At 42.6% G+C, this 144,179-nt stretch overlaps 2 protein-coding genes across 3 annotated transcripts; one reads left to right on the top strand and one right to left on the bottom strand.

Moving 5' to 3' along the window:
• Window positions 1–26,427: 26,427 nt before the first annotated feature.
• On the bottom strand, window positions 26,428–95,298 carry LOC115473943 (serpin B10-like). The gene is made up of 8 exons (XM_030209157.1): window positions 95,228–95,298; window positions 82,032–82,221; window positions 78,728–78,847; window positions 66,429–66,566; window positions 50,752–50,869; window positions 37,488–37,630; window positions 31,542–31,709; window positions 26,428–27,894 (listed from the first exon to the last, which is right to left on the bottom strand). Exons 2-8 carry the CDS (start codon window positions 82,197–82,199, stop codon window positions 27,493–27,495), a joined length of 1,257 nt encoding a protein of 418 aa, XP_030065017.1. The 5' UTR covers window positions 82,200–82,221; window positions 95,228–95,298; the 3' UTR covers window positions 26,428–27,492.
• Window positions 95,299–105,444: 10,146 nt separating this feature from the next.
• Window positions 105,445–132,574, top strand: LOC115473929 (serpin B10-like). Of its 2 annotated transcripts, none has more exons than XM_030209145.1 (7): window positions 105,445–105,662; window positions 115,534–115,710; window positions 120,655–120,792; window positions 124,164–124,281; window positions 125,805–125,947; window positions 129,571–129,738; window positions 130,493–132,574. In XM_030209145.1, exons 2-7 carry the CDS (start codon window positions 115,543–115,545, stop codon window positions 130,895–130,897), a joined length of 1,140 nt encoding a protein of 379 aa, XP_030065005.1. In that variant the 5' UTR covers window positions 105,445–105,662; window positions 115,534–115,542; the 3' UTR covers window positions 130,898–132,574. The 2 variants fall into 2 exon arrangements, with proteins under 2 accessions (XP_030065005.1, XP_030064998.1); XM_030209138.1 differs by having other exon boundaries at window positions 105,448–105,641.
• The last annotated feature ends 11,605 nt before the right edge of the window (window positions 132,575–144,179 follow it).

Raw genomic sequence — 144,179 nt, 5'->3', positions numbered from 1 at the left:
GATAACTATTTCCTTCTTTAAATTACCTCTTTAACCTTTTTTTTTTTTTATTTTGTTAACCTCAAATCCCCCTTGAAAGGACTGATCCTTTGTGTTACTATTTTGCTTTATAGGATTTCCCAACTAGGATGCTTCAGACCCTCTCAGTTACGTGTGGAACTCCACCCCAAGCACTATCCAAGTCCCAACATAGAATGTCTTAGGTGTGTAAGTGTGGATGCCAATTATCTGGTTCTGTCTTGAGAGGACTTTGACTTTGCTGGTGTAGGGGCCAGTGACACTGTCTACAAAGACATGTCATTCCAGTAGCTTGTCACCTGTCTTTACAGCAACTCAAAGGAGAAAAACCCTATCTCCACTCTCAAGGGGTATTTTCCTAACTATGGAACAAGGGATTACTGTGGGCTTTTAACTAACATTAACGCAAAATTAATTATTTTCCCTGTAGAGTCCCCTGTTCTTTAACTTTGTTCCCTGAACTAAAGGAGCCAGGCTATCCTCTCTTGGCAGAAGCCTGTCATTTCATTCAGCAGTTCATTCAGGCTTTTATTTCACCACTTGGAACTGCATAGTCAAAAGCTCAGTCTCTGTTCTAGTGTGGGAGGCTAGAGGTTAGTCACCAGCTGACACCTACCAGACCCAACCTTCACACTCCACTTCTAATGCTGGAAACAAGTTCTGTTACTACTAAGGATTATGAACCTCTGTTCCAAGAGCTCTTCTCACACACAATCTCTTAAAAATGCCCAGGTCCAAATAACATAGGGCTTCAATTCATTCAAGTTAGCTTCAACTAAATTAACAGTTCCCTTTAAAGAAACTATTCCACTTTAACCTTAGGCTTTAGGTAACTATGTGCTCAATTTTTCTCAAACCACTTTTCTGGTTTCACAGTTCCAACACTCTCAAGCCACAGACACAGGCACACGTGTGTCCTGCCTCACTGACACCCAGAGCTCCTCTGACAACAGCTGAAACTGTCATTTCCCAGGCAACTAGGCTTTGGCTTGGGTCACCTGACCCTCTGAAACCAATCAAGCACATGAGTGGAGTGGCCTAGTGGTTAGGGTGGTGGACTTTGGTTCTGAGGAACTGAGTTTGATTCCCACTTCAGGCACAGGCAGCTCCTTGTGACTCTGGGTAAGTCACCTAACCCTCCATTGCCCCATATAAGCCACATTGAGCCTGCCATGAGTGGGAAAGCACGGGGTACAAATGTAAAAAAATATGGAATATTAAAATTTTTTTACTGTTTGGAATGTAATGGAAATCTCCATTTTGAAACACGTTTTTCCCATTGACTTTAATGGGAAAAATGGTTTTCTTTACAAAACATAGTCCAAACTTCACCACATTTTAATAAAAAACCATACCATTGTCCAAGTCACTTTGAACACAATCAAGTCCGTATTTTTAAATTTAAAATCCATTTTCCAGAACCAAAGTACACAATTTTATCCCAAAATCACCACTAAAATTCAACAAAAATTCAACAAATTTCCTACACAGGTTAAAATAAAGTCACACTTTCAGGTGCCACCATTGGATTCTGAAAATCTATGTCCTGAGCAGCGTAAGGCGCTCCGCACCAAGACTAACCAAAATAGCCACTAAAAATAATTTCTAAAATTTTTAAACACCACAACCCTCCTAAATGGAACCCCAGGACTCTCCAACCATAAAAAGAAAAATTTTAAAACAATTCTAAAAGGCCCAAAAAATAAACTACCAAAAACGGGCAAAATAAAACAAAATTAAATTAAACCAAGGCCCAAAGGCTCCCAGCTCCGATGCAGGCCCAGGCAGAGGATTTTCCTACTGGTCTGCCACCTTCGGAGCTTATTCCACGGTCTGGTGGCGATGCAAACAGGTGTCTGGGTGCTGATGAACACTGAAGATCCCCGGAACGTTTCCCAGACCCAAGTTTGGGGCAGGGGAGTACTTTTTTGATGGGAGGGGAGCAAGCTCCTCCCCAACCCTGCCCTAATCCCATCCCCAGCTCCATCCCCAAACCCAGCATCTCCCCTTCCCTTCCCTACCATGCTATAATCCAGCATCACCCTTCTATGCCCCCCTTGACTTCTAGTATCTCTCTCCTTCCTTAACTCTCAACTCCCCATCCCCCTATGGCAGCGGTTCCCAATCCTGGTCCTGGAGGCACCCCAGCCAGTCAGGTTTTCATGAAATCCACAATGAATATTCATGAGAGTGATTTGCATACCAAGGAAGCAGTGCATGCAAATCTCTCTCATGAATATTTATTGTGGATTTCCTGAAAACTCAACTGTTTGGGGTACCTCCAGGGCCAGGTTTGGGAACCACTGCCCTATGGCATCCAACATTTCTCCCTTTAACCTCCTCACCCCTCATAGTATCCAGCATCTTTCTCCATTATACTCCCCCCCCCCCCCCCTGTGGTCTTCAGCATCTCTCTCCTTCCTTCCATTGCCCCCTTTTCCCCATGAGCATCCATGTTTTTTTTTTTTATTATTTCTTTATTTATCACTTTTAACATTTTAATCAAGTACAATTCTTGAAATCAGCAAAGATGACTATTAATCATTCATAACATAAAAGAAATTCTTATATCAAAGAAAAGGGAAATCTTGATCTATTTCTCATCTATAGTCCACAATATGGAGGCATTATATACTATATTTCAGGAAAACTATATTTAATAAAAGCTAGGTAAAAGGTGGCTGAGCAAAAGGTCCGAGTGTATACTTTATGGCGTAGACGTTATTACAGGTCCCGGTAGTAAAATGGGTGAGCCAGGTAACTTAGAGTCCAGGAATGAATTAAGTTGTTTAGAGTCATAGAATATATATTTAACAGAATTTAACTTTATGACACATTTGCAAGGAAAATTTAACCAAAACAGTGCTCCCAATTGCAATGCCTTGGGACGAAGTTTGAGGAATTCCTGTCTTTTCTTCTGCGTTACCTTTGAGACATCTGGGTACATTCTTATATTATAACCAAGGAAATTCTGTTCTCTATGCAAAAAATATTGTTTTAGTATCCAGTCTCTATCAGGTTGCAGGATAAATGTAACTTTGAGTGTTGCTGACGTTAGTCCCACCATATCATCTTCTATCATTTGTGTTAAATTTACATCCCCAGTTTCTACTGGGGGAATTACTCTTTCAGAGTCCCTCTTCAAAAAGGACGTTACATAAAATATCTTTGATATAGGAGGATATGACTGTTCGGCAGTGCTTTTTTTGTAGAAAAAAAGGTGCCGGTACTCATTATGGGCGGGGTCACCACATATGGCTCCACCCCTATGATAGCCACACCCACATTAACCACACCCCCTATACCAGCCATGGTGCATATAAACAGACATCATTGAAAATATTATAGTACTATAGGAGAAAAAAATAACGTGATTTTTTTCATTATAAATAATCTCTGTAAGCTCTTACAGCTCCAGTATACCCAGTGCAAAATAAGACAGCCAATGTAAATTCTCAAATTGGACATAATTACAAACACTAAAATGAAAATAAAATGATTTTTTTCTACCTTTGTTGTCTGGTGACTGTTTTTCTTTCCATATTGGTCCCATTCTGTGATTCTGCTTTCTTTTCTTTTCGCTTAACTCTTCTGTGCCATTTGTCATTTTTGTCTCCTTTTTCTTTGCTTTCTTCAATATTTTTCAGGCTCTCTCTCTGTCCAGATTTAATTCATTCTTACTATCCATTCTTTAATGTCCTTCATCTACCTGTGGCTTTTCATCTTTTCCTCACCCTTGTTCTCCCCATGCCCCTTCCTCTTATTCTCCAGTCTTTCTCTATTCCCCTTTTCCATCCAGCAGCTCTGCTTTCTCTCCCCATCCTTCCAGTGTCTCCCCTATTTCTTTCTGCATTCTTCCATCCAGCATCTTCCCTCTCTCTCTCCCCATCCTTCCATCTGTTTTCCCCCTCTCTCTCCCCATCCTTCCATCTGTTTTCCCTCTCTCTTTCCCCAATCCTTCCATCTGTTTTTCCCTCTCTCCCCAATCCTTCCATCTGTTTTTCCCTCTCTCTCCCCAATCCTTCCATCTGTTTTCCCTCTCTCTCCCCATCCTTCCATCTGTTTTCCCCTCTCTCCCCAATCCTTCCCTCTGTTGTTTTCCCTTTCTCTCTCTCCCCAATCCTTCCCTGTTTTCCCTCTCTCTCTCTCCCCATCCTTCCATCTGTTTTTCCCTCTCTCTCCCCAATCCTTCCCTGTTGTTTTCCCTCTTTCTCTCTCTCCCCAATCCTTCCCTCTGTTGTTTTCCCTTTCTCTCTCTCCCCAATCCTTCACTCTGTTGTTTTCCCTCTCTCTCCCCAATCCTTCCCTCTGTTGTTTTCCCTCTTTCTCTCTTTCCCCAATCCTTCCCTCTGTTGGTTTCCCTCTCTCCCCAATCCTTCCCTCTGTTGGTTTCCCTCTTTCTCTCTCTCCCCCAATCCTTCCCTCTGTTGTTTTCCCTCTCTCTCTCTCTCTCTCCCCAATCCTTCCCTCTGTTGTTTTCTCTCTCCCAAATCCTTCCCTCTGTTGTTTTCCCTCTTTCCCCAATCCTTCCCTCTGTTGGTTTCCCTCTTTCTCTCTCTCCCCAATCCTTCCCTCTGTTGGATTCCCTCTCCCTGCCAAGTTTGGCGCGAAGACGCGACGCACGCGGCACCAGCCCCTATTTCCGGCCGCTGCTGCTTCTCCTGTTGCTGAGCAGCAGCGGCCGCTACACAAAGAAAAAGAAGATTAAAAAAAAATTGAAACCTGGCTGAAAAAACGCGGCACCCCGGCACTGTAGACAGCCATTAGGCATTGGCTGTTGCCCCGCAACCGCTCCTCCTCTTGCCTCTACGTCACTGCCCCTGGAGGAAGACCCCGGAGGAGCGCAGTGACGTAGAGGCAAGAGGAGGAGCGGCTGCGGGGCAACAGCCAATGCCTAATGGCTGTCTACAGTGCCGGGGTGCCGCGTTTCAGCCAGGTTTCAATTTAAAAAAAAATCTTTTTCTTTGTGTAGCGGCCGCTGCTGCTCAACAGGAGAAGCAGCAGCGGCCGGAAATGGGGGCTGGCACTGCGTGCGGGACATGGACTCACGGGGCGGGGGGAGCAAAAAAAAAAAGTGCCGGTACGCCGTACCGTTGCGTACCGGCACAAAAAAAGCACTGCTGTTCGGGTACTTTCAGTACTTCTGTAAGATACTTTTTAAAAGTAATAAGAGGTGAGATAGACAGCTGTTTTGGAAAATTTAACAGTCTAAGAGTATTAGACCGTTGGTAATTTTCAAGCATTTCCACCTTGTTTTGTAAAAGTATGTTTTCTTTGATCAGATTAACTTGAAGCTGTTGACAATTTTGTATAAGTTTAGAATTATTTTCGTTATCTTTACTCAAAGTTTCCATTTTTTTTCCATAGAGGGTAATTTTCCAGACAAGATTTCAATCTGTTGATTTACAAATGTGAATTTCGAAGCAAAAGAAGCTTCTAGACAAGCTAGAGCTTCCCAAATTGATTCTAAAGTTATTTCTTTTGGTTTAGGAGGTAATAAAGACTTACTTGGTAAGCCTACATTTGGAATCTTCGGTAACTGGCTTCCTCCCATCGCTAGATTATCTCCTAGGACAGTCTCCCCTTGTTCTCCCGCTATTGCAATAGCGGGGTCTATCGGCGTCTGTAGGCCCGTAGCAGCGCCCGTGCCAGGAGGCCCCGTAGGCGTTTGTGCGTTCAGAGTCTCCTGGGTTGCTTCCGGGTTTTCCGCCGGCATCGGGGGAGGATTACGCTCTTCGGGGCTCCAAGATGTTTCTGCTTCAAGCCGCGAAAGTGGGAGTCCTCTCTCCATATTCGTCGGCAGCGAAGACAACGTTCCCGAAATCGTACTCGGAACCATGAATCGGTCCAGAGTTCCAAGAGATGGCATAGATTGCACCACCGGGCTGGTGCGTTGTCTGCCTCTTCTTTTGGGCATCAGAAATCCGGGTTTCAGGAAACAAACTAAGGTAAATCTGGAGCTGGTTCACTTGCTTCTTACTCAGCCGCCATGAGCATCCATGTTTTGTAGGGGACGGAAGCTGGCAGGCCTTGAGCATGGACAGATGTTCAAGACCCCACAATGGCCAGCAGGAAGAGACTCTCACACATTCAAACCTCTCACACACAATTTTTTTCCAGTTTACTACTATATTTTGTATACTTGTGAAAGAACGTTCTTTAACCTTTAATTTAAATTGGAGGACATGCTATCTTTACTTATCATTAATGAAGTGAGCCCACTATGTTCAAACTTCTGCTTTAATCCAGATCTAGTTTCTTGTATTGTCTCTTATTCGATCTTTCTGTAATTACTCAATTCTCAGTCCTATTTGATTCATTGCTGTCAATTGACTAATAATCAGTGGCGATCCTAGCCGGCATGACACCCGGGGCGGTTCGCCGATGCGCCCCCCCCCCCCCCCGGGTGCACGCCACTGGGGGTGGTGCCGCGGTGCGCGCCTGTCAACTGAGTTCGCTGACTTCGCTAACTTCGCTGCAGCTCCCTCTGCCCCGGCCGGAACAGGAAGTAACCTGTTCCGGGGCAGAGAGAGCTGCAGCGAAGTTAGCAAAGTCAGCGAACTCAGCTGACAGGCGCGAGCCATGGCACCCCCCCCAGCGGCGTGCACCCGGGGCGGACCGCCCCCCCCCCCCCCCCCCCCCTTGGTACGCCACTGCTAATAATATACTTTTTACAAGCATAACATAGAAATAATCTTCATAGAGCCTCCCAAAGCAGTCTTATATTTCTACTAAGGCAACTTTTTTCTAAAATAAGACCAGAGAAGACCATCAGCCAGCCTTCCCATCTCCAGTCTGACCCCAATTTCTGCCTTAGTCATGTTCACCACATTCACTCCACATATACACCATTCCTGTCACTCAACCCACTTGTAGCAACTACTTCAGCTTTTACAAATCCTTTTAAAATACTGGGGAGTCCTAATCAATAATCATATGATTTTCTTTGCAATTATTTTAGGGTTCCCAACTCCAATAACATTTACAGACTATCTTTTAAAGAAAAACAAATAAAGCCCAGCCCTGCTCCAAAGACCCTTCCATTACTGTTCTCCTGCTTGGACTTCATCAGCTTCATTTGTTTTTATTATTATTTTGCCTTTTTTCAAGCTCCCTCAAACCCCATCTCTTCCTGCCTTGCCAGCTACCTCGATTATTTCTTTCTTTATTTGGTTTAGCAATGGACTCTATCGAGGGTACAGCTCTCCACTCTGGTTCCCCCTTTGGGCGTAAACACAGCTACACTTTCCTAGTAGCTCTGATTTGCCATGTCCCATGCTTTCTTTCTTTCTTTCTTTCTTTCTTTCTTTCTTTCTTTCTTTTCTTCCTCTGTGGTGCTGCTGCCATCTGAACTTTCGGGTTTGCAGTCATCACAGGTGCTTCTAGACTTGATTGTGGCTGTTTTATTTTATTTTTTTTAATAAACATGTTCTGGGCCTTCCAAACAATTTGGCAGTATATAGACTGCCAAATCACTACCCTGGCAGCCTCTCTATGTACATCAGCAGTAAACACTGGCCATCAATGCAAGTAAATTAAAACCTGATATTTTCAATTATCTCACTCTTACATTACAGTACAGGGTAAATTGATAGTCCTTTGTAAGGATATAAGAGTAATTTGTCAAATGTTTTTATTTCAAGAACAGGAGTGGAATGTTATATACCTCCTAATTCTCTAAAAGTTGCTAAAAATTGTGCACACCAATTTGGGCATGTTCCCAATTTGCGCATGCAATTTAATTGAATAACAAGCTAATTAGTGCCAATAATTAGCTTTGTAACAAGCAATTATTGGCACTAATTAGATGTAATTGAAATATAGGTGCATAAATTTAGGTGCAGGATCCATACTTAAAGTTTACGTGCGAGTCAAAAAAGAGGGTGTGGAAATGGGAGGGTCATGGGTGGATTGAGGATGTTCTTTTAAGTTATGCACCTAAAGAATAAGGGCATCTGTGCCTAAATTTATACATGGGTATTTGCACCATGTTTTAGTTGGTGCAAATGGCCGCTCCTATAGTTAGGCATGATTCCCGGATATAAGTACTATTCTAGAAATTGCCCCTAAGTTTAAGCTAATTTTATACAATAACGCTTTTTTTCAGCACAGATTTTTTTTTGGCACCATATACAGAATTTACCCCATATTGGTTCAGTGATAGGGGTATGTTAGCTATAGGAATGTGAATATTCAAAGTTTCTGCTACATTTGTATTTTACATAACAGAGGAAGAAATGCATGTCTGTTTCTCCAGTACTGCATTGCATATAGAGTCTTGCTTTTCATGGTTTTCAGATCAGTTCTTGTCTGCATATGTCTATATCCAATTCATCGTTTCTTATTCTGCATTTTGTGAGGGTCAGACCAAGATCACATATTCTGCTAGTATGTATTTTCTGTGTATGGATTTCTAACAGTCTAATTCGTTCTCTTTTCCCAATGATCTGGAAATGGAAATGAGTAAAGCCGTCATATTTGCAGGTGACACAAAATTATTCAAAGCTGTTGAATTGTATGTGGGGTGTGAGAAATTTCAAGAGGACCTTATGAGACTGCAAGACTGGTTATCGAAATGGCAAATGAAATATAATGTGGACAAGGGTTAAATGATCTACATTGGGAAGAATAACCCAAATTATAGCTACACAGTGCTGGGTTCCACAGTAAGAGTCACCACCCAGTAAAAAAAAGACATAGACGTTACTATGGACGATAAATTGACATTCTCTGCTTGGAGTGTGCCAGTGGCCAAGAAACCAAATGGAATATTAGGAATTATTGGGAAAGGAATAGAAAATAGAACATATAGGCGTACGTCTAGTAGCGCTGTAGAAATGATAAGTAGTAAGTAGTAGTAATGCTTCTCTGTTTCTCCTTGGTTTGACTGCATCTTGGGCATTGTGTGCAATTTGGGTGCTGCATCTCAAAAAAGATTTAGCAGAATTTGAAAAGGCTTAGAAAGGGATGGGGCAAAATGATAAAAAAGGGATGGAATGACTCTCATATGAGGAATAGCTAAAGAAACTAGAACTCTTCAATTTGGAGAAGAGAGGGCTAAGAGAAAATATTATAGAGCTCTATAAAATCCTGAGTGAAATGCCAGAAGCCTAAGAAATAAGATGGGAGAGTTAGAATATATTACACTAAATGAAGAATTAGATATAATATGCATCTCTGAGACCTGGTAGAAGGAGGATAACTAGTGGGACACTGTCATACCGTGGTACAAATTATATCGTAGTGATAGGGAGGATCGAATTGTTGGAGGGATAACATTGCATGTTAAGGAGGGCCTTGAATCAAATAGATTGATAATTCTGCAGGAAACAAAACACATCTTGGAATCCCTATGGATTGAAATTCCATATGTAAAGGGGAAAAGGAGAGTGATAGGAGTGTACTACCGTCAGTCTGGCCAGAATGAACAGACAGATGTAGAAATGTTATCGGAAATTAGGGAGACTAACAAACTGGGCAACACAATAATAATGGGTGATTTCAATTACTCTGATATTTATTGGGTAAATGTAACATCAGGACATGCTAAGGAGGTAAAATTCCTTAACAAAATCAAGGACTGCTTTATGGAGCAACTGGTACAGGAGCCGACAAGAGAAGGAAAAATTCTAGACCTAGTCCTTAGTGGAGCGCATAATCTGGTGTGGGAGGTAATGGTGATGGGGCCCACTTGATAACAGTGATCATAATATGATCAGATTTGATATTAGCTTTGGAGTAAGTATACACAGGAAATCCAATATGTTAGCGTTTAACTTTCAAAAAGGAAACTATGATAAAATGAGAAGCACTTTGAAAAGAAAACATAGAAGAGCAGCTGCGAAGGTCAAAAATTTACATCAGGCATGGATGCTGTTCAAAAAATACTATCCTGGAAACCCAGGCCAAATATATTCTGTGCATTAAAAAAGGATAAAGAAAGACCAAACAACAATCGGAATGGTTAAAAAGTGAGGTGAAGGAAGTTATTAGAGCTAAAAGAAAATCCTTCAGAAAATGGAAGAAGGAACTGACTGAAAATAATAAGAAACAGCATAAGGAATGTCAAGTCAAATGCAAAGCGCTGATAAGGAAGGCAAAGAGGGACTTTGAAAAAAAGATTGCATTGGAGGCAAAAGCATATAGTAAATACATTTTTTAGGTATATTAAAGGCAAGAAGCCGGCAAAAGAATCAGTTGGACCACTAGATGACCGAGGGGTAAAATGGGCAATCAGGGAAGACAAAGTCATAGCGGAGACATTAAATGAATTTTTTGCTTCAGTCTTCACCGAGGAAGATTTGGGAGAGATACCGGTGCCATAAATGGTATTCAAAGCTGATGAGTCGGAGAAACTGAATGAAATCTCTATAAACATGGAGGCTGTAATGGGACAATTTGACAGATTGAAGAGTTACAATCTCCTGGACCGGATGGTATTCATCCCAGAGTACTGATAGAACTGAAAAATGAACTTGCGGAACTATTGTTAGTAATATGTAATTTATCTTTAAAATTGAGCATGGTACCAGAGATTGTAGGGTGGCCAATGTAACACCGATTTTTTAAAAAGGTTCCAAGGAGATCCAGGAAATTATAGACCGGTGAGCCTGACGTCGGTGCCGGGCAAAATGGTAGAGACTAATATAAAGAACAAAATTACAGAGCATATTCAAAAGCATGGATTAATGAGACAAAGCCAACATGGATTTAGTGAAGGGAAATCTTGCTTCACCAATCTATTACATTTCTTTGAAGGGGTGAACAAACATGTGACTAAAGGTGAGCCGGTTGATATTGTGTATCTGGATTTTCAAAAGGCGTTTGACAAAGTACCTCATGAAAAACTCCAGAAGAAATTGGAGAGTCATGGGATAGGAGGTAGTGTGCTATTGTGGATTAAAAATTGGTTAAAAGATAGAAAACAGGGTTGAATGGTCAGTATTCTCAATGGAGAAGTGTAGATAGTGGGGTTTCCCAGGGGTCTGTGCTGGGACCACTGCTTTTTAACATATTTATAAATGACCTAGAGATGGGAGTAACTAGTATATAAGTACATAAGTAATTCCACACTGGGAAAAGACCAAAGGTCCATTGAGCCCAGCATCCTGTCCACAACAGCGGCCAATCCAGGCCAAGGGCACCTGGCGAGCATCCCAAACGTACAAACATTCTATACATGTTATTCCTGGAATTGTGGATTTTTCCCAAGTTCATTTAGTAGTGGTTTATTAAATTTGCTGACGACACAAAGTTATTCAAAGTTGTTAAATCGCAAAAGGATTGTGAAAAATTACAAGAGGACCTTACGAGACTGGGAGACTGGGCGTCTAAATGGCAGATGGCATTATGATCATCACAATTTATAATACTGTTCCTACATTTCCTTGTTTTTAATGTATTCTTTACCATGTAAGATGCTTTCTTTTACTATGTAAGCCGCACTGGACCTGCTGTATGTGGGAAAGAGCGGGGTACAAATGTAATAAATAAAATAAATGTGAGCAAGTGCAAGGTGATGCATGTGGGAAAGAGGAACCCAAATTATAGCTGTGTAATGCAAGGTTCCACATTAGGAGTCACTGACCAAGAAAGGGATCTTGGCATCGTCATTGATGTTACGTAGAAACCCTCTGCTCAGTGTACTTCGGCGGCAAAGAAAGCAAATAGAATATTAGGTATTATTAGGAAAGGAATGAAAAACAAAAATGAGGACATTGTATTGCCCTTGTATTGGTCCATGGTGCAACCGCACCTCGAATATTATGTTCAATTCTGGTCATCGCATCTGAAAAAAAATATAGTGGAATTAGAAAAGGTACAGAGAAGGGTGACGAAAATGATACAGGGGTTGGGACAAGTTTCCTATGAGGAAAGGCTGAAGCAACTAGGGCTCTTCAGCTTGGAGAAGACAACTGAGGGGAGATATGATAGAAGTCTATAAAATAATGAGTGGTGTGGAATGGGTAGACGTGAATCATTTGTTTACTCTTTCCAAAAATACTAGGACTAGGGGGCATGGAATAAAGCTACAAAGTAGTAAATTTAAAATGATTTGGAGAAAAATGTTCTTCACTCAATATGTAATTAAACCTTGGAATTTGTTGCCAGATAATGTGGTAAAAGTGGTTAGCTTAGCGGTGTTTAAAAAAGGTTTAGACGGCGTCCATATCCATTATTAAAATGGACTTGGGGAAAATCCACTGCTTATTTCTGAGACAAGCAACATAAATTGTATTGTACTTTTTGGGATCTTTCCAGGTATTTCTGACCTGGATTGGCCACTGTTGGAAACAGGATGCTGGACTTGATAGACCTTTGGTTTGTCCCAGTATGGCAATACTTGTGTACCTATGTACTTATGGTAAACACGAATCGATTGTATACTCTTTCAAAAAGTACAAAGACTAGAGAGATGCCATGAAGTTATATAGCGGTATATTTTAAATAAATATGAAAATATATTTTTTCACTCAATGCTTAGTTAAGCTCTGGAACTCATTTCCAGAGGATGCGGTCAAAGCAGTTAGGAGAGTAGGATAGGAGAGTTAGGAGGTGCTTTAGGGCCTGAGGCACGTTGTTTGTCCCTTAACTGGTGCTAAAGGGCAGTGATGTGCATTCAATTACCATAACACATATAAATATAGTGTAACATGGGATGCATAGAAATGAGATGAAAAACATGCAAATGGATGCAGAGCTGCTCTTTGCTATGTAAAGTGAATAACACAGCTTGCAGTGAACATTGCAAACTGGATTATTCCTCAGATTACTGCCAGCAAATATATGGCAGTACTTTTCCATGCAGGAAGCATCAGGCCACAAATACTACTACTACTACTACTTAACATTTCTAAAGCGCTACCAGGGTCATGCAGCGCTGTACAATTTAATAAGGAAGGACAGTCCCTGCTCAAAGGAGCTTACAATCTAAAGGACAAAGTATGCAGTCAATCAAATTGGGGCAGTCTAGGTTTCCTGAATAGAGGTAAATGGTTATGTGCCGAAAGCTACTTTGAAGAGGTGGGCTTTGAGCAAGGATTTGAAGATAGGCAGGGAGGGGGCTTGGCGTATGGGCTCGGGAAGTTTATTCCAAGCATAGGGTAAGGCGAGGCAGAAAGGGCGGAGCCTGGAGTTGGCGGTGGTGGAGACTGTGACTGAGTACTCCCAGGTGACTGAGTACTCCCTGGTGCTTCATGAAGGGGCCAGCACATGATACTCAAAGCTGTTCCATTCTCCTTCCCATTCCCCTTTCTCTCCCAATGGCATTGGCCCTCCGAATGCCAGACAGACCCACAATTCCAAACCTCCCAATGTACCTGATCACACAAAGTTTGCCCCCCTGAAAAAGGCCCCACTGAACCTACCCGACATAATTCCTGGTGTCTAGTGAAGTTTGAGCAGGATTGATCCTCAGTTATTCCTGCACTTTGCAAGTGCCAGATTCAAAATGTTATCAGCAAACCCTTGAGATAGACTCAGAGTACTTATGGTAGGCGTCAAGATGCCTAAGAGAAACTTCACAAAAGCACAGTGAATAATCAACACTCATTCATACTTGAGGTGATATTTCTTCAACACTACACTCTCAAAAAATTAAATTAAGAGCCATTGCCTCCTTTTATACAATAGCTTGACTGCTAATGGTAGCTCCGCAAGACTACCTCTAGGAATTGTTTGCACCATTTTGAACGTAGTGCTGGCAAGGGGTATCACATTTTCTCTAATCTATACACCAGAGATTGTGTCTGGAAGACCTGGTGGAGGGCTCTTGTGATGGGGGGCGGGCTTTGGGTGAATGGGTGGGGTTAGGGAGATCTGGAATTGAGGACGCATAGGGGGGTCTTGCCTGGGGACATCAGGTTGGGGTGTCTTGCTTGGGGGGGAAGAGGGAAGATTAGTCTTGAGTAAAGTAGTCTTGGCTCCTTTAAGAAGTGCCTGGGAGCATTGTACTGTGTTTTTGCGGCCTGATGATCCTGGGCCGATAAAATAGTGCTGCTAGTGAGGTTGATCACATACAGTGTTGTTCTGGTACTGCTAGAGTGACTAACTTTGGGTAGTTCAATATCATCAGATTAGTCACTCCTGTGCTAAATTAAGGTGCAGTAAAAGCCTGACTTTTTTGAGACACTAATAACTCCCCTGTGTGAGTGTAGCTGTTTTTAGAAAAGTTTTGGCAAATTTCTGAAGGTAAAGTCCATAAACTCTTATTAAAGTAAGCCTGGGATATGCCATTGCTTATCCCTGGGGTAGGCAGCATGGAATCTTGCTACTTTTTGGAATTCTGCCAGGTACCTGTCACCTCGATTGGCCACTGTTGGAAGCAAAATATTGGGCTAGAGGGATCTTTGGTCTGCCCCATTATGGCAATTCTTGGGGCCCTTCCACTAAGCTGCACTAAAACGTGGCCAGTACTATCACTAGTGAAGGACTTTCCTATGTGCTGGAGCCATGCCAGATTTTCTATTTTCTCCATTAATGCCCTTGCACTAATTTCCCCATTAGCGCATGGCCATTAGTGCATAAGCCCTTACCCCCCACCTATTTTCTAGGCGGTAAGGGCTCCCATACTAATCGGCTAGCATATAATGACTAACTGATTAGCACTGGGCATGCCTACTTTCCACCCCCAGACCTGCCCCAGTACTTAAAAATGTTTTGGTTTTTTTTTAGCTCTTGGGTATCACATGCTGAGCACAAAACTACTGCATGACTCCTGAGCATGCCCCGTGGTAGTAGTTTTTAACCTGCAGTAAGCATGCATTGGTGCTTACCATAGCATAGTGAAAGGGTCCCTTTATGTTCTTATGAGCTACGGAATAGGAAAAGCTTCACAACAGTTAATCCTAGGTTATAGCACAATCAGGGGTCCTTTTACCAAGCTGTGGGGGCAGTTTTTTCCTATGCGCCAGGGCCATTTTTTTTCCACAGCAGGTAAAAAAGCCCCCAGCACACATGGTCATGCAGTAAGAGAACTCTTACCATATGGCCATGTGGCAGGGACCCCTTATTGCCACTCACTGAGGTGGCGATAAGGGCTCCCAAGCTAACCCAGCAGTAACCGGGCAGCACACGGTGATGCCCGATTACCACCGGGTTATCGCAGTGCAAGCCATTTCCTTGGCTTTTCTTTTTCCCCTGAAAATGGCGCGCGCTTGGGGTGGGACTACCACCGGCGGATGCATTGGGCCGGTGGTAGTTCCAGAAGAGAGAGCGGTAAGCCAACGTTGGGCTTACTGCTGCTCTGTAAAAGGGCCCCTCAGTAATTAATTCTTGCTTGCCTACCTTGATTTGCCTTCCTCAAAGAAAAAGGCAAACTTGCTAGGAAGAAGCTGTGATGTTCTGTTGCAGAATGGTATCCAATCACTATACTTTTCCACTGGATAAAGTAGTGTGGTAGCTGTGTTAGTCCACTTTAAAGGTTAGTAAATAAAAAATAAAGCAAAAAACAGAAAATAAAGTGTGTTTTTATTGGGCTAAAATCATACAATTCTATAACTAGTGCAGGTGTTCTCAACCCAGACCTCAGGACACACCTAGCCAGTCATGTTTTCAAGATATCCACAATGAATATGCATAAGTTTGCATGTATTACCTCCATTCTGTGCAAATGTATCTCATGCACATTCATTGTGAATATCCTGACATCCTGACTGGCTAGGTGTAGCTAGAGGACTGGATTGAGAACCCCTGAACTAGTGTAAATTCAAATTGGTACACCTAAAATTAGGCAAGACTATTTACGTTAGGTCAATGGCAGGTGTAAATGGTCGCACCTAAGTGTGCCATGCAAAGTGCAGACATTATTGAATTCTACAAGTTGTGCGTGTATGTTGGAGACACACCCATCCCTCTCCAATGCTCTACGCTGTGTTGCGGTTTGGCATTTTAGCACTTACATGCTATCTTATAGAATAGTGCATAGTGAACTTATACCCAGGTGTAGGTCAGGACAGGTTTCACTTTATTTTTTTCATTTTTTGTTCATTTTTATTAATAAACTACAGTTTTCCATTTATGTTACAATACAACCTGAAATATTAACTACAGAAGTTCCTATAATGGCTTGCTCTATGAGATTAATTACTTGCACTATCAATTTGGGCTATGTGGTAGGAAAAGTAAGATCTGAAAAGAAGTCACGGTAGTACAAGTTTCAATAGAAATATTCTCTCTAGTATGTCCTGAGTCTTATGAAAGTGAGTGACATATTCTAGGAAGCAGTTCAAGTATGTTGACTTAATGTGTAAACACTTTGCGAGATTACTATTGAACTATTTCTCTCTAACTTCATTTGTACACTTGCATACCAATGAAAGAAAAGGAGTGAAGTCAACCACTTGAAGAAAACAGGAGAATTCTATCCTGTTTTCATCAGCCCTTGTGAATATTCTCGTACATAAGTACATAAGTAATGCCACACTGGGAAAAGACCAAGGGTCCATCGAGCCCAGCATCCTGTCCACGACAGCGGCCAATTCAGGCCAAGGGCACCTGGCAAGCTTCCCAAATGCACAAACATTCCACACATGTTACTCCCGGAATTGTGGACCCCTCCCAAGTCCATTTAGTAGCGGTCCATGGACTTGTCCTTTAGGAAACCGTCCAACCCCTTTTTAAACTCTGCTAAGCTAACCGCCTTCACCATTTTCTCTGGCAACGAATTCCAGAGTTTAATTATACGTTGGGTGAAGAAACATTTTCTCCGATTTGTTTTAAATTTACTACACTGTAGTTTCATCGCATGCCCCCTAGTCCTAGTATTTTTGGAAAGCGTGAACAGACGCTTCACATCCACCTGTTCCACTCCACTCGTTATTTTATATACCTCTATCATGTCTCCCTTCAGCCGTCTCTTCTCCAAGCTGAATAGCCCTAGCCTCCTTAATCTTTCTTGATAGGGAAGTCGTCCCATCCCCGCTATCATTTTAGTCGCCCTTCTCTGCACCTTTTCCAATTCTACTATATCTTTCTTGAGATGCGGCGACCAGAATTGAACACAATACTCAAGGTGCGGTCGCACCATGGAGCGATATAATGGCATTATAACATCCTCACACCTGTTTTCCATACCTTTCCTAATAATACCCAACATTCTATTCGCTTTCCTAGCCGCAGCAGCACACTGAGCAGAAGGTTTCAGTGTATTATCGACGACGACACCCAGATCCCTTTCTTGGTCCGTAACTCCTAACGTGGAACCTTGCATGACGTAGCTATAATTCGGGTTCTTTTTTCCCACATGCATCACCTTGCACTTGCTCACATTAAACATCATCTGCCATTTAGCCGCCCAGTCTCCCAGTCTCGTAAGGTCCTCTTGTAATTTTTCACAATCCTGTCGCAATTTAACAACTTTGAATAACTTTGTGTCATCTGCAAATTAATTACCTCGCTAGTTACTCCCATCTCTAAATCATTTATAAATATATTAAAAAGCAGCGGTCTTAGCACAGACCCCTGAGGAACCCCACTAACTACCCTTCTCCATTGTGAATACTGCCCATTTAACCCCACTCTCTGTTTCCTATCCTTCAACCAGTTTTTAATCCACAATAGGACATTTCCTCCTATCCCATGACCCTCCAATTTCCTCTGTAGCCTTTCATGAGGTACCTTGTCAAACGCCTTTTGGAAATCCAGATACACAATATCAACCAGTTCCCCTTTGTCCACATGTTTGTTTACTCCTTCAAAGAATTGAAGTAAATTGGTCAGGCAAGATTTCCCCACACAAAAGCCGTGCTGACTTGGTCTCAGTAATCCATGACCTCGGATGTGCTCTGTAATTTTGTTTTTAATAATAGCCTCTACCATTTTCCCCGGCACTGACGTCAGACTCACCGGTCTATAATTTCCCGGGTCTCCCCTGGAGCCTTTTTAAAAAATCGGTGTTACATTGGCCACCCTCCAATCTTCCGGTACCACGCTCGATTTTAAGGATAAGTTGCATATCACTAGCAGTAGCTCCGCAAGCTCATTTTTCAGTTCTATCAGTACTCTAGGATGAATACCATCCAGTCCAGGAGATATGCTACTCTTCAGTTTGCTGAACTGCCCCATTACGTCCTCCAGGTTTACCGTGAAGTCAGTAAGTTTCTCCGACTCGTCCGCTTGAAATACCATTTCCGACACCAGTATCCCACCCAAATCTTCCTCGGTGAAGACCAAAGCAAAGAATTCATTCAGTCTCTCCGCTACGTCTTTGTCTTCCTTGATCGCCCCTTTTACCCCTCGGTCATCCAGCGGCCCAACCGATTCTTTTGCCAGCTTCCTGCTTTTAATATACCGAAAAAAAATTTTACTATGTTTTTTTGCCTCTAATGCTATCTTTTTTTCGTAATCCCTCTTGACCTTCTTTATCTGCGCCTTGCATTTGCATTGACACTCCTTATGCTGCTTCTTGTTATTTTCAGACGGTTCCTTCTTACATTTTCTGAAGGCATTTCTTTTAGCCCTAATAGCTTCCTTCACCTCACTTTTCAACCAGGCCGGCTGTCTTTTGGACTTCCGTCTTTCTTTTCTAATTCACGGAATATGTATGGCCTGGGCCTCCAGGATGGTATTTTTGAACAGCGTCCACGCCTGTTGTACAGTTTTTACTCTCTCAGTTGCCCCCCTAAGTTTTTTTTTTACCGTTCTTCTCATTTTATCATAGTCTCCTTTTTTAAAGTTAAACGCTAACGTATTTGACTTTCTGTGTACAGTTACTTCAAGGTCGATATCAAAACTGACCATATTATGATCACTGTTATCAAGCGGCCCCAGTACCATAACGTCCCTCACCAGATCATGCGCTCCACTAAGGACCAAGTCTAGAATTTTTCCTTCTCTCGTCGGCTCCTGCACCTGCTGCTCCATAAAGCTGTCCTTGATTTCATCAAGGAATTGTACCTCTGTAGCGTGTCCCGATGTTACATTTACCCAGTCTATATTTGGATAATTGAAGTCACCCATTATTATCACATTGCCCATTTTGTTCGCGTCTCTGATTTCTTTTATCTTTTCTGCGTCTACCTGCTCGTCCTGGCGAGGCGGACGGTAGTACACTCTATCACCGTTTTTTTCCCTTTTATACATGGAATTTCAACCCACAATGATTCAAAGGTGTGACTTGTGTCCTGCTGAATTTGTAATCTATCTGAGTCAAGGATCTCATTAATATACAATGCTAACCCTCCACCAGTCCTGTCCACCCTATCACTACGATATACTTTGTACCCCGGTATGACAGTGTCCCACTGGTTATCCTCCTTCCACCAGGTCTCAGTAATGCCTATTATATCCAATTTTTTATTTAGTGCAATATATTCCAACTCTCCCATCTTATTTCTTAGACTCCTAGCATTTGCATATAGACATATATATCGTACTATTTGCAAGTTGAAAGGAGAATCAGGGTTTTGCTATGAGATGAAAAATCAACCAAATTCTGATTATAGATAGATAGATAGATAGATAGATAGATAGATAGATAGATAGATAGATAGATAGATAGATAGATAGATAAACAACCAAATTCTGATTAGATAGAGAATTAAAAAATGAACAGCCATGACCCAAGAAATACCACAAAATGAATAGCAATGACCCAAGAGATACCAAAGCATCAGCAGTCAATAAGCAATTTAGCAATGGCCAAAACTGAGGTTTCCATTTGGTTGCCAATATATTATTTTCAACTATAGCTTGTTGAAAAATAATAGACTTAAATCCAAGACCCATGTTGTAGCTGGGAGAAAAAGTATTTTTCATAAAGACTGGTAAAAGGTATGATAGGCTGGGTGGGATCATGTCGCATTTTATCAAAAGATCTCAAGTATAAATACCAAACAATATCATAAGAACATGTTAGGTTAGAGCTTTAAAAAAATTCCATCTAGTGAAGAATTGCCAAAAAGAGCATGTCTTGAAATAAGCCAGGTTAGTAATGTTACATGAGCTGTGGTCCTTTCTAATTTGACTATTATAATGTAACACTGATGGCCTCCCGAAGTAGCAGATGTCTCATTCCAGTTCTTATAAAATGTGGTGGCCAAGCTGATTCTGGGAGGGTCCAAAGAGGAAAGGGTGCCTGAGTTCATTTAAAATTTAATTTATTTATTTTTTCTTGCAAGGGCCAGTGCCAGACTACATAGAGTCTTTTATCTAATTATTAAATTAAAAGTACATTAAAATTATGCTCAAAGAGTATATTAATTCAAAAGGAGGGAAGCCTGTGAAACTGGGATTACCTTAATCAGTGGGAATTGGATTAGAGATTCAAGTGTTTGTATTGTTAAATGATTTCTGGTTTTAAAAGAGAAAAAAATGAAATCAGGTGTATTATTTCCACTAATATTGGGCAATAAGTTTGTTTCCAATGAAATTAATTGACTATACACCGTCTTGGGTTTGAAGAAGCCAACCAGATGATCAATGTAGAATAATGATTCAGATAAATAATAACTGGGGATAATCAGGTTAATACCACGTTTTCTTGGTTTATTGTTGTTTAATTGATCTCCTTGTCTTGTTTCACTCTCCCTATTTATTTTGTGGTCTAAGAAAGAGAAAGATTGTATATAATCCATTTATCTAGTTGAGATTGTTTTCTTCTAATATTGTATTAATGTACAGTCATCTCTGTATTACTGTTTGCAAGTGACCCTTGTAAAATGAAAAATTATAAATAAATGATTAAAAAACAATTGTGCTCAGAGACATGTTGAGGGCTAGTTTGCTCAGTATGGATCTAAGATTTACAGTATTTCAAAATGGAGCTATTCAAATTAGGGCTACATTTCGATTAAAATGTTTAAACATGATTAATGGTGTGATTACAAATTTTAACCTCACGATTAATTGTGTGATTAAAGGTGGGGCATAGCCAGCAGTCCATTGGGGGGCTCATGTGTTTCCTCTCCCTTCCCCCCAACCTCATTTGCTGACGGGGATGCTGAAGCTCTGCCAGTCATAGAAATCCACTGCCAAAGCCAAACCCTTCTTCCTTGTACTGCCTCAGTAGCGAGGAAGTCAGCAGGGTGCCTCCAGCCACTGATGTTGGCACTCACTGAGCATGCTTGGGGAGTGCAAGTGTTGGTGGCTGGAGACAGGCCGCTGACTTCCTCGCTCTTGAGGCAGTAAGAGGAGGATAACGAAGAGTCAAGCAGAAGATTTCTTTGGCTGTCAGGGCTTCAGCTATCCCACCATCCATTGAATGGGTTCTGCAGCTTTGGATTTCCTTTGTAAAATGCAGAATCCATATCAATGCATTAGGCCCACCCAAACTACTCCCTTTCCCCACCCCTACCACTCTTCCTGGCAAAATAAACATAGTGAGCATCACCATGTGTAAATAGCCTCTTCTCTCAAATTTCATTTACACATGTATGACAAGCTAGGTAACCAATGTAAAGCCCAGTTTTTCCATAAGTATCTAGATCAGAAAAGGGATGTCCAAAATTGGCAAGGTGTTTTACAAAAGATTTGCTGAACATGGAGTCTTTTATAAAATGTATAGAAGGTTGAAGACAAAATACAGACATACAGCAGAAACAGCCATTTTACAAAAGAAAAAAAAAAGACAGATCATTCAAAAAAAGAATAGAATAACGGGCTTAGTAAGTATAAGTGCTGGCACTCATACGTGTAAGAGGTGGATTTTGCTATTGGCACATGTAAACACAACCAAAAGGAGCTAATAAAGGGGCTGAACTCCAAAATTCAAATCTTTTTCCTTTTTTCAGTTTGCTTTTAGCACCAAGGAGTTCTCCATTCAGCCAGCTTTCCAAACTCCAGGAAATAAACATGTTTGGGTCAATTCCATTAAGTGGGCACCTCCTTTGGTGAAAGTCTATCCTATAACTGCCTTTGGATGTCCAGGTTTTGTTACAGAATGCTAGTATGACCCAGCATTTACAGAGTGTAGTTATACCAGCCTTAGTCCTGGTGTAACTAGACATGCCTAAATGCAGCAAGTTATAGAGAAGGGCGATGAAAATTATAGGACAGAAAGGCTGAAATGGCTATGGTTCTTCAACTTAGAGAAAAGATGGCTAAGGGGAGATATGATCGAGGTTTATAAAATAACGAGTGGAGTGGAATGGGTAGACGTGAATCGCTTGTTTACTCTTTACAAAAATACTAGGACAAGGGTGCACACAATGACGCTACAAAGTAGTAAATGTAAAACAAATCAGAGAAAATATTTCTTCACTCAACGTGTAATTAAACTTTGGAATTCATTGCCAGAGAATGTAGCAAAAACAGTTAGCTTATCAGGGTTTTAAAAAGATTTGGATATCTTCCTAAATGAAAAGTCCATAAGCCATTATTAAGATGTACTTGGGAAAATCCACTGCTTATTTCCAGGATAAACAGCATAAAATGTATTGTACTGTTTTGTGATCTTGCCAAGTACTTGTGATCTGGATTGGCCACTGTAGAAAACAGGATATTGGGCTTGATGGACCTTTGGTCTGTCCCAGTATGGCAATGCTTATGTTCTTATGTAACTGGGAGGCACGCCCATATCCTACCCATGCACTGCAACAAGTACATCACCCTTTCCATTTGTGCACAATGTCACTGACGCAGGCACTTATAGAATAGTGCTTAACAGAGCTTACCTACACAAGTGTTAATTTTGTGTGTATACCCATGTGCAAAGGAGCATGCACCCTTGAGTAGCTTGGTATAGAATTACACGTGTGTTGACATTGCAAAATAGGAAATACACTGTAGACTCCATATAACATAGCTTGGGATTATGTGGGATTGCTTATGACAGAGTCAAGGGTTGGACCTTGTTTTTGTTATTATACAGGGTGTTGCAAAAAATAGTACCCCCCCCCCCAACTGTTTTACTGTTTTCTCAGCAACCACTTGGAATTTCAATGTGAAATTCTATTGCTTTATTTGTTGTTATTATCTACATTTATGTGCCGAGTGGAATGAGATAATCTTTAAAAATGGTGAAGTTACAGACATTGTAGCATGACCACCCAGCATATATTATAACTAGTGCAACTTCTGAAATTGCTACTTTTACTTGTATGCACTCCTATATGTGTCTACATATGTTCAATCACACACACACTATACCACATAGAGGTCTATTTATTAGGTTTTGTTAGCTATTAATTTGGCAATGTGTGTTATGAGTTTACACTGTACGTTAGCAGTAAACATGTATTCTGTACTAAGGTTGGATGGAGCAGCTGAGGCAGGGAATGGATGGGGAACTGTGCCTTACAATTAATGAAGAACAAGTTATATCATATGTTAGATGTTAATGAGGTAGATTACACCGTGCCCTTAACACCACCTGAATAAGTGCAGCTAACTGCATCATATTCTCTTTCTGTGTTAACTGAATGGGAAACTGCTGGAAACATACCCAACAGTTAGCACAGAGGTTTTTCAGTTGTCACATGTTAATTTCAGCAATTAACATAAGGCAATTGCAAAGTCTTACTGTAACTCATTAAAAGTGGGTTCATAATTACATTATCATTAAAACCATTTGAAGTAGCTTAAATGTATTAAATCAGTATCACACTTTATATATAATTAGTAAAACATTTATTTATTTTAACAATCTTATATTCCACAAATCCAAATGCATTCTTCAGTTATATGCAAAAGATAAAACAAAAATAAACCAAGCTTTGTGGAGAATTTTGGTAAAGGTACCATATCAAATCCACCAGATAGCCTAACCCAGAAGTAAGACGGTTATTTGTAACTGACTGTAACACACAGAAGTTTCATTTCCACTGGTTATGTTAATCCTTTACAGTCTAGGCATGGATTAATAATATTACATCTTTGTACCATCTAGCAGGATTGTGAACACAGGGGTAATTTAATCAATGTAATCAATTTGATAAGAATATGCTTCATCAGAATAGAATGCAGGCAGCTAAATAGCTCAATATCAGTGTGAATAAATACTTTCATATGAAATAAAATCTTGGTTTTAATATTTCATTTATCCATTTACATAATATTTGCAACCTTTTCAACCGCCATGGCCAAGCTTGACATTCTGACATCAACTTGACTTGTTCAGGAGTTTTCTGTATATACAATCTCGTTTACTTTCCATTAAATTATAAAACAATCCATTAATTTATGGTATACAATAATAGTGAGTTAAAATGAAAGTTTATCGGGATAATTTTGACAAAAACAAATCTAAATCATTCGTCTCACTTTCTGCTCTAGATTATGGTATCTTGATAAGAGTCTAGGTGACCCCAATTCAGGATCGGGCCATTGCTTCAAATGAGGCAATATATCACACAGAGGAAGGGGGATGCCATGGATGTATTTGCTTAGTTTCACTACATTAATAGATACTGGGATTAAAAATCCTGCAATCTCCTGTGGTCCTTTATTTTCTGCTGTGTATTAGCTAGTTGTGCAGGTGTGCTATGAAGGTATGAACATAGGAGCACTGGAATGTATTTGATAGAGGAATGCACAGCAATTTGAATAATGTAAATCCACTACTTCTGTTGAAGTATGTTGTTCTTTGGGGAGGGGAAAATACATATATTAGTTGCTCACATCTGATGCTACTTACATGTTCTAGTTTTATTAGTGTCTGGAAACATAATTTTTTATTTAAGGAAGGTAGGCATTAAAGCAGTGGTTCCCAAACCTGGTCCTGGGGACACCCCAGCTAGTCAGGTTTTCAGGATATCCACAATGAATATTCATGAGAGAGATTTGCATGCTCCACCTGAGGGATGACCATGGGCATGTTGCCAAGTGCCTTATTGAATGCTATCAATTGAGCGCATTGCATGGTACACTTAGGCGTTCCAACTTTTGCCAGCCATTGACTTTTTGTAAGCGGGATCCCCTAAATTTCAGTGCACCAAAACAGTTTTACACTAGTATTCTGTAATGGCTTAGTTGTGCCTAAGTGCCACTTATAGGGGGTCTTTTACAAAGGCACGCTAGCATTTTTAGCGCGTACTAATGATTAGTGTGTGCTAAACATTAGAGACGCCCATAGGAATATATGGGCATCTCTAGCATTTAACGTACACTTATTTTTAGTGCACGCTAAAAACATTAGTGCGCCTTTATAAAAGAACCCTATATCGAGGTGTCAAGTAGTCAAGTAATAGAATTGCTATAAAAAAGTGGAAATTTCAGTAACTTTGTTGAAGCTACCATATTTTATGACTTTGCTGCAGTCTGAACAACAGCACTGTCTGCGGTTAGGCAGCTACTTAGCCGTGCTTTGGCAGCTTATCTATCAGGCTGCAGCTGAAAATAGGCTCAGATCTAGCTGACCATATAACACATCCTGCTAGATTTAATCCAGTTCTTTCTCTTCACAGGGTTACCTGACCAGGGGTTAATGTACTAAACTGCAGCAAAGATGCAGGGATGAAAGAAGCCATGAGAAAATTTCTACACAATGCTAATAAGGTGTGTGGGGGGGTCCTTTTTCTAAGGTGTGCTAAGCCTTAATGCAGGCCTAGCACACAGAAAAATGGATTATCACAGGTTGCATTCAGGCATCCTGTGGTAACTTTGCAATCTGCAGGTGCTGTGTACTAAAATATTTTCTTTTTGAGGGGACTTGGCAGGGGCAAAGAGTAGGCATTCCTCCACTAACCGGTTAGTGCATCTACATTACCTCATGCTAACTGGTTAGTGCACGGATAACACAGGTGCCCTTAATGTGTCCTATAGAGGAGGCAGTAATTCCTCCTGTGGTAATTTTTTTAAAAATGTCTGCACACTAATGGAACTCTTAGCGCATGGCCATTAATAGAAAAAATGGAAAATTGGGGATTTTGCAGCACGGTAAAATGGCCTTAGCGTGTGGGAATGACCCGTGTAAGAGCACACCAAGGCCTATTTTTTACCACAGCTTAGTAAAAGGACCCCAAGGTGATTTGCTTAGCCCTTCAGTTCACTGGCAATTTTGCATTATTTTTTTTCAGCAAATTCCTGTGCAAATAAAAAAATTGCCTATGCAAAGCAGGCAAATAGCACAGTTTAAAATCTACAAACACAATTATGCACATTATTTGTTGGGTTTTCATATGTTAATGCACTGTAGTAGTTTGACCTGTTAGCGGGCTAGCATTAAGAATGAGTTCGCTGACTAATTTCCTTCTCTGACCTATCTCTGCTCCAGGGACCATCCAAAATTAGAGTGGCTAAATATAGCCACCTTCCAAAACTCAGCTACAGTGGATGTTTTAAAAGGCCAACTTAGCCATCTAATTCTTGAAGTTAGCAAATTAAGGGGCCCTTTTACTAAGCTGTGCTATGAATAGCGCGTGGGTTTCGCAGACGCTGAGGCCACTTTAGCACAGCTGTAAAATGGCAGCATTTACTATTTCCCTATTAATGGCCATGCAATAATTTCCTAATTAGCACATGGCCATTAGCGCAGGAGCCCTTATCAATGCGTGTTTTCTAGGTGGTAAGGGCTCCTGCACTAGCCAAGCACTAATTGGTTAGCACTCAGAGACGTAGCTGCAGTAAGCTTAGTACAAGGGCCCCTAATAGCTTTGAAAATCTACCCTGTGCCGTTAATGTACTTAGAACGCCTTTCACTAAGTCACAGTAGCGTTTTTAGATGGCAGTAGAAATCAGTTGGCGGTAAATGCTGAGACGCTCATAAGAATATAATGGGCATCTTGGCTTTTATTGCAAGCTAAAAACCCTACCGCATCTTAGTAAAAGATTCTCTTAATACCTGTATTCTGGGGTAGAATACATTTTTATGTGTGTTTTGGAAAATTAGAGTACAACCTAATTATAGCATTCTTTTCAATGTTCTGGTTTGGTTGAACTTTTATGTTGCTATACCAGTACTAGGGGCAATTCATAAGTAGGTCAGGTGGTTGTTTTAAATAAACAGACCTTACCAATTTTTCAAAGAGGCTACCTATATGCTTTTTTTTTTCTTCTAAAAATCAGCAAGTAGAAAGTGCACAATCTAAAATTGTCTTTACAATTTGTATTGGTGAGGAAGGGAGTGAAAACGTGCAGATACAGAAACTCCATGTCGTAAGTACACCCACAGAAAAAGCCTCTTTTACCCATGTCTGCAGACATGGATACTTTGAGCCATATTGGAGAATTGCTGTTTTTAGTCAGGCCATTTCATCATGGTAAATACCTCTGAAAATTGCCACCTGAAAAGCTCAAAAAGGTGCAGCAGGATGGGTTGAAAACATATCTCAATTCTTGATTTTCCCCTGTTTAAAGGCTGCATGTTGACACAGGCCTCAACCACTTATTTCCATAAATAGTTGTTCCAGTGTTAACCTTTTCAGGTGCTCCTTTTGGGCTAGTTAAATACACTTATTATTGCTTTGGCATAATAATCTGTTTTCATCTACAGTGGTTTGTGAAAAAAATAGAGAAATGAAAACAATGTACACGAGTGGGTATGGATATAAGACTGCAGACTGGGTGCTAACAACATAGGAGAAGGAATTGCTGCTTCCTCTATGGGGAGCAGCATCTACCATAGAAGAGAATGGTGTTGGTTTTGTTGTGCTTGATGAAGAAGAGGAAAGGGTGATCCACCTCAAACTTTACAGTGATCTCTCTACTTCTTCTCATCACTGTAGCACCAGTAGCAGCTGCAGCCTCTGTTCCTTCCTCATTAATATCCACGTAGGCCTTGTGAAACACTTGGCTCAAGTACAGATTTCCTGTAGACATTCCTGACAGATTTGCCTTCTCCTGACTGAAGACGTCGCTCATGCCCATGAGACTCAGAGTTTCTCTGAGGTCATATTTCTCTTCAAGCTTGATCTTCGGCAGGTAGACTTCCACAGAAACTTTTTCCATCACATCTGGACTGGTGCACTCCAATAATTTTTCTAGTGTCAATGCCCTTTCCAGCTGCAGAGATTAAAAAAAAATCCATCATATGTGTACAAAATCTGAATTATTTATATTGCAGGGGATAAGTATGGTTTGTGCAATGAAGTAGGATGATTTTGCAGTCATTGTATATATTCCCAGACAGACCAAGTTTAACTATAGGGTGCAACTGAGAGGAAAGGGCATGTTAGAGTTTGGCAATTTGCTAGTAGAGTATGAACTACACCTCTAGCTGGCAAGTTAGAAGTTAAACAAGATGGGTCCCAGTAGACACCCATCTCAAGCCAGAAAAAAATCATTCTAAGCTGTGTACTGCATTACCATAACATGTTTGAAGAGTGGGTCACTTTAAAACACCCTACACTTCGGACCCAGCATTCAAGATTCACAGACTCAGCTATTGCAATGCCTTTAGAAGTCAGCAATGTAAAAATATGCAAAATTCTATAGACTACCATTTCATATGATAAGCAAATTAAAAAGATGTTTGGTTCGTTCAAATGTTTGGCCTTTTTTCCCAGTTGTCAGCATGTTTTCGTTTGTTTCACATATTTATGTTAATTTTGTTTTTACCACACATTAGAGCTCTTTAGCATGCACAAATCAACTTTATTCTCATTAATGAGTAGGTTAAAGCATGTTAAATTGATTTTATGCACACTATATTTAGGCATGATAACAAGCAAAAGGCAGATTGGTGCTCCAATAGCAAATGAGAGATGCACTTATAGTGCACATGGAAGGGAGTTCTGTAACAGGGCGCCCAAGGGGAGAACTTGAGATGTACCAGTTCAAGAAAGGAAAGTAGCCTAGTACTTTGGCATTATGCCCATGCATATATGCAATTATTCTAAACTTTATGTGTATAATCAGTACAGAAATGTTGATGCTTATTTTAGGGGCCATTTTTCCAAGCTGTGGTAAAAGGGGCCCTGCACTATTGGCAGCGTATGTTTTTGCCACGACCCGAGGCCCCTTTTACCACAGAGGGTAAAAAGGCTGAAAAAAGAAATGGCTTCTTGCGTGGCCATTTTGGAGAAAGAGCACTTACCGCCACCCATTGAGGTAGTGATAGGGACTCTCGTGCCAACCCAGCAGTAACATACAGAAATAAATTTCCATAGCACCTGAAAAGCACGTGCTGGGGGTGGAATTACCACCGGGCTGGTGCGGTAGCCCGGCTGTAGTTCCGGATTGGCACGTGGCAAGCCTATTGCTGTGTACCAACCCTTTAGTAAAAGGGCCCCTTATAGAATTGCTCCCAAGTCTAGATACAACCAAGAGAAGTTGTCACTGTGCCAATCTAATCTACTCTGGATTGCATCTTCATTGTTGTCGACATTTGTAAAAATGTGCCTGCAATTTCATAGGCAGTATATATTTAGTATATTTTTATTGCCATTGGAAAAAACTTTTGTCATTTCTGTAATTTTTATATGACTTTCTTCTGCTTGCCTACTGACTTAAAAACAATTTGTAGTACTAGAGGTCATGAGTGTTTGAATATACTTAACACAAGCTTCTTTTTTTTCTTTTTTTTTTTTTGCCCTTTGGGATGCAGGTATGTGTGTACTTTCCCTGACAAGTGCTCATATGCTCATAACACTTCCTTTTTTTTTGCAACATATTCTGGTGCAGTAGCCTAATGGTTAGTGCAGTGGGCTGAGAACCAAGGGAACTGGGTTTGAGTCCCATTTTGGCTCCTTGTGACTCTAGGCAAATCACTTAACCCTCCACTGCCCCAGGTACAATGTGAGCCCACTAGGGACAGAAATTACCAATATATAAACAGCTTTTTTTTGTACCAGAGAAAGACCGCATATCAAATGCATTACCCTTACCATGACCCTTCACTCTAACACTCAGATGTACTCTAAGACAGTAGTATTTAAAGATCTTCAATCTATAAGAGGAAAAGGGAAAAGGACTTGATATACCACCTTTCTGTGTTTTTTTGCAACTACATTCAAAGCAGTTTACATACTATATACAGGTATTTATTTGTACCTGGGGCAATGGAGGATTAGGGGGTCTTTTTACTAAGGTGCACTGAAAATGGCCTGCGGTAGTGTAGGCGTTTGTTTTGGATGCACACAGAATCATTTTTTAGTGTGCGGCAAAATGAAAATTGGCACGTGTCCATTTTGGGTCTGAGACCTTACCGCCAGCCATTGACTTAGCGGTAAGGTCTCACATGTCTCACAGTGGTCTAGGGGACGCACACCGAAAATAAAATTACCGCCCAGCATATGCGATAGCCGGGCAGTAACTTATAATTGGCGTATTTTGGGTGCACATAGGCCCTAACACAGCTTAGTAAAAGGACCCCTTAGTAACTTGCCCGGAGTCACAAGGAGCTCCAGTGGGAATCGAACCCAGTTCCCCAGGATAAAAGCCTGCTGCACTAACCACTACTAGGCTACTCCTCATGGAACTTGATATACTGCCTTTCTGTGGTTACAATCAAAGCAGTTTATGTATTACGTACAGGTATTTTGTACCTGGGGCAATGGAGGGTTAAGTGACTTGCCCAGAGTCACAAGGAGCTGCAGTGGGAATCAAACCTTTTTCTCCTGGATCTCAGGCCACTGCACTAACTACTAGGCTATGGGGAGGCCAAGGCAAGATGCCGCCTGAGGCAGAGCTGAGATGCTGCTGCCCACCCCCCCCCCCCCCCAACCTGGCCAAGTTTATCTTTTTCTTCATGTTCTAAAAGCCGGCGGTGGCAGCGATTCCAATACGCTACCCTGCTGCTGTCACCAGCCTCTTTTCTACTGTGGCCGCCTCTGATGAAACACAAAATTACATCAGAGAGGCAGCCACAGTAAAGAGAAGAGGCAGGTGCTGGTAGCAGGGTAGCATATCGGAATCGCTGCCACCCCACCAGCTTTCAGAACATGAAGAAAACATAAATCTCAGGGAACGGGGTGGAGAAAGGTAGGGGGAGATGTCACTCCCCAAAGAGTACCACCTGAGGCCCCCGCCTTAAGTGGCCTAAGGGTCAGGCTGCCCCCAAGGCTACTCCTCCACTCTAAACTCTAAAAATCAATGTATAAATTTCTCTTTGCATGACCCTTCAAGTTTGTATGTATGAAAGTGTTCATCTCCAATTTCCAGAGACCCCCAAACAGATTTGTATTTTCAGAAATTAATCAAAGATAGTGAATGTATTCCATGCAACACTTTAGTCTGCAAGTGAAAATAATGTTCAGATACAAGTTCGTGAACCAGGACAGAGGAATTAATTTTGAATGAGCCAGTCACATCTGTGGCTTGCATATGTTTGTTATGGGTGTGAAATTGTTATTGGAAGATAATCAGAAGAGACTCATTCTTTAAAGATAATGTAAAGCATAAAACTGCAAGTTCAAAGCTCTGAAAATATCTAATAAAAGAATGACACTTGTCCTGTTTGTTTGCCTCAAATCAATTGTAAGCTCTATGAAGCAGAGATTGTCTCTTACATGTTTGTATACAGCACCACATATGTCTTGTAGCTCTATAGAAATGATTGATAGTAGTAGTAGCACTATCTGACAGAGTCCATTTTATTCCTATAGACCTTGAGGCAAATAGCATGCAATAACACAATTAGCACATGCAAACCAGTAGTAAATAACCCCTTTAATTCTATTCAAGATCCAGAAGATCAAATCATCATTTACCTTTTCCAGCCCGGTGGAGTTATCATTGATATCATTGGGTAGCAGTATGATCATGCTGAGGTCATTGTTAACATATGGCATGTCAAGAATCATGGTTTCTAGAGAATCATCTTGGTATATGTTACATTTGTCTTTCTTGCACATCATTTGCACTGGCTTGCTTGTAGTCTGTAAAAATATAATGAACATAGTAACATAGTAACATAGTAGATGACGGCAGAAAAAGACCTGCACGGTCCATCCAGTCTGCCCAACAAGATAAACTCATATGTGCTACTTTTTGTGTATACCCTACTTTGATTTGTACCTGTCCTCTTCAGGGCACAGACCGTATAATTCTGCCCAGCACTATCCCCGCCTCCCAACCACCAGCCCCACCTCCCAACCACTAGCTCTGGCATAGACCGTATAAGTCTGCCCAGCACTATCCCCGCCTCCCAACCACCAGCCCCACCTCCCACCACCGGCTCTGGCACAGACCGTATAAGTCTGCCCAGCACTATTCCCGTCTCCCAACCACCAGCCCCGCCTCCCATCACCGGCTCTGGCACAGACCGCATAAGTCTGCTCAGCACTATCCCTGCCTCCCAACCACCAGTCCTGCCTTTCCCCTTCCCCGCCCTGGTCTTCAAACACTGGTGGAAACAGGAGGAGAGGGGGAGCCTCATCTACTGGCTCCTAAATTTTTCGGTTGGCTCAAATTCAAAAAGGAAATTTGTTGTGGCTTGCAATAATGGATATATACGCCCTCTGCCTCCACTGTAGTCTCTCTTGCATATTTTGTTAGAGGTATCCTGAAAAAAAGTGATTACTGCCATGGAGGATTGGAGTTTTAAGCCCTTACCCTAGACCAGGAGTAGGCAACTCCGGTCCGCCTTGAAACCAAGAATAAGTTATTGTATAGTATATTATAAGGAAACTTGTTAATTGCCTTACCATAGTTACTTGAGATAAACATAACATAAGCATTGCCATACTGGGAGAGACCGAAGGTCCATCCTGTTTCCAGCAGTGCCCAATCCAGGTCACAAGTACCTGACAAGATCCCAGAAGAGATCTGAATGCTCAAATGAAATTTGTTTCCTATTATTTTTGCCAGAACAGCAGATAAAGTGATACACTTATACATGTGTGTGGCATCGATAACTGTGATTGAAGTGAACTTCCAGGCAACATAAAATTATCTTGTTATCTGCATTACTTTATAATGCTTTTAGAACTTTGAGTATTGTTCTGAAATTGGGATGGAATGAAGTAACAATAGACAATGACATTTTGAAAACACCCTCATAGCTATGTTCAAACCAAAGTCTCTCTCTATATATAGGAAGTCATTTTATGGAATGGGACTTGATATACTGCCGTTCTGAGGTTTTTGCAACTACATTCAAAGCAGTTTACATATATTCAGGTTCTTATTTTGTACCAAGGGCAATGGAGGGTTATGTGACTTGCCCAGAGTCACAAGGAGTTGCAGTGGGAATTGAACTCAGTTCTCCAGGATCAAAGTCCACTGCACTAACCACTAGGCTACTCCTCCATGCCTTTTTAGAAGTTTTGTGCAGGGTTTACATGTGTAAATGGCATGCATGTGGAAATACTGATTTTACAGTGTTACTATTTACACATGCAAATACTGTGGGATGCACAAATTCAATGAGGGTATGCTCTGGGCTTGGTTTTAACAATCCAAAATTATACATGTATTTGCAGTTTTGTAGGGAAGTACACATATAATTTTTTTAAATTTCCATCAGCTTCATCACTTTCTCTGACAGGTGTATAAGTATCAGACAACTGCTTGTTTTGAACAGTTTGGCAGCTGATAAAGTTGATTCCTAGTGTTTGGGGGGTTTCAGGATGTTGAACTTTGGCTGGCAGATATGACAGCTGTTCATCAGGGCCTAGTTAGAAATTTTGGGCCTGGGTATAGTTCTGGGGCACAGGGTAATACTGCTGGGGATGTGCCTTGTCCTGTTGTGTCAGGTCTTGGGAGAGCTTCGGGATTCTCAAGTTCTCAGTTTGGCCTTTGGGGCCCTCAGGGGGTGGATTGTGGAAGGGTGGAGTAGGGTGGGGTGGGGTGTCATCAGGAGTGTGTTTTCCCTTTAATGCCAGGTGTTGCAAAAGCCTGGTGCGTCATTTTCAACACCAGTGAAGGACTGCATCTGATTTTGCAATGTGGCAGTTCCTTAACAGAAGCCTATTGGTTGCCGGTGGCCTGTCCTGGTTCCTCAGGTCTGGAAGAAATGGTTCTACAAGGCCTGCTCTCCCACTGATGTAGACACCATGGTTTATTGGTTGCAGATGTATCTGGATGTGGAAGCGGCTCAATTGCTTTTTGAGGGATTTTTTGCTTGGTTTTGTCATCCCTTTTCTGGTCCCGCTTGTATCATGGTTGTAGTAATGCCCCTTCGGTTCATGCTCATCTGAATGTGGTTAAAAACTGTAAAAAGTGGTTTTGTTGGACAGAATCTCTGGGCAGTTTGATTGTCCACTGTTTGAGTACTTGTTAGTGTCACCAATTAGTTTAGTTCCTAAGAAGAAAATTGGCATGTTTTGGTTGATCCATAATGTCGTTCCTTTGGGGTCATAGTGTCAACTCCTTTATTGATCTTGCCTTGTGTTTGGTACAATCTGCTTCATTTGATCAGACATTGGTGCTGCTTCGATGGCCAAGGGAGACATAGAGGCAGCTTTTCAGCTTCTGCCTATTCATCTACATTGTTTTTACCTCCTCCGATTTAAGTTCGATGGGCAGTATTATTTTGATTTCTGTATGCCATGGGGTGCTCTGTTGTATACGTGATGTTTCAAGTCTTTGCTACCTTCTTACAGAAGTCCAAAGAGTAGCTGGTAAGGAGGAGGTAGTTCATTATCTTGATGATTTTTTGTTTGTTGGGGCTGCTGGGATTATGGTGTGTACTGAGTTTGTAGAGGCTTTCCATCTGGTGGCAAAGAAATTCAGAGTGCCTTTAGCGGAAGAAAAGTCGGAAGGGGCCCAGTACAGTTTTGACCTTTTTAGGGACTGAGTTGGATTCCATTCAGATGGAGTCTCACTTACCTCAGGATAAGATAGCTAAGCTGTAGCACTCAATAGAGAAAGACTGTCGGGCTAAGAAAATGACTTTATGACAGGTTCAGTCTTTGATTGGTCAGTTTAATTTTGCCTGTAGAATCATTTCAATTAGCAGGGTGTTTATTCACCATTTAACACATTTGATGGTGGAAATGGAGTGGCATCATCATTTTTTGAGAATCTTGAGAATTCCCAAAAGTGTGAAAGAGGATTTGTATGTGTGAAGCACCTTTCTAAGGCATTTTAATAGCGTATGAGTTTGGCAGTCTGAGCCAGTATCTTCTTGGGATTTCGGGATTTTTTTTCAGATGCATCTTGTGAGCATGGTTTCAGACTGTATTTCCAAGGGGCATGGAGTGTGGCGGCTTGACCAGATAGTTGGCGGTCCAGGGGTTGGTGTAGGAATATTCCTTTTTGGAATTGTTCCTGGTTTTGCTGGCCTTGGTCATTTGGGGTAGCTGTTTGGTGCACAAAGCTGTGATTTGGTGTTCAGATAATCAGGCTGTGGTGTCAACAATTAACAGACAAACTACTTCTTGTCCTTTGATGGTGGAGATTTTGAGGGTGTTGGTTTTGAAGTGTTTAGAGCGCAATATCACTATCTGCAAAACATATGTCTGGTGTGCATAAAGAAGTACTTGATGCCACTTCTCACTTTCAGTGGCCATGCTTTCATGCTTTGGTGACGGAGGCTGAGGACCAGCCAACTCCCATACCAGCAGATCTGTGGAACATCATTACAGTGACCTAGCTTGCCAGTTACAGTCAGTGTTAGCGGCAAATACATGGAAGCACTGCAATGCAAGCTGGAGGTGTTTTCAAGCTTTTCTGAGAGAGGCTAGTTTTTATCTTTCTGGCCTGTTCTCCTTGCACTGCATTCAGGGCTGCTGAGGGGGGGAGGGGGCAGGCCTGTAGTCTGTCTCTCTCCTGCTCTTGTCCGGACCCAGGTGATTGCGTTAATATGATAATCCGATTCCAACACACAGGAGCATGAACAGACCCCGGCACCAGGCCCCTTCCCCCAGAGGCCAGTGAGGAGCAGGCACACTGACGCAGGAAGGTAGGGGATGGCCTGAGTGAGTGAGTGAGTGAGGGGCAGTGACAACAGCTTTGTCCCCAGTGGAGGGTGGCGGCTGCATCCCAAGGCGGGGGGCGCTGGCTGTGGCAGCCCTACCCCAGGACCGGCTATGTTTCTTGGCAGCCCTGACTGCATTTTATGTTTTCTGCAGTTTGCTTCGGCTCAACATTGGTCTATGTTCATGTCAAGGCAGTCTTGGCTAGTATTTATTTTTTGATCTGAGTGATAAGTGCTAATGATGTGTGAGCAATTGACAAACTCTGTAAACATGAGGTGTCTCATTTTGTGGTTAAGTTGGGGGTTTGGTTTTGTATCATCCTTTGTTAATGACAGACAGTCATAAACTTTTCAAGGCAGATAGATTATACCTTTCTGAAACTGGGCTGGACATCTTTTTATCTGATGTGCAAGACCTCTTGGAGGCAGGTGTTCAACCTTAACAACTGTTCTCCATTTGGGGGGGGGGGGGGCAGTGGCAAGCATCACTGTCACCGCTCATGGCGGAAAATGGAAGGGAATACCATGGGCTCTTTGGAGTTCCTTGCAGGAGACCAGGAGAAATAAGGGGAAGGTGGTTCATGTGCGATACCACAAGCTTTGCTTGGTGTGGGAGGCATAAGTTTGGTAGTTGTTGGGGATGAAGTTATGATTAGGTCAATACTGTCTAACTACAATATTCTATGCATTATGGAATGTTAACTTATATATAAATTGGAAATGTGTTAATGTGAATTGAGTGATTTGGTGATGTTAATTTATAATAAAGCTGCAGCCGTTGGGTTTTCCACATGCATACTTGTTTGGATATGTTTGTTAATATGACAAGGGAGTGTAAATGCCTAAGTTATGTAATATGTATAGACTTTAAAAATCTGCTGCTTACACATAGAAATTCCAGTACTTACACATGTCAGCACTGGCCTTGCACATACAAGCTGCTGAGTGATTTACATTCAAGAGAATGCATGTGTATTTCCTGTGAACATATACGTATTTCACAAAAGATTCCACATTCAGTGAGCCTTTTGTAAAAAAAAAAAAAAAAGCCAAGAAATTGTGAATGTCTCGATTTGGACATCCCATCTCCAACCTAAGCACATGCAAAATTGGGCTTCACATATGCTCAATGATCCATGGTAGATGACTGATATCTATGAGATATAGCCAGCAAGATCTAAAGAGCTGTGCAAGCAGATAGGAGAGAGAGAGAGAGACATTACCAGAGGAGAGGGAAGGGAGAGAGAAAAAAATAAACAGGACAATTCTTTAAACTGGCGCCTCAGCTTAGGTGCCCCAATGCCATGTCCTTATCATCAATTCTGTAATGGTATCTAGAATGTTAGCTTAAGTCAGCATTAGCACACCCATGTTTAGGCAAAATCTTTTATGTCATGTGAATGACTGGTGTAAGCTGGAGAGTGTAAGCATGCCAAGATAAGCATCTGATTTATAGTATTCTATAAACTATGCACCTAACTGGGATACACCCAGGGCCCATCCATGCTCCTACTACATGTACACCCCCCCTCTTGCTGTTAGGCACTACCTTATAGAATAGCTTCAAGTGCACTTAAGCACCTGCCTCTCAATTAATAATGCCATTGATATGTCTAAGTGGCACAGACCTTGGCACTACTTTATAGAATTGCCCCAAAAGTGCTTTTTTGTGTGGGGAAGAAAGAGTGATAGAGTGCCTTGGGGGAGGGAAAGGACAGAGAGAGATTTTTGCTATATTCTTCTAGCAGAAATCTGTAAGTTATTTGATGTGATACACTGAATTACAGTCACATACCCTGCTCAATCTGAACCGTTTTTCTTTCGTATTTGATTTTTGAAATGTATTTGCCCATTTTCCTTTGAAGTAGACAGCATTGACTAGGACCAATGTAGTAAGCGAGTTAACAGAGCCTTCAGGCAAGAGATTCTTGATTTTACCTGTTGAAAACATTTTAAAAAAACATATTTTGTTATATTCTGTGATTAAAGTTTCTAGAAGTCACATACCATTTATATTGTTATCCTTTAAGGAGCAAGTCAATAAGACAGTTTGTTCAGCATTTTACAATTTATGGATGGTTTTGAAACTGAAACTGATGCATAGTGCATATGATTTCCGAGTGGCTGTTCAATCAATGATTTTGTCTAAATTGGATTACTGCAATGCCTTATATTTAGGGTTGGATAAAATGCAATGTAGGGCTTTGCAGGTAATCCAAAATGCTGCTGTGTGATTAATCATGGGGGCTTCAAACTTTGAACACATGACATCAATGTTCATTGGTTACCAGCACGGTATCGTATTCAATACAAAGTGTTGACTCTGGCTTATCAAGAGCTGTATGCAGTTGCTCCTTGGTATTTGGGTCAGGTAATACAGTAACATGTTCCTCCCCATAATTTGAGATCTGACAGTGAGAAACATCTTGTGGTACCAGCTCTTAATAGCATTCATTATATGTCAGCATGTGCTTTTTCTGTAGAAGGACCATTACTATAGAACAAGCTTCCAGGGCACCTCAGATTTTTTCAACTTTGCAACAGTTTAAGAAGATTCTAAAAACGTATTTGTTTTTGCAGGCTTTTCCCTCTATCTAAATGATTTTTTTTAAAAATCATAAGTGACTTCTGGAAATTATTGTGATTTTGAAAGGCAGATAGCACTGATACCAGATTCTTTTATGATATGTATTATTTTTTTTGTTTTACTGAATTATGTATGTTTATGATTTTAGTAAACTGCTTAGTGGTAAGCAGGCTAAAAGGTTTAAAAATAAATAAATGTTAAGTAAAGGGTAAAAGGTCATGGATTTGATATACTGCTTTTCTGTGGTACAACCAAAATGGTTTACATTTATTATATGCAAGTACTTTCTCTGCCCCTACTAGGCTCACAGTCCAAGTTTTTTTTTCTAGCTAAGACAATGGAGGGTTAACTAACTTGCTCAGGATCACAAGGTGCCACAGTGGGAACCAAACCTAGTTCCCCTGCACACATATGCAATAACATACTATAACCACTTTGTCTGTAATCTTAGTGGCTGTGTATGCCAATAAAAATATAACCATACAATCAAGATTACAGTCGCATGTACTATTTTGTTCAACATTTAAACACAGAGTCAAGCAAAAATGGAGTCAATTTAATGGTCTGCCCAAGCTGCACAACATGCATGTCAACTCTTCAACTTCCTACTGAAGGACGGGCCAATTTGTAAACTCCATAAAGTATTTTTTCAAGAACAAAAATAGAAACACTTTGGGGCCCTTTTATTAAAGAGACGGCTGAAGGGGATATGATAGATGTGTGCAAAATTCTGAGTGGTGTAGAATGAGTACAAATGAATAGATTTTTAGATTAGGGGATATTCAATGAAATTACATGTCAAAGGCAGCACTGAGGTCTATAGAAATTATTACCACTATTTTTCCTTTCTCTCTCCAGTAATACTTGTAAGGGGGCATATACAGGGGCAGAGTATGAGTGGGACATAGATGGGGCTCCCACTGACATACTCAATACAGAATACACAAGTTATATGTGTCCCAGCTGCATTTAGACAAGCTGTAGCACTGGTGTAAGTGCAGATACCTAGATATTAGCCACCCAATACCAGGTTACACTAGTATTCTATAATAGAACCTAGGTGCCCAGGTTTAGTTAGAAGAGCCTCCTACCAATGATAGTTAGCCACCATAGTATTTACATTATTTATTTATTTAAAAATTTCTAGTCCTCCTACAACTCCCTGTCTCCTCGGCTCATAACCTTGGAGTCATCTTTGATTCCTCTCTCTTCTTCTCTGCGCATATTCAACAGATCACCAAAACCTGTCGTTTCTTTATCTACAACATTAGCAAAATCCGCCCCTTCCTTTCTGAATACGCTACCAGAACCCTTATTCAAACCCTTGTCACCTCTTGTTTGGATTATTGCAATTTACTTCTCACTGGTCTTCCTCTCAGCCATCTCTCTCCTCTCCAGTCTGTCCAAAATTCTGCAGCATGACTTATTTTCCGCCAAAATCGTTATACCCACACTAGCCCACACCTCAAGTCACTTCACTGGCTCCCTGTCCGCTTCCGCATACAATTCAAACTTCTCTTACTGACCTTTAAATGCATCCATTCTGCAGCTCCCAATTACCTCTCCACTCTCATCTCTCCCTACATTCCTCCCCGTGAACTCCGCTCACTGGACAAATCTCTCTTGTCGTCCCCCTTCTCTTCCACTGCTAACTCCAGACTTCGTTCCATTTCCATCGCGGCACCTTATGCCTGGAATAGACTTCCTGAGCCTGTACGTCTAGCTCCATCTCTACCTGTTTTCAAATCTAAGCTGAAAACCCACCTTTTCACCACTGCTTTTGCCCCCCCCCCCTTGTTCCTTCTCACCCAATACTTCCCTCGCCCTTAATTGTCTTGTCTTAATTGACTTAATTCTCTTAATTGACTTAATTGTCTTAATTATCTTAATTGACATCGCCCTTAATTGTCTTGTCTGTCTGTATTACTTTTAGATTGTAAGCTCTATTGAGCAGGGACTGTCTCGCTATGTCTTTAGCGTTGGGTGCGTCTGGTAGCGCTATACAAATGTTAATAATAATAATAATAACTTGGCAGATCACAGATCAAGATACTTAATTTAAAAAAAACAATAAAACAAAAGCAAGCATTGAATTATACAAGAAAACAGACAAAATCAGCCCCATGCATGTTCAAACAAATATGTCTTCAGTAACTTACTGAATTGAACCCTACTACCACTACCCAGTCTCAAATAACCTGGTAATTTGTTCCAGATTTGTGGACCCGCTATTGAGAATGCAGTGTTCCGTGTATTAACATATGTCACAGTTTGCAGTTTAGCATTTAAAAAAAATTTCAATTTTTCAGACCACAAAGATCTAACAGGTTGATATTCATTAATTACATCTTTAAAATATCGAGAAACACAATCAGAGTACAGTGCTCGGTGTACCAACCTTACCACCTTTTACTGTACTTAAGCGTGTACTGGCAACCAGTACAAAAAGCGTAAAATTGGAGATACAAAAAACTAAAAACTAACCTGTTTAAAAAGGCATACCCTACCAATCCAACATAAATGCCTGATCTCTTCAACACAACAAAACTAAAGTACATAATGGACATAACACAACTCTTCCGTTGTAAGATTCCTTAATGTGGCTGTGCCACATGAACTTCATCTTACCACTATATCCCTTTGTATTTGTTTACACCGGAGTCTGCAAACGCCTCTCTGGTACTATGTAAGCTACATTGAGCCTACAAATAGGTGGGAAAATGTGGGATACAAATGTAACAAATAAATAAATAAAAATAAACCAAGACACACCCACCAACAATCATGCAGAGACATTATCCAGCTTATAATCGAAAGAGAAAAACGCCTATATTGCGACCCAAATCGGGAGATAGGCGTCTTTCTCCCGTGGGCGCCCAAATCAGTATAATCGAAAGCCGATTTTGGTGAAGGCGGAACTGGGGCGTCTTTAGCTGATAATCGAAACAAAAAGCCGTTTTTACCGCGATTTTGGGTCACTTTTTGTGGACCCTTTTTTTTCACGAACAGGTCCCAAAAAAGTGCCCCAACTGACCAGATGACCACCGGAGGGAATCGGGGATCACCTCCCCTGACTCCCCCAGTGGTCACTAACCCCCTCCCACCAAAAAAAAACCACTTTACAAACTTTTTTTCCCAGCCTGTATGCCAGCCTCAAATGCCGTACCCACCTCCATGACAGCAAAATGTGTTCTATCCTGTGACAGCCTTTCCCTGGTTCTGATGTGGCTCTCGGGTGAGTGTGACACCTTTTCTGTTATGCACACTGCAGAGTCACATCAGCAATGCATTGTGCTGGGTGTAGGGTATTGGGCTCCGTGATTCCAGAAGCTTGTGGCAAATGCTCACGATGTTGGTAGTTGGTAGGCTCTACTCCCATGGTGCCTTTCCCCCTGCTTACAGGGTCACAGTGTGCCCTGTTTTGTTTCCGGTAGTCCATGAGGTAGTGGCCATTTTTGTAAGCCAGTTTTAGATCTCTTTCACGTGTTAGCCACGTTACAGAACTTAGTTCTTACCTTGAATGTGGCTGAAAGAGGGCATTGTACACCATTCTGCCAGCTCTGACCTACTGCTCATCTCAGTACCAGGGAGATTTGTTGCCAGTGGGGCACAACCTCTGATCTGCAGTTAACTGTGAGTAAGCGTGCATATTCCAATAAAGGACGTTTTCGGAGAGATTAGACTTCAGGTGTCAACTGGTGTGCCAATGTTATATAGCAGCAACAAGTCCTAGAGGCCTGCGTGTATGGTCTGGAGCACTTTTAGTGGGTACCGCAGTGCACTTCAGTCAGGTGGACCCAGGCCCATCCCCCCCTACCTGTAACACTTGTGCTGGTAAATGGGAGGTCTCCAAAACCCACTGTACCCACATGTAGGTGCCCACTTCACCCCTAAGAGCTATGGTAGTGTTGTACATTTGTGGGTAGTGGGTTTTGGGGGAGGGGGGTTGGGTGCTCAGGACCCAAGGTAAGGGAGCTATGCATGTGGGAGCATTGTCTGAAGTCCACCGCACTGACCTCTAGGGTGCCCAGTTGGTGTCCTGGCATGTCAGGGGGGCGAGTGTACTACGAATCCTGGCCCCTCCCATGACCAAATGGCTCAGATTAGGACGTTTTTGAGCTGGGCATTTTTAGTTTCCATTATCGCTAAAAAAAACAAACGCCCAGCTGCAAAACGTCCATTTTTTCGAAAATACGGTCTGTCCCGCCTCTTCACGTACCCATTTTCGGAAATAGACGCCCATGGAGATAGGCGTTCGCGTTCAATTATGCCCCTCCACGTATCACATCTAATGCCTGTATTTTTGATTTTGACAAACCCAAATACAGCGCATTGCAGAAATCGATACGTGATATCACTAAATTTTGTACCACAGCAGTCCGAAAATCACATTGTGGCAACATAGGTTGCAACTTTGCTAACAAATGAAGCTGAAAAATGCTGACTTCACCGCTTGATTAAATACTAGATTCTTCATAGACAATAAATGGTCCAAAATTACACCCAACACACGCATACATTCCTCTACTGGCAATACAAAATCTCCTACGTCCACAGACCGACATTGTAGAAGATCCACATCCTTTCCTACAAATATCAATTCAGTTTTACTAAAATGTAAAACTAATCTATTTGAACTTATCCATTTATATGTAGCAGACATACAATCACTCAGTCGTTTAGTCAATCCCGTCAAACCTCCTCGAAGTGGAAGAAAAAAGTGTATATCATCAGGATTGGTCCTGTACTCTACCTGCAAATTCCTAAAACCTCTACCCAACAAAGCCATTTAGATGTTATACAGTAAGGCACTTGTGGCACTCCCTTAGTGGCTGGCTTCATTGTAGATACTTCTCCCTTACTAATAACTTGCATCTGACAACCCTTCAAAAAACAAGCAAACCAGTTCCACACTGCTCTACTAATCCCTTTTCCTTTTAGCTTTGAGGACAAAAGACCAATATCAACTGTGTCAAACCACTGTATATATATTACATATATATCCCGGCAGGCAGCGATCTATATGTATTCATTGCTGTTGACTATTTCACTATCCAGAAACTGATAGTGAATGTATTACATGTTTTATTAAACACTATGACCAGCTTTGTAGACAATTAAAAACAAACAAACAAAAACACCAGCTACTGTAGCTGCATTTGACCCAAAGTGTTTGGATAAATAATCAAAACTGGGAAGTACCCACACTTAAATTACGTAAGTATATTTCATGCAATCACTCAACACTAGCACACATCCCATGCATTGCTACAAAGCCCATAATATGAAACAAAAGTATTTTTTGCTCCACACCCTGTCCCTCAGTATCTTCTTCCTACAGTGGTCACTGATACTGCCAAGGGAGTAGGGGAACTAAGGGGGTTGTTTACTAAAGTGTAGCTCAAGTTATCTGCTGCAGGGCCCATTTTATTCCTATGGGACTGCTGCAGATAACTTGAGCTAAGCTTTAGTAAACAACCCCCTAAGTTTGTATGATCATGTGGGATATTGCTGTTTTATTTCTCTTTGTTCTCTTTATAGTCTAATAAAAGATGTTTATTCAGCCAGCAATCGCTACAGTAATAGTTACAGTTAATTGTCAATTAGGAACTGTACCTTTTATTATATGTCACTACTTATGGCCTGTTCTGGTGTATTGTCAGAGTGCCAGAAACAGCTGCAGAGCCAAACTTTTAAAGGGAAGTAATTCCTATATTTTCTCATTCAGAAACTTATGGACTTAGAGGTCTGTTTACTAAACAGTGGTAAGTACATGCCTTTAATTTGATTAAAGAACAAAAGTTAATGTGCAGTTCTACAATGGCTGAGTGCCCAGCGTATTCCCTGCAGTTACCACACAGAAAGGTTCCTTACTGTGCATTAGGTTCATTTGCAATTAGGGTGGCTGCATTTAATGCTTCATGTTAAGGAGATATTAAGTATACCCACGCTCTGTTGTAGCTGCACAAGTGATGGTGCTAATTACTGTGCGCTAACTACAGTGCGCAGTCAGTCCATGCGCAGTCCCTCACTCATCGCACACTAAGAGGTTAGCCTAGGAATTTTAGTACTCAGGTAGTTTTTAGCACATTGTAATTATTGGTGCAGGCCAGCGCTAATAGTTAGCATGTACTAAATACCGTGCTAACTGCTTAGCATATTTTAGTAAATATGCCCCTAGGTGGTGAGTGGCTTTGCAAATCCACAAATGAGCTCGCAAGCAACAAATAGTGTGTGTAATCATGTTTGCAAATGGTATTTGCAGTTTTTGCATATGTGCCAAGGCAATCACAAAAATTACGCAAAATCACTGGTAAGCTGAAGTCTCATGCAAATCAGCTCATTAGCAATTTGAATATAGCAAATTTATGCATTGAAAATCATACAATTTGGCCAATGAAATGAATGGGTTGTAGTTAAGATGCTACAAACTTCAGGTTGAATATTTATGAGCAAGTATGAAAATAATTCCACAAAGTGTCGGCTCATTTCTGCAAGTATTCTCATAAGTTAGGGGTCCTTTTACAATACTACGGTAAAAGGGGGCCTGCACTGGTGTCAGTACGTGTTTTTGACATGTGCTGAGGCCCCCTTTTACCGCAGCAGGTAAAAGGCAGGTCTTTGTAGGGGGGGGGGGTTCAAGAAATGACTGTGCGGCAAGTGAAGCACTTGCCATGCAGTCATTTTAGGGGAGAGCATTTAACGTCACCCATTGAGGTGGAGGTAAGGGCTCCCACGCTAACCTGGAAGTAACTGGGCAGCACGCGACACTGCCTGATTACCACCAGGTACACACTGACGCAAAAAAAAATTGAAATATTTTTGCAGTGCTAGAAATGGTGCACGCTGGGGGAGGGAACTACCTCAAGGCTGCTGTGGTAGCCCAGCAGTACTTTCCTTTTAGCAAGCAGTAAGCCCGCATTGGACTACCGCCACTTCATAAAAGGGCTCCTTAATGCACTTTCTTCAGTGCCTTTTCCTCTCCCTCCAGATATTACAAAAACATCTCATGCATAGGATGACTTAAGCCCTATATTGCAATCCTAAGGCATACCCTACCGATCCAACATAAATACCTGATCTCTGCAACACAACAAAACTAAAGAATGCAATGGACATAACACAACTCTTCCGTTGTATAATTCCCTAGTGTGGCTGGGCCACATGAACTTTATCTTACCACAGCATTACTTTGTATTTGTTTACACCGGAGTCTGTAGCACCTCTCCGGTACTATGTAAGCCACATTGAGCCTATAAACAGGTGGGAAAATGTGGGATATAAATGTAACAAATAAATAAATAAATAGAATCCTGTCTAGGCAGCTCAGTTCAGCAGCAGACTTGCTCAGTCTGCTTATCCCTTGCTAGGCGATAGCCCTCAGCTTAGGCAAGTCCCCTCCGCTCAGACTGCTGCCTTCCCTGGCAGCCCTAGCCCTCTCACACATTGATGTCTCCAGCTGCTGCCTTCCCAACAGCCTTCTTTTGTCAAGTAACTCTTTAATGAGCCCCACCTTTATCCTCTAATTAGGATTCCATTCCTCTGTGATCAGTCCTTTCTCCTGGTTGGTTTTAGGATATGTTTTTCAGAATCCTCTTTCTTAAAGTGTCATTACCTCTTAGTTTCTGTGTAATGTCTTCTATTTCAAGCATGCTGCTATCTCCCCTGCTCTAAACCAGCCCTGTATGTGTGAGGAATCCACTTTATGGCAAATGTATACTATTTATTTCAAGATGTTTTAAGAAGGAACAAAAGACTGATGGAATTCCTCAATATAGATATTTTTTCTAAAGTCAGGACCACATTTGAGGGGCATGCAAAATTAGAGTTAAAAGGCTGCGCAGACCTTGAAAATCAGTTTACTTGCATAACGCTGAAACGGTACATGTTATTCCCAAAGCTTTAATTTCCTGTAGCTGTTGAAAAAAAGAATCACAAAACAGACATTATGCAAGCGTAACTGTAAAAAAGTACTGTTTGTTGCCTCATTCTTAAATTTAACCCAGAGGAACAAAACCACCACAGTGCATATTTGCAAAGTCTTGCTTGCAAAATTTTCTAAAAAAAAAACACAAAACCAAATGAACAAAACAAAACAAAAAAAAACATGTATCCTCACCTGAAGATACATCCTTTAGAAAAAGATAGCAAGTTAGAGGCATGCTAGTTATGCAGAAATTAATTGAATTTCTTCTAAATCAAGGAGCTGCAAACTATCTTGAATCCACTAGATTACAGGATTTGAGTCAGCATATTTGACCAGTCAAAAATCATGTGAAACAAATCTGATTTTTGGGAGAGGGATAACAAGAAGTTAGGTTCAAGATAGGTAGCTCTTTGCAGGGGATTATCCAACCTATAGATGAATCTTACGGTTGCAAACTGGGATAGAAAGTGGTTGAGTAATGCACTGTGTTTTAGTGCAGAGGTTTGTTCTTGATTTTCCTGTGCTAGCATTACTCCAGATACACTAAGAAATACTAGCATGGAAAATCAGCATAAATGTACTCTTCAAAAGGGTTGTGCAGAGGCATGTAAAATGCACGCAAATCGCTTAATAAGAAACTGCTTCTGAGTAAAAAAAAATGCAATAAATCTGATATCGATTTTTTATTTTTATTCTACTGCTGAATCTTTAGACCAGCTTAGGCTGTCAAAAGATGCATCTGGGAGCAAAAGGGTTATGTGAGGTGATGCACGGCACTTTACCTCAGATGACCTAAGATACCTGGTTGACTGATGCGCTGCTATTGATCAGTTTACCAAATAAGAATTCGTTTAGAGGTGGGTGAGGGGGTCTGGGGGTCAAGAGTGCTCAAGGGATCAGGAACCCACTTAAAACCAGGAAATATATTTTGGCAGAGGGAGGGGGAGGCATCTAAGGGGACCCCTTGGACCACCAAAAAATATTTTTAGAGGGAAGGGGAGTTAAAGGGAGTCAGGTATGTTTGAGGAATCCACTTGACATACCAGGAAAAATATTTATGGGGTTGTAGGGAATAAAGTCAGGGATGTCAGGGTGACGAGACCCACCGGGCCATCAGGGAAATGTTGTGCCTTAGGGATCACAGACTCTGACAGGCTTTTCTTTTAATGTCCCCCCTCCTGTCAGTGCATGGGCCTGTCCCCATTTGTGCCCTGTCAGATAAGGAGATACCTTACTCTTACTGCAATGATGTATGTGTTTTTTCTGAAAGTGTACACTTCATAACTCTGAGGTAATTTGCATTCCATTACTTTACTGCATCAGGATTATAAATTGTCCTTTTTTAGCATGTGAGTTAGAACGCTGTGTGCTGAAGCTTACGCGTTCTAATGTGACGCGTGCTGTATTGAGGCTGAGGATAGAACTAAGTACAATTAGGGAGCTGAAACAGGGAAGAAAGTCCCTTTGTTTTAGAGCTGAGACTGCACAAATAGTTACTACAAAAACACCGGGAAATAGCGGCAAAGGATGGCAAAGTCTTTGGCAAGATAAGAGGCTGAGAGAGGCAGGTAGACAGGTTGATAGAAAAGAGAAATTAGAAGGGAAATTATCAAAGAAGCAATTAACTGAAGCTGGTCTCAGTGTCACGTTTGTGACCATTTCCTTGTCTGTGCTCACCTCGCCCTCTGGTGGCCAGAACCGGTGGCTGCTATGGACTGTTACCCGTTCCAGACTTTAGCCCAGTCTGGTCTGGATCTTCCAGGCTGTCAGACTTGCTTTTCTTGTTTGTGCCTGAACAGCACTCGTAGCTGCCTTGTGATTCCTGCAGTGAGCTTCAGCAGCTGATGGACTTTATTAATCACCTGGAAACTTCTGTGTTTGCCTTTGCATCGTCTAAGGTCCCTGGTTTGTTGGTGCTTTGTTACACTTCTGCCTAGTCTGGTTTCTTGTTTGAGTTTCTTGTCCAGTTCTAGTTAGTCTGTGTGTAGTTTAGCTTAGGTTACTGCTTATTTCCCTAGTCTTGTTTCTGGTATGTATTCCTGGTTTAGTTTCTGTTTGTCTGTGTCTCTCTCTTAGTGGCTGCTCTGCAGCTTTCAGTCCTGACTCTTGTCTGTCTGTGTTTTTCAGTGGCTGCTTTGCAGCTTTCAGTTTTTCTCCTCTAGTTTGTCCATTTCCTGTCTCGTGTAGTATTGTCTGTCTGTGAGTCCTAACCCAGTTTCCTGCCTTGCTGCCCATGTATATTCTTTTCCCCTCTGACCCTCAGTCCCTGTTCAGCCTAGTTGGTATTCAGTTCCTGCCCTATCCGGTAAGTCCTGCCGGCCACTTGCACCAGGGGCTCAACTCCTGAGGAACGGCGGTCAAGTGTAGGTGAAGTCTAGCTGTTCCTGAGTTCTGCCTTGTCTCTGGTGTGGGGTGGTTTAGCCTGCCACTGCTGCTCCAAGGCGGTGGCCCAAGGGCTCACGAACCTAGTTTCTGCCTTGAAAACCTGACACTCAGGGCAAGATGCACTAAACTAAACAAGCCTTTAATGAGCATTTAATGAGCCTTTAACGAACAAGTAGATTACCCTGGCATGCACTAAAGCCCAATTTCCGACGACGGTAGCAGCGAATGAAAATGGAATGCAGATGAGCAAATTGTGTAGAAACCCTATTGAAATGAGATGCACTAAGGTTTTCCTAACGCTGGAAAGCTCCGGGAAAGCTAATGAGAGGTCTGTACCTCTCGTTGGGGCTGCGCAGGCCTCGAAAACTGAAATGTAAAAAAAAAAATCGGAGGGGCAAAAACACTTGTCAGGAGCGTCCTTTATTGATGGCCTAGCTCCCCCCCCCCCCGCCCGAGATCGCCACTGCTCCCCGCTCCCCCCTGCATTGGAATTATAACTTTAGGTAGCCCCGGCCCCTTTCTCCTCCTTTCTTTGAAATGACAGCTCCCGCCATCCTCCGCCCCCGTGCCCCGCCCCCGCCACCCCCCCTGAGGTCGTCGCCGCCGCTCCTCCCCTCCACCGGGCCCCCCTCCATCTGATACCGAGCCCTTACAGTGCCTCTCACCTCTGTGTGAAGGCGCTGCACCAGCAAGAACCTACGTAGGTTACTTACATCAGACAAGGGCGGGCCCAGGAGGAAAGGAGGGGAAGTCCGAAGAGGCGATCAGCTGTTCTTGCCAGTGCAGCGCCTTCACACAGAGGTGAGAGGCGCTGTGAGGGCCCGGTATCAGACGGAGGGGGGCCCGGTGGAGGGGAGGAGCGGCGGCGACGACCTCAGGGGGGGCAGTGGGGGCGGGGCCACAGGGCGGAGGATGGCGGGAGCTGTCATTTCAAGGAAGGGAGGAGAAAGGGAGGAGGGCTGGGGGTTATGATTTCAATGCAGGGGGGAGCGGGGAGCAGTGGCGACCTCGGCTGGGGGGGGCAAGGCTGTCAATAAAGGACCTCGTGCGGGGGGGGGGCAAGGCCGTCAATAAAGGACGTCCATAAAGGACGTGTTTGTTTGTTTGTTTTTTCTGACGTCCTTGGCATGCGCAGAGCAGCCAGCATAATGCTTGGCTGCTCTGCACATGCTCTACCGGCCGATTATCTGACGGTTTTATGAAGGGTTAGAGAATGCAAGTGAGCTGCAACGAGCAGCTCATTTGCATTCCCTTTCCTTCGTGCATAGCCGTTCCCTACCGATTCACTATGGAATTAGGTACAGAACGGCTCTAATGAGGACTTTAGTGCATCCCCCTGTCAGACTCCAATAATTTACGGTATGGTAAGGTTTTGCAGTTATTGTGAAATAGTTGCAAAAATTAATGCATGGAAGCTGAAAAGCAAAGCAGTAACTGGTAGAGGTGTGACCAGCATCTGCTTATGCACTCATTGTACAGAGAAGACCTATACTGCACATAAGAAGCAGTTCAAAATGGCACCTCTGACCGCTAGTGGTACCGTTTCTCTATTACAACCAAGGGTCAAGCTGCCTAATAAGGCATGTACACTCATATCAGGCTTTGCGTGCGGACAGTGCTAGCCTTAATCAAGTTAAATATGATTTCTCAATAGCAAAACAGAAGAAAAAGTTCCAGGGTCAGATTTCAATTCTTGTTTGCCTAGTACAGAAACCATCTATCATCCACGTTGACTCAGGACTCAAGGGTTCCACATTACTTTCAGACAAATAGGCTGAGTTTCAGATACCTTACGGTATTATCATTCCATCTCTCCTCAGACATGAACTTTCACACATCACCTTGTTCTGGAGCACTGCCTTTGATTTCTACTGTTACTTCTGCTTCTCTTCCTGCTGAAGCAATGTTCCTCAGCATTTCTTCAAGCCACATTCATTAATACAAGTAAGGAATTTTAATCAGGTCCAATGCTTTGTAGCATTAATTTTTCCCTTTTCACTGTAATTATGTTCAAAATTATGTAGGCTCTTGTGAAGAAAAGTTTTTTAATATGAAATAGATATTGATCTTATAGACCTTTCCATGCAGTATTATAGAAAAAAGACTGATTATGCTTTTCAAGTGGAAAGAAATATTAATTTATAGCTGTTTTACACTTACTCTCTGTTTGATTTTCAACCCAGCAATTAATTTCTTTTCTGGCATCTTCAGCCGCTGTTGCAAAATTAACAGCTTGTGGCATTGCGTGGTAGTATGTCTGAATGAGTTTTAAGTATTCCTTTAAAATAAAAAGAGAAAAGGGTATTTTAAAATTCTCTTCATTATCAGTAATGATATGCCCCCTAATTCTGTATCTAGGGCATACACCCAAATCGTGCGCACACTTTATTTGCTTATTCTATAAAGATATGTGTGTAAACTTTTCCATGTGGATCCAAAAAGGAGGTGTGGCCATGGAAGGAGCATGGGCGAGTCAGGGATATTTCTAGGATTTGTGCACTGTGTTATAGAATTCAGGGGATCTATACTTAATTTAGATACAGGGATTTACACCAAGGTTGAGTTGGTGTAAATCCTCACACCCACAATTTGGCGTGGATCCTGGTGGTAAGCAATATTCTATAAATGACACCCAACTTTGGACACTATTTATAGAATAGAGCTTAGCACATATAGAATAGAGCTTAGCATATCATTTACAGAACTCAGTCCATGGAGGACTGGAAAGAGAATGCACATCAGCAAGAAACCTTTCCGTGACTTCAATAGAAGTGAAGAGATGGTTCCACAATGAACAGTGCATTGTAAATAGAACATAGTTAATGATTTGTTGTAGTATCCTAAAAATAAGAAAAACAAAGTTATTCAAAGTCAAGGTCAAACATTAAGGGGGAACAAGATCAAACTTTTTACAATAGAACATGATTAATTCCCGGCATGATTAGACTGGTGTGTGCTCATCCATTCATGTTGGGGATTAATCATGTAGTTGCAGTATTGTGAAAACTGTGGTCTATTTTGTCTACTCAAGTTTGTTTTCATGATCATTCTACTTTCAGTGTGAGAGAAATGTGGGAGCGCTTCTTTCTTTGAAATTGAAGTGATCTCCTAAGCCTTAAATCAAAAGTGAGGTGGGTGCATCTGGTGTCACTCCACAGAAGAAGGGTTTCAGTGGACCTTTCCTTTGAATAACTAATACATCAGAGAGAAACATAACAGTATTTGTGAGTCATCATATCTGTTATATTATCCTATGCATGTGCTCTTTGGTATATGTGGGCAGGACTAAGTGGCTAATATACCTATGGCTCAATGAATATAAGAGTCTTTTAAGGACTGGTGTGTGTTCTATTCTATGGGTGGCTGATTGGATGGAGAAAGGGCATATTAGTGTAGATCTTAGATAACAAGTAATTGATATAGTACCTATAAATGTATTGGGAGGAGATTATGACCATCCTTTGAATTTACAAGAACGTTACTGGACTTTTTCTCTGGGGTTGGTTCACCCAGCTGGACTGAATGAAGACTTTGAGTGGATGACATTGATTTAATGTTGGGAGATGTGCTCTGATAGGTTGATCTGATTGGAGGGTTCTGATTAGAAATAGCTTTACAACAAGTTGACACCATGTTTTTCATTGCAGGATAACTGAGCATTATGACAGACTGATAAATGGAAACTTTTTTAGACTATCAAATGGATATTCCTTTTGAAGCTCTGTTAAGATATGATATGAGGTTCCATCTCTGAAACAGAGTGTTGGCTTGAAACATATTATGTTAGGTGTTAATTGAGTATTTTGAGAGGGCTCTCCAAAGTTTCAGGTTAAATATTTATTTAGTTAGTTACATTTGTACCCCGTGCTTTCCCACTCATGGCAGGCTCAATGCGGCTTACATGGGGCAATGGAGGGTTAAGTGACTTGCCCAGAGTCACAAGGAGCTGCCTGTGCCTGAAGTGGGAATTGAACTCAGTTCCTCAGTTCCCCAGGACCAAAATCCACCGCCCTAACCACTAGGCTACTCCTCCACTCCATATATATATTGCATATCTCTTTTGAAGGTGGATTTTGAAAAGCAATGTCCTCTGGATTCTTTATATACACGGTGCCCAAAGGTAGGCACAGATTTCTGACTGTAACTTAATAGGTTAATTGGCTCTTAATTGGCAGTAAGGATCAATCAATTAACTTTAATTGTTAATTGGCGCTAATTAGTAGTTACATGCAGAAATGAGCCCTATTCTATAACCTCATGTGCCTAATTTCCATTGTGTTCAACTCCAGAATAGGTGTGATCACAAGAGGGACATTGATGGATCAGGGGTGTGCCTGGAAGTTAGGTGCAGGGTTATAATATAATATTATTAATGTGTCTAACTGCTAGGATTTCAGTGCTAGCATTTATACCAGCCTTTGGCTGGCATAGATGTTTGTGCCTAAAGTTAGGCATGAGAATTTTGTCTAAGCTTGTATTCTTTAAAGGCCGTTCCACCCAGGATGTCCTTTATAGAATTTGTACTTAGCAGACATCATCCTGACTTTGGATGACCTTTACTGGATTCCCTTCTGTAAGTATGAAGAAATTAACTGCATATATAGATATAGAAATTTATGAAGAAAGAAAAAAGTTTTAATTAGAATTTGCACTTTATTAGGCACAATATGAATAACAGATCTATGATCACAACATGATAGAGCTCATTTAAAGCTTATATTAGTAAGCATTTATGTCGTTTCGTATAATGGTCCAAAAGCTTTTATGAGAAACATACAAGATTTGAGGGGAGGGAGTTGCTTTTTTGTTTTTTTGTTTTTGTATGTGGAGATTTTTGTGCTTTGGTATTTTTGGTTTTACATTTACACTGTCTGTTGGACTTTACAGGATAGGCTTAAAATACGTGAATTTTTGGAGACCTCACAGAGGCCTCCTGTTCTAAAATAAGGCTCTTAATTTGCAACACTTAGGAATAAGCTGTTGATAGAGTACGAAATCAGCCCATGAGGTTAGAAGAGGAAGTTGTGGTCTGTGTAGATAGGAAGGCAGACTGCTACACTGTACTGTATGAGCTAGGATGGGAGAGAAAGAGGGGGGGGGGGCTGAGCTTGAGTAGTGCAAAGAGACGGGATGTGAACCTGGGATTGAGGAAGAAAGAGGGTTATGAGGAAAGAATGGGAAAAGGAGCTGAGGGAAGAGGGGTGTTGAGGCTTGAAGTAAGAGAGAGACCTGGTGCATCAAGCATGAGGAGGGGATGAAGAGAATAAGCTTCAGGCTGAACTTGGGGATTGTAGGACAAGAATGAGCTTGGGACTTGAGTCAATAGAGGCAACAGTGCAAGCTGGAGGCTCTAATGATGGAGGGAAGCAAAAGCAAACTGGGGGACTGAGTACAACCTTGAAAGAGTCAAGCCTGGAGAGAAGGGAGAGCTGAAGGTGAGTTTCAAGACTGATAGGGAGGGGGCCAGGATTTATGATGTACTTTTACTGTATCTGAGCATCTTTGCATATGACCTTTTTCTCTGTTGCATTTTAAATTATTCATTACTTAGACAGTGATTATACTGTGTTATGATCACCAAAAATAAACAGAATCTTGCAATAATCTGAGCAGAATTTTTCTTTGCACAGAATTTTCCCAGGAGTACACATTATATTAATCAGATTTGAAGACTTGCATTGTCTACTACAAAGGTCTTTTTCAAGACCACCCTATTGATTCATTTTGAAATGCTTCACATCCGAAGATTTTGAGATCCTTTTATGTAAAAAACTCCTAAAGCAGGCCTTTTGAGCCGAAATACAGCGCTGTGTCAAGTCTTTGATCAATAAATCTTATTAAGCACAAGATTGTCCTTGTCTCTGGAGCCCGTGGTCCTTTCCCCGCTATCTTCCCCTCCATTTCCCTTTTGTCTACAAATTAAGCCCTGGGCATGTTGAAACCCACATGTTTTCCCCCTTTGGAGCCCTTTTTAGAGCCAACTTTGGAGTCAAGTTTGGAGAGTTTTTTGGAATTCATCTGGGCAGTCTCATGGGAAGTTGTGGCTGTCATTTTGGAATTGGAAATGGCCTGAGCAGGAACACGTCGCAGGCATTTTCAGTCAAAGCTCAAACCCAGATTTCGGGTCTGTTTTGGTGCCAAATCTGAAATGGAAATTTGGTCGGCCTCTAGATGCTTTTATATGGATCATGATGTTTGTTTATCTGGATTTATCTCCCAGGATCTGGAGTCTTAGGAAAGAATTTATTCAATTGCGACTTTGAGCTATCGCATTGGGTATGACGTTTTTTTAAAGTTCCCTAGGAAATGTTTACTTAAGCATTTCAAGCAGGAATATGTTTTCTAGGATCCATTTATTTCAGGTCAGTAAGAGGCTGTTCTAAGTCTACTCCCTCTTCTTCCCTAAAGAGGGAAGGTTGACAGTAAAGTCGTATTTAATTGAGTTTTCAGTCATATTTAAGATTATATATATAAATCCTTTCTAAATCTACTTGGTTTCGGGGGTGTTTCTTTGGTTGAAATAGTTTTTGCTAGTTTATTTTCCTTGTCTTTCTAAATAAATCATCCTCTTCTCTTAGACTTCCATGGCTTGAATCATGATTATTTCAGCTATCTGCGTTGTGTCACATCTGAGTAAGTGGAAAAATGTCAGCAATTTGAACTGAGGAAAGCCACAGCAAGATGGCTGAAATGTTGGTTCCACCTACACAGACATGGCATGACCTGACAAATCTACCAACTATCACTCTATTGCCTGTTTTGTGACTCAAGTCTTTTTTGCTTTTTTGAATCTAATTGCTGAAATCATGAATAAATATAAAATTAGTAATGAAATTAAATCAGTCCAAGTCTTATCCATCCTGACCATTACCTCCCCTTAGCTCTCTGACATTCACAGAGACTCACAGCCAATGCCACAAGCTGCATGGAGCTCTAGCCAGGGACAAAATAGACAGTCTGGCCGATATTCAGCCCACAAGAGGTAGGCTGGCTAAGTCCCATCATTGACACTGAGCCCAGATATTCAATGCCGAGCTGTTGCCAGTGAATGCAGTGGCGTTCCTAGGGTGGCTGACACCCAGAGCAGATCGCCAATGCACCCCCCCTCCCGGCGAAAGGACACCCCTGGTGCATTTTTACCTGATGGGGGGGTGCCGCGCGCCTGTCAGCTTCGCTCGTTCCCTGCTCCCTCTGCCCCGGAACAGTAAGTAACCTGTTCCGGGGCAGAGGGAGCAGAGAACGAGCGGAGCCGACAGGCGTGCGGCACCCCCCCAGCGGCGTGCACCTGGGGCAGACCACCCCCACCGCCTCCCCCCCCCCCTTGGTACGCCACTGAGTGAATGGCATTGAATATCCGGAGTTTTTGTTTTGTTTTGTTTTTTGGCTTGCTTAAACTTAACCGGCCAATTTAATATTCAGCACCAGCCGAAGATAGGACTTCTATTTAGGCAGTGTGCTTTGGCTACTAAACTTAGCCAGTGAAGCTCTGAATATTCATGGCTAGCCTGTTATATCACACAATATAGCTGGTTAGTCGCTATGCGCTAAGTGCAAATATTCAGCAGAGACTGAGACTGGCTATCTTGTGCTGAATATTAGCGCTTAAGTGGTTAAGTGCTATTTAACTGGCCAGAAGACATTCCTGGCCGGTAAAATGGTTTTGAATATCGGTGGGGGGGGGGGGGGGGGGGGGAGACTGACTTGTGGACTGCTGCTGCCTGCTCTAAAAATAACACAAGAAGCAGCCTCTAATCTCTTGCCTGGAGAGAAGACATTCAAGTTCTACATGAGCAGGGATGAGGGAAATGACCTGCTGTCAGAGATTAAAGTGGTGTTCAGCTCCACTGAGAGGCACAACCAGTGCTTTTTTTGTGCCGGTACGCAATGGTACGGCGTACCGGCACCTTTTTATTTTTGCTCCCCCCGCCCCGTGAGTCCATGTCCCACACGCAGTGCCAGCCCCCATTTCCGGCCGCTGCTGTTTCTCCTGTTGAGCAGCAGCGGCCGCTACACAAAGAAAAAGATTTTTTTAAAAACTTCAAACCTGGCTGAAACGCGGCACCCCGGCACTGTAGACAGCCATTGGCATTAGGCATTGGCCGCTCCTCCTCTTGCATCTACGTCACTGCGCTCCTCCGGGGTCTTCCTCCAGGGGCAGTGACGTAGAGGCAAGAGGAGGAGCGGCTGCGGGGCAACAGCCAATGCCTAATGGCTGTCTACAGTGCCGGGGTGCCGCGTTTCAGCCAGGTTTGAAGTTTTATTAAAAAATCTTCTTTTTCTTTGTGTAGTGGCCGCTGCTGCTCAACAGGAGAAGCAGCAGCGGCCAGAAATAGGGGCTGGTGCCGCGTGCGTCGCGACTTCACGCCGTTCGCGGGAAACTTGGCAGGGGGAGGGAAACCAACAGAGAGAAGGATTGGGGAGAGAGAGAAAGAGGGAAAACAACAGAGGGAAGGATTGGGGAGAGAGAGAAAGAGGGAAAACAACAGAGGGAAGGATTGGGGAGAGAGAGAAAGAGGGAAACCAACAAAGGAAGGATTGGGGAGAGAGAGAAAGAGGGAAACCAACAGAGGGCAGGATTGGGGAGAGAGAGAAAGAGGGAAAACAACAGAGGGCAGGATTGGTGAGAGAGAGAAAGAGGGAAAACAACAGAGGGAAGGATTGGGGAGAGAGAGAGAAAGAGGGAAAACAACAGAGGGCAGGATTGGGGAGAGAGAGAAAGAGGGAAAACAACAGAGGGAAGGATTGGGGAGAGAGAGAGAGGGAAAACAACAGAGGGAAGGATTGGAGAGAGAGAGAAAGAGGGAAAACAACAGAGGGAAGGATTGGGGAGAAAGAGAGAGGGAAAACAACAGAGGGAAGGATTGGGGAGAGAGAGAAAGAGGGAAAACAACAGAGGGAAGGATTGGGGAGAGAGAGAGAAAGAGGGAAAACAACAGAGGAAGGATTGGGGAGAGAGAGAGAAAGAGGGAACCCAACAGAGGAAGGATTGGGGAGAGAGAGAAAGAGGGAAACCAACAGAGGGAAGGATTGGGGAGAGAGAGAAAGAGGGAAAACAACAGAGGGCAGGATTGGGGAGAGAGAGAAAGAGGGAAAACAACAGAGGGCAGGATTGGTGAGAGAGAGAAAGAGGGAAAACAACAGAGGGAAGGATTGGGGAGAGAGAGAGAAAGAGGGAAAACAACAGAGGGCAGGATTGGGGAGAGAGAGAAAGAGGGAAAACAACAGAGGGAAGGATTGGGGAGAGAGAGAGAGGGAAAACAACAGAGGGAAGGATTGGGGAGAGAGAGAAAGAGGGAAAACAACAGAGGGAAGGATTGGGGAGAAAGAGAGAGGGAAAACAACAGAGGGAAGGATTGGGGAGAGAGAGAAAGAGGGAAAACAACAGAGGGAAGGATTGGGGAGAGAGAGAGAAAGAGGGAAAACAACAGAGGAAGGATTGGGGAGAGAGAGAGAAGAGGGAACCCAACAGAGGAAGGATTGGGGAGAGAGAGAAAGAGGGAAACCAACAGAGGGAAGGATTGGGGAGAGAGAGAAAGAGGGAAAACAACAGAGGGAAGGATTGGGGAGAGAGAAAAAGAGGGAAAACAACAGAGGGAAGGATTGGGGAGAGAGAGAGAGGGAAAACAACAGAGGGCAGGATTGGGGAGAGAGAAAAAGAGGGAAAACAACAGAGGGACGGATTGGGGAGAGAGAGAAAGAGGGAAAACAACAGAGGGAAGGATTGGGGAGAGAGAGAAAGAGGGAAAACAACAGAGGGAAGGATTGGGGAGAAAGAGAGAGGGAAAACAACAGAGGGAAGGATTGGGGAGAGAGAGAAAGAGGGAAACCAACAGAGGGAAGGATTGGGGAGAGAGAGAAAGAGGGAAACCAACAGAGGAAGGATTGGGGAGAGAGAGAAAGAGGGAACCCAACAGAGGAAGGATTGGGGAGAGAGAGAAAGAGGGAAACCAACAGAGGGAAGGATTGGGGAGAGAGAGAAAGAGGGAAAACAACAGAGGGCAGGATTGGGGAGAGAGAGAAAGAGGGAAAACAACAGAGGGAAGGATTGGGGAGAGAGAGAGAAAGAGGGAAAACAACAGAGGGAAGGATTGGGGAGAGAGAGAAAGAGGGAAAACAACAGAGGGAAGGATTGGGGAGAGAGAGAAAGAGGGAAAACAACAGAGGGAAGGATTGGGGAGAGAGAGAGAGGGAAAACAACAGAGGGCAGGATTGGGGAGAGAGAAAAAGAGGGAAAACAACAGAGGTAAGGATTGGGGAGAGAGAGAAAGAGGGAAAACAACAGAGGGAAGGATTGGGGAGAAATAGAGAGGGAAAACAACAGAGGGACGGATTGGGGAGAGAGAGAAAGAGGGAAACCAACAGAGGGAAGGATTGGGGAGAGAGAGAAAGAGGGAAACCAACAGAGGAAGGATTGGGGAGAGAGAGAGAAAGAGGGCACCCAACAGAGGAAGGATTGGGGAGAGAGAGAAAGAGGGAAACCAACAGAGGGAAGGATTGGGGAGAGAGAGAAAGAGGGAAAACAACAGAGGGAAGGATTGGGGAGAGAGAGAAAGAGGGAAAACAACAGAGGGAAGGATTGGGGAGAGAGAGAGAGGGAAAACAACAGAGGGCAGGATTGGGGAGAGAGAAAAAGAGGGAAAACAACAGAGGGAAGGATTGGGGAGAGAGAGAAAGAGGGAAAACAACAGAGGGAAGGATTGGGGAGAGAGAGAAAGAGGGAAAACAACAGAGGGAAGGATTGGGGAGAAAGAGAGAGGGAAAACAACAGAGGGAAGGATTGGGGAGAGAGAGAAAGAGGGAAACCAACAGAGGGAAGGATTGGGGAGAGAGAGAAAGAGGGAAACCAACAGAGGAAGGATTGGGGAGAGAGAGAAAGAGGGAACCCAACAGAGGAAGGATTGGGGAGAGAGAGAAAGAGGGAAACCAACAGAGGGAAGGATTGGGGAGAGAGAGAAAGAGGGAAAACAACAGAGGGAAGGATTGGGGAGAGAGAGAAAGAGGGAAAACAACAGAGGGAAGGATTGGGGAGAGAGAGAGGTAAAACAACAGAGGGAAGGATTGGGGAGAGAGAGAAAGAGAGAGGGAAAACAACAGAGGGAAGGATTGGGGAGAGAGAGAAAGAGAGAGGGCAAACAACAGAGGGAAGGATTGGAGAGAGAGAAAGAGGGAAAACAACAGAGGGAAGGATTGGGGAGAGAGAGGGGAAAACAGATGGAAGGATGGGGAGAGAGAGGGAAAAACAGATGGAAGGATGGGGAGAGAGAGAAAAACAGATGGAAGGATTGGGGAGAGAGGGGAAAAACAGATGGAAGGGTGGGGAGAGAGAGAGAAAAACACAGATGGAAGGATTGGGGAGAGAGGGAAAAACAGATGGAAGGATGGGGAAAGAGAGAGGGAAAACAGATGGAAGGATGGGGAGAGAGAGGGGGAAAACAGATGGAAGGATGGGGAGAGAGAGAGGGAAAACGGAAGGATAGGGAGAGAAAGAGGGAAGACGCTGGATGGAAGAATGCAGAAAGAAATAGGGGAGACACTGGAAGGATGGGGAGAGAAAGCAGAGCTGCTGGATGGAAAAGGGGAATAGAGAAAGACTGGAGAATAAGAGGAAGGGGCATGGGGAGAACAAGGGTGAGGAAAAGATGAAAAGCCACAGGTAGATGAAGGAAATTACAGAATGGATAGTAAGAATGAATTAAATCTGGACAGAGAGAGAGCCTGAAAAATATTGAAGAAAGCAATGAAAAAGGAGACAAAAATGACAAATGGCACAGAAGAGTTAAGCGAAAACAAAGGAAAGGAGAATCACAGACTGTTGGAATGTATTGTATTTTACATGCATTGCCTGTCACCTATTATTTCTCTGTGATTACTCTGTGACCTCTGATGTAAATTACTTAGAGAGGTCACACAGCTATGCAACTTCCTGTGGGGGTTAGACACAGTAGATGCAGCACATGCAGCACATGGAGCACATGGAGCTCATGATCTCTCCTAACCTGAGAGGATCTATGGTGGTGTGAGCATCCATTACCATCTAAGCACATGGAAGGAGCTGATAATACAAATGTATAGTAATATGTATATATAAGCCTGTCTGATTATAATCTAACTACAAACTGTGAGTAAACAGATGTTTTGTTACTTCAACTTTAAAGTGACTCAGCAGTGAATTATTCAGGGGTGAATGAGAGAGAGATGAAGAAAGAAATTAACATTTCTAAAGCTGAAGCTGTGTGTACTAAAATCTGCTAATTATTTACTACAAATAATCCAACAAAAGGGTTATGGGCCCAGGGCTCAGGAATTGAAAAAGAAGAGAAATATTACCAGGCAGAAAAAAGGCCACATTTTTCTCTTAAGTTTTAAAGGAAAGATTCAGTCTGTCTCTCTCTCCCCCCACACAGCAGACAGAAGGCTAAGAAAATGGCTGAGGGAAGAAATTCACCATTGTTCTATTCTCTCAAGGTGCCTAAATTAAATGAGTTTAATTATCAGCAGTGGGAACTAAGATTCATATGTCTCCTTCGAGCAAAAAGATTAGATATATGCTTAGACCAAGACAGAACAGCTGAAAATATGGCTGAATGGGACAATGCAAACTATTATGTGAAGTGCATGCTTTTGGAAGCTCTCTCAGAGAAACAAGCCATATTAGTGGAGGGAAAAGATACACCAAAGGACATTTTATATAAACTGAGAACTATGTATGCAACTACATATGCAAAGCAGCAACCAATTTGGCTGGCAGAGTTGAATGAAACCAAATTAAGGGATAAAAGTAAATGTAATGATCACATTATGCATCTTATGTCTTCATTTCAAAAGCTAGAACTTTCTGGAATTCCCATGTGTGATGCATTGAAAAGAGCATTTCTTTTTACCTCACTATCAAAGAAGTTTGATGTTTTTAGGTCTGTAAATGAGGCCATTGAAGGGCAATCTTTTGAACAGACAACATCAAAACTAAGGCAGGAATGCATAATAAATGATTCTGAGGAGATGTGTTCTCAAAGCAAGTCAGAGAGAAATGAAACAAATTTCTTGGCAAAGAACAGAGGAAGGCGGAGCTATGGGAAAACTCCACCCAAGGGCAAGCTGATTTGCTACTCATGTGGAAAGGAGGGACATGTATCTAAATGGTGTAAGGAAACACAAAACACTCCCTCTAGCTCACCTAAGCCAATGGAACTAAAGAATTTTCAAACCAGGAAATGTATGAAGGACAAAGATAAACACAAGGGCTTTCTAATGGCAGAAAAATCTTTGACTATGGTAAATAATAATTCAAATGAAAGTACTTGGATTTTGGATTCAGGGAGCACATGCCATTTAACCAATTGTAAGAATTTCTTTCAGGAAATGTGTCCAGAGGAAGGTATTCTTAAAACTGCAAACGCAGGGACTGCTAAGATCCAAGCAAAAGGTATTGGATTCTTAAAATGCAAAGTGTCTAATGAAGTTAAAGAAATTCCTGTAAGTGATGTCTTGTATATTCCCCAAGCAGTTTGCAATATGCTTAGTGTATCTACATTAGATAAGAAGGGATTTGCGATTCATTTTGAAAACAGTAAGTGCACAATCTCTAAAAATGATGAAGTGTATGCTGAAGCTTTTATGCATAATGATGTTTATAAGCTGAACATTTCAGGTGAAGCCTCACATATGGCGCAAGTAAGGAAGAATGATGGTAAATGTAGTCTGGAAATCTGGCACCGCCGCCTGGGACATCGTGATTCTAAGGTGATCCAGGATCTTTACAGTAAGCAACTGGCCACCGGCATTCAGATAAGTGCAGATGCTGGTAAAATGGAGAAATGCATAGACTGTGTTACTCAAAAAGGTGTAAGACCCTCATTTCCTGCATACACAGGAAATAGGAGTAATAAAGTGCTGGACTTAATACACAGTGACTTATGTGGACCGTTTAATATCCCATCATTGGGAAATAACAGATTTGTGCTAATATTCTTGGATGATTTCTCTAGATATTGTGTGGCCTATTTGCTGAAAGAAAAAAGTCAAGTCACAGACATGCTGAAGAAATACGTAGCCATGGTGAGCAATAAATTTGAAAGAAAACCAAAGGTTCTTCAGACCGACAATGGTGGTGAGTTCACTTCACAAAGCATGCGCACATTTCTAGAACAAGAAGGCATTCAGCATATCACAACAGTAGCTTACACACCAGAGCAAAATTCTGTTGCAGAGAGAAAATTTAGGTCACTTGTGGAAATGACCAGATGTATGCTGTCAGATAGCAATCTCCCTAAAAGACTATGGGGGGAAGCCATTCTCACAGCAGTGTACCTACAAAACAGAATGCCAACTAAAGGCGCTGAGCGCACACCACATGAGACATGGCATGGTAGGAAGCCAAACCTGTCACACATAAGAACATTTGGAAGTACAGCATATGCTCATGTACCAAAGCAAAGAAGGCATAAGCTGGATTCCACAACAGAAAGGGGCATTTTAGTTGGCTATACTCCAGGACACAAAGGATATAGAATTTTGAATCTGAAAACTGGCATTGTTGGCATAAGACATGTTACATATTTTGATGAAAACAAGAGGGTTGATAAAGGCTGGATTATCCCAGATGAGCCTTATCATCCAGAATATGAAAATAGAACCATAATAGACATGCCAGTGTATATAAATGCCATACCAAGGCAGATGTCTGAAAGCAACTCATCTGTATCTAACGAGGAACAGACAGAGGAAGCAGACACAAAAAGGATCATTGAAGAAGACAGTACAGTTGGAGAAGGGGAATCAATTGGAGAAGTACTCTCAGATTTTGAGGATGCGGAAAGGTCAGACCAACCTGTTGTCAGACGCTCATCCAGGGAAAACAAAGGTGTTCCACCCCCAAGACTGTCTTACCTAACAAAGTCAGCAGAAGCTCAAGAGCCCTTAACATGGGATGAGATTGAGAAAATGTCAGCAGAAGAAGCTGCTGAATGGCATAAAGCTGCACAAGAAGAAATTGATGCATTGGATAAAAATAATACTTGGATTCTTACAAAATTACCTCCTGGCAAGAAAGCTATAGGATGCAAATGGGTATTCAAGTTAAAAAGGAATGCACAAGGAAAAGTGGAAAGGTATAAAGCCAGATTAGTGGCAAAGGGATATCTTCAAAAATATGGAGAAGATTTTGATGAAGTGTTTGCACCTGTAGTGAAACACACGACAATCAGAACACTTCTGAGCATTGCAGTCTCAAAAGGCATGCAAGTCAACCACATTGATGTGAAAACAGCGTTTCTTCACGGAGATATAACTGAAGACTTGTACATGGAACAGCCAACAGGTTTCATAAATACAAAACAAAGACAGCTAGTGTGTAAATTAAACAAAGGTCTTTATGGATTAAAGCAAAGTGCAAAATGTTGGAATGATAAATTGCATGAAATATTGACAAATTTAGGATTTAAGCAAGGTGAAGCAGATAAATGCTTGTACACTAGGTGCAGAAATGGACAATATGCATACATTTTAGCTTTTGTTGATGATCTGCTCATTGCAAGCAAAAGTGAGCAAGAGTACAAGGACATTGTAAAGTGTTTAAACCTCAATGTTGAGATAAAAGAACTGGGTAATGTGTCATACTATCTTGGTATAGAAATTGAGAAACAAAATGATGGTTCTTATCTTCTAAGCCAGAAGCAGAAAATAAATGAGCTTATTGAAAGTTTAGGTATGCAAGATGCCCAAGTTGTAAGCACTCCCATGATCACTGATTTTCTGAAGGATGAAACAGTAAGAGAACCTTTACCAGATAACATCCAATATAGATCAGCCATAGGTAAGCTTTTATATCTAGCTACCACATACAGGGCTGATATAGCAAATGCAGTAGGAATTTTGAGCAGAAGGGTCAGCTCACCTACCAAATCAGATTGGACTGCAGTTAAAAGGATGGTAAGGTATTTAAAGGGTACCATTGATTGTAAATTAAAGATTTCAGCCAATAGTAATCCAAAACTAATATGTTACTGTGATTCAGATTGGGCAGGGGATCATTCTGATTATAAATCCACAAGTGGATATGTGTTTATGTATGGAAATGTACAAATTTCATGGGCCAGTCATAAACAAAGTATTGTGAGTTTGTCTTCTACAGAAGCTGAATATGTGGCCGTATCGGAAGCGTGCAGAGAACTGATGTGGATTGAAAAACTTTTGCTGGATTTTGGAATAGCTGAAAAGAGACCAATCCAGATAATGGAAGATAATCAGAGCTGCATCCGACTGTCACAGAATGACAAGGTTCAGTCACGCACCAAGCACATCGCAACGAAATACCACAACGTGCGAGAGTTGGCGAAAGAAGGGGTCATCAGTCTACACTATTGTCACACCAGTGAGATGACAGCTGACATCATGACCAAACCGTTACCCAGAGAACATTTTGAGGATCTGCGTATAAAGCTTGGACTTTGTATGAATAAATAATTGCATGACAGTTATGCATGAGAAGGGGTTTGTTGGAATGTATTGTATTTTACATGCATTGCCTGTCACCTATTATTTCTCTGTGATTACTCTGTGACCTCTGATGTAAATTACTTAGAGAGGTCACACAGCTATGCAACTTCCTGTGGGGGTTAGACACAGTAGATGCAGCACATGCAGCACATGGAGCACATGGAGCTCATGATCTCTCCTAACCTGAGAGGATCTATGGTGGTGTGAGCATCCATTACCATCTAAGCACATGGAAGGAGCTGATAATACAAATGTATAGTAATATGTATATATAAGCCTGTCTGATTATAATCTAACTACAAACTGTGAGTAAACAGATGTTTTGTTACTTCAACTTTAAAGTGACTCAGCAGTGAATTATTCAGGGGTGAATGAGAGAGAGATGAAGAAAGAAATTAACATTTCTAAAGCTGAAGCTGTGTGTACTAAAATCTGCTAATTATTTACTACAAATAATCCAACACAGACTGGGACCAATATGGAAAGAAAAACAGTCACCAGACAACAAAGGTAGAAAAAAATCATGTTATTTTCATTTTAGTGTTTGTAATATGTCCAATTGGAGAATTTACATTGGCTGTCTTATTTTGCTCTGGGTATACTGGAGCTGTAAGAGCTTACAGAGATTATTTATAATGAAAACAAAAATCACGTTATTTTTTTCTCCTATAGTACTGTAATATTTTCAATGATGTCTGTTTATATGCGCCATGGCTGGTATAGGGGTGTGGTTAATGTGGGTGTGGCTATCATAGGGGTGGAGCCATACGTGGTGACCCCGCCCATAATGAGTACCGGCACCTTTTTTTCTACAAAAAAAGCACTGGGAACAATAAATCCTCTCCCACTGGAAAAGTTTGGACACTGCAGAGATAATACAACATGTGCATCCACTGGGCTCAGATCATTTCGGATTTTTCAGCAGGATAAGTTCTTTGTTTTGCCTTCCTCACCATCATGATCAAATAAGAAACAAATCCTCAAACCACTAGGAAATGCAGGTCTTTATTGTCCCGCTCAGACCATTTCTCCTCCCTGCCCTTCCCATGTGCCCTTGCCATTTAGAAGTACTGAGCTTCCACATGCCTAAATGGCCCCTGTTTTGAAATTGCATTTAAATATCTGGGCCTCTCTAGATATTTAAAACCTGCCATTCAGACATGTATGCTGTGAATACTTCTGAAATAATTCCTATATTGTTACTGAATATACATATTAAGTTAAACCATGTGGCCAGCATTTAAATTAAAATGCTGACCACTACCACTGAATATTACTCAATTATTTTGAGTATTATCTGCTTTTCTAAGGATTTAGAACCCATTCAAAAATGTGTAACTTACTTTGCTGAATTCATATGATTGTTCTCCATACAGGTTGTTGGCAGTTCTCAGCAGGTAATTGCTGTTAGTTTTGTTGATTACAGAGTATAGTGCTTGGAATCCCTGAAGGATATTACTGGTGGTATCACTTTGACCTGGCTTTGAGGAGAAAAAACACACACACAGTTCTCATTAAATTTATTTCAAGTGATAGATTTTTGAAACTCTGTTTCCAATCCTTTTCTTTCTGGCAATCCCAATATTTATCACTGCAGTTGATTTATACTGTGATACACTATGGAGGCAATTCTATAAGTGGATTCCTCCATTTAGGTGTCCTGAGGCTGTGGGGTAAGAACCAATTTTATCACACCTAGGTTCTGTTGTAGAATACCAGTAGAATAGACATGCCAAACATTTATACACCTGCAGATACATCAGCCATATTGCTGATGTAAGTGTGGTGCCTAGGAGCTATTTGCATAGGTAGGAGCTCCACCTATGTCCCACTCCCCGCCCCCCCCCCCCCCTTGCAAATACAATGTAAGTTAAGCAGAATAGCATTTACATGGATATGTGCACATATATACACATAAATGCTAGTATTCTACACATGTACATACACAATGGTAGAAAAATGTTATCACTTAGTTTATAGATTTGCCCTTTTTAAGTAGGATCTAAAATAGATTCATGAGATCAGTAGTAGCCAAGTTAGATGCTATAAATTCTAAGAAAACCATAAAAGTTCTAGAATATCCAAGCCATTAAATCTAATCACTACACAACATAAATTCTATCTCCCATTCACCATTTTGATTGCATCAAAGTGCCTTCAGTGACATGATTAGTTTCAGTGCTTTACGATATCTCAGTGTACACTGGAAATTCTGAAACATCGAAAGGCTTCTTTATTAAAATGCAGTATGATTTTGCAATTACCAAATTTAATTTACAGTAACTGCAAAATTGTTGTATTAACTATTTGAGGTGTTCCCATCACTTTACCGTTCAGTTAATGCTAAGCAGAAGCATAGACTAAAGGTTAATGTAGGCATGTGCACTCCGCTCCATGGATAAATCCTTCTTATCTGTTCCCTTCTCCACTACTGCCAACTCCAGACTTCGCGCCTTCTGTCTCGCTGCACCCTATGCCTGGAATAAACTTCCTGAGCCCCTAAGTCTTGCCCCATCTTTGGCCACCTTTAAATCTAGACTGAAAGCCCACCTCTTTAACATTGCTTTTGACTCGTAACCACTCGCCTCCACCTACCCTACCCTCCTCTCCTCCTTCCTGTACACATTAATTGATTTGATTTGCTTACTTTATTTTTTGTCTATTAGATTGTAAGCTCTTTGAGCAGGGACTGTCTTTCTTCTATGTTTGTGCAGCGCTGCGTATGACTTGTAGTGCTATAGAAATGCTAAATAGTAGTAGTAGTAGTGTTAACTACATAGCAAATAATGCAATGTAGATAGCTACATATATTCATGTGGCATTAATTGCACCACATTTTCTGCTGCATTAAGAGTTAACACGTGGTAACAACCTCTGTGTTAAGTGTAACACACATTCCTTATCCATTCCCACCCCCTCCATGTTAGGTAGTCAACTGCTAATGTATTATTGTGACTGGTAGTACAGTGCCTACATTTCTTAGCACATGATAACTGCCATGGTAACAGCTAATGTGATTTCGTAAATAGGCCTCCAAATGAATTAAGTGAAGATATGGTTAAAAACAAGAAGACAAACCATGTTTTGAAAAGCAAAATTTGTTTACAGATGCAATATGCAGTACCCAGCCTGACTGTGATGTTATTAGTGTGCCCTTTGTTGAGTATTCTTACCCTTATATGCAATAGACTTAATCCATCTTTTAATGAAAATGAAATCCTTAGCTGTATGTATTTTAAACACAAGAGGGACAGGAGAAGAAGAAAAAAGAATGAAAGACAGGGGCTGTGATATGGGGGGGGGGGGGGGGGGTGGACAGGAAAAAGGGGGAAAAAGAGAGCCAAGTAGGGGGAGGCGAAAAGAAATAGGTATGGCCAGAATATGGCTGGAGCCACATGGAAGGGCGGGAAGAGGGGAGGAGCATTCCTAAAGAAATCTGGGCCTGAGAGGAAGATCCGCCTTTTGTTGCAGGGAAGGGGAATGCAACGGTGAACTGTGCATGTATGTCAAATGCATCAGTTGGGTTCACCTTCATCTTTGCCAAGCATGATGTCTTTCTCTAATCACCTCTCTCTTTGTATGATGTGTCTGAAGTACGAAAGTCTTGTCAGTTGAGTTTCCAAGGACAGCTTAGGTTTGATTTCCTCTAATACTGATCAATTTGTTCTTCAGGCAGTCCAAGGTACACACAGTATTGTTCTCCATCACCATAATTCAAAGGCATGAATTTTCTTCCTGTCTTGCTTCTTCACTGTCCAACTTTCACATCCCTAGGACATTATGGCGAATGCCATGGCTTGGACAAGTGAAATCTTTGTATGCATAGATACATCTCTGCACTTGAATATCTTGTTTAGGTTCTTCATAGCCATTCTGCCAAGACTGACATGTCATTAGATCTCTCGATTAAGTGTTGTTTTGTTATTGATTATTGGTTCAAACAGGATGAAGTCTACTATTTCTATTAATTCTCAATCAATGATGGCATTATTCATTTTTCTACTTATCAGTATTTTCTTCACTTTAAAGTAGAGGCCCATTTTGAGATTATGTTCCATGATTTTGATGATCATATGTTTCAGACCATCTCCCCTTTCATCCAGTAACATGGTATCATCAGCATAGCAAAGGTTGCTGATAAATCTTCCACCAATTGTTACATCTTGGCTTTTTCATACAGTCCTGCCTCTCTCATGATTTGTTCTGCAAATAGAGGAACAGGTAAGGGGAAAGTAAGCAGCCTAGTCATAAACTCTGACAATTTTAAACCTGTTTCTCCTTTTTCCATTAAAATGGTTGCTTCTTGGTCGATGTAAAGGTCATGGATGAAAACTATCAGGTCTTTTGGTATACTCATGATTCTTAATGGGGATCATAATTTGTTATGATGTAAACATTCAAAGTCCATTCTGATAGTCAATGAAACACACATATATATCCTTTGAGTATTCTTTCACCTTTTCAAGGATCCAACTCACATCTGTAATGATGTCTCTTGTTCCTTGCCCTTTCATAAACCCTGCTTGAACTTCAGGCAGTTCTTGTAGTCTCTACTGAATGATTTGGAGTTCAGCCTTGCTGGTGTGTAGGATCAAAACAATTGTGCAATAATTTTCAGTCAGTTGGCTCTCCTTTCTTTAATATTGGTATGAACACAAATCTTTTCCAGTTGCCATGATGTTGTTAAATTTCCTGGCAGAGTGTTATACGTATTGTAACAACTGCATATGATTACTGTAATTCTTCAATTGGAATGTCATCAATATGTGATGCTATGATAAAGTTTTCAATGTTGCATCCACTTCTTTTTTCATCACTGATGGTTCTGGATCATAAGGTACAGGTTGAAATAATTATTGATCACTTGATCTTTATGTTACAATGACTCAAATATATTCTTTCCACCTTTTCTTGATCTCATTATTATTCAATTTGACCCTTGAATATCTTTTAGCATTTCAATTCAAGGCTGGAATTTTCTCTTTAACTCTTGTAACTTTAGGAAAGCCAATTTTGTTCTTCCTCTTATATTTTCTAATTCTATTTCCCTGCATGAATTGATGTAGTACTTCTCTTTGTCTTGTCTCGACACATTGTAAATTCCAGCTAAGTTTATTTATTTATTTTATTTATTGCTGCATTTGTACCCCACATTTTCCAATCAAGTTGTCGGTTCAATGTGGCTTACAGTTTATTTCAGATAGACAAGTTACATTGCTGTTTGGAGTATACGTGCACCTTGTTCAGTGTCTGTTAGCGATCAAGTTTTGTGTTGCGATTGGTTGGTGTTCAGTTCGACTATGTGGGTTGTGAAGAGGAGGACGAGGGGGTAGATAAAATGGAAGTGGAAGAACAAGTGAAGAGGGTCCAGAGGAAAGGGAGACAGAACAGAGCCTTGCCTTTGTTACTTCCGCAGAGGGAGAAAAGAAAAGGGTTTCTTCCCACTGAAAAATGGAGGCTGGAAAAGAACTACAATACTCATCAGCCCCGGGGAAAAACCTGGTATAGAAACTATCCTCCCCAGCAGCCTCCAAGTGAGAACCATGACAAGGCAAGGCAGGTGTCCCCTGGGGTTAATCAGGAGGAGGAGGAACAGCTGAGAAAAGGGTGGGATGAAGAACCCATGGAGTGGCAAGAGGCTAGAGAGAGAGAGAAGGGGGAGAGCCTGGAGGAACCCATGGACATAGCAGCATGGGCTCAGTCATTGGGGAAAAAGCTGAGGAAGCAGGTGACTTCTTGGTATGGCAGCTGGACTGAAAGGGGGAAGAAAAGGGTCATGTGGGAGAAGAGTCAGTGATAGTGAAAGTGTGACCCAGAAAGGGTGGGACCCTTGTATCTCCCCAGAGAGTTCAAGCTGTTTTGAACTGTGTGCTGCTGAACTACTTAGAGTGAAGAGTGTGTTGTTTTGGGAGGGATTATTGTTTTTTCTTGTGTGGATTACTCAAAGAGAAAGGAAGATGTTTTTTTGAACTGTTTGCCATTGCACCTGGGGAAGACATGTAGCAGTTAAATTGTACAGCGCTGTGTAACCCTAGTAGCGCTTTAGAAATGTTAAATAGAAGTAGTAGTAGTAGTAGTAGTTTTGCCTTTTCTTTTTTTTTTTGAGCTGTAGCCTGCAGACGCTCCCCCCCCCCCCCAGTGGGGGGGAAGCGCTGGGCTGTAGGACTGGTTAAGGGGAACGAACTGAGTTCTGGAAACAGTGGGGTTTATGTTTCTTTTTGCCCTGCTGTGCTGATTCCATTGAAGAGAAAAAACAGTGGGAGCTGTGTTTTTGTCTCTGTTTTATTTTGAACTGCTGGACTGTGAGCACCAAGGAAATAAAAACTTGCTGGTTTTTCTTTTGGAATTATTGGTTACCCGAGTCGTGCCCTGTGGATTACAGTGGGTTATGGGGCCAGGCATGAAGCTTGGCCCATAGCCGGAGTCTCCAGAGGAATAGACGGGATCCTGTGAACCCCTGGAGGAGGGAAGGATCTTTCACAGGGTTCATCAAAGAAAGTTTTTCTGAAGAAGTGGGCTTTCAGGTGTTTCTGAAAGGTTATGTAGTCTTTTGTAAATTTCAGGACTTTTGGTATTGTGTTCCACATCTTAGGGCAAAGGTATGTGAAGCTGGTTGTGTAAGAGGATTTGTATTTTAGGCCTTGGCATTTGGGAAAGTGTAGGGTGAGATGGGTTCTTGTATCCTTTAGTGGTTACAGATAGGTAATTCTATTAGGTTTGTCATGTATGCTGGTGCAAGGCCAAAAATTATTCTGTAGGCCAGAGAGCATATCTTGAAAGATATACGTTATTTAATGGGTAGCCAGTGAAGGTTTTGGAGTAATGGTTTTGTGCTTTTGAAATGGTTTATTCTAAATATTAGTCTTGCAGCTGTATTTTGTGCTGTTTGCATTTTCTTTAGTAATTATTCTCTGCATTCGGCATAGATTCCATTGCAATAGTCAGCATGAGAGAGTACCATGGATTGGACTAGTGAGCGGAATACATTTCTTGGGAAGTAGTTTTTTTATGCGTTCCAGTTTCCACATGGTTTGGAACATTTTCTTCATAGTGTTTGAGATTTGTTTGTCAAAGGATAGGTTGCGGTCAAAGGTGACTCCTAAGATTTTTAAATTGTCAGTTATTGGAAGGGATGTGCCCATGACGGCGATGTTTAGGAAGTGATCGGCATTGTGTGGTGATGTAAGAATCAGGCAGTGTGTTTTTTCTTTGTTCAGTTTGAGTTTGAATGATGCTGCCCATCATTCCATTATGTTTATGCTGTCCTCTATCCTGGGCAAGGTTTTGTGCAGATTTCTTTTGAAGAAGATATAGATGGTATATGTATATTAGAGTGTTGAAGACTTGTTTTGACAGTGTTCGGGCTAGAGGGGCCATCATCAAACTGAATAGCTTTGGTGAGAGTGGTGAGCCCTGGGGGACCCCACATTCTGCTTTCCATGGAGGGGAGAGAGAGGTATTGTTATTTCCTTTTTGAGGGCCAATAGTGTAGTCGGCACAGTTTCGGTGCTGTGTTGAGGCCTAAATCCTGACTGTGATTTGTGTAGTATGAAGACTTTGTTGATGTAGTTGGTTGGCCACTATACCTTCCATTATTTTTGTCTTTAGAGGGATGCCACTGGTCTGTAGTTCGAAGTGTCCTTGACGTTTTTTTTATGTCCTTCGGGATAGGTGTGAGCAGTATGTTGCCTTTCTCCCATAGGAAACGGCCTTCTTGGAACATGTAATTCAGGTGGGAGGTGAGTTGGACTATGAATCTGTCCAGTGCTACTTTTAGAAGGTGGTTGGGACAGGTGCCTAACATGCAGTGGGCACAGGAGAATTATCTTAGTTGTTGTGCTACTGTCACATATGTGAGTTATGTGAAGGCAGTCCATGATCTCGCTGCTGGGACTTCTTCTGGGGGGTAATCGAGTTCATCTATGAGGGTTTTGAGATTTGTGATGTCTTGTATTAGGTTTTTCAAGAGGCTGAGGATCTTCTCTTTGAAGAATCTGGCGAGTTCAGTTGCTGTCGGGGGATCTTCATTCAATATTGTCACAGGTTTAGTATTTATTAAATTATTTATATTTATATAGTTTCTTTGTTATTTGTAATCTGAGCCCACGTGGTCTTTGTAGAATTTTGTTTTAGCCTGTCTAATTTTAGGTTTGTACCTGTTTCATGCTTCCTTCCATACAATTTTGTTTGTGTCATTTTTTTGTTTTCGGCAATGCTCATTCTAGTCTTCTGCAGTGGAGTTTTTTTTTTTTATTATTATTATTATTTTTATTAACACAGTGCAACAGTGTTCTGCAGTGGGTTTTGACCGCTTTTAGTTCTTCATCATACCATGGTACTGCTTTGCGCCTTTGCCCTGTTTTCATTCCATAACTGCCTCTCTTTCTCCTCTGGCTTTAGCTTCTCTGTTTCTGAGAAATTGTGAGAGATTATTCAGTCATTCATCTTGGCTGTTTTTGCTTTTTTCACTTTTTTCTAGTGGAACTTTCCTGATGTCTTCCATAACTATTCTTGCACTCTTTCATTAGTATCCAATGTGGCAAAGCAATTATGCAGGCAGCCTTTAAATTCCGATAGTAAATTTCAAGATCATGCTTTGCTATGTTTATTACAGGCTTGCTCTTTTTCAGCTTTATCTTAAGTTTGCATACTAGTAGCTGATGGTCTGTACCACAGTCAGCTCCAGCTTATGTCAAGGATGTTATTGAACTTTTCCATACAGTCAGTTTGATTTTTGAACAATTCATTGGAGGAAGTCTATATATACAGTTGCCGTTTGTGATGCTGGAAGAATGTGTTTGAAATTAACACTTGATCTTTCATATTCTATCAAACATTCTCTATCAACGTTCCAGTAGCTGAGCCCATATTTTCCAACCGCTTGGCCTTTTTCTTTGTTCCCAACTTTTGCATTCCATGTGTCCATAACTGTCTGAGTGGAGGAGTGGCCTAATGGTTAGTGCAGTGGCATGATAGTAACATAGTAAGTGATGGCAGATAAAGACCTGAATGGTCCATCCAGTCTGCCCAACAGTCATATTCATTATCAAGATTAAATCAACAATGAACGTGATATTATATACTTGATATTATATACTGACAACTTGGCAAACTGGTTTTGATTCCCACAGCAGCTCCTTGTGACTCTGGGCAAGTCACTTAACCCTCCTATTGCCCTAGGTACAAAATAGGTACCTGTATATAATATGTAAACTGCTTTGATTATAACCACAGAAAGGCAGTATATCAAATCTCATCCCCTTTCCCTAACCCCTTGTTTGCATGTTTTGTCAATTTCAACTTGCATTTTTTCATAGAACTAATCAACGCTGTCCTCTTCTGCACCTGTTGTTGGCACATATGCCTGATTAATAGTTGTACTGATGGATGTTCCTCATAAATGAATAGAAATTAAGCATTCACTGACTGCATTTTGTTGCATCACAGTTATTGCACAATTCTTCTTAAATAAATGCATCACCAATTCTTCTTTATCTTTCATTTCTAGTGAGTGTACTATGTGATCCTCAGATTCAAAGTGCTTGATGCCAGCCCACATCAGTTCATTGACTCCCAGCAGGTTAAGTTGTGTGTGTTCTATTCTTTCATTCCTGACCATGTCCAATTTTTCATGGTTCATACTTTGTATGTTCCATGTCCTAAAATGTAAGATGCCTTTGTAGCTTCTGACCCTTGTTTCATGCACAGCTACACCAGCAGTCAGACACCCCAAGGACTTTATTCCAACCACTTTACAAATGCCAGTTTTACTCTGAAGAGTCTTCAGTTCTTCTCCAGTAGACCACTGAGTGCCTTATGACCTGAGGGGCTCATCTTCCAGCACTACATTGCAATTTGTTTCATTGTAACTATGCTTGAGAGTTGTGGCAAGACACAGAAGTAGATTTCAAGGCCTTCCTTCTACCCAGGTAAAGCCAATGTTGCCGCTGTTGTCACAGAAATGTGATTCTCCACTGCCAACAGTAACTCATACTGCTGCTGCCCAAAGATATGGTTTGTCTTAGTCAGGCACTTGAGCTGAGAGCTCTCCAACTTGGGAGAACCTGCCAGTAGGTAACGTCCCAGTGGCATAGTTCTCAGCCCCACTGATGCTCACAAGCCCTCACACCATGACAAACTACAAACCAAGAAAATTAACAAAAAAAGTAGGCACCTATTTTTCTTTATAGAATAGAAGCATCCACCAACATCCACCAACCATACAGCTTTCATAAACGCTTGTGCCAAGATTCAGAAAGTATGCATATAAATCATAGTATTCAATAATGTATGTACATACATCCCGATATTTAAAACCATTTAACTGGCCATGAATAGCTCCTGACTGGTTAAACGGCACTTAGCCGGCTATCCATCAGTATTCAGTGGGCGATAACTGGCTATCTGCCACTGAATATTGCTGGTCAATGCCTAGCAGATAACCAGTTATATCACATGATATAACCGTCTATCCGCCAATATTCATAGCATCGCCAGATAAATGTAGCCACCAAAATAGAAGGTATATCTTTGACCAGTTTAAAAACTTAACCAGCCAGCACTGAATATTGGCATGGCCAGTTAAATTTTTAAACCAGCCAAAATACTCCTGGATATTATTATTATTATTTGTATAGCGCTACCAGATGCACGCAGTGCTGAACACCTGACACAAAGAGACAGTCCCTGCTCAAAATATTCACTGACGGTCACCAGAAACGGACCGGCATTGAATGTCCAGGCTCAGCACCGACCATGGGAGGCACTCAACTACCTCCGGCAGTCTGAATATCAGGCCCATAATGTATGCCCTGCCTATGCTCTGCCTATGTGCTAGTGATTATTGGTGCTTGTTTACAGAATAGTGTGTAGTTGGAATATTGTTATTTACATACACACTTCCTGCCTAAATCTAATTGGCTCCCTATAGAATTACCCTCTAAGGAAATAATTTTTATAAGCCATTTCTGCATATATAAAAGTATTTTACATGCACAAGTAGGAATTTATAAAATTGACCAGAGTATACACATGTAAAGATATGCACAGGCACCATACATGTCTCACCTTGAATGTAAACTGCACTAAACCCTGGATAGGGGATATTAGTGGTGTATACAAGAATTGATTTCATTTGATTATACCCCATGCCTTTCTTTCCATAGAGTTAGGACTTTCACATGTGTGTTATTAAAAAAAAACCCATAAAGATGAATGCTAAACAAACTGTGAGCAAGTATATAGATTGGTGCTTACTTTCTGGGAAGAATATTTTATAAACATCTAATATAATAAAAGGCACCCTCAACGTTCTGAGGACAACGTTCTGAAGTCACTCAGACTCCCAGAACGGTTCGTAAGTTCGTGGTGGTGAAGCCACTGAACGACTTGCTGCCCCGCCCTCGCGTCAAACGTCATGACGTCGAGGGCGGAAAACCAACAGAAAAATGAAAGCAGGGACCGCATCAAGGAAGGGGGAGGAGTAGGGAAACACGCTCCGCGTGTTTCCCTACTCCTCCCCCTGCCAAGGAAACGCTGGCTACCAACCGCGCCGCGCGCGCCTCAGGTAGCCCCGCCCCGACCGCCCGAGCACCACTCTCCCTCCCTCCCAAGTTCAGCAACGCGCGACGGCGACGTGGTGGGGGCGCTCCGCCCCAGATGTCAGCGGGTGGGGGGTGCTCCGAGTCCGCTTCCGGTGCTGTCCTGCCTTTAAAACCCAATTCGAAGCGCTGGAGTAACAGGCAGCAGCGCCTCGCGTCTGCCCTTCTACTAAAAATCTCTTCGACGACGTCATTGGGCCTTCCCACATTGAGTTCCGCCCTCCTCTCAGGTAACTTCCAATTACCGCGAGGGCGGGTGGGACTCAATGTGGGAAGGCCCAATGACGTCGTGGAAGAGATTTTTAGTAGAAGGGCAGACACGAGGCGCTGCTGCCTATTACTCCAGTGCTTCAAATTGGGTTTTTTTTTTAAGGCAGTGAGGGTGGTGGGCCTGGGCGGCAGGAGAATGGAGCTGGTAGGTGGGGAGGGACTCAGATGGGAGAAGGGTGTGGGGCTCTCAGGTGGGGGGGAGGGGGTTCTCAAATGGGAAGGAGACTGAGGTGGGAGGGGTTCATGGATGGGAGAAGCAGAAGGGGGTGGGGAGGGGGTTCTTGGATAGTTGAAGGGGACGGGTGGGGAGGGGACTGGGGTTCTTGGATGGGAGAGACTGGGGAGGGGGTTCTCGGATGGGAGAAGGGGACGGATGGGGAGAGGACTGGGATTCTTGAATGGGAGAAGGGGACTGAGGTGGGGCGGGGGTTCTTGGATACTTGAAGAGGACGAGTGGGGAGGGGACTGGGGTTTTTGGATGGGAGAGACTGGGGAGGGGGTTCTTGAATGGGAGAAGGAGACTGAGGTGGGGAGGGGGTTCAAGGATGGGGGAGGGGGTTCTTGGATGCTTGAAGGGGACGGGTGGGAAGTGCACTGGGGTTTTTGGATGGGAGAGACTGGGGAGGGGGTTCTCGGATTGGAGAAGGGGACGGGTGGGGAGGGGACTGGGGTTTTTGGATGGGAGAGACTGGGGAGGGGGTTCTTGAATGAGAGAAGGGGACTGAGGTGGGGAGGGGGTTCAAGGATGGGAGCGCTTCATGAAACCCCATACACACACACTCACTCTCTCATCTGGCAGCGCTTCCTGTACCCCCTGCCCCCCCCCCCCCCCCACACACACACACACACACTCCCTCACTCTGTCATCTGCCATTGCTTCCTGAACCCCCCCCACACACACACACACACACACACACACACACACATACTCACTTACTTTCATCTGGCAGCGCATCCAGAATCCCCCACACCCCTCTTCTTCCAAGCTGAACCCCTCCAACACATCCCCCCCACCCCACACACACACTCTCTCTCTCTCTTCCTCTCCTCCAGCACACCAATTGCTTAGGTGCAGTGGCAGCAATCTCAGACACCAGAGAAAGAGGGGGGCCTGACACCATAGAGAGAGAGGGAGGGAGGGAGGTATCTCTGTCACACACACACACACTCTCTCTCTCACAGACAATGTGTTTCTGTCTCTCACTCTCATACACTCTATGTCTCACATTGTATCACATTCACTCTCTATGTGTCACACAGTCACTTACATACTCGCTTGGTCTCATACACTCAGTCTCACAGACAATCTGTGCCTCACACACACTCTCATTCACGCACACACTGTATCTGTGTGAAACACACTCTCTCTCTCTCTATCACACTGTGTCTCCCATACGCAATTGCACACACTCTCATTCTCACACACACACTCTCTCACAGACACGCTCACACCCAGACTCACTCTCTCTCTCTCTCACACACACACACACTCACACTTTCACTCTCTCTATCACACACAGTCACTCTCACATACACTCTCCAAAACATACACATTATGAGGAAAACCTTGCTAGCGCCCGTTTCATATGTGTCAGAAACGGGCCTTTTTTACTAGTAGATATATAAGTCTCCTGTATAAAATGTGACCTATTTGCATTACAACCACACACAACAAGTATCCTGCTATGAAATCGGCCTCTACAAGATAGATGCCATGAGAAAGCAAGTTGAAGAAACCTTAATCAATTGCAAGACTATTTCTAATACTTTACCTTTAGGATTGGAATATGGTAATCCAGTTTTTGCACCTGCTGTTCCATGTCACAAGGGTCAAATGGTACTATTGCTTCCCGAGGACTTTCATCTCCTTGAACTCTGGGAAAGTGCAGCACCTATATTTGCAATAGCACAAGGAACAAAGGAACCAAAAGTCACTTTTCTGTAAACAACTTTAAAATTTTTACAGCATGCAACCAGGCTAGTCTGTTTATCTTTAGGATGGGTTTGCCATCACTATTATCTTCACATACCATCTTTAGAAGAAAAGTTGGCAGCTATGATGTATCAATTGTTTCCATGTTCAAGTTTTCTTTTTATTTTACCTCTGTTCCAGATCTTGATCATTTTTTTTAATATTATCATTCTCTACTTTCTTCTTGAGTGGAGGAGTAGCCTAGTGGTTAGTGCAGTGGACTTTGATCCTGGGGAACTGAGCTCAATTCCCACTGCAGCTCCTTGTGACTCTGGGCAAATCACTTAACTCTCCATTGCCCCTGGTACAAAATAAGTACCTGAATATATGTAAACTGCTTTGAATGTAGTTGCAAAAACCTCAGAAAGGCAGTATATCAAGTCCCATTTCCCTTTCCCCTTTCTCTTACCCTTCAGTAGCTAGAATTTCAGAAAATGGAGAAGTGCTTTGCTTATATGGGCAGGTAATGCTTGTTTAAAAAAATGGCTAATAGATCAGGAGGCTGATATAGTAAACTGGGTTCACAATGCAAAAAAACATGAATGTGCACACAAAAAAAAATTAGCATACAATTTTATTCCTGAAGAAGAAATGCACAGAGATTTAATTGAAGGCATTCAAAATATAGCTGTGAAGGGGGAAGTACTACTAATAGGTAATTTTAATATGCTAGATGTTGATTGAGTAGCTCTATTGTGGGGACTTTAAGAAGTAGGGAGATTCTGGATTATCTACAGGGGGAACTATTCCAGCATTTGGTAATGGAACCCACATGAGATGGGGCCATACTGGACTTATAACTTACTAATGGGGAGTGTGTTTCTGATGTTATAGTAGGTGATCATCCGGCATCCAGTGATCACCAGGTGGTATGGTTTAATATTAAGATAGGTGTGGAGAGGGTTCATTCAAAACTGAAGGTTCTAGACTTCAAAAAAATTAACTTTATTGAAATGGGGGAATTACCTCAAGGAATTATTGTCTGGATGAGAACATCTGGAAGAAGTGGGAAAGCAATGGGCAAAACTGAAAGGAGCTATTGTAAGGGCTACAAACCTTTTTGTTAGGAAAGTAAATAAAAGTAAGAGGAAAAGGAAGTCACTTTGGTTCTCAAAAGTAGTAGCTGAAAAGGTAAGGAAAAAGAAGTTAGTCTTTATAAACTACAAAAGATCGTGAGAATACTGAAAGGTAACTTTAAAACCATACAAGAACGTAAGACCTTTGAAGTCAGAATGATTGAATATTTTAACACCCAACAGAAAGGACTTAACAAGGATCTGGGGTTCCTAGCCCATTATAAACCATAAAGCTGTATGTCTCTGTTGATCACCCTCCCCTCACCTATCCACACCCATCCTGTTAGAATATCAATGATATGCTTTGATGTCCCCATGCATACTTCCTACCCACCCCCCTCCTCCCACCCTGTCAGACTGTCATAGTAATGCTTGAATGTTTTCACTTATATACACTGTCAGCTAGCACATTTGCTTATTTCCGATCTGAGGAAGAAGGGCAACCTTCGAAAGCTAATCAAGAAATGTATTATGTCCAATAAAAAAGGTATCATCTTATTTTCTTTTCCATGTTTTATTTTGTTTGATTTCTATTGATAACCTTAAGAGTGGACTAACACGGCTACCACACTCCTCTACTCAAGAGATCGTAGAAAGAGGAAGACAGGCAACAATATCTGGAAAAGCTAAGCGAAACTGGTAGAGTGGTCAGGAATGCAAAGACACAAATGGAAGAAAAAATAGCCAACATGATAAAACGGAGGGGACATGACTTTTTTTAGATAAGAGATAGGAGGAAGTGCAAAAGTGGCATTGTGAGACTTAAAAGTGAAGGGGAAGAATATGTAGAAGATGATAAAGGTAAGGCAGAATTGCTTAACAAATATTTCTGTTCTGTGTCAACAGCTGAAGGGCAGGGAGCAGGACGTAACAGCAGTATACTGTCCTGACCTAAGAAAAGAGGTTTTGGCCTCTGAAAGCTAATTGAAAAATGTATTTAGTCCAATAAAATGATATTATCATATTTTCCATTTTTTGTTTTATTTGTATTTGTTAACCTATAGTATAGTGATTGAAATATGTCAGTTTTTGAAATTTGCATCTCTTTATATTTGCACAGTACAGGGGGACTGAGGGGCAGGACTGTTCAGGGAAGAAGTCCTGGTACAGGTTGCAGGCAGCCTTTGAGTGGCGCTGCCACTGTCCAGGTAAAGACTGCAGCAGACAGGATGCTAAGGTACTGGGGGGGGGGGGGGGGAATGCACCACCTGTAAAAAAAAAAAAATCAGCACCCCCCAATCATTTTGAAAAGTTGACTCCTATGCCACCGGGTACACTCTGGCGCTACATAAATAAATAAATACATTTTAGTAGCTCCAGAAATGAAGGCATGCTAGGGGTGGGAAGTACCGCCGGGCTACCACAGCAGCCCGGCGGTACTTCCTGTATAGTGAATGGTAAGCCCACGTTGGGCTTACTGCCGCTTAGTAAAAGGAGCCCTAAGTGTAAAATTAACCATCAAAGTGCTATCTTGGTGCCTAAGCAAAGATGCAACAATTGGTGGGAGAGTATTGAAATCTATAGGGTTAATAGTTAGCCAGCATTAATGGGTGTTTTATACAATATTCAGTGCCATACCCCCATAGCTAACAGGGTAAAGTTAGGACTGATATTTAAGGACTACCTACATGCTCAGTTACCTTTTTGGGAGTCAGCACTGAATATCGTCAGGCCCGCATAATCCCAGCCCATCCCAGACTGTCCCCCCACACTGCCCCGATGCTGCCAGAACAGTTCTGTGGCAGTCAGAGAGGATATTTAGTGGCACTGCCTGGTTAATATTCCCTCCTGTGCATCTCTGCATTTTACAACAAGGCAAGAGCCTGGCTAAATTCTGATTTCCCTAAATAAAGGAGGCATTAAAATCATTAGACTGAATCTTAATCTAATTTGTATGCTAAGAACTGGAGCCCCTGTAAAATCAAAAACAAGCATCATACTTGGTACTAACAATAGTGACTAACTATGGCAAAGAAGTCTTTATTTTTTCCATAGCTCTGAATGTTTAATATTTTTGTTTTGGCCTACCTCTGCCATCTGGGTTGCAGTATTGCCTCTGGCTCCTTCATAAACCATGCCTGCCGCTGCAGAAATGCTCCAGGGTGAAAAGAAGATGTTTTTGCTTGTATCAGCTTTAGCCAATTGTTTGTAAAGGTCAAGGGCAAAGGTGGTGTTTGCTCCACTGAGATCTTCCATTATTAGATGAAAATGGAGCAATCTAGAAAAGAAAAAGCAATGCATACCAGAATTCATTTTATGTTAAGTTCTTATTATTCATGTCTGATTCATTGAAATTCTTATATTAGTCATCAAAGATCAAAATTCAAGTATATTAAATATTTATCTATATATGTGTATGAATTTTAATATTCGTTTTCCTTTAAAAAAAATAATTTAATTTGAACCATTGATCTCGTTTCATTCATAATTTTGACAAAAACAGTAGAATATCCCTAATTCCTGACTCATCCATTTTCAAGAACCTCTGATACCCCAATCTGTTATTTTTATTCCCCGCAGGGGAAAGATCAGTCTAGTTATGATCTCATGGTGGTCAGTGCATGCTATGATGTCATCAAGCATTTTGAAAGCTACCTTTTCATTGGTTTTACTCATAGCCATATGCAAATTTCTGTATCTACAAAAACAGCAAGATATCAAGAAATGGTCACATATCTCCTTGGTTTTAAGGTTTAGATGAGCGTTTGACAAATATAGGGCCTCTTACTAAACCGCACTAGTGATTCCTGGTGCAGCAAATGCACCGCAGCCCATTCAATTTGAATGGGCTGCATCGTACTTGCCACACAGGAATTGCTAGCACAGTTTAGTAACAAAAAAAAAAAGGCCTATAATTTGATAGCAGTTTGGTACAATTAGATTTTTGAACAGGACAAAATCTAAAAAGTTAGGCAATAAGCCAGACAGAACAGAGTAGTATTTCAAGTGAAAAAAAAAAAGTAGTACTACCAACCCCCAAATCATAACTAATTATTTTTGTTACACAAATGCTAAATGTGTGCAATATCTAAGGTTGCCAGTTTCTGATGTGAAGGTCTTCTGGAAAGAACGGAGTGGAAGATGGATAATGGATCTTCAAAGACAAACGATGGAACACCCAAGTGCTGATTAAACACTCTTTATTGATAGTAGCTAAAGACTCAACACACCACTGTGTTTTGGCTAATAGTGCCTATCTCAGGAGTCTATAATAAGAAATAAATACAGCGTCAAACTTCATTAAGAAACTCCAAGCAACATAAAATGGAACAATAGAAAAATAATGCAATAAAAATATAAATACAATAAGTAAAAATGTTCAAGGTATTTATTTAGTTTAATGTTGTATTTGTTATTTATAGACTCCTGAGGCAGGCACTTTTAGCTGAAACACATGCTGTGTCGCGTCTTTAGCTACTATCAATAAAAAATGTTTGATTAATGCTTGGGTGTTCCAAGGTTTGTCATTGAAGAGCCTTTATCCATCTCCCACTCCGTTCTTTCCTTGTACTCCATTGTGGAATTCCTGTGTTCTTCCACTTCTGTGGGTTTTGTGTAGTTCTTTTGATCACGAGTATGAAAGGCTAAGATAACTACTGTACCATATTTGTTCACTCATGAGGTGAAAGTAACCCCATGAATTTTGGCCTACTGGCTAAATAGTTGGCTTTCCTAAATATCTATTGCTGTAAAGTGAAAGGGTAATTGGCTGCCATTCAGTGTATTTTCAAACACTCAAAAATATGCTTTCAAGTAACCACAGATACTTGGGGTGTATAGGAGGCAAATCCCACCTATACCCTCCATTTTCAGACTTGACTTTGCCTCTGCTTTTGACCACAAATGATGATGTACCTATTTATATTAAGCCTGGTTGAATTCCATCAATGGCTAAAAAAAACCTTCCACCATCCATTTTAATAACTTTTTATATTTTTTTTCTTTTTCTAATGTTTCTTTATGTATAAAAACACTGTCTTCTCTTGTATTTAACTTTCAAGCAGATAAAGGGTCTGCTTGAAAGTTAAGTGCAAGAGAAGACATTGTTTTTATGGTAGTATTCTATAACAGAATCTTTGTGCCAAGATGGAGTTATACAATTGTATTGGAACACCTAGACTGGGGCACCACTTTACAGAATTGCCATCAGAGTGTGCAAGTGGATGGGGCATGGGCAGAGAAAAGACATACCCAGAAATACCATGCCCTAAATACCAAATTTGATGTTAACACAGAAGCATTTACACCCAGATTCTATACAGCAAGACTAGTTCTGTGCACAAATCCAGTCGTATTCTGGATTTGCACATGCAACTTAATTAGTTAAGCCAAACAACACCAATAATTGCCACTTAACAAGCAGTTATTGGCATGCCCATGTGTAGACATGCCATCTTACACCATGTCAATGGCAGGTTTAAGTCTGTGTGCCTAGGTGCAGTAATAGACACATGTGGAGGGGAATTTTTGAGATCATGTCCAAATCAAAACTGGGATATCCTGCTCATAACATCCAAAAAAAGAGTCCATCTGACAGCCATTTTTGAAGAGGAAAAACATTGGGATTTCCTGTTCGAAAATACGTGAGAAGGATGTTCTTGCACTGAAAACGTCCAAAATGAGCAGCCATTTTCCAAAATAAAATGTCCAAAATATGAACGCCAAAAAACCAGACACAAATACGTCTGTCTGGCATCATTTGTATAAAAATGGCCACAGAGACGTCCCTGTCCAGTCAGATTTCCCATGAATGTACTGCACAACCAAAACATAATGAGGCAGCAAGACTTTTTGTTTAATTCTGGGTGGTTCCATGCTATTTTAACACATTATCCTCACATGTTTCCTCTAGCACTTTTCCTCATTCATACTTTTTTTTCACAATCAGCTGCTTTGTGTGCCTACATGCAGACCCATCATTCCTGCTTACACCAATCACTTTTATTTTTGTTTTGTGCCATTCTTTAAAGGCACATGACATGGTACAAAATTAAAAGTGGATATTTTGTTATGTAATATGAGGGCAATTCTAGAAAGGGGTGTCTATATGTAGGTGCCTAGAGGTTTCCTATTTGGAGCCTATTCTATAAAGGAAAGCAGGTGCCAACCTTCCTTTATATAAGAATAGTGTAACTGGGTATATATTGTAAGGAATATTAGGGGGGTAGGGGGGAAGACAGGGCTACAGAAAGGAGCAGATCCTATTCCCCGGAGAAGTGGAGAAAGGAGAGAACTACAACTCCCACCAGTCCCTAAGAGCATGGCCTAGAATGCAGGACTACATTTCCCAGTAGTCCCTGAATGAGGCATACCATCGCAGCAGGGACTTCCATTCCCATCAGCCCCCGGAGGATGTTGAGAGAAGGACAAGAGCAGGAAATTGGAAAAACCTGACACAGAGAACTAGGCTAAGGGAAGAGGTCCTGAATCTGCCCAATCAAGGAAAGGAGGGGCAGCTGGGAGAAGGGTGTGGGGAGCAACCCATGGACTGGCAAGGGGCAGAAAAGGGAGAGGCAAGAGAACAGGAGGAGCCGATGGATATCTCAGCTCTGGCTAAACTCAAAGGTGAGATAAAGCAGCAGCTGAGGGCTTGGTATAGAGGCTGGGTGAAAAAAGGCCAAGGGTGGTTATCTCCAAAGGAGAACTGAGAAGCAGGTTTTCCCTGGCGGGTCAAAGGGGAAGTGCTGGCTGGGGGATAGCACTGGCCAAGTTGGGTGGGATTCTGAACCCTTTTGGGGGAACTGCTTTACATGAACTGTTGGGATTTTGAACCCTTTTGGGGGGAACTGCTTTACAGGAACTGTTGGGATTTGAGAAATGTTTGGGATGAACTGCTTTACAGAAACGGCTAGAAGTCTGAACCTTGTTTTGCCTTGTTGAACTACTGGGGTTGCAGATTGGCTGGGGGGTACATAAACTGATATATGGACCCTGACTGAGTTGCCGAGTCATTATTTTGAGTTTGGAGGGGGTTGCTCAAGGGATCTGAAGGGGGGGGTCCGTGGCTGGGTCAGCTATGCCCAGCAGGGCGGAGCCTTCTCCCTGAGACTTCTGGTGTATCCTTGGCCTGAAGGACCCACAATTCCTATCAGTGCGGAGAGGGTCCTAGGAGAGTGGAGCAGTGAACGAGCTTCAGCTGGATTTCCTGAAGCAGTCCCTTGACCTCAGTGGGGGAGGAGGCATTCCCTAGGTGATCCAGAGCGAGGAGCCTTTACAATATGGATGTATGTGTTTAGGCATGAATACTTATACCAGTCATAGAGTTGGTGTAAATGTTTGTGCCTAGATTTGGGACATATGAGTGCAACTTATAGAGCCGGATATTTGGAGCAAGTGAGAAGGAGAAGCTCCAGGCCATTTAAATCACTCTGAGTTGCTTAACCTTTCACACAGAGAGGGTAGTAGATACCTGGAATGCCCTCACGCGGGTAATAGGATTCAAAAATGTGTAGGAGAAACACATAGGAATCCTGTATAGAAGGTGTGAAACTAAACAAGCTTAGAGGTGATTAGATGGCAAAACCAGTAATTGGGAAGCAAAGCCAGAGCTGTGCAGATTTCTACGGTCTGTACCCCGAAAATGGTAAGGACAAATCAAGATCAAGTATACAAATGTAGTATCGCATTATACCTTATATTTTGAGTTTATCTTGTTGGGAAGACTGGATGGGCTGTACAGGTCTATATCTCCCTCATATACTATGTTACTGACGATATTCAGTGGCACTAAACTGAGCAGTGCCACTGAATATCACCTCTAACCGCCCATGCCTAAAGTGAACAGGACAGGGGCGGTACAGGGGGCAGCACTGGGGAGAAGCTGGCCATTAGGCAGGTAATGGCAGTATTCAGTGACAGAAGCCACAAAACTAGGCCAGCCAAGGATCCACATAGCTAGGCCGGTCAAAAGCTGTCCTAACTTTGGCCGGCCTAGCTATGGGGTCCTAGCAATGAATATCTGCCAGGACCTGCAAAACATTTTTTGCTTCCCGATTCCCTCCCAAAAGCCCCCCTCCTTTGTTTGCCCTCACCACTGCCAGCGAGTCGCAAACCCCCTCCCACACCCTCTAGAACCTACCCCCATTCTTTTAGTGGCCACAAGAGGCAGGACCGAGTGGCCTTCACTCCTGCCCCTATTCACCCCACTGGACCATCAGGGATATCATGTAGGCCAGCGAAGCCTACTGGGATGGGGAGGGGAGGTCAGGGGAAAAGGAGGGGAGGGTTTGGGGGGAGATCAGAGAGCTAAAAATTTAAAAGCTAAGGAAATGGGACTTGATATACCGCCTTTCTGAGGTTTTTGCAACTACATTCAAAGTGGTTTACATATATTCAGGTACTTATTTTGTACCAGAGGCAATGGAGGGTTAAGTCAAGTGACTTGCCCAGAGTCACATGTAGATCCTGGCTGATATTCATAAGCTCCGGTGGCCAGGGCCCTGTCAGTTAGCCCTGGATATTCAGTGCTGGTCCTGGACATGGCCCAGCATTGTATACTGGAGACTAATTTAGCCAGAGACAGTGAGCATTAAAAAAAAAACGCTGACTGCTGCCGACTAAATATTGGCTGGATAGTATTTTGTAAGTGTGCATTCTACCCAGACTCTGCCTTAAGTGCCCACCTCAAAATATGCAATATTGAAGATATGTGAATTCTTACAGAATAACATGTTGCCAGATTGTTGTTATTTATACATGTACGTGTTCACAAATGTGTATACATGACTAGAATACTGGCATTTATATGTTTTTTTGCCACCTAATTTTGGGCAACTCCTTATGGAATTACCTCCTATAGGCACAATTGGAAACTAAGTATTCACATTTATCATACACTGGGGTTACTGCATAGAAAGTCCAGTTTTCAGTCTCTCCATGGTGCTTTGAATCCTATGTAAAAACTGACTTTCAAAGAGACACTCCCCACAGTTTTCTGTTGAAAATCTGTTGCAAGTTATGCTAGTGATGAGTCCAAATAAAATCCCTGTGCTTACTTTCTCTGGGTTATCCCTGTCCTGCCCCAATGCTGCTCATTTTTCTAGTGGAAAAATGTATGCAGGTTGCTGGTGGTGCAAACACATACCCCCCCCCCCCCCCCATACCCCGAAGGTCCGGAAAAATTTTCAGTGATAAATACTTGTTTATTCTCTTTGAAAATTGCTCCTTCTGAGTCACAGTTGATTTATTCCTACAAATACTTGCATTACAGATCTGGCCTTGTTTTTTCATTGCATACTTCAATTAAGGAGTGGAAACAGCCAAAGCAGTTCCACTGGTGCCTCACCTTCTTAAATTTAAGACTTGTGGAAAGGATGGGAAAAAAAAAAAAGGGTGTGCCTGGAAACAGGGTGCACATTTGCAGGGAGGGAAGGCAGACATTCCTCACACATTCTTCTTGACATACCAGGCAGCTTGATGTAGCTGGTAGAGTTGACATGTTGCTGAAGTGTCTTTAATAAGCCTAATTAAATAAGCTTTGACGCAACACATACATTAATCTGTCTTTTCAGGCTTTTATGGCTCTGGGAAATATTCCCTATAATAACAATCTTGAGGGCATGCCCTAACATAATAGCGTTGCATAATACACCCTAGATAAAGGAGAGAAGCTTTTATCCAAGGGGGAGGAATCCTCTGTTTTCTCATATCAGAAAAGCAAGGTTGTTGCTTTCTGTTACTATTATTATGCAGAACGTACAAAAAAAACCAAAATAAAAAACCACTAAAGCATTCCTTCTCCCAAATGTGTTTGTTTTTTGTTTGTTTGTTTCTGAATTTTTCTTAGAGAGAAATTCATTATGCCAAAGGATTTTAAATGATGCAGGTTATATGTATCTAGTTGATTTTATATTTCATTGGATTTTATGTTTGACAAATAATATTGAAACAAACAAGAAAACCATTTTTGTCTCTACCACCTCCCTCAGAAGGGCATTCCAGGCTTCAACCACCCTCACTTACTCCTAAGTCTACAGCCCCTCAACCTCAATTCATATCCTCTAGTTTTACTGTTTCCCCTTCTCTGGAAAAATTTGTTTCTATATTAATACCTTTTGAGTATTAAAATTACTGTATCATATCTCCACTGTCCCTTCTTTCCTCTCTAGGGTATACATATTCAGGTCTTCTAATCTCTTCTCAAATACCTTTTGATGCAAACACAATACCATTTTTGTCACTTTCCTCTGGATCACTTCTAGTCTTTTTACATCCTAAGCAAGGTACGGCCTCCAAAACTGAACACAATATTCCAGGTAGAGTTTCACTAACGATTTGTACAAGGGCATCAACATCTCTTTTCTTCTACTGGTTATACCTCTCTCAATGCAGTTTAGCATCCTTCTGGCTATAGCCACTGCCTTGTCACACTGTTTTGAAAATTTCAGATCCTCAGACACCACTACCCCAAGGTCTCTCTCCCTGTCTGTGCATATCAGCCTCTCAACTCCTAGGACATGGGGCTCCCTTGGATTTCTACTCCCCAAATACATCACTCTGCACTTCTTTGCATTAAAGTTTGACTGCCAAACTTTGGACTATTCTTCTAACTTTTGCAGATCCTTTTTTCATGTTTTCCACTCCCTTCGGGGTGTCCACTCTAATACAAATCTTGGTATAATCTGCATAAAGGCAAACCTTACCTTTTAACCCTTCAACAATGTCACTCACAAATATATTCAAACTGAATCAGCCCCAGCACTGATCCCTGAGGCTACTCACCTTTCCGTCCTCTGAGAGAAATCCATTGACCACCTCCCTCTGGAGTCAGTCTATCAACCAGTTTCTAATCCAGTTCACAACTTTGGGTCCTAACTTCAGCCTGTCAAATTTATTCAAGAGCCTCCTATGAGGAACCATGTCAAAGACTTTGCTGAAATCCAAGTAGATTACATCTAGCACACTTCCTCAATCCAATTCTCTGGTCACCTAGTCAAGGAATTCAATCAAATTCGTTTGGCACGATTTACCTTTGGTAATACCATGTTGCCTCGGATCTTGTAACCCATTGGATTCCAGGAAATTCACTATCCTTTCCTTCAGCAACAAAATGAGGCTTACTGGCCTGTAGTTTCCCGCTACTTCTCTGTCACCACTTTTGTGAAGAGGGACCACATTCACTCTTCTCCAATCCCGCAGAACTTCTCCTGTCTCCAAGGATTTATTAAACAAGTTTCTAAGAGGACCCGCCAGACCCTCTCTAAGCTCCCTCAATATCCTGGGATAGATCCAGTAGTTCATAAAGGGGGGCATAATCGAAAGGGACAACCAAGTTTTGCTGAGGACGTCCTGGCAAAGCGTACCGGCGAAGGGGCGGGGAAATCCGTATTATTGAAACAAGATGGGCATCCATTTTTCATTTCGATAATAAGGTCGGGGACGCCCAAATCTTGAAATTTAGGTCTTCATTAGAGATGGTCGTCTCTAGACTTGGTCGTTTCTGATTTTTCAGTGATAATGGAAACCAAGGACGCCCATCTCAGAAACAACCAAATTCAAGCCCTTTGGTTGTGGGAGGAGCCAGCATTCGTAGTGAACTGGTCCCCCTGACATGCCAGGACACCAACCAGTCACCCTAGGGGGCACTGCAGTGGACTTCAGAAATTGCTCCCTGGTACATAGCTCCCTTACCTTGTGTGTTGAGCCCCCCAAAACCCCCTACCTACAACTGTACACCACCTTACAGGTGAAGGGGGGCACCTAGATGTGGGTACAGTGGGTTTCTGGTGGGTTTTGGAGGGCTCACATTTACTACCACAAGTGTAACAAGTAGGGGGTAGATGGGCCTGGGTCAGCATGCCTGAAGTGCACTGCACCCACTAAAACTGCTCCAGGGACCTGCATACTTCTGTGATGGAGCTGAGTATGACATTTGAGACTGGCACAAAAGATTTTTAAAGATTTTTTGAGGGTGGGAGGGGGTTAGTGACCACTGGGGGAGTAAGGGGAGGTCATCCCCGATTCCCTCTGGTGGTCATCTGGTCAGTTCAGGCACCTTTTTGTGGCTTGGTTGTAAGAAAAACAGGACCAGGTAAAGTCATCCAAGTGCTCATCAGGAATGCACCTTTTTTTTCCATTATGGGTTGAGGATGCCCATGTGATAGGCAAGCAAAGTCCAGCCTTCACTACGCCTCCGACATGTCCCCGTGAACTTTGGTTGTCCCAAAGACGGAAAGCAGTTGAGGACACCCAAATTTGGCTTTTGATTATGCTGATTTGGGCGACCCTGTGAGAAGGACGCCCATCTGCCGATTTGTGTCAAAAGATGGGCATCCTTCTCTTTCGAAAATAAGCCTCAATAGAAATCAAACAAAATAAAACATGGAAAAGAAAATAAGATGATACCTTTTTTATTGGACATAACTTAATACATTTCTTGATTAGCTTTCGAAGGTCGCCCTTCTTCCTCAGATCGGAAATAAGCAAATGTGCTAGCTGACAGTGTATATAAGTGAAAACATTCAAGCATTACTATGACAGTCTGACAGGGTGGGAGGATGGGGGTGGGTAGGAGGTATTCATGGGGACATCAAAGCATATCATTGATATTCTAACAGGATGGGTGTGGATAGGTGAGGGGAGGGTGATCAACAGAGACATACAGCTTTATGGTTTATAATGGGCTAGGAACCCCAGATCCTTGTTAAGTCCTTTCTGTTGGGTGTTAAAATATTCAATCATTCTGACTTCATAGGTCTTACGTTCTTGTATGGTTTTAAAGTTACCTTTCAGGATTCTTACTGTGAAGTCACTGGTACAGTGTCCTGGTCCTGTAAAATGTTGACCAACAGGCGTGGGAACCCTACTGGCACCAGTATTGTTCATGTGATGTCTATGTAAATTGAATCTTGTCTTAAGCATCTGGCCTGTTTCTCCAATATAGCATCCTTCGTTACATTTTTTTACACTGAATGATATGTACCACATTGGAAGATGAGCAATGGAGCATTTGGAGAAACAGGCCAGAAGGCTAAAAAGAAAAAAAAAAACTCACGCTCTTTGCATGTGTTGGGGAAGGAATGCAGCGGATCATTGGTGGAGATTAGTGCTGTCTAATTCAGCCAAACTTTTTCAGTTTGATTGGATTTGATTCACTCATATGAATCGATTTTTAAATTCAATTTGATTCAGTTCTTTAAGTCTACTATCAATAAATTGAAACTAAAATTCATATTTCAACATTTGCTGTCTCGTCTTTTAATTTTTGTAATTGTGTTGGTCCCAGTCTCTGGTTTCTGCTCTCTTCTGTCTTCTCTTAACTCTTTTCTCAGGGTCTCCTGGTGTATTTGGCATTTCTTTTTTGTCTATGTTCATCATTCAGCTCCCCTCTGTGTCCCTGCCCCTATCTTCCTGCTATGTTGAGAATCTCCCTTCTCTGTGTCATTATTCTTACCATGTCCAGCAGCACTCCTCTGTGACCCTATCCCCCTCCCCATGTCCAGCACTACACCTCTACATCCCTATCCCTCCTCATGTCCAACTTCTCTCCTTATTCCGCCTTCCCTCCTGTCCACCTCCCCTCTTGTCCTTCCTCCCCCAGGACCAGCAGCTCCCTTCCTTCTCTCTTGTCCACCCCTTCCCTCTTCCATCCAGTGTCTGCCCTCTTTCCCTCCCCTTTCCATCCAGCATCTGCTGTCCTTCTCTCCCCTTCCATCTGCTCTCTGTCCCCTTTCATCCAGCTTCTGCCCTCTCTCTATATACCCTATCTCTTCTATCCAGCCTCTGTCCCCTCTTTGTTCACCCCAAATGCTGAATCTGGCCCCATGGTGAGTAGCTTCTTTTACCACTGCTGCTGCTCTACAGATGCAGTAGCAGCTTGGGTGACAGCAGGAGGTAGGTGGGGAAAGTCACAATTTTTCCCCAAATGAATTGATTCACATTGCAAATTGGACAGCACTAGTGGAGTGGACATGGACAGCATTTGCAGTTAGTGCACAGTAACTGACTGAACATTAATGGAGAAATTGTATAACCTTTATATGTGTATATTACATGTATAAATGCTTAGAATTCTAGCATATATGTGAATATGTGTGCACTTATTTATTTGGAATTTGCTCACACCTTAAGCTTAAGGTGAGTTGTATTCACGCTCACTGGGTATTTCCCTGTCCCTGGAGGGCTCACACTCTAAGTTTGTACCTGTGTCAATGGAGGGTTAAGTGACTTGTCCAAGATCACAAGGAATAGCAGTGGGATTTGAGCCAGCCACTTCTGGATGTCAAGGGCAGTGCTCTAACCACTAGGCCGCTCCTCCACTCCACTTATCTTTATGTTTCCATGCCACCTAAGCGTTATTCTGCAAGTACTCACTTAACTTACATAGTGTGTATTTTCAAGGGGGCATAAACAGGGGAGGAACATGGGCTGGACATAGGTGGGCTCCCACTTACACCACATAACTTAGAGGATGCAGTAAGTAACACGTGTCCCTGCTGCACTTACGCAATCACACTTATACCAGTTCTATGGCTGTCGGATGATATAAAATGCAAGTGCCTAGATTTTAGGGTGCAACAATACAGGGTTATGCTACGATTTTATAATGCAATCTATGCATCTACATTCCTTTATAGATTAGGCTCCTACCACACATCCTCGAGGTACCTAAATGGAGGTGTCCAGTTATAGAAGTGCCCTTTAAATATCAAGATTGCTGCTAGCACAGGTGCGCTAACCCTGAAATTCTATAAATGGTGCTTAAAATTGCAAACACAAATTTGGGCAAGTAACCAATATATGTGTGTAATTTAATTGAATAACAAACCAATTAGTGCTAATAATTGGGTGCTAATAATCAAATGTCCAGTGTACATAAAGGTAACTCACCTTGAGCTACTACTGAAAAGGTGTGAGCAATATCCAAATAATTAAAATTATTGACACTCATTGTAGCTATTCATTTTTAACTATTAACAACTTTTTAAGCTAGAGAGTGGAGTACTTGACTTCCTAAACCGTTTTGTTTAAATTATTTGCTATTTTTACTTTTTCCAACAACTTGAGAATAAAGTCCTCTAAATTTTTTATAGATAGAAATGTTGATTTCTAAAAATACTAATTAGAGATAACCTCTGTTCTTACTAAAATTTAACAGGCATGTATTTTAACTGCTGACATCGGATCCAAGGCCTTATGTATAAGCATATCATTGCCAGTGTATCACCGCTACTACTAATACTGAACATTTTTATGGTGCTACAGTGGAAACACAGTGGTGTAAGCTAAACATCAGAGAGATTCCCTAATCCATGGAGTTTACAATTAGCAAAGACCAGCAGACCAGACAAATACATTTTAGTGAAATATTATAAGAGGTTCAAAGTCTGAAAGACTGTGAAATTTAACTGAAGTTTGGTGTTACTTTCCTTAGGGGTTCATTTACTAATAGCAGGTGCTAATGCACATAATACACTTTACTTGTCTCAGGGCCCTTGCATGAACATGGCCTCTTCACTAATTAATGTGCTTTAACAATGTTGCTAACTTTAGCACATGACTCCCTTAGGTAAGTGCTAGAGAAATTGGAGTGGAGGAGTAGCCTAGTAGTTAGTACAGTAGCCTCTGATCCTAGGGAACTAGGTTCAATTCCCATCACAGCTCCTTGTAACTGTGGGCAAAGTCTCTTAGCCCTTCTTTTGTCCCAGGTACAAATAAGTACCTGTACATACTATGTAAACCACTTTGAATGTAGTTGCAAAAGTATATCATTCCCATTCCATTCCAATTTGAATCTTCCCCTCCAAAGCCATCTATACAAGAAAAGCAGGGGGTGAGTGAGAATTGTTTAATACCAATTTTCTCAGATTGTCTTAAGTACTGTAGTAACTGAGGTGGACTCCATATTAGAAGACACTTGGAAACAGAATTATTTGTCATAATCAAATCAAAATATTAAAAATACAAATAATATATTCCTTTCCTATCTGAGAAGCAGGAAAATTGAAAGTTCATTTTCCAACAACCACAGTGTCTTACGGCAAGAAAAGGTGTCCCCCATTTCTTTTAAACTAGCTAAACTTTAAAGATAAGTTCATTTACAATAAATAAATCTATCACCCCTAGTACAGACTATTTTTCCAAAGTTTACCCTGAATACTACTAGCTACACTGTTTTCCTCAAACTTCAGTTTTCCGTTTCCTTTGTTGCATTTTCTCCATGGCCTTTCAATCACAGACTAGATGATATCATTGAGAAAGAGCTTAATGCATGCACAGCACTCTACCTGGCTTTCTTCAGAAAAGATGTCAGCAATTAGCTTCTGGCTTGGTTCTCTTCACATACAGAAGTGTGCTGAAAATATATAGAGGAAAGGCCACGCCTGTTGGTCTATCTCCAATTTTTTTTTTCTTTTCAGAATGATTCAGCTTAGGTAGAAAAAAGAAAATAGCCTAGAGGCAAAGCAAAATGAGACATTCTGCACTGTAATAGCATTGTCATCAGAGCAATAACAGAGCTTGGCATTCCCTGTGCCCACCATTCTCAATTCTCACCCAGTTCTCCATCCCAGTGCAAAGATCTGCCTGGGGAAAGTTGGAAGGGACAGCTTCAGCTTTATTGTCACAAACAGAAATATACATCTTTAACTCTATTTCCTAATAATACGACTTCCTGAGTGCTGATTCCAACTTCTAATGGTAGGTTTAAACAGCACTCTAGCACTTTGCTATGTGCACAGAATCTGAACATGACACGTCAAGACCTTGCAAGGACTTTTTTGAGCTACTGAATAACTTAGACTTGTTGCCTTATTAACTGTGTAATATAATGCATACTTTCCATTACTTCAGTGAAGTATTTCATTGAGCATCTTATCCCTTGTCAGCACATGTACTAGCATACAAGAAAGGAAGGAAAAATGAAGATGACTCGCTGAATGGCAAACTCTCAGAGGAATTTTAACAGAAATCAAAAATTCTTAGCAATCTGTCTCAATATGGGGAATTTTGGACACAGTGTAATAAAATTCAGTGTTTCAGCGTTCTAGGGTCATCTGAGACAGACTAAAAAAGAGTTAAAAAACCAAGACTGGAAAAAGAAATGTAGAGCCCTATGGCCCATTTTCAATTACACATGCTTTGTTTATTAAGATGTTTTTTAATTAGCTGTTTGATTTTCCCAGGGAGGTGGCTTCAGTTCATATGATCTGCCCTATTCTGTAATGGCTTTATTTCATATAGCCTCTCCAATGAATTTTCTCCTATTATATCTTTAACCCTCCACTGTTCCAGGTATAAAATAAGTAACTGCACATAATCAGGGAAATTCTATAAATGGCACTTAACGTTGCATGCCCAATTTGCACGCACATTTTAATAGAGTAATGAGCCTGCTAGCACCTATAATTTGGCATTAACAATTATTGGTGTTAATTGGCAACAATTTGGATTTACATGTGCATCTTGCTAAGTGCTATTCTGCAAACATGCATGTGTAAATTCTCTAGCGTGCAACTGAAAAGTGAACATATCCATGGGAGGGGCATGGGTGGGTCAGGGGTGTTCACTAAAGATGCATGCACTATTATAGAATTTGGGTGATCTGTGCCTAATTTTCACCTGAGGATTTACACCAGGATTCATTTGGTGTAAATCCTTGTGCCTAAATATTGGGCGTGGATGAAAGCACTATACACTATTCTATAAACTGTGCCTAACTCAGAGCACAGTTTATTTATTTATTTATTTATTTGTAGCATTTGTATCCCATATTTTCCCACTAATTTGCAGGCTCAATGTGGCTTACATTTGCCGTAGTGGCGATTGCCATTTCCGGTAACAGAATTACATTCGGTATTGCATTAAGGTACATACATGATAAGGAAGAATACAGTATGGTGATAGATTGTAATGTAGCATATGTTAGATCATCAATTATAGAGAAATCGTTTTCAATATAAGGATTAAAGTGGTATTGCATTAAGGTGCGTACATACATGATAAAGAAGAATACATTATGGTATTTCACATAGGTTTCAGAGTAATAGTTTAGCTTGTAACCTTTGTTAGGTCATCAATTATATAAAAATAATTTTCGGCATAAGTATTAAAGTGGTATTGCTTGTTCGTTGATAGTAATGAGGTTGGTCAGTCAAGTGATAAAGAGTTCGGTTCTGTCTGGTTCACGATCATTCTTATTATTTTAATAGTTAGGATGGTTATTTATGGTATGCCTTCTTGAACAGGTCAGTTTTCAGTAGTCTTCGGAAGATAGGTCTTGCGTTGTTTTTATGGCCTTTGGTAGTGTGTTCCATAGTTGCGTGCAAATGTAGGAGAAGCTGGTTGCGTATGTGGATTTGTATTTTAGTCCTTTACAGTTGGGGTAGTGTAGATTGAGGAATATGCATGTTGATCTTTTTGCGTTCCTAGTAGGTAGGTCTATAAGGTCTGACATGTAGGTCGGGGCTTCCCCGTGTATGATTTTGTGGACCATGGTGCAAACTTTGAATGCGATTTGTTCTTTTAATGGGAGCCAGTGTAGTTTTTCTCTTAGGAGTTTAGTGCTTTCGTATTTCACTTTCCCAAATATGAGTCTAGCTGCTGTGTTATGAGCTGTTTGAAGTTTCTTAATGATTTGTTCTTTGCATCCGGCATAGATGGCATTACAGTAGTCTAGGTGACTTAGCACCATTGATTGTACTAGGCTGCGGAATACTTCTCTTGGGAAGAAAGGTTTGATCCTTTTAAGTTTCCACATTGAGTGGAACATTTTCTTTGTTGTATTTTTCGCATGGTCTTCAAGTGTGAGATTTCGGTCAATTGTGACTCCCAGAATTTTCATACTGTCAGAGACCGGAAGGGTGTAATCTGGGGTGTTTATGGTATTGTGTTTATTTGTGTTATATTGTGAGCATAGGATGAGACATTGTGTCTTTTCTGCGTTTAGCTTTAGTTGGAATTCGTCCGCCCATGAGTTCATTATTTGGAGGCTGTGTTTGATTTCATTTGTGATTTCGGTTAGATCGTGCTTGAACGGGATGTATATCGTGACATCGTCTGCATAGATGTACGGGTTGAGTCCTTGGTTGGATAGTGATTTAGCTAAAGGTGTCATCATTAAGTTAAAAAGGGTTGGTGAGAGTGGTGATCCTTGTGGTACTCCACATTCGGGTTTCCAAGGTGTTGACGTTTTTGATTTTGAAATCACTTGATAAGTTCTAGCTGTTAAGAAGCCTTTGAACCATCTTAGTACGTTTCCTCCAATCCCTAAGTAGCCTAGGATGTTTGAGAGTATTTGGTGGCTGACCATGTTGAATGCGCTGGACATGTCAAATTGTAGGAGCAGCACATTGTTTCCGGTTGCAATTAATTGTTTAAATTTGGTAATGAGAGTGGTTATCACTGTTTCAGTACTATGGTTGGATCGAAATCCTGACTGTGATTCATGTAATATTGTGAATTTGTTTAAGTAATCAGTAAGTTGTTTGGTTACCATACTTTCCATTAGTTTGACTATCAGGGGGATGGATGCTACTGGTCGATAATTGGATGTGTCACTTATAATTTTTTCTTTAGGTCTTTGGGTATAGGTGTAAGAAGTATGTTTCCTTTGTCCTTGGGGAAGAGTCCGTGTTGTAACATGTAATTCAAGTGTGACGTGAGGTCTGTTATGAAGCATTTGGGGGCGGACCTCATTAGATTGCTGGGGCACATATCCAGTTAGGAGTGGGGTTTAGAGAATTTGTTGATTGCTTGAGTGATGGTTTCTTCAGTTAGTAGATCGAAGTTAATCCAGATTCGATCTGCTGGGTGTTCACTGAGAGTTGGGTCAAGACAATCCATGAATTTTTCATGATCAGTATTATTAAGTGGTAACGTGGATCGTAGTTTTATTATTTTCTCATTGAAGTATTTGGCAAGGTTGTCTGCCGATGGGGCGTCTGTGCTGGTTGTGGTCACCGGTGTTGTGTCTATTAGTTTATTCACGAGTTGTGTGGAATTCCCCCTGGAGTAGATTTGCTACTTAATTGGTTCACTTTTGACTCCAGTGGAACTCAGTATTGAAGCAACAGTTGCCATTCAGCAAATAATTGTGAAATATGGATTGCTCAGAATAACAGGCAGAAAATAATGAAAAAGAAACACAAAAAGCAAGATCTTCAAAATGTACTCAAGTCATCATGCACCAACATAAATACTGCATGGGGTCATTTTTGACCCCCCCCCCCCCCCACCGGGGTTAATTCATTGTAAAATAGAGCAATTTGAGAACTATAATAGACATTTACATTTGAGGGTTTTGAATTTCCCCAAATCACCTGGAGTAACTCCTTGAGGATTGTATAAAAAATATGTAATTGAAGTCCTTCATTTTTCCTCTGATAATGTTCCCCCTGTGAATCGAGCATATTGTTTACCTGTGAGATCACGCAAAGGAGTATCTATGATTGAGACCACAGGATCATTTGGATTTGGGGAATTTGACAGACATATTAGACAGCACTACTGCTGAAGAGAATATTAGAGCAACATTTTTGGTGTCTTTCACTTTTGAACAAAATCCAGGTATTTGTGACCTGGATTGGCCACTGTTGGAAACAGGATGCTGGGCTTGATGGACCTTTGGTCTTTCGTCCATCAAGCCCAGCATCCTGTTTCCAACAGTGGCCAATCCAGGTCACAAATACCTGGCAATATCCCAAAAAACTACAAAACATTTTATACTGCTTATCCCAGAAATAGTGGATTTTCCCCAAGTCCTTTTAATAATGGTCTATGGACTTTTCCTTTAGGAAGCTGTCCAAACTTTTTTTAAACTCCGCTAAGCTAACCGCCTTTACAACCTTCTCTGACAACGAATTCCAGAGTTTAATTACACATTGAGTAAAGAAACATTTTCTCCGATTCGTTTTAAATTTACTACATTGTAGCTTCATCGCATGCCCCCTAGTCCTAGTATTTTTAGAAAGCGTAAACAGACGCTTCACATCTACCCGTTCAACTCCATTCATTATTTTATAGACCTCTATCATATCTCCCCTCAGCCGCCTTTTCTCCAAGCTGAAGAGCCCTAGCCGCTTTAGCCTTTCCTCATAGGGAAGTCGTCCCATCCCCTGAATATATTTTATTTTAGGAATTCTTAGACTGTGTTAATGTGTCAGAAGATATGGGCATACCCCGATGTTACAAAGGCCACTGAAGAGAGAGGATGAGGCAAGAGATAAGAGATTTGGGTGCCAGTTTTCAACTGAGATACCCTTGTAAATGTTATATTCAATACTCAACTCTGATGTTAAATATGTTTTTCAATTGCCGGAACAGTTCAGGGTTTTTCTGGATTCAAAGAAGTTGGTCAATTTGGTCACAGAGGCTAATGTACAAGAGAAAGGAGTAATTTAAGGGGTGATCACGCTAATGGTCTTTTCATGGTTATATCTGTTTTTCCTATTGCTTTACTCCCTTTTTCTTTCTCTTCCCTATTAAACATTTAGGGCCTCTTTTACCAAGCTACGGTAAAAGGGGCCCTGCAGTAGTGTCAGTGCATGGATTTGCCATGTGCCAAGGCCCCCTTTTACCACAGTGGATAAAAGGACTACTTGCTGCACGACCATTTCGAAGGGGAGCAATTATCGCCACCTATTTATACAGGAGCATAGCTAGATCTCACGGTGAGACCAGAGCCCGAAGTTGGGGGCACATTTTGAGTGCCGCCACGCCTTGCCTCGGCCCCCCCACCACCTCACCTCACCTTACCTCGCCTCCTCGCCCCCCCCCCCCCCACGCCTCACCTCACCTCCTCACTGCTTCGCCTCACAAACAAATATGTTTGCTGATGGGGGTCCACAACCCCTGCCAGCCGAAGCCTTCTTCAGCAGCGGTCTCCGGTGCAGCCGCATTCACTGCCTGCCCCCTGCTCTTCTTTCTTCTTGCTCTTCCTGTGCACGCTGACGCTCAGCGTCAGCGTGCACAGGAAGAGCAAGAAGAAAGAAGAGCAGGGGGCAGGCAGTGAATGCGGCTGCACCGGAGACCGCTGCTGAAGAAGACTTCAGCTGGCAGGGGTTGGGGACCCCCACCAGCCAAACCACGGGCTCGGACGATATTTGCAGGGGCCCAGGCCCCCATGGCCCCCTGTAGCTACACCCCTGATTTAGGAAGTAGTAAGGGCTCCCGTGCTAACCCAGTGGGGCTGCCTGATTATCACCGGGTAAGCCCCCAGTGCTAAAAAATAAAGTATTTTTTCAGCACTGGAAATGGCACGCATTGGGGGCAGGCACTACCACCGAGCTCCTGCGGTAGACTGGCGGTAGGGCTGGATTGGCATGCAGCAAAGCGGCAGTACAGGGAACTGCTGCTCTGTAAAAGAGGCCTTTAGTGGTCTAATGTTTCACTGGGATTATATGATATTGTTTCTTCTTAACTTTACTGGTCTATTTTTGTTTTAGAATTATATTGGTGATGCATTCTTATTTTGTGCAATCTTGTATTGTATAATGATTCAGCACTCCCAAAAATAATCTGTATAATAGAGAAGAAAAGGAGAAGTGTTTTAAATGAGCATCAATGATAAAAAATATTTATATATTACTTAAACTAAATCGTAATACATTCAGCGTTGAGTCATCATCAATATGGTAAACCGGATATGAGATCTCTTATAGCCTCCAGCTATTTCAGATCTACAGCACAAACTGTAGGATAATCATCTGCCTCTTCAGCTGTAATGATTTTTTTTAAACTAATGAATTTCTCATTTTAATTTTATTTAAACTTCAAATAAAAAGAAAACTATATAAAGAGCAAAAAGTAATCAACAATCGGCTCTATGGAACCTGCATCTGGGGCAGTAGCAATCTGGGCCCTTAGTAATACAGTAGCCGAGATATTCGAACTGTCAAAAAGACGCCACGACATTACAGCTCAAGAGGCAAATGCTATCTTTCTCTTATGCAATTAAGTGCAAAATTCAGCATAAAGATAGGACTGACTATTATGTGGTCCAATTTGGCCACAGAGCAAAACAAAAAGTAGCAGGAGCCTTCAAAAAAGGGGGGAATAAAACCTTTAATCATGCGTTTTGAGGAACAAGTCTTTGAATGGACCAGACACGGTCCGTGTTTCAACGCTCAGCGCCTGCGTCAGGGGTTACGAAGTGTAGCAGAGTACGTACAGCTGTATTATGAAGTTCAGTACGTTTGATGAAAGCAATATGCTGCGCCGCTGTGCTGTCCCTTCGCATAAGATCAAGCAGAGAGATACTCTCACAGACAAACTCCTTCAGTCACGAAATCAGTCAAGTAAACCGATTTCGTGACTGACGGAGTTTGTCTGTGAGAGTATCTCTCTGCTTGATCTTATGCGAAGGGACAGCATGGCGGCGCAGCATATTGCTTTCATCAAACGTACTGAACTTTATAATACAGCAGTACGTACTCTGCTACACTTCGTGACCCCTGACGCAGGCGCTGAGCGTCGAAACACGGACCGTGTCTGGTCCAATTTGTCCACATAATATAGGTGGTTAAGTGCTGAATATCGACATTTAATCATACAAGTGCTGACTCTGCCCCCAGGCCACCCACAAAATAGAAGAATTAACCAGTTAAGTGCCACTGAATATCAGTGGATAGCTCCACATATGCAACTTAACTGACCAGAAGCCATTTATGGCCGGTTAAGTCGCTTTAAATATCAACCTCAATATTTAACTCCACAGTTTATCAACTGCTTTTACATATAAAGAAATCATTGAAATACAATGTGCAACAAATAATAAAACATATAAAATTTTTAAATGGAGGATTTAAAGGGGCAGGTACAAATATCATGAGCCAGACTAAAATAGTGAAACATTAAATAAGGCTACAGATTATCTTGAAAAAATGAGACTACATTGCTTCAAGGAACAACGAAAAATAAGACTCCATTGCTTAGAAGAATAATAGTCTGTTAGTTAGAAAAAATGACACCACTCTATTCTCCCATTTAAACCTGCCGGGGCTAGCGAGTTCAAACTGAAGATCCACCGTTGTTCATTCTGAAGAAGCAGATGTATTTTTATTTATACCAATGTGTCCCTGAGATTCCTTTATCTGTTTTAATACTATGCATTTAAGCTGATCAAAAGTATGATTAAATAAATTGCAATGGCAAGCCAGAGGTGAGGTTGTTTTCTTCGTGTAGATGGTACTCTTGTGCTCTGTCAAGCTATATGATGTTCTTAGCTGCAAGTTTGTACTTAATGTAGGAGTTATTAACCTGTCTTGCTGAGGAATGCAGGTTAGTGACTCTTGAAGCTTAGTAATTTATCACCCCTCTAACTTGGCAATTCTCCTCAGGTAAATATAAAAATGAGGAGTAACTTCTTCCAGGTATTCAAGTTTGTATAGCAAACAAATTGTCAAATAGCCTCAGCTAAATCAGAGGGTGATGCAAAAAGCTAGCGCAGACAGAAGCACACAGTTAGTGCAAAATCTGTGCTAAACATTCTGGGTCCCTGACCCAGAAAAGTTTTTGTACAGAAGCAAACTATTGCATTAAACACGAGCACAAAACACATTAAAATGAAGGCTATTAGCTCCTCCACCCTAATGCAGAGAACTGCTGCAGAAGACTTTAAGATTAGCCCAACACTGCATAGAAGCATTACACTTTTCGGCAGCAGCTGCACTGGAATAGAATTAATAGCACCTGGGGGGACATCAGACTCCTAATTTTCTATCCCAGAAAGACCCTCCCCTCCATGCCCCGATTCCCCAATCTTCCCAAAAGTAGAGACCTGGTAGTCTAGTGAACCCCCACCATTTGATACCCCAATCTCTCAAATATAGATAACAGGTAGGGTAGTGGTCTCCCTCCCCCACCCCCTTGTGAATATCCAAAAGGACCCCCAAACACCCCGCCCCATGTACCTTGAGGAAGAGGCAGGAGCAATGTCCATTCATTTCCGTCCACATGTACCCTCTTCCAAAAGAGCAATTCCTAACCCCCCCCCCCCCCCCCCCCCCAGCTGTGCATCCTTGGATGCATTCTACAGGGTCATTTTAGAAGATAGCAGTGTGCAGAAAGAAGTGAGTGGGTATCGCTCCTCCCTCTTCCTCTAGATTTGCATAAGGGAAGGGGGTCCACTAGACTACAAGGATCTATTTTTGGGAGGTCTGGGGGTAGTCACAGGAATGTCATGAGTTCCAAGACTACTAGTGATCTACCTTGGGGGATCCCAGGAGTTTGAACTTTCACAGGGGTTACAAGGGTTGGGGGTTGATTAGACTACCAGGATCTACTTTTCGGGAGTCAGGGAGAATAAAGGACGGGGACTTCACCAGACTACCAGGGATTTACTTTTAAGGGTGGGGGTACCCTCATCTCCCCCTACGTTCCTACCCGTAACCTCCGCTCTCAAGACAAATCCCTCCTTTCAGTACCCATCTTCACCACCGCCAACTCCAGGCTCCGCCCTTTCTGCCTCGCCTCACCCCATGCTTGGAATAAACTCCCTGAGCCCATTCGCCAGGCCCCCTCCCTGCCCATCTTCAAATCCTTACTCAAAGCCCACCTCTTCAATGTCGCCTTCAGCACCTAACCTCCATACCTTTATTCAGGAAATCTAGACTGCCCCAATTTGACATTTCGTCCTTCAGATTGTAAGCTCCTTTGAGCAGGGACTATCCTTCTTCTTAAACTGTACAGCGCTGTGTAACCCTAGTAGCACTCTAGAAATGTTAAGTAGTAGTAGTAGTAGGGGATCATTGGGTGGGGGGATTTTGAATGGATGAAGGCAAACCCTCATACAGCAGCAGGCTTTTGTTTTAATGTTTCTTTTCCTGTTGGTGCCTGAGCCAATCACCACTCATGTACTGATAGGAAGGGAGGGGTTTTATTTCTGACAGAGCACACTTTTTAACATGGTGGTAATTTTAATTATTGCATTGGAGAGCAAAACGTTTGTGTCAGTTTTGTATTAGAAACCATGACTGAGAGAGTTAAGACTAGCTAACTACTGCAATTGGCGCTGAGCCCGAATATTCAATGCCGGGCTGTTTCTGGTGTCCGGCATTAAATATCCGGTTTATTTTTGCCCAGTTTAAACATAATCAGTTAAGGCAATATTCAGACTTAGCCGGTTATCTTAAACTGGCCAAACATGCCCCATGTTTTCACACGGCCAACTATGAATCTTAACCTAGCTTTAGTAATCGGCGGATAGCCGCTTATATCGGCCGATATACCCGGCTATCTGCTAGCCACTTACTGGGGATACTCAGAAGGGGATAGCTGGTTATCCCCCGTTGAATATCAGCAGATAGTCAGTTAAGTGCTGACTGGTTAAATAGCATCAAATATTGTGGGGAGGGGGGAGGGGAGGGGAGGGTATATGCTTAGTCATCAGCACATGGCTTAAAGCACAGCTTTTTCTAAATCAGCTCCTTAGTGTAGACAGAGGCAAGGACATGCTAGCTGAACCAAATGGGCCTTCTTAGCTCACTTAGCTACATTCATGTACAAGTACTTCAGCAGATATCTACCAAAGGAAGAAAGGAAAAGCAGCTGGGTTGTGGGGAAATAACAGGAAGAGGAGGTGAAAGAGTGAGGTTGAAATAGCTTCCTATTTCAGAACTTGTTATTTTGTCTCACAACCATTTAATGAAAGGACAAAACTGAGAACACAGGTTATCAAAGTCATCTTTCCTGACTGAAAACAAGGTATTATCAGCACCTTTTCAGGTTTATTCTTTCAAACTATACTGTTAAACATAGCAATTACATGCATACTGTTAAAATTAGCTTAATTGTAACATATGAAATTAAGAAGTCAATAAGCAAATAATTAACTGTTTGTTTCTGAAGGTCAACTGATTGTACTGTTGTATATGTGTGTGTTTGCATGTATTAGGGATGGGCAGTAACATATTTTCATTTTGTGTCATTTCCAGGATTGTTCATTTAGGGCCCTGTTTACTAAGGGTGCATTAGCATTTTTAGCGTGCGCTAATTTTAGCGCAGGCTAAAAATGCTAGCGCACCCTTAGTAAACAGGAATATATGGGTGTCTCTAGTGTTTAGAGTGTGTTAAAAATGCTAGCACGCCTTAGGAAACAGAGCCCTTTGTTCATTCTCAGCATGTGTTCATTCTGGGAGCTATGTCCTCGAGAGCACAAATTGCGCACTCCTTTCCTGATAGTGTGTGCATACATGCTCATACATGATGGTTCACACATGCAGAATGGTCCATGCTTGCGTGCAATGTCAGGAAAAGAGTGTGCCCTCTTTGCAAAGTATGTACAATAGACAAACAAAAAATCACAAACTGTTGTATTTTTCTGCTCATTTTCATTTGTTAAAATTTTATTATTTGTTTTTAACATTTTATATGGAACAGCACCAGAATATATTCAACATTTTGAGAGTGTTTGCATTCCAGGGTGAAGTTTAAGATTAGAATCAAAAATTTGGTTAGCTTTACCAGGCATTTCAACAATTTGTTTACAAACTACGAGATGTAAAACCATTACAGATCATAGACCTATTTTATAGAACTCTTTACCAGCTCAGATTAGAATGATCTCCTCATATAGGATGTTTACACAATAATTGAAAACTTGGCTTTTCAGATATATTTGTTGGCTGGATAATTTGGGAAAACATGTATGTGAGTGAGGTAAAATACTATTATTGTAACACATGTATGTATAACTGTAATCCATCTTGAACTGAACGAGCAGAATATAAATGCTTGTGTTAAATTAAATTAAATATGTTGCTGACATTTCCCATGTTGCTGCAAATGACAGCCCATCCCTAGTACATGCATAAGTGTGTATGTGTGGGTGTGTTTGTGTTGGTAATAGGGGTAAGAGCATGTCAGCTTAAGGTCAGTTAAAATGTGCAGAGCAGACTGTTTAAGGTCAATTGAATTCCTCATTAACAAAAAAATTAGAATCCCCCTCCCCAGGGATAGCTGCCATCAGAATGTTAGGTAAAAATCTAACTTCTGGTATAAAGTTGTCTTTGAGAAAAAAAAAAGCTTGTCTTTAGCTATCAACTACCAACTGTGTTATATGTAAGAAATAAGCTCCCGGTAACCTCTGCCTTCAGTTTTCTTGTGTTATATCATTACTCTTCCTCTTACATATGCTCAGCAGACATCTGACTTATAACCCGAATACTGAAAAAGTATGTTATCATGAAATTTTAAAGTCATCATACATGAACTATCAGCTGTATTGATGCTGGCATTTTCTCTTTACTAACAACTAGATTGCCGGAAGTGCTGATTTTAACTGACATTTTTAGTTTTTAATTAAAATGACATTATCTTTTAGGGAGTTTTTAACTTTTATAAATCACCAGGAGATTTGTCGTGCCAATAAAGCCTTCCATAGCACAACCAACAACCAAATAATTACCAGAGAATAAATTCTCTACCTTGCCCTAGGGACTCCTGAGACCAGTCTTTAATCAGATTTTGCCATTTAAGTTTGTTTAAACTGGAACAAATGGAAGACCTAGAGGTCCTCAAGCAGCATCACTGCTTAATGAAAAGCAACTAAAAATGGACTGTAAATTACCAGATGATCCATGCATCACACAGTAACTCGTGCTCTAACATGTTTAAATTGACCATTGAACACTTTAATACCTACTGCTCAATATTCTGTTGCAATTCATCCAAATTGCTATTTCTGGACATCATCATTTTTATTGACCTATTACAATGTGTTACACCAAGTCAAATATTTTTGTATAATTCTCAAACTACAATGTACTATTAGTGCAAGTTTGCTGTATTATAAATTAGAGCCAAATATGAGATCTGCAGTGCTGTATAACAAATGTGCTTCTTTGAATAAAAGCAGATCTTGTTTCTTGGCAATTGTAAAATCCTCACTATACTTACAGGATTTTTATTTCAGTTTATTTAATTATTTTGAATGCAGTATTAAAACAGTATGACATAGGCTTCAGAATTTGCTGTAGGGAGGACATTTCCACTGTAGTGTCACTGTGGTGCCATAGGAGGAGCTGTTTTCTCACCGTGACATCAGCAGAGTTCCTGTTATTGCAGTACCACAGGAATCAATTGCAAGCACCTTAGAAGCAATTTTATAAACTCATTTTGTGCTTAAAAACGGCTTTTTATAAAATTAGCACCTGCTTAAAGGTATGTTTGCTACAATTAAGCACATACTTGCATACAATTTTAGAGCAGGGGAGAGGTCTGGGTAAAGCGCAGGCTGAGTCACAGTTTTATTCACTACCATTTACACCTGATCCTGAGCAGGCATAAATGTCTGTGGCTTCAATGAAGGCATTATTTCTGCAGGACTTGTGCTAACAATTTATAAAGATAAATAAGTGTCTCTGTATCTTTATAAAATGAGCACCTCTATTACCTCCAAACTTGGATGACCTCTTATAAAATGTGCATGAAAAACCCCAAAACTAAGGGTACTGTCATAAGACACTAGGGGGGAGGGTTAGGTACTTATTTCACCATACCACACATTAGTATAAAACAGTGATTCTCATCAGGGGTAATGAGGACCCAGGAAGTGTGTCACAGGGCAAAGGCTCTGAAGTGGCAGCAGCAGGAAGCATAAGGACAGAAGACACATCCATACAAGCACAAGCAGTCTGCCTTGATTTCTTGAGAGCTGCACTCCTTCCCTCCCCTACATTGCAGCTACAAGTGGTGCTTAATATTGTAATACCCCATGATATGGGTATTACTAGAGCCTACAGTGGTAGATTTTTTCCAGAGACCCTGGGGGAAGTCAGTCCCTGCCAGGTTGCTGGAGAGAGAGTTTGGGAGGCCTGTCCAGGGGAGGGGTTGGCAGAGAAGTTGAAGAGAGAAAGTGGCTTCCTGTAGTGAGTGATGGCAGGGGTGGAGTTGGAAAATAATAAAAAGGATTTAAGTGAGGTCTTTGGTTGCCTGTACCCACACCAGGACTCTTGGGAGAATTCAGGGATCCTGGAGTGAAAGAAATAAATACAGGCTGAGTAAAGGAGCAGTTGCTACCCCTATAAGTGGCAACTGAGCAGGAGACAGAGCTTCAGGTGGATTATTATTATTAGCATTTGTATAGCGCTACCAGACGCATGCAGCGCTGAACACCTGATACAAAGAGACAGTCCCTGCTCAAAAGAGCTTACAATCTAAGTAATACAGACAAACAAGACAGTTACGGGTGATGGAAGTAATGGGTGAGAAGGGAGGAAGGGACAAGGGGAGGGCAATTGTGGCTAGGAGCTAAAAGCAGCAGTGAAAAGGTGGGTTTTCAGCATAGATTTGAAAACAGGTAGAGATGGAGCTAGACGTATAGGTCCAGGAAGTCTATTCCAGGCATAAGGTGCCGCGAGAGAAAAGGAGCGAAGCCTGGAGTTAGCAGTGGAGGAGAAGGAGGACGACAAAAGAGATTTGTCAAGCGAGCGGAGGTTCACGGGGAGGAATGTAGGGAGAGATGAGAACAGAAAGGTAATGGGGGGCTGCAGAGTGGATGCATTTAAAGGTCAGTATGAGAAGTTTAAACTGAATGCGGAAGCAGACAGGGAGCTAGTGAAGTGACTTGAGGAGTGGGCTAGTATGGGTATAACGATTCTGGCGGAAAACAAGTCGTGCCGCAGAATTTTGGACAGATTGGAGAGGAGAGAGATGGCTGAGTGGAAGACCAGTGAGAAGTAAATTGCAATAGTCCAAGCGAGAGGCGACAAGGGTGTGGATAAGGGTTCTGGCAGCATATTCAGAAAGGAAGGGGCGAATTTTGCTAATATTGTAGATAAAGAAGCGACAGGTTTTGGCGATCTGTTGAATATGGGCAGAGAAGGAGAGAGAGGAATCAAAGATGGCTGCAAGGTTACGAGCTGAGGAGACAGGGAGGATGTGAGTGCCATTAACAGAGATAGAGAAAGGGGGAAGAGGGGAGGTGGGTTTAGGGGGAAAAATGAGAAGTTCAGTTTTGGTCATGTCAGTGGCCTAGCCAGACAGCCGGTTTTGGGTGGGCCTGAGCCCAAAGTGGGTGGGCACAAAATTTTCTCTGCTCCGCCCTACCTCCTCCTCAAAATATAAATACTTTAGCTAATGAGGATCCTCAAGCTCAGTCAGCTGAAGACTTTCTCTGAAGGTGGCCAGAACTCTCTTTTACCAAGCTTAGCAGGCAGCAGCAATGACCCTAAGCCACTGATGCCAGCACCCCACACATGCTTAGCTGTCGATGGCTCAAGGATGCTGTTGCCAGAGCTTGGTAGAAGGGAGTTCTGGCCGCCTTTGGAGGAGGTCCTTAGCTGGGGATGACTGGGAATCCTCACCAGCTATACAGCAAGGGTTAGGACTGTTAGACCTACTTGGCCCAGGTCAGAAAATAAAGGAGGGTTCCCCTCCCCAATTCCCTCTCCTCTTTGCCTCCCCTCCAATCTCCCACCTGCCATTACTATCATACCAACAGACCCTCACCAAATACAGAACAAGGGATCACAAATTAGAAATAAAAATATTTAGACAAAAATTGAAAGGGAACCCTAAGAAGTTAAACATAGCATTACTGCAACACTGGAGACATAAAACAGAGATGCATTTCCTTTTCTACAGAACACAATAGAAAGACATTTGCTATGCACATTTCCAAACGCTAACATATTCCATTTAAAACATTCAAAATAAAATGTTTTTTTCTACCTTTGTTGTCTGGACGTTTTATTTTTCCATCTTGCTGGTTCCAATTTCTGTTTTCTGCTTTCCTCTCTGTCATCTGCTAATTCTTCTTCAAGCGGCTGCAGTCCATTTGTCTTTTCTCCTCTCTCCTGTCTTTTCTCTTACTATTCCTGCCTCTGACATATTGATCATTCCTTTTTAGCTCTTTTCTGCCTCTCTCTCACCCTTCTTTGTCTCCTTTTTACTTTTCAACTACCCAGTGATTTTTTTGTAGAAAAAAAGGTGCCGGTACTCATTGTGGGCGGGGTCACCACACATGGCACCGCCCCTATTATAGCCACACCCACATTAGTCACACCCCTTATACCAGCCATGGCGCATATAAACAGACATCATTGAAAATATTATACTAGTATAGGAGAAAAAATAATTTGATTTTTTTTCATTATAAATAATTTCTGTAAGCTGTTACAGCTCCAGTATACCCAGTGCAAAATAAGACAAATTCCAAACACTAAAATGAAAATAAAATGATTTTTTCTACCTTTGTTGTCTGGTGACTTTGTTTTTCTATCCATATTGGTCCCAGTCTCTGATTCTGCTGCTATCTGTTCTCTTAACTCCATTTCCAGGGCTTCCTTTCCATTTATTTCTTTATTTTCCTCCTTTCTTCTTCTTTTGTTGCCCTGCATCCATAAGTAAAAGCTGGGTCCTCCTCCATGGAATTGACTGGAGGAGGTATAACATGAATCCAGCTTTTGCCTATTTTCTCCATCCATGTGCAGTTTTTCTCCTCTTCCCTTTCCCTCATCTCCATCCATGTGCATCTTCTTTTTTCTTTCCTCCCCTCTATTCATGTCCAGCACTTCTCCTCTCTCCTCCCATCCATCCATGTCCAGCATTTCTCATCTCTCTTCCCTCCTCTGTATCCATATAAAGCAATAATTCTCTCTCCCCTCTCCTCCATCCAAGTCAGCATTTCTCCTCTCTCCTAGCCAACTCTTCCATCCATCCATGTCCAGCAATTCTCCTCTATCTCCTGCTCTCCTCTCCATCCATCCATTTCTAGCATTTCTCCTCTCTCCCCTCTCATCCATGTCCAGCAATTCTCGCTTCCCTGTCCTCCCCTCCCTGTCCAGCGATTCTCCTCTCTCCCCTCCATGTCCAGCAATTCTCTCTTCCCTGTCCTCCCCTCCCCATCCAGCGATTCACCTCTCTCCCCTCCATGTCCAGCAATTCTCTCTTCCCTGCCCTTCCCATGTCCAGCAATTCTCTCTCCCCTGCCCTTCCCATGTCCAGCAATCCTCTCTCCCTTGCCCTTCCCTCCCATCCCATGTCCAGCAATTCTCTCTCCCCTGCCCTCCCCATGTCCAGCAATTCTCTCTCCCCTGCCCTTCCCTCCCATCCCATGTCCAGCAATTCTCTATCCCTTGCCCTTCCCATGTCCAGCAATTCTCTCTCCCCTGCCCTTCCCTCCCATCCCATGTCCTGCAATTCTCTCTCCCCTGCCCTTCCCATGTCCAGCAATTCTCTCTCCCTTGCCCTTCCCTCCCATCCCATCCCATGTCCAGCAATTCTCTCTCCCCTGCCCTTCCCTCCCATGTCCAGCAATTCTCTCTCCCCTGCCCTTCCCATGTCCAGCAATTCTCTCTCCCTTGCCCTTCCCTCCCATCCCATCCCATGTCCAGCAATTCTCTCTCCCTTGCCCTTCCCTCCCATCCCATCCCATGTCCAGCAATTCTCTCTCCCTTGCCCTTCCCTCCCATCCCATGTCCAGCAATTCTCTCTCCCCTGCCCTTCCCATGTCCAGCAATTCTCGCTCCCTTGCCCTTCCCTCCCATCCCATGTCCAGCAATTCTCTCTCCCCTGCCCTTCCCTCCCATTATTTCCAGCGATTCTCTGCCTCTCCCCTGCCCTCCCATCGACGTGCAGCGATTTTTCCGTCCCTCCCCTGCCCTCACATCTCCCATATCCAGCGATTCTTCATCCCCCAGCGTCCTCCTTCTCTGCCTGCCAGCCAGCGTCGGACGCAGAAGTGAACGGTGCAGGCAGCGATTGGCTGGCAGCGTCGTAGCTTCCCTCTGCAAGTCCCGCCTACAACTTCCTGTTTACGCATAGGCGGGACTTGCAGAGGGAAGCTACGATGCTGCCAGCCAATCGCTGCCTGCACCGTTCGCTTCTGACTCCGACGCTGGCTGGCAGGCAATGAAGGAGGACGCAGGGGGACGAAGAATCGCTGGATATGGGAGAGGTGAGGGCAGGGGAGGGACGGAAAAATCGCTGCACGTCGATGGGAGGGCAGGAGAGAGGCGGAGAATCGCTGGAAATAATGGGAGGGGAGGGGAGGAGGAGAAAAAGGTGCTGGTACGCCGTACCGTTGCGTACCGGCACAAAAAAAGCACTGCAACTACCTATCAAATTTCCATCTTCTTCTTTCACCCACTAGCTCTCCCATTCCCCATCTTACTCCTTCCCATTCCTACTTTCTCTTTTATCTTTAATCTACTCCCCATTACCATATTTCTACCCTCTGTAATCACTATCTCTCATTCATGTCCTTCCCCCCCCCTCCTCCCCCTCTTGGCCTCTCCCACAGGGTTCCACCATTCCCATCGTCTTCCTCCACCCTTCTAACCAGCATCTGATCGCCTCCCCACCCCACCCTGGTAGCCTTATATTTTCCTGCCCCTTCTCTCTTCATTCCTGTCCTCTCCTCCATGGCCCATTTTCCCGCCTCACCACCTACTGTGTACCTCTCCCTCCCTCTCATCCACCCCCATGTCTATCTCCCCCTCTCATTCCCACTGTCCACCATCTCTCTCTCCCTTGTGTTCTGATCCAACATCTCTCTCCCCTTCCAATGCATCTCTCCCTTCCTCCCCTCTACCATCATGTCTAACATTTCTCCCTTCCCTCCAACCCTATGCCCACCATTTCTCCCTCCTCTCCACCCCTATGCTCACCATTTCTCCCCCTCATCACTTATCCCTCTCTATGCAGCATGGTCTCCCTCCCCTCCACCTCATACACAGCCAAAACTTCTCCCTTCCTCACCCCTCCACCCCTTTTCTGCATCTCTCCCTTCTTCCCCGTGCATCTCCCCCTCCCTCCCACCCACCCACCCACCCACCTACCATGCCTCATCTTTCCATCTTCCCTCCCCCCTGTGCCGCATCTTTCTTTCCATCTTCCCTCCCCTGTGCAGCTGCTGTCCCCTGTCTTCCCTCCCCCATACGACATCTTTCCCCCATCATCCCTCCCCCCCCCCCCCCCCCCCCCCGTGCAGCTGCAGCAACTTTCACTTCATCTTCCCTCACCCTCCTTGCAGGCCCGCCCAGCAGCAGTGTTCCTGGACCCGACTGACAGCGATTCCAGTTGCAGGCTCTGCTCGCAGTCGCAGCGATTCCCACACGCTGCTTGCCAGCTGTCGCTCAACAACCTCCTTGCGCTACTAAGCGCTAACCCGGAAGTCTCTCCTCTGCAGAGGAGAGGCTTCCGGGTTAGCGCTTTAGTAGCGCAGGGAGAGTGTTGAGCGGCAGCTGGCAAGCAGCGTGTGGGAATCGCTGCGACTACGAGCGGAGCCTGCAACTGGAATCGCTGTCAGGTACACTGCTACTGGGCGGGCCTGACCCCAAATTGGGTGGGCCCAGGCCCACCCGGGCCCACCCGTGGCTATGCCTCTGGGTCATGTTGAGCTTTAGATGGCGTTGAGACATCCAAGCAGCAATGTCAGACAAGCAGGCTGAGATTTTGTCCTGGATCGAGGTTGAGATTTCAGGGGTGGAGATGTGGATCTGAGAGTCATCAGCGTAAGATGGTACTGGAAGCCATGGGATGAAATCAGGGTACCAAGGGAAGAGGTATAGATGGAGATGATAAGATAAGATAGGATAAGATAAGATAAGGGGAATCCAACCTGGAAGCAGGAACCAGAGCAGGGGAAGCCTGTTCACGGCCAAGGTGCAGCCATGCAAGGTGCATCAGTGGAAGGTCAGTCTAAAGAGTTGGATTGGTATCAGTAGTAACAGGAGCAGTCTTGGGGTTATTACTGGCACAACAGAATGGGTAAAGGACAGAAGCCTGTGAAAATGTGCACAGCCTTGGAATACTCGAAGAGTGAAGTGGAGTGGCTAAGATTATCAAGAACAGTTTTGGATGGACAATGTACATAAAAGAGTTCTGAAGCGCTTACCTGCTGGTTGCAGAAATTCCAGTAAAGTAATTTTTCAATAAAATAAAACTCCTGGAGTGCAGAGTGGTCTTTGGCATAAGAGAAGGGTGTTTGCTCTCAGATTGACAAGGAAGTACCACTAATAAGTTTCTCTTAAGTTCCCAATGGTCTTGGGGAGGGGGGGGGCACTAGGCCACCAGGGCCTCAGTTTTAGAGGGAGGTCCAATGGCAGCCCAGGCTGCCTGACTCTGATGTGCGGGGGTATGGGGGCAGGAACAGAGCCTTAGCCCTGATGGCACCTCTGAGCTGGCTTAGGGTTAAGGCAATATTCCACCCCTAAGATCAGAGCGCTGTGCTCTGATCATAGGAGCGAAATAACACAGATTTCATTTAAATATAATTTAAATGAGCTCTGTGGTGTTCCTGCAATTTCATGCTGGACACCCTTTGATCATGGGTGCTGGGTAAATGTGGGTGCTAGTCTGGCACTAGTGGCCTCTAACACTTGTATTTACTTTTGATCATCTGGACATCAGTTCTTAATGAAAAGAATATACACTGTTTACAGATTAGTTACTTTCATCTTTTTAACCTCAGTATTTAGAGATCACTGTAAGAAGCACCCTGTGATCACTGTGAACATGAATTATGTTAATTGTAAACTTTGTAAACATGGTGATACATGTGTCTGACCTAATGAATCACACCCAAAGACAAATCCTACAAACTGTGCAGTATATGAGAGGAGTTACTTATCATTTCCATCCTTCATTATAGGTTTTGCCAATGGAATCCCTCAGTGCATCTAACACTAGTTTTGCCCTCGATCTCTTTAAAAAACTGAGTGAAGGTAATGCAGGAAAGAACATATTCTTTTCTCCTTGGAGCATATCCACTGCTCTGGCAATGGTTTACCTAGGCACCAAAGGCAATACTGCAACCCAGATGGCACAGGTAGGTAAAGCACTTTCTAAGCCACTCCAGGCCTGGGGATCAAACTCATTGTAATATTGGGTCACTTTGGAAAAAAATGCACTTGAGGCAGGCTGGGCAGGAGGGGTGCATGATCTGGTGCTGCAGCCAACCAGGGGGAAAAGGAAACTAACCATCACGCTTGCTTGTTTTTAAAGTGGAGAATTTGAGAAGGAATGTGAATTGCCCTTTTTTTTTAAAATTTTGTCATAGCTTTGTAGATTTTATTCCTATAAGGTCTTAAAATAGGGTAACCAGCTTTTCTATATTACCTTGATGAATATTTTAAGGCTTTGAAAGGATGATGAGGGAAACATACATCCCTATTTAATTAGACCAGATTTTTTTTATTAATAATAAAATATTCTTTTTTAACATCAAAATCTGACATTGTTCCTTCAAAAGTGGGGACAATTGAACAGCCTATTTTACAATTTCTTCTAGCAGGACAGTGATACCAATCTTTTATGTGGCTGTTACCCCATAATTTCAGCCAAATAAAATTGTGTAACTCCCTGGAGGTAACAGAATAATGATGTACCTATGGAAAGCCTGCTTAGCTCATGACCCCAAAGACAAATTTTGTGACTCCATTTGGGGTCTCAACCCACAGTTTGGGAAACTCTGTAGTAGAAAGTGACATCAGTAGTGGGATGGAACTCACAGAATGTCTGATGCTTAGACTCATGCTGGGAGAATGAAGCTCTTGTAGTGCATGTTTCTCAGTGGCTTTTTTTCTGCTGACACTCTACAACCCTGAGCTCAAACACACTGTTTCTGTTGCACAACAGCAGGTTCTTAATTACTCTGAGATGGAAGAACTGGGGGCAGAGGCCAGATAAAGAACCTCAAAGAGTCAGAAATAGTCCACAGGCATTTACCTAACTTCATCCCATTTTACAATATGATGCTGCTGCCAATGGAATTAACAATATATTTAGGTCATCCTCTAATATTACCCCAGGGTTAGAATAACAATTAAAGGCATATCCTTACAACTGAAACAACCAGAGCTCTTACCTCATGTACCCTTTAGACAAGGATACCAATGGCTCTATACTATTAATACAATCTCTTCATATCCAAGCACACTGAACACTCCCTTTATACACTTTTTTAACCTGAAATCCTCTCCATCCAGGAGTACATAAGCCTAACTGCTCATATGGCTTTCCCTTAATATACTTCTGTTCAATTTTCATCTGTATCACCTCACTATTTCCCAGGGTGCAGGGCCGTGCCAATACAGTAAGTGAGGTAAGCACTGCATGGGGGCACCGACCTCTTCACTTGCAAAATCTTTTACTTGTAGTTCTGATTCTTCTCTCTCCCCTGCCCTTCCCCCTATGCATCAGAAAGTGAAAGCAGCCCAGCAGTGCTGAGGCAGACACCTCTGCTGAAGTCGCTTAAAAATAATACAATGAGTGCTATATATGTCTTTGGTGTGGGAACAACTTCTCATTCGGGGTGAGCTTGAAGTGAACAACATTCAAATTAAAGAGAACAGGTTTGGAGGGAGGTGTGCAAGTGAGACTGGGGAGAAATAAAAAATAAATAGTGTAATTGTTAAAATCTGTAGGTGGTTCAAAGTTTTTGGGGTTTTTTTCTGAGCATCATGTACACCGAGAGGAAGGCATAATGTGTGCATAATTATCAGGTATTCTGGGATAGCTACAGCTAAAAGCCATTTCATTGGCTGATGGTTTCAACAGTAGTTTCAAAGAGGAAAAGCTGGTAAGTGAAAATCTGATTGCTTTATTTTTTAATTTTAAAAGTATTTGCATTAAATCTAATTGCAGAATTCAGGTGCTGGGAGTCTGTACTTGGTTATCATATGCTCAGATTTGTTTAAATCATATGCCAATTAGTCCATTTTTTGGGAGGTTCTCATTTGCATATTTATGGGTAAAAATTGATGGAAATGTTTACAGCCTTAATGTTAGGGCATGGCTTTGATCAAAACTGTGAAATTTGATCCAAAAACGAAGGGTTTATCTAGTGTTTTTGACTAAAAATTCCCATTAGAGTGTCTGTATGTTAATCTGCATTCAAATAGAGCTCTCTGATTGGATGAGCAGCTCCTGTTAGAAATCTGCCCGGGAGCAACTGACGGTTTGGCCGAGAGAGACATGCAGCTGTGAGCTCCGTGTGTGTAAGGGGGGGGGCACCAACTGATAGTCTACAGGGGGGCACCAGAGACCCTAGGCACAGCCCTGCCAGGGTGTAAATGTAATAGTCTGTTGGTCAGGGCCAACCCTGCCACTAGGCAGACTAGTATTCATCTAGGGCAGCGACATCTTGGGGGGGGGGGCAGGGGGCAGCATAGCTGCAGGAGTGCAGCATGCCTTTGTCCTCCTTTACCCTTCCCTTGCTGCCACTGCCACAACTTTCCCTCTTTCCAGGGCTGAAGTGACAAGTGGATTCAGCATCAATGTGTGGTCTTTAATCATAGGCCCACATTTGAGTGCTGCTGAGTACCATCCTCTCTTCCTCTCCCCCCCCCCCCATACCAACACCACCCTGATATGACATCCTGTGTTGAAGGGGGACTGAGATGCAGTGTGCCTGCACTGAATCATTTTCCTTTTGACCCCAGAAGAGGGAAAGTAGTGTCAACAGCATAGGCAGGAGGAAGAAAAGTGGGGAAAAGCTGATGTGGGTACATGGGGTTGAGAAAAGGAGATGTTGGTCACGTGGAGAAGGGAATGCAAGGGGAGATGGTAGACTACCAGGGAGAGGGGTAAGGCCTTGAAATGCCCCTGGGATTTGTGGAGTGCCAGAGTGCACAGCTGAAGTTTCATCTAGAGTCAACCCTACTGTTATTCCATATGAGACATCCCACATAGGATTGATAGAGTAGCCTAATGGCATTTTGGAGGGGAAGAAAAGACAGGTGGCTAGAGCACCAGGCTGATAACCAGGGAAGCCTAATTCAAATCCCATGCTAGTCCTTGTGATCTTGTGTGAGTCACTTAAACTTTCATTATCAACTTAAGGGTCCTTTTTACTAAGGCGCAGTAGGCCTAACACGGACCTACCGCGCGCTAAAAGAGCACCACTGTGGGACGCATTGAGGCATCCCACAATATTTTTCCACTTAGTGTGCACTAATCCAGCACTGGAAAATATTTTTTTTTTTTCAGTGTGGGTGATGTACCCATGGGAGGAGAATAGAAGTGCATGCATTAATCGGGTAGCGTGGGCACATTACAAATTAGCACAGGAGCTTTACCACCTCCGAAATAGGTGGCGGAAAGGGCTCCCATGATAATGGCCATGCACTAACGGAGAAATTAGTTCAAGGTCATTACAAAAAAAATATGGCAAGGCGTCCATTTTACCACCACTCTAAAAGTGGCTCTTGCAAGCAGAAAGCCCAAGCACTGACAACAATGGCAGCCACTTTTTAGCACAGCTTGGTAAAAGGACCCCTTAGACTGTAAGCTCTCCATGGATAAGGAAGGACCTAAATGTAACTCCCCTTGAGCTAGTACAAAAAGAGCTAAGAGCTGTTACCTAAAAACTAGGTTGAGGTATATCTCACTTTTTCTAGTGACGTTGCTTGTGATCTTGAATGTCACTATTTTCTGAGACAGTAAACTACCAATTATACCTGAACATAACTCATGCCTTCTGAAGGAGAAAGTAACTTTCATGAAAAACCGCATTATATGAATCATGCTATATGATATCCTCAGCTTCTTCAGAGCCTATCAAGAAGCTCTGCTCCCAAAGAAACATTTCCCTAGTTTCAACACAGAACTGAAGGAAATACATGTGCACAACAGTTACCAGAAACATGTAGAAGGCATGTTTTATTATACAGAAAGCCTCTTACTCCATCTAAGATTGCACAGAGATATATTTTAGCGTCACACGGCTTTAGGGCGTGTTTGCTGATGATATAATGTGGTTGGGGTTGTGCTTTAAGACTCAGCATGAAATTGATGATTGGGAAGGGAGTAAAATATTTAACTTAGAAATTACTTTGCTGTTTCTTCTACATGGAGGATAGAGAGACGACTGTCCCCCTTCACTCTGATCTAGGGAAATATATACTAATCTGCCCTTATCTCAACTACCAGTACCTAATAAGATTACTAATGTCTTTGGAGTAGAAGTGCATCATACCACAATTTAATTTGTCATACAGCTCCACATAAAAGCAGGTACAAGCTGGAAACACCAGTCAAAACATGTATTGTCAGCATCACTGCATTGTTTTTTAACTTAAGGTGTTCGTTTTAGACTATCTAAAGAAATGAAATAATGAATCCAAATTAAGAACCCAAGCCCTGTTGATCAACTAAAAATAAAACAAAATTCGACATTTTTATAATATTTTCTAGACCTCCAATACATTTTCTGTTTGACCTTTAACTAATGTGAACCATGATTTGTATTCACTTCTACCTAGAAAGCCTTTTCTAAAATGAATCCTGCTAGATCTTCCTGTATGAATTGAACATAGAATGAGTTTGGTTACTGAATATTATCAAAGGATTCATTCACTGTATTTTACTATTATAATGTGAATTCAAAATAGATTATGGCTCCGCCTCAGACTGTGAAATATGCTGAAAATACAGACTATTTTGATCATTTTTATCTATCTGTGAACAACAGCAGCCCTATCAATATGCACACAAAACCTTCTTTGCAAATAGAATTTCAAGCACAAGGTGAAGACATCTGATTGGTTCACAGCTCTTGATAATCCAGATTAATGCATGCACAATTAAAAATAAGGAAAATGTTCCCAGCCTGAGAAACTCAACATCAGTTTACTATCACATCACTACTTTTGTTGGTTATTGATATGATGTTACAAACCCACTAAAGTTACAGCTGTCATGGTACGTTGTCACATAATTGCAATTTAAAATACTGGAATAAAGAGACATCACCTTATCATTTTATTTACAGCATCCTGGGAACAAAAAAGATGACATCATTCATAGTGGGTTCCACACAGTCAGTGATGAAGTCAACAAACCTAACCGTGCTTACATACTTAACACTGCCAACCGCATATACGGTGAAGTGACTTACCCATTTCTTGATGTACGTTGAACTTTTTCATATGCTTTGTCTGTAGAAGAAACTTTACCCATAGAGAAGGTAATTTTATAAGATTATGTTCGCATATAAATGGCAAGCAGGAGAAACCTCTACGTAGACAGTACAATCATAAAAAAGTAAAGGCTGGCCAAAAGACAATCTAACACAGGAGATGATGCTTAAAAGATGCTTTATTTGCCGCTTGGACAGAGGGACCTGACACGGTCTGTGTTTCAGCATATTGAAAATGCCTGCCTCAGGGGTCACGATAGTGTTCAACAAAGAATACTGATCAAACAAAGCAGCCCATAGGCATCCACAGAAGGAATAATGAACACACAGCATTACCCAAAGGAGTCTATTCAATATAATGAAGGGCCAGCTTCTACTTTTTATGATTGTTCACATATAAATAGCATCATACCAAATACTGACCAGCATAAAAGTACAAACCATGGCACAATGGTACATAATTTGCTGGTAGGCGTATACAGGGGTGGAGTTTGGGTGGAACATGTGCATATATAGGACTAAATTCTGTAAATGGTGCCCGAATTTGGGTGGCATAAAAAGAGCACCGAGCACTATTCTATAAATGGTGCACCGAGTTGGGTGCCATTTATAGAGTAGCATGTAGCGCCATGATTCATTCCCAACTTTGGGCGCAAGGATTTACACCAATTGAAACCTGGTGTAAATCCTTGTTCATAAATTAGGTCACCGATCCCTCAAATTCTAAAATACTGCATGCATCTTTAGTGAATGCCTCTGACCTGCCCATGCTCCTCCCATGGCCATGCTCCCTTATCAGTTACACGCTAAAAGATTTACCAGTGCATCTTTATAGTATAGCGTTTAGCAAGATGCACAAGTAAATCCAAATCGTTGCCAATTATCACCAATAATGGATTGTTAGTGCTCAATTATTGGTGCTTATTGGCTTGTTATTCAGTTAAACTGAATGCGCAAATTGAGCACACACCCACATTTGCGTATGCAATTTTGAGTGCCATATATAGAATTTGGGGGATAGATTATAAAATGTTCTAATCTACATACATGGAAAAATAAGTTAATTTCCTGATAATTTTCTTTCCTTTAGCCCCAAAGGATCTGTCCAGACAAATAGGTTGTAACCATCTGCCAGCAGGTGGAGATAGAGAACTGTAATGAGTTGTGCCTCATAAGCTCCTGCATAAAGAAACCAAACCAGTATTCAATAACAAAGCAGTGAAAGAGAGTGACTTGAAGAAACAAACTCTAGCCTCTAGATAGAAAAAGAACTATTGTGCTGATGATCAGAAGCACTGGGCAGGACTGGGCGCTGCAATTTTCCAGGCAGTGCTGATGGAAGAGGAGGGAAGCCACCTCCCTCCTCCAACTGCAGGAAGGGGGTGGGGAAGGGCTGCTAGACCACCAGGTGGGCAGGGAATTACCCTTGGCCCACTGAGCCACCAGGAACATTGGAGGGATGCTATGGGGGTTAGGGGAGGTTGGTGACCCACCGGATTTCCAGCCCCCCTGAACCTGTGTCTGGGGGGGGGGTCAGGGGGACCATTTTGCTTGGTTTGGGTGCGGGTAGTTGGGGTCTGGTGGTCCCATGGACCTCCAGCCCCTGTGTTTGACAGGTCTGGGTATTTGACAGCCTAGACCTGTCAAACAAGTGCAGGAGGATTGTCAAGTGTGGGAGGATTGTGCCTGAGCTTAAATTTGCATGCAATTATCTCTGATCATAGGTGCAGTAAAGCCCCACGCTGTTCCAGTGCTATTTTTAGAGCGCTGTTTGAAACAGCGCAGGGCTTTTGATCATCTGTCCTTATGAAATAAAGGGCAAATAGCAGAACCAGAATAATGCAAACACCTGAAATTACATAGAACCCGGAAAAACCGAAACCATCACAGAAAGACAGGCTCTGGACTGATCTTTTGAGACTAAAGGAAAGAAAATTATCAGGTAATTAATTTTTCTTTCCATTATGTCCCAAGGAATGGGATGTACAAAAGCAATCCTTAAGAGAGGAGGGACTGTGATATCCCTGTATCAAGAACCGTGGCCCCTACGTAAGGATCTGCTCAAGCAGACACATCCAAACAATAATGCTTAACAAAGGGATGAGAAGACCACGTTACTGACCAACAGGATGTGTGTTAAATATTTAATGGAGATGTTAACAGAACAGACCGAACAATTTCCACATGGAAAATATACATATAGAGCGCCTTTCCTAGTTGATTGCTCTGTTGCGAATCTTTGTGGCCTTTTTGTGGATTCCTGGCTGATATACAAAGAAAAGCAAAACAAAAACAACTATTTTTAGAACAAACCCGGGATAGAAGTGGAATAAGACAGAACATCAAGGTATAAGTCTTGCTAACATTCCTAAAATGTAAGTTCTCCATTCTGGTTCTTATACACATTCAGTCAGAGCTAAATATCAAACAACACCATAATCTTTATAGTATGTTTTACAGAAGAAAAGACTATAAGCAGTGTCCAGGGAAGGAGGTTTTTAACTTTTGTCTAGTTTTTTAAAATTGTTGTAGCTGTTCTTATTGTTGCATTATTGGTTTTTTACGGAACACTAAGGGGCCCTTTTACTAAAGTGTGCACTTAACATGCTTTACTGCTGGAAATGAATGCATGCCAAGTGCAAAACTAAAGCAGCCTCTAGTGGTTAAAATGCCTTTTAGCGTATGGTGCTCAGCTTGAAGAAGCCTTTGAGGCAGTGATTCTATAAATTGGCACTTGAATTTAGGTGTTCCAATGCCTTGTGCTTAGCACCAATTCTATAACAGCATCTTGGCGCCAAAATTCCATTATGGAATACTAGGGTTAACTCGCATTGGTGCACTCCTGTTTAAGCATGCTGTTATGCAATGTCAGTGGCAGGCGTAATTTGGAGAGCTTAAGTGCGCCAATTCTTTAAACCATGTGGGGAACTGGGAGACATGCCCATAGCCTTCCCATGCTTCGCTCACATGTATGCCCCCTTGCAGTTAGCATTACCTTACAGAATAGCACCTAGTGTATGTACTGTAGGTGCCTGTCAATTAATGGAGTCTTTGACACACCTCTAGGCACCAGTTTTTACAATTGCCTTTTATGTGCCTCCTCTTTAGGAGGCGGTAAGTGGCCTGCTATCTACACATTAGTCAGTTTGCGCATGTAAGTTCAGTGAGTCAAGTGCCAAACACTCTCCATGTCCATTCTCAACCCATGCCCTTCTCAGTTCCACCCCTTCCAAAAAATGGCCTTAACATTTGACTTACAGTGCACTAACTGTGACATGAATCTACAGTTGTATCGCAATGCATATATTTTCAATATGACATATAATATCATTCTAGTCAATAATAATTCTTTTGTTTTACAGGTGTATTTACAGCTCATTTGGAAGTACTACCAGGTTAATCCACAAGCAGTTAACTTTATTGAGGCTGCAGAAGATGCTAGAAAGGAGATTAATTCTTGGGTGGTAAACCAAACCCAGAGTAAGCAGATCAAATATAAACTTGATTCCATTTCTACCAGCACCACTATCATTCATGTCTTGAAACTCCTTTTTTTTTTTTTTTTTACTAAGCTTGTTTAAAGCTTTCCACACTTTACAATAAATGTCAAAATGTCCTGCCTGCTCTTATATACAAAGCTGTGACTCTATCACCAGGGGCCAGCAGTACCTGTTTTCACCCAGAACCAGTCAGAGCAGGAGTGGAGGGGGACTGCTCCCACCCCGTCCTTCTAGACCACCTGAGTAAGTCCTGGTGGTTTTTGAGAAGTTGGGAAAAGGAGCAGATTTGTGTGAAAGGAGAAACATTGTGAAGGGGCAGGGCTTCATAACACCTTATAGTTTGGACAGGAGAGGCTTTTTGGGTCAGGTGGGGAGGACCTGCTTGGGGGACATGTGTTCAGATGGAGAGCCTGCTTGGAGGGTGGGAGGGTCATATGGTGGAGGCAGGTTTTGACTGGGGAGGAGACTGGTCTGGGGTGGTCCTCTGTGGCAGTGCTGTTGTGTTATCTTGGGCTAGCATCATGGTACACACACTACCTGGCACGGAATGAAATGTGGTGCTTATGCAATAAGTACAGCTCTATGTGGGCACATGTCTTGCATTTACCGCACAGACTTTGCATCTACTGTGCAATAGATATTGTACCTAATGCACAAACTTACCATGCATTACTAAAAATGCCCCTTTAGTTATCTAATCATCACTGGGGCATCCAGATCTGCTCCATTATATGCATTCCCCAGCAATATATTGTGCTATAAGCCGTTTCATAGTTTGCTGCAAAGTTTCGGGTTCACTTGAATGCTTGTGGTCTGTATAATTCACCTGCCATACTAAGCCAGGATAAATTCAGAGAGTGTGACAGAAACCAGCAGAGTTGATGCATATGACTAATTGTGAAGGCAGGTGGCACAGAATTAGTAGTTTATGAAAAGATACTAATAGTACTTTAATCGGTGGGTGGTCTTTAACAGGGATATATCCTGCTCTGCCTGCATAATTATTGTCCTCAGCACAGAAACTCCTGAGTTTTGCTTTGCTTGTGAGTCAGATGGAGGGGGGGGCCCTACCTTGAAAGCCTCTCTGAATATCCCACCCATAAAAACCACCAAAGGTGCTCCACCTGCATGTCTGTGGTTACAATGAAGCTTACCGATGCTGGTTTGTTTTTTTTTAAAAGGTAACATGGCCAGTCAGACTAACACAAACAATGCTGCAGAACTCTGGTGCTTCATTTTCCACCTTACTTCCTGCTTTGTATTAAATCCACTGCCAGGAGCAGCACTGTCTCTCCAGATACCACTTGTTATTCTAGAGGTGTGAGACTGGCCTTTTCCCTTTTACACCAATTAAGTCCTTGGAAGTAAAAATCAGACTTTTCCTTCTCTTTTTTTTTTCTTTGCCCCTTTCAAAGCAAATAAAAATGGGTTTATAATGATGCTTCTGATTCTCATGGGTACATGTTAGATCTGGTAATGAAGGCCTCCTTAATCTCTCCAAAGATAAAATTCAGAATCTGTTGCCTCCGGGTTCCATTAATTCACTCACCAAGCTGGTTCTGGTGAATGCCATCTACTTCAAAGGAAACTGGGAACAGAAATTCCTGGAAGAGAATACACAGGAAAGAACATTTCGACTGAGCAAGGTACGTATACGTGTCCAAACTCTCCGATCACTCCATCACAGGACACATTTATGTTCATGTTTGTGAGATACTCCAAATCAGCCTATCCCAGAGCTATCCACTGTTTATTTAGGGCCCCTTTTACTATGCTGCAGTAAGCATAGTACGTCTAGTAGCGCTTTAGAAATGATAAGTAGTAGTAGTAGTATGCTGCAGTAAGCACTATTGTGTGCTTACCGCAGGTTAAAAACCACTACCGTGGTATTCGCACAGGTGTCCTGCTTTAGTTTTGGCATCTGCATGCACTTCCCATGCTCTAAAAAATACTTTTTATTTTTTTAGCACTGGGGGTGTGTTTGAAGGTGGAGAGTAGGCATGCCCAGCGCTAATCTGTTAATGAAGTTACATCACCGTGTGCTAACAAATTAGCACACAGTTAAAACGTGAGCCCTGTCTAGAAAAGGGTGTAGTTAAGGGCTCACACTCTAATGGGAAAATTAAAATGTGGCCATTACCACAAAAATGGAAAGAGTGGCCATTTTACAGCCACGCTAAAAATAACCTCAGAACGCAGGAAACCCATGCGCTAGTCATAGCACAGGCCACTTTTTAGTGCAGCTTAGTAAAAGGGTCCCCTAATGCAGTTGCATTGACAAGGCTTGCTTTATTAAAAATTCTATCAATCACAAAATCATTAAGATACTCTTTTTTCCTGTCTGCTTTATTAAATTCTTTCCAACCCAATAGATATTGGAAATAAATTATATATAAGGGGATAAGAAGGTTTGTCGGTCTAGTGACAAATAATTCAGTGAAAATTTAACAAACCAGGAAAATATGGTGAAAAGACACATCAAGTTTGAAAATGGGACAGATTCGGACAAGGGGTTCCAGAGAAATAAACTCCCCCGAAAGTAGTCCACTGCATTTCTACACAAAAAATTCCAGGTTCTATAGTATAGAAACTGATACAGTAAAACACAGCAGTCAGCAAGTTGATCCTTTCAAACTGCCTCTCTCTCTTTTTCTCTGCTCTTATAATCAGAGACACAACACACAGAGTCAACACAAACATACACGCACACACACACACAGACATGCATAGAGGAATTAGAAATGATTCCATGAAGATGTTCCACATCCTTACCATACCATGTGCCCCCCCCCCCCATCCTGCCACACCGCTATCCCTAATGAGCTCTCTCTTAGTAATTTAGATATGTATTTTATTTTCTTCGTTGTAAATTCTACTGTGAAACCTCTAACTGAGCCATACAGATTTCTAAATGGTTGTTACTACATGTACTGCCAACTAAAACATGTTACCGTAAGACAGTGGCACCCTATGGTTAAAGTGTAAAAACTACATCCTTTGAAATCTGTTCAGAGTGATATTGTATGGTTTGATATTCTGTCCTGAACAGAGGAAGGAGGTTTTGCCCTCTAAAAGTTAGTTAAACATGTATTGTTAGTCTATTAAAAGGTATCACCTTACTTTCAGTTTTTTGTTTAATTTTATTAACCTATAGAGTGGATTAGTATGGCTACCATACTGTTTTACCCTCAATTAAAAATAAAACTCTATTCTCTGCCTTTGTTGTCTGTCCATTTAATTTGCCTAATCATGTTGGTCCCAGTCAGTGGTTTCTGTTCTCCCCTGTCTTCTCTTTACTTTCTTATCAGGATTTCCTGTCGATTTCTCATTTTTCTCTCTCTTCCTGTCTTCTTCACTTCATCCATCTCCAACATTGATTTTTTTTCCTTTCAGCTTTCTTCTATTTATTTTTCTGTCTTTCTGTCCTCTGAGATTTTATTCATTCTTTCTATCCAGTCTTCCATTTCCCTCTTTTGTCTATCTACAGCTGTCACTTTCCCTCACCCAGCTCTCCCATTCTCCATCCTCTTATTATCCAGTTTCATTACCTCTATCCTCTCTTGCCCCTTCCATCGAGCATATCCTCTCTCCCTCTCTCTCTTTTTCAAGTCTTTCACCTTTTCATCCAGCACCTCCCCTTTCTCCTTCACCTCCTTCCATCCAGCATCTCTCCCCCCTCCATCCAATTTCTCTTCTCTCGCTCCCCCCACCCACCCCAGCACTATCCCTCCCACTTACACCCTTGCCACTGCTGAATTCCAGGTCCAGCAGTAGCAACAACAAAATTAAAAGACATGAAACTACTTCCTCTATACACACTGTTGCTAACTCTACCAATGCCATCCCCTAGCTCCAACACAAGAAATCTACATCAGAGGAAACAGCACCAGCACAGCCAGCAGCAGCACACACAGAGGAAGTAGGCTCATGCCTCCTTTTTTTTTTTTTTCTTGTTTTCGCCTCTGTTGCAGCTGGTCCTGAGCTCTTTCATTAAAACTTGTGGACCATGGGTCAATTTTAGCAGACAATGGAAAAGGTGCCGGTACTCAGTACCCCCAAGCACCCCCTCAAAAAAGGCCCTGAATGTGACGATCATCTTAGCTGGGTACTGCAGGCCGTATTTCATGCCAAGTCTTTCAGACAGGGCCTCATGGCAAGAAACTGCTTTTGTTTAAAGGCTAAAGTCTTGGATAAATCCACCACAATGAGGACCTTATGGATCGCACTGTAGTGATGATTTGTAGTGCTTGGGGTGAACCATCAAACACTAACCAGCTGACAACCCTAAACCTCTGTAGAACATATGGCCTCCATCTTGAATATTCAAAGAATTAAGGAACTTCAATTGAGCAGCAATCCAATTAGGCTGCAATTCAATGTCAAAGAGTATTGTAATGAGTATTGAAAACACAAAAAAAAAAGTTCATAAAAGGATGTGAGTGGCACTCAATCCTTTCTGTCTTGTTCTGGCAGATATCTTTGGCAATACACACCATTTAAACTCTCATTCTCATATGCAGTATGTGATCCAACGATGCTATATATCATAATACTTTTAAGGGCCCTGTTTACTAAGGTGCATTAGTGTTTTTAGCGCACCTACACTTAGCGCACGCGCTAACCATGTAGGCGCCTATAGGGATATTGTAGGCACGTACATGGTTAATGCGGGTACATGGTTAACGCGCGTTAAAAACATTAATGTGCCTATAACACTGCTTAGTAAACAGGGCCCTAAATGTATGCATGCCATTGGTGCCAACATTTCAATATGATTGGGAATGCCAAACAACGCAAATTACCCCCCCCCCTCCCCCATAAACAGTGAAGCTTGGGGTGCACAGCATTCACTAGCACCCACGGACCCGATTCCTATGATGCATGTAATCACTGGTGCAGAGGTACAATCAATGGTGCCACACCTATCTCTGAGCACTCTTGCAAAGTCATGTTTTCAAAAGAATACATCCTAGCAACAACTTTGCCACAACATGCCCTGAAGATGTCAGTCTTAGGGCTCAGCAGCAGTAGGGGAAAAATAAGAGTATTTGCTGGCAATACCAGTTCTTCTGAGATGATCATCTATGCGCTACATTCCTCTACTATGTGTGAAATGTGCTATAGATATGATTAGAAATTGGTGACTATATTAGATGTAGAAACACACTCACTAGCCCTGCAAACAGAAATCAGGGCATGTTTTTACTGCGTGCTGAAAATTCTGTCTCTCCGAATTCACTACAAAACAAGTTATGATTTGTTTTTACAGACTGAAAGTAAACCAGTACAGATGATGTACCAGAGAAGTAAATTTAATATATCATACCTAGAAGAACTATCAACCAAGGTCCTCAAGCTTCCATATGTTAATAAAGAGCTGAGCATGTTTATACTATTACCAGATGACATTAATGATACTTCTACTGGTCTAGAGCAGGTAAAAAAAAAATGCTATATATTATCTCTGTATGGATCCTTGCTAGGACTGTATTTAAGAGGCCCATGGCTATCACACTCACACAAACCCAAAGAGGAGTTTCAAATAGGAGAAGGATTGGTGCTAGCACCCGCATGGGGCCCCCAACAGTAATGACTTCCATATAGGGCCTGAAGGGGGGGGGGTCCAAGAGGTCACTCACCCTTCTGGGCTGGCAATTGAGAGCAACATCTATGGGAGCTGAAGGAAGCATTTCTGAGCTACTGCAGCTGTTTCCACTCCCCTCTAAGAACAAAGACAAAGCAATTGCTAAAACCATTAATATTAAAATATCCAACAGGTTCCAGTTATAACTGGCTTCCTTTGAATAATACATATCTTGATATATCAAATTTTCAATAGACACACAGTTACCATTTAGATGCTCCTGAAGTGGTGCAAAAGGGTCATAACCCTTTAGTGCATCCCTTTGGTATGACACTTTGATAACTGCCTGCCTTCAGATTCTCAATTCCCATTGTCTCACACTAAAGGTGTACTTTCAAGAGAGCATTAAATATCCATATTAGAGTCCATTATGTATTTCCAGGAGAGCATTAACTATGATATCATTATGTACTTTTAAGGAAACATTAAATATGTTAACAATACTTAGGCAGAACTCAATGTCAAGTACAAACTTTTCCATTACATCACTGAACTAGCCTTTTTCATTTTTTCTTTAATTTAACTGTTTTTTTCTTCATTGCCTCAGCTAGAAAGAGAGGTGGCCTATGAAAAAATAGCAGAGTGGACCAGCTCAGACAGGATGGAGGTATCAGAAGTGGAGGTGGAGTTGCCCAGGATTAAGCTTGAAGAGAAATATGACCTCAGAGAAACTCTGAGCCTCATGGGCATGAGCGACGTCTTCAGTCAGGAGAAGGCAGATCTGTCAGGAATATCTACAAGAAATAATTTGTATGTATCAGACGTGTTTCACAAGGCCTATTTGGAAATTAATGAGGAAGGAACAGAGGCTGCAGCTGCAACTGGAGGTGTTCTAGAAATGCGTAAAGGACTAATTCGCTTAAAGTTTGAGGCAGATCACCCTTTCCTTTTCTTTATCAGGCATAACAAAGCCAACACCATCCTCTTTTATGGCCGATTCTGCTCTCCTTAGTTTGGGGAACTTCTCCTTATTATACAACATATAGAGAGATAAATTACTGCTTGATACTAAGAAATTTACTGTGAGCATTACAATTAAATCCTTTGAAAGTTCATGCTTTTATTTAGTATTTTAAAAAAGTAGAATTTGTTGCTAGCAGTCTGGTATAGTATAAAAATTGGTGGTTGATGAAATTGAAAAAGCCTCAACAAGAGTTCATCAGAGGCAATAACAATTCCACTACAGCAAATAAATATGTTATAGCACCCCTAAAGACCACTGTTTCACAACATAAACAAAACACTTAGAATAAGGCTGGTACTGAGCTAGTCTAAATCCACTTAAAGATAACCAGATAATCTTTAAGTAGATTCTTAAAGAGACATCGTAGGCCTGCTTTATCTGTGGCTCAGATATAGAAATATAAAGTAGTTCTGGCAGACTAGGCATCCACCTAGGGCGGCAGAATGGGGGGGGGGGGGCAGTGGCAATGACCCCTTTCAGACCTGTTGCTACTGCCCTCTCTACCCAATCTTGAAAATAGACTGAGCACCACACAGGCTATCGCACTGCTGTCATGCCCTGCCCCCTACAATAAGATGCATGCCTTGTGGGGGGTGGGGAGCATGGCAGTGCTTGATTGTGGGCCTGTGATTTCAGGGCCCATACAGTGCTCAGTCTTTTCTAAGACTGGAGCCAGCTGGAAGGAGGTAGAGCACAGTAGACAGTGGCTGCGAAGTAGAGGCAAAAAGGGGTGGAGATGCTGGACACGGGATGAGGGTAAAGAAAGGGATAGGAAATGCAGGCTACCTGGAGGGAATAAAGGAGAAAGAGAGATGCTGACAACCTGGGGGGGGGGGTGTTAGGGAGGGGAATAGAAGATGCTGGTCTATAGGAGGGAGAAGAGCAGAAGCTGGATCACAGGTTAAGGCCTTAGGCCCCTTCCCCAGGAGGGGCACTGACTGGAGGTTCATCTAGGACAGATGTCATCAATGCAGTCCTTGAGTCACATATAATGAAAGCTGCAAACACTCTGTAATATTCTCTGTTTGTCACTCAGTTGCATTATTGTAATATGGTATATGCAAACATTTTACAAACCAATCTAAAACAAATCCAGACTCTCCACAACATAGCTATATAATTTCTGTGTTGCATTTTGAAAGATGATCATTGTATTCCATTATATATTCAAAAACTTGGCTACCTATCCAATATCATGTTTGTTTCAAAATACTATCTTTAGTGTTTAAAGCACTTTGGTATGACTGTGCAGCTTATCTTGCACCTGCAGTTGTTCCAGTTACATGTAGATGCTCCGTTGGCTGTTTTCATGAACCTCACTTGTTTTTTCCTCCCCGGCTATGGCCATACTGGAGAACTCACATCACTCGGCTTTCTTCTGTTTGGCCCCTGCATTGTGGAATTCACTGCCCCATAGTCTAGAGGTCAGCTTTTAAGTCATTTTTTGAAAACTTTTTCCAGCAGGATTAGAGCTAGTGGTCTGTGACTTCTTCTGTTTATGCAGTATGACTGAATGTAGAGCATGTGTGATTGTTTCCTTTCATAAATGGAGTTCTTTTAAATAGCTTATTAGATATTGTAAACCATTGATATTGTAAACCATTGTGACCTGCATGTCAAATATGGTGGTATATGAATCCTGAATAAAAATAAACATAATTCTCATGCATATTCATTGGGGATATCCTGAAAACCAGACTAGCTAAGTGTGTCCTGAAAACTGGTTTGAGAACCCCTAATCTAGGGCATTAGATACCCATCAGCCAGAACCGGATTAAGGCACAGGTAAACTAAGCACGTGCCCCAGGCTCAAACGTTTAGGGTGAGGGCCTTATCAGATGTGCTGAGAATTCAGGATCCCCGGATTGCCAACTATCTGGAGTTTTTTAAGGTTCTGTAAATTGCAAATTGCTGGGCTCAAAGTCAAAGTCAGAATGATGGTGTAGTCCCCCATTATATTGGGAATTACTAGAGATCAGGAGAAAACTCTGCAGAGTTAGGAATTGAGTGGTATGAGTAGAATAGGATCCAGCCCAAGAGGGTGTGTTTACGGGGAAAGTTGATGTGGGAAATGTGTGAGGAAGTAGATTGATAGTAGATGTCATAGTTGGGGTGAAGTTGAAGGTTATAAAAGTTATGGGTTTATAGAGTACATGGTCATTGGTTGCCTTGACCCCACCAGGACCCATGAGGAAAGGGGGTATCCTGGCCAGGCCGTATAACCTTAGGCTGAACAGAAAGGAGAGTTTCTGCAGTAACTGAGAGCAAAGCTCCAGGTGGGTAGAGGGGTTAACCCATACTGGTAGCTGAACAGGAAGAGTGTTTAGTTGTTAAGGGGAGCAGCAATGGCGGGACTGCAGAGAGAGGGGCAAGATTCCCTGGGCTCAGCCTCAAAGCGGGGCCCAGCACCAGAAGGTTAAGTACATAAGTAATGCCATACTGGGAAAAGACCAAGGGTCCATCGAGCCCAGCATCCTGTCCACGACAGCGGCCAATCCAGGCCAAGGGCACCTGGCAAGCTTCCCAAACGTACAAACATTCTATACATGTTATTCCTGGAATTGTGGATGATTTTTCCCAAGTCCATTTAGTATTGGTTTATGGACTTGTCCTTTAGGAAACCGTCCAACCCCTTTTTAAACTCTGCTAAGCTAACCGCCTTCATCACTTTCTCTGGCAACAAATTCCAGAGTTTAATTATACGTTGGGTGAAGAAACATTTTCTCTGATTTGTTTTAAATTTACTACACTGTAGTTTCATCGCATGCCCCCTAGTCCTAGTATTTTTGGAAAGCGTGAACAGACGCTTCACATCCACCTGTTCCACTCTACTCATTTTATATACCTCTATCATGTCTCCCCTCAGCCGTCTCTTCTCCAAGCTGAATAGCCCTAGCCTCCTTAATCTTTCTTCATAGGGAAGTTGTCCCATCCCCGCTATCATTTTAGTCGCCCTTCTCTGCACCTTTTCCAATTCTATTATATCTTTCTTGAGATGCGGCGACCAGAATTGAACACAATACTCAAGGTGCGGTCGCACCATGGAGCGATACAAAGGTTCTGCTCCCTTGATCTGTCTCTCTCTTGCTCCTGTGTGTCAGGATCCAGGTGATTATGTTAACTTGATAACCTGGATCCCGTCAGACAGGAGCAGGAGAGTGTCAGACCAAGGGAGAAGCAGATATAGGAAATTAAGGGAGTGGGGGCAATGGCAGCTTGAGTAGAAGGGCGGCAACGTGAAGTGGCCCAAGTGAGAGGCTGTGGTTGCAGTGGCCTGAGTAGGGGGGCTCAGCTGCAGTGGCCCAAATGGGGGGGTAGCAGCTCGAGTGGGGGGCAGTAGCCCAAGTGGGGGGGCAGTGGCGGCAGCTGCAGTGGCCGTGGCCCAGCTCTATCTCTTGCTGGCCCTGGCTCATGGAAGTGTCCCCTGAGAGGACATATATATGTGTATATATATATATATATATCTTCTATAATAAAACACACCTCCAACGTTCTGAAGCTGACTCCGTGGCTTCAGTTTACGGTGTCACATCTTTCTATGCCCTGGCCTCGCGTCAAAACGTATGACGTCGAGGGTGGGTATGAAGAACACAGGAAGACTGACTGACGCTCCGTTCTCAAGGCAAGCTGACTCCGTGGGCAGCCAGGGCTTTCAAGAACGCCACCGCTTCGACTGGGTGGCTGGAGGGGGGGAGGGCAGGGGACAGAGGAGAATCGCGGGGTGCCTGCAGGGGGGGCATGGGACACACGACAATCGCTGGGTGGCTGAAGGGGGGGCAAGGGACACAGCATAATCACTGGGTGGCTGGAGGGGGGGCAGGGGAGAGAGCAGAATCACTACATGGCTCGAGGGGGGGGCAGGGGATACAGGACAATCACTGGGTGGCTGGAGGGCTGGCAGTGGAGAGGAGAATAGCTGGGTAGCTGGGGGGGGCAGCGCAGAGAACACAATCGCTGGGTGGCTGAACAGGGGGCAGGGGAGAGACCATAATTGCTGGGTGGCTGGAGGGGGGGCAGGGGAGACAGGAAAATAGCGGCGTAGCTCGAAGGGGAGCAGGGCAGAGAGCACAATCGCGGGGTGGCTGAAGGGGGGGCAGGGGACACAGCATAATCGCTGGGTGGCTGGAGGGGGGGCAAGGGAGAGAGCAGAATCACTGCATGGCTCGAGGGGGGGCAGGGGATACAGCACAATCGCTGGGGGGCTGGAGGGCTGCCAGGGGAGAGCAGAATAGCTGGGTGGCTGGAGGAGGGGGCAGCGCAGAGAGCACAAATCACTGGGTGGCTGAACAGGGTGACAGTGGAGAGAGCATAATCGCTCTGGGGTGGGGCAGGGGAGAAGAGAATCGCTGCATGGCTTGGGGGGGGGCCAAGGGATATAGGAGAATTGCTGCATGGCTGGAGGGGGGCAGGGGAGACAGGACAATAGCTGTGTGGCTGGAGGGGGGGGCAGGGGAGACGAGAATCGCTGGGTGGATGGAGGGGGGCGCAGGGGACAGAGGAGAATCACTGGGTGGCTGGAGGGGGTAGGAGACACAGGACAATCACACACACTCGCTCGCTCTCTCACAGACACACTCGCACCTATTCTCACTCTCTGTCACACACACACACAAACACACTCGCACTATGCTGCCAACCACGCAGAGGGGGGGGAAAGCAGGGGGTCCTCACACAACAGGGGAGGGGAATGCAGAGAGGGGGAGGGGGTCCTAAGACCTGAGAGGAGGGAGGGGAGGGGGAAACCAGAGGGGGGGAGGAGGGGGTGCTGAGACCACAGAGGAAGGGGGGAGGTATCTCTCTCTCACAGTCACTGTCTTTCTCTCTCTCACTCTCATACAGTCTCTCACACTATGTCTCACACTGTATCACATTCACTATGTGTCACACAGTCACTCTCACACACTCTCAGTCTCACAGTCTGTGTATCGCACACAGTCTCTCACACTGTGTCACACACACTCTCTCACACAGTGTATCTGTGTGAAACACACTCTCACAGTCACTGTGTCTCACAGACGCACTCGCACACACTCATTCTCATACACACACTTGCACATTTACTCTCTCTCTCACACACTCTCTCTCAAACATACACACTCTGAGGAAATCCTTGCTAGCGCCGTTTTAGTATATATTTTGAAGATGAGGCTTCTCCTCCTGCTCTCCAGCAGGCCTCACTGCCTCTGGATCCCAAGCAGGACTCCAGCCGTCTCTTCCCAGTATCCTGACACTCTAACCTCAAGATCCTGGGCCCCTTTTTCACTCAGGGTGAGCTCCAGGGAATATGCAGATTAGATGCAAATTACTCAAGTCCATACAGCATATTCATCAATCAGCTCTTTATTCCAGCACCCTGTACACACTTCTTCCAGCTTAAAACACTTTCCTTCTTCCAGCTTAAAACATTATCACAAGCTTCAAACACTTTCAAGATCTTCCCACTGAGCCTCACACCCATAGACACCTGGGCTCAGTGCTAACAGCCTTCTGTCCTCCAGCCCCTGGCTGCTAGTTCCTTGGTCTTCTTACACAGTTCTAAATACAACAGATTAACACAACAGTCTCTCTAGAGCCCAGCCAGTACCTTCAGGGAATCCTCTTTCCTCAGCTGCCAGCTCTCCAGTTCCTTACTCTTCCCCTTTCTTTCAAAACGCAGCCAGGTATAAAATGGGTGACTAGCTTCTACACTCCTTTAGGTTCTTCCCCCTAATCCCAAGCAGGACCCAGCCCATAACAACCTTTACCTGTTTCCAACCCAGAACTCTCCCAGGTCCTAGCGACTTCCACCTGGACCTTCCCCTACTGGCTCCCTCTAGTGACTCATCCTAAGCATAAGCATTTCCCCCCATTGCTATGGGAACAGCACTACCCAGGATAGGACAGCCCCTTATTCTTCAATATATATATATATACAGTGGTGGAAATAAGTATTTGATCCCTTGCTGATTTTGTAAGTTTGCCCACTGACAAAGACATGAGCAGCCCATAATTGAAGGGTAGGTTATTGGTAACAGTGAGAGATAGCACATCACAAATTAAATCCGGAAAATCACATTGTGGAAAGTATATGAATTTATTTGCATTCTGCAGAGGGAAATAAGTATTTGATCCCCCACCAACCAGTAAGAGATCTGGCCCCTACAGACCAGGTAGATGCTCCAAATCAACTCGTTACCTGCATGACAGACAGCTGTCGGCAATGGTCACCTGTATGAAAGACACCTGTCCACAGACTCAGTGAATCAGTCAGACTCCTAACCTCTACAAAATGGCAAGAGCAAGGAGCTGTCTAAGGATGTCAGGGACAAGATCATACACCTGCACAAGGCTGGAATGGGCTACAAAACCATCAGTAAGACGCTGGGCGAGAAGGAGACAACTGTTGGTGCCATAGTAAGAAAATGGAAGAAGTACAAAAATGACTGTCAATCGACAAAGATCTGGGGCTCCACACAAAATCTCACCTCGTGGGGTATCCTTGATCATGAGGAAGGTTAGAAATCAGCCTACAACTACAAGGGGGGAACTTGTCAATGATCTCAAGGCAGCTGGGACCACTGTCACCACGAAAACCATTGGTAACACATTACGACATAACGGATTGCAATCCTGCAGTGCCCGCAAGGTCCCCCTGCTCCGGAAGGCACATGTGACGGCCCGTCTGAAGTTTGCCAGTGAACACCTGGATGATGCCGAGAGTGATTGGGAGAAGGTGCTGTGGTCAGATGAGACAAAAATTGAGCTCTTTGGCATGAACTCAACTCGCCGTGTTTGGAGGAAGAGAAATGCTGCCTATGACCCAAAGAACACCGTCCCCACTGTCAAGCATGGAGGTGGAAATGTTATGTTTTGGGGTGTGTTTCTCTGCTAAGGGCACAGGGACTACTTCACCGCATCAATGGGAGAATGGATGGGGCCATGTACCGTACAATTCTGAGTGACAACCTCCTTCCCTCCGCCAGGGCCTTAAAAATGGGTCGTGGCTGGGTCTTCCAGCACGACAATGACCCAAAACATACAGCCAAGGCAACAAAGGAGTGGGCTCAGGAAGAAGCACATTAGGGTCATGGAGTGGCCTAGCCAGTCACCAGACCTTAATCCCATTGAAAACTTATGGAGGGAGCTGAAGCTGCGAGTTGCCAAGCGACAGCCCAGAACTCTTAATGATTTAGAGATGATCTGCAAAGAGGAGTGGACCAAAATTCCTCCTGACATGTGTGCAAACCTCATCATCAACTACAGAAGACGTCTGACCGCTGTGCTTGCCAACAAGGGTTTGCCACCAAGTATTAGGTCTTGTTTGCCAGAGGGATTAAATACTTATTTCCCTCTGCAGAATGCAAATAAATTCATATACTTTCCACAATACGATTTTCCGGATTTAATTTGTGATGTGCTATCTCTCATCTGTTACCAATAACCTACCCTTCAATTATGGGCTGCTCATGTCTTTGTCAGTGGGCAAACTTACAAAATCAGCAAGGGATCAAATACTTATTTCCACCACTGTATAAAGTAACTATGGCAGGCATGATATAAAAATATATACTAAAGATTATATATATATATATATATACTAGTAAGAAAGGCCCGTTTCTGAGGCCAATGAAACGGGCGCTAGCAAGGTGCTTTCGTTCCCATCCCCCTCCCCTTGATGGTGGACTTACCCTCCGTGCTTCAGGGTGGTCGTGGGCGCCCCGCCCCAGCCGGCGACCCGCCCCGTGACATAGAGAGTGGCTGGCTGGCTCCCTCGCTGCCTGTGACTTACAGCCTGCACTGGCTCACTCCCTGCAATCGTCGTCGCGTAGTAGATCGATGTATGCCCCGCCCTTGCATCAAACGTGATGACGTTGAGGGCGGAGCGATGCGATTGGTCAAGTGTCATAGCTCCGCCCTCAACGTCATCACGTTTGACGCGAGGGTGGGGGCAAATAGTAATGGGGCAAAATTCCGATCTCTGGCACCTCACAAACCGGAAGTTGGAGCTTCATTAGAACGTTGAGGTAGGCAATTATGTGCGGAAGGGGGCGTGGCTGTGGTGGGTCTATCAGTGGAGTGGTGCAGTGAGTGCAGTGAGTGGTGAGTGGTGACAGGCTAAGTGCAGGGCTCCAGGGTTTCCATGCCCACAGAGTGAGCTTCAGAATGTTTGAGGTGAGAATTATTAAGTAGAGAGAGAGAGAGAGAGAATTACATAACGTACAAGGTTATCCTGAGAAAATACCAACATAGCAACTATAGTAGGCTATACCACATGCCTGAGCTACCCATCCTTCATTGGCAAAAAACAGAAACTGTTAAAACCCTGAAATATAAATGAATAACCCTTTCTCTCACCCTTGTGTCCCCAGCTTTAGTGATGGGGTGATGAATTGGCTCCTCTTCAAGGCTCTAGCAGAATTCTCTGTGAGCACCTCCTGATACCAGGTATTATCCCGATCCCTTACTCTGCAAAGCAGCTGGATACTCAGACTATAGGAAGCCTGTAATCAGCTCCTGAACTTGGCCTTTGTCCCAGTTTGGCCCTGCTCTCTCCTACTACTACTACTACTACTACTATTTAGCATTTCTATAGCGCTACAAGGCATACGCAGCGCTGTACAAACATAGAAGAAAGACAGTCCCTGCTCAAAGAGCTTACAATCTAATAGACAAAAATAAATAAAGTAAGCAAATCAAATCAATTAATGTGAACGGGAAGGAAGAGAGGAGGGTAGGTGGAGGCGAGTGGTTACAAGTGGTTACGAGTCAAAAGCAATGTTAAAGAGGTGGGCTTTCAGTCTAGATTTAAAGGTGGCCAAGGATGGGGCAAGACGTAGGGGCTCAGGAAGTTTATTCCAGGCGTAGGGTGCAGCGAGACAGAAGGCGCGAAGTCTGGAGTTGGCAGTAGTGGGAGAAGGGAACAGATAAGAAGGATTTATCCATGGAGCGGAGTGCACGGGAAGGGGTGTAGGGAAAGGACGAGTGTGGAGAGATACTGGGGAGCAGCAGAGTGAATACATTTATAGGTTAGTAGAAGAAGTTTGAACAGGATGCGAAAACGGATAGGGAGCCAGTGAAGGGTCTTGAGGAGAGGGGTAGTATGAATAAAGCAACCCTGGCGGAAGATGAGACGGGCAGCAGAGTTTTGAACCGACTGGAGAGGGGAGAGGTGACTAAGTGGGAGGCCAGCAAGAAGCAGATTGCAGTAGTCTAAACGAGATGTAACAAGGGTGTGGATGAGGGTTTGGTAGATGTGCTCGGAAGAAAGGGGCGGATTTTACGGATGTTGTAAAGAAAGAACGACATGTCTTGGCGGTCCTGCTGGATATGAGCAGAGAAGGAGAGAGAAGAGTCAAAGATGACCCCAAGGTTTCGAGCTGAGGAGACAGGGAGAATGAGAGAGCCATCAACAGAAATAGAAAACGGGGGGGAGCAGGGAGGTGGGTTTGGGGGGGGAAAATGAGAAGCTCGGTTTTGGTCATATTTAATTTCAGGTGGCGTTGAGACATCTAGGCAGCAATGTCAGACAAGCACGCTGAAACTTTGGTTTGGATGCAAGGTGAGATATCAGGGGTAGAAAGGTAGATTTGGGAGTCATCAGCATAGAGATGGTAGGAAAAGCCATGGGATGAGATTAATGAACCAAGGGAAGAAGTGTAGATAGAAAAGAGGAGGGGACCAAGAACAGAACCCTGAGGTAACCCCGGACGCGCAGAGGGATAGAAGTAGAAGAGGATCCACCAGAGTGAACACTAAAGGTGCGGAGGGAGAGGTAGGAAGAGAACCAGGAAAGGACAGAGCCCTGGAATCCAAGTGAGGACAGGGTATCGAGAAGTATATTGTGATCGACAGTGTCAAAAGCAGCGGAAAGATCAAGAAGAATGAGGATGGAATATTGACCTCTGATTTAGCCAGTAATAGGTCATTGGAGACTTTAGTAAGCGCAGTTTCGGTTGAGTGGAGAGGGCGAAAACCAGATTGTAATGGGTCAAGAATAGCATGTGAGGAGAGAAAATCAAGGCAGCGGCGGTGAACAGCACGCTCAAGTAATTTGGAGAGAAATTAATACTGTCAAGTACTAAGCATGATGTACTTAGGAACAACAAACATAGTTTGAAATGTCTATATGCGAATGCCAGGATCCTAAGAAATAAGATGGGGGAGTTGGAATATATTGCACTAAATGAAAAATTAGATATAATAGGCATCTCTGAGACCTGGTGGAAGGAGGTAACCAGTGGGACACTGTCATACCGGGGTACAAATTATATCGTAGTGATAGGGTGAATCGGATTGGTGGAGGGTAGCATTGTACAGTGGTGGAAATAAGTATTTGATCCCTTGCTGATTTTGTAAGTTTGCCCACTGACAAAGACATGAAGCAGCCATAATTGAAGGTAGGTTATTGGTAACAGTGAGAGATAGCACATCACAAATTAAATCCGGAAATCACATTGTGGAAAGTATATGAATTTTATTTGCATTCTGCAGAGGGAAATAAGTATTTAATCCCTCTGGCAAACAAGACCTAATACTTGGTGGCAAAACACTTGTTGGCAAGCACAGCGGTAAGACGTCTTCTGTAGTTGATGATGAGGTTTGCAACATGTCAGGAGGAATTTTGGTCCACTCCTCTTTGCAGATCATCTCTAATCATTAAGAGTTCTGGGCTGTTCCGTGGCAACTCGCAGCTTCACAGCTCCCTCCATAAGTTTTCAATGGGATTAAGGTCTGGTGACTGGCGAGGGGGGCCACTCCATGACCCTAATGTAGCTTCTTCCCTGAGCCCACTCCTTTGTTGCCTTGGCTGTAGTTTTGGTCATTGTTGTGCTGGAAAGGACCCAGCCACGACCATTATTTGAGGCCCGGGCGTGGAGGGAGGAAGGAGGTTGTCACTCAGAATTGTACGGTACATGGCCCCCATCCATTCTCCCCATTGATGCGGTGAAGTAGTCCTGTGCCTTAGCAGAGAAACACCCCCAAAACATAAACATTTCCACCATCCATGCTTGACAGTGTGGACTGTGTTTCTTTGGGTCATAGGCAGCATTTCTCTTCCTCCAAACACGGCGAGTTGAGTTCATGCCAGAGAGCTCAATTTTTGTCTCATCTGACCACAGCACCTTCTCCCAATCACTCTCGGCATCATCCAGGTGTTCACTGGCAAACTTCAGACGGGCCGTCACATGTGCCTTCCGGAGCAGGGGGACCTTGCGGGCACTGCAGGATTGCAATCCGTTATGTCGTAGTGTTACCAATGGTTTTCGTGGTGACAGTGGTCCCCAGCTGCCTTGAGATCATTGACAAGTTCCACCCTTGTAGTTGTAGGCTGATTTCTAACCTTCCTCATCATCAAGGATACCCACTAGGTGAGATTTTGTGTGGAGCCCCAGATCTTTGTCGATTGACAGTCATTTTGTACTTCTTCCATTTTCTTATTATGGCACCAACAGTTGTCTCCTTCTCGCCCAGCGTCTTACTGATGGTTTGTAGCCCATTCCAGCCTTGTGCAGGTGTATGATCTTGTCCTGACATCCTTAGACAGCTCCTTGCTCTTGGCCATGTTTGTAGAGGTTAGAGTCTGACTGATTCACTGAGTCTGTGGACAGGTGTCTTTCATACAGGTGACCATTGCCGACAGCTGTCTGTCATGCAGGTAACGAGTTGATTTGGAGCACTACCTGTCTGTAGGGCCAGATCTCTTACTGGTTGGTGGGGGATCAAATACTTATTTCCCTCTGCAGAATGCAAATAAATTCATATACCTTTCCACAATGTGATTTTTCCGGATTTAAATTTGTGATGTGCTATCTCTCACTGTTACCAATAACCTACCCTTCAATTATGGGCTGCTCATGTCTTTGTCAGTGGGCAAACTTACAAAATCAGCAAGGGATCAAATACTTATTTCCACCACTGTATATTAACGAGAGCCTTGAATCAAATAGATTGAAAATTCTGCAGGAAACAAACACTCCTTGGAATCACTGTGGATTGAAATTCCATGTGCAAAGGGGAAAAGGATAGTGATAGGAGTGTACTACAGTCCGCCTGCCAGGACGAACAGACGGATGCGGAAATGTTAAGGAAATCAGGGACGCAAACAAACTGGGCAAACACAATAATAATGGGGGATTTCAATTAACCCCGATATAGACTGGGTTAATGTAACATCTGTACAACGCAAGGGACATAAGATTTCTTGATGAAATCAAGGACAGCTTCATGGAACAGCTAGTTCAGGAGCCGACAAGAGAAGGAAAAATACTAGACTTAGTCCTTAGTGGTGCTCATGATCCTAGTCAGGGGGTAACGATACGAGGGCCGCTTGATAACAGTGATCATAATATGATCGGTTTTGATATGGCATTGAAGGAAGTGAAACTAGGAAATCAAGTACGCTAGCGTTTAACTATAGAAAAGGTGATTACGACAAAATGAGAAAAATGGTGAAAAAAAGACTGAAAGGAGCAGCTCGCAGAGTAAAAACTTGCATCAGGCGTGGATGCTGTTTAAAAACACCATCCTGGAGGTTCAGGACAAATATTCCACGTATTAGTAAAAAAGGGAAAAAAGACTAAACGTCAGCCGGCGTGGCTAAACAGTAAGATACAGGAAAATCATTAGAGCCAAAAAACAATCCTTCAGAAAGTAGGAGAAGAGAACCAACTGAAAGTACAGGATAGATCATAAGGAATGCCAAGCCAAATGCAAAGCGGAGATAAGGAGGGCAAAAAAGGACTTTGAGAAGAAATTCAGCGTTGGAAGCAAAAATACATAGTAAAAATTTTTTTAGATACATTAAAGCAGGAAACCGGCCAAGAGTCGGTTGGGCCGCTGGACGAAATGGTGTTAAAGGGTCGATCAAGGAGGACAAAGCCGTAGCGGAGAAATTAAATGAATTCTTTGCTTCGGGTCTTCACCGAGGAGGATTTGGGGGGGACACCGGTGCCGGAAAGAATATTTGAAGCGGGGGAGTCGGAGAAACTAAACAAATTCTCGGTAACCTTGGAGGATGTAATGGGTCAGTTCAGCAAGCTGAAGAGTATTAAATCACCGGGACCTGATGGTATTCATCCCAGAGTATTAATAGAACTAAAAAAATGAACTTGCGGAGCTACTGTTAGAAATATGCAATCTGTCCCTAAAATCGAGTGTAGTACCGGAAAACGGAGGGTAGCCAATGTTATGACTTCCGATTTTTAAGAAGGGTTCCAGAGGAGATCCGGGAAATTATAGACCGGTGAGTCTGACGTCGGTGCCGGGGCAAGATGGTGGAGGCTACTATTAA

This window comes from Microcaecilia unicolor, chromosome 1, assembly GCF_901765095.1.
Source record: "Microcaecilia unicolor chromosome 1, aMicUni1.1, whole genome shotgun sequence".
Taxonomy (NCBI): Eukaryota; Metazoa; Chordata; class Amphibia; order Gymnophiona; family Siphonopidae; genus Microcaecilia; species Microcaecilia unicolor.
Note: the sequence above shows the minus strand (reverse complement) of the source record. Positions and strands in the feature narration are given on the sequence as shown.

What these genes read in the sequence shown, in the direction of transcription:
- LOC115473943 (XM_030209157.1), bottom strand. Translation starts at nt 82,199, where the DNA reads ATGGAAGATCTCAGTGGAGCAAACACCACCTTTGCCCTTGACCTTTAC. An exon ending in CTGCAACCCAGATGGCAGAG is followed by an intron (nt 78,848 to 82,031) that starts GTAGGCCAAAAC and finishes TTGCAAATATAG; the next exon opens with GTGCTGCACTTTCCCAGAGT. An exon ending in GGTTGAAAATCAAACAGAGA is followed by an intron (nt 37,631 to 50,751) that starts GTAAGTGTAAAA and finishes TGTTTTCAACAG; the next exon opens with GTAAAATCAAGAATCTCTTG.
- LOC115473929 (XM_030209145.1), top strand. Translation starts at nt 115,543, where the DNA reads ATGGAATCCCTCAGTGCATCTAACACTAGTTTTGCCCTCGATCTCTTT. An exon ending in CTGCAACCCAGATGGCACAG is followed by an intron (nt 115,711 to 120,654) that starts GTAGGTAAAGCA and finishes TTTTATTTACAG; the next exon opens with CATCCTGGGAACAAAAAAGA. An exon ending in CTTCTACTGGTCTAGAGCAG is followed by an intron (nt 129,739 to 130,492) that starts GTAAAAAAAAAA and finishes TCATTGCCTCAG; the next exon opens with CTAGAAAGAGAGGTGGCCTA.